We start from the raw sequence: 144,179 nt of genomic DNA on the forward strand, positions 1-144,179 counted from the left end.
TTACGAGTTGTTTTACTCTTGGGTTACGTTTCCGGCTGTGGACGCTAATTCTGGTTTGTTCCACTCCTACACCGCCTCGGATGTCCCGGCTGAATATACGCCATACAGGGCATTGGAAATACCTATAGATCATTGGCAGCATCGAGTTTGGTTTGATGGCGCCCTCCCCCACTCTTTGTCCCGTGCGAGGTTAGGTCCACTCTCAATTCCAGGTACTAATTGGCCTGCGTTGGGTGGCTTTACCCCGCACCCGAATCACGGGGCTTGTACCCTGGTAGAAATTCGCAGGCTACATGTAGTCTCCATTTCCGTGATTCGTGCTTTAGTGCAATACATCGGTCGACATCTTCCTGGTGGTCCCCAGGGGGGTGCGGCCGCTCCCATGGAACGAGGCGGAATGCGTCTCAATCCAGTGATGGTAAATTCGGTTTTTGGTGCGCGTCCTGTTGACAACGATGACTTCCCATTCTGGCTAGCAGAGAAGTTTGATCAACTGGAGGCGGTTTTTCCGAATTCTACTCCTGCTGATAAACATAGAATGTTGACGATTACTCTACCGAAGGATATTACTCCTGAACTTGCTGACTGTGACAGCTGGGGAAAAACATTTGCGGCAGTTTATACAAGGTGCTTCGGCACCCCGTCTATGACTGCCCTGCCTGAAATCGTTAGACGTGTTCAGAATGATCACGGTCCAGAGGCAGCGGTTGAATTGGGTATGCGCCTGTGTGGTTCTTTTGAGATTGTAAGTGATCTCATTCTCTCCAATGTTAAAGGAGATGCAGTTAACTTTCAGGTGTCGAATGCTTTGGCTGCTCTGCCCGATGCCGACAAACCCCGCCAGTTAGCAAAGATTGTGGTGGCCGCTTATAAAACGATTGGCCGCACAAGTAGAGGTCTGAAATATTTTCCAGTGAAGGAGAAAAAACAACCACAGGGACAATCTGCAGTGACAGATGCCCAGCCCAAGTCCAAGAAACAAAATTGGCCTAAAAAACAGACACAGGGGAAGCAGACAACGCAGACTCAGGGGACTTTTCCTGCAATACAAGCTCCTGCGCCACCCGAAAAAGTTTATGATTTGCGCGACCGCGCGATGATTAAATCGCCTGATCGTTTTCAGGGTTCTGATCAACGCTCTCCTCGTTCCTTTCAGGACACATCGGCCCAGAAGACCGGTGGAGGAGGAGGGGGTGGACGTGGACGTGGTGGCCAACAAGGACGTGGCCAGTCCCGCCAGACGGACGGCGCAGTGAAGCAGGAGGATTCTACGCCTAGGCGTCCGCAGTTTGCGAAAAAGAAAGTCGCAGCCTTAACAGCGCATCGATATGCCACAGATAGTGAGAACGCGGCTTCGGAATCTGACGTGGGCTCTGACCTTGCTGGACAGCGCGGCGGAGATAACCATAGTCAGAGAGGCGCTGCGTCCACTACTGAGGGTGACAGCGACTGATGTCTACGTTGTGATAGAAACAGCGGATACGAGACTTGCTCCCCCTGAAAGACTATATGAAATTGTCCTGTTAATTGAAGGTGACATACAGCGTACCGTTAAAGGTGTATTTTGGGAGAATCTGTCTTCTACATATGATATTTTACTTTCGGAGGCTGACTGGCCCCCACCTTTTGTGCTCGCGGCGCCGCGAGGGGAGGAGGTGATCCTGCCCAGTTTCGCGAACACTGTCTCGAAAGAGCATGCGCAGCATTTTGCAGAAGAGTGGGCTCGGGCTCTCGCGCCGGCTCTGTACCGTAACCAATGTGGTTGGGATAGATTGTCGCCTTGCCACGAAATTCCGTTGCGGTCTCAGCCGCAGCCTCAACCGCAATATCCCATTCGGCGTGAAGCAAAATCTTCCGTCGCGGAAATCCTTGAACAATTGGAATATCAGGGAGTTATTGAAACGTGTGTGTCACCGATGAATAATCCCCTTTTTACTGTGAACAAACCTGACGGATCATATCGTTTGGTTTTGGATTACCGGCATTTAAACTCGCATTGCCGTAACTGTGCTGTACAGAATACCCACGGCTCTGCCCTAGTGGATAGTCTCGTGCGTAAGCGTTTCAAGACAACGCTTGACATATCCAATGGTTTTTATGCCCACAGATTGGACAGCTTTAGCTCCCAATGGACCAGTTTTACGAGCGCTGGAGTCCAAAAGCAATTCCGGCGTCTTCCAATGGGCTACAAGAATAGTCCTGGTATATTTACCGCTCGCATTGTCTCTATTCTGGAGGCACTCGACCCTGATGCTTTTTCGTATGTGGATGACATATATCTCACAGACGATGATATTTGGGAGCATCTGTGTCGTGTAAATTCTGTTGTTTGCAACTTCGCAGACATGGGTTACAAATTTAACTTTGCAAAATCGCACATTGCTGAACACACAGTGTTGTTTTTGGGCTATGAGCTCAACAATGAAGGTAGAGGTTTGGCTCCTCACTTCTTAGAGAAGTGCGCACAATTGCGCGCACCAACGACACTGAAAAAATTACAGTCTTTACTGGGCTTTTTGAATTTCGGCAGGACTTACATTCCGGAATATGCCCAGCGTATCAAGCCTTTGTATGCTTTGATACAACCAACTTTCTCTAAATCATGCTGGCTGCCTGAGCATTCAGCCATTTTGCAATCCTTGCAGGCTGATCTGCTCGCTTCTAAATATTTACTGACTCGTGATAACCACACCAACCTGGTCATAAGAATAATTCCTGGGACGGTGGGTTTCACGTACCTCACTTTTAATGAAGGTGACACAGTACCTATTGCTTACAAGTCACACTTGTACACCTCGGCTGAGATGCGGTTTCCCACCGTAGAAAAGGTTTTAACTGCTGTACAGATGGCTATTCTAAAGGAACGAGCCCTGTCACAGGGGAAACGCATGCTAGTGGTAACACCCTGTCCTCATTTGGAGGCAGTCACGAAAGCCAGTGTACCAAATTCAAAGGCTTTGCACCCTCGGTGGATTCAGTGGGCTGCGTCATTGTCATCCACGGATGTCATGTTTATTTTTGACGCTTCCTTACGGTCGCAGGAGTACTTGCAGTATGAATTCGTTCATCCTGCTCCTCTGGCGATGCGACCTTTGGAGGACTTCCATTGCATCATTTACACTGATGGGTCGGCGCAGGTTGCGCATGGCTCTAAACATGCCTACGTTTCCGCTTGCGCCATTGTGGTCGGTGCTATGTTGAATGATGAGTTCGTTTCCAGGGAGGTACACACGTTGCCCCTGGGCGATTGCACCGCACAATTGGCAGAGCTTCGTGCTCTCTTACTAGCTTTGGAGTACGCAGATCCAAGTGTTACTACTCTAATTGTAAGTGATTCTTACTACTGTGTCCAGTCTTACAATGAAAACTTGTTCTTTTGGATTCAAAATGATTTTCATGATTCCAAGGGTAGCACAATCAAACATAAAATGATCTGGGTTCGAGTGGCAGAGCTTAAGGCTATGTTGCCACTCGTTTATGTGATTCATACTCTCGGTCATCAGCGCGTGGGAGTACACGCTGTTGGCAACTCGCTTGCTGATGAAGCGGCGAAATCAGCAGTATCTACATACTTAGTTGCAGCAGTTACTAGGTCTAAAACCAAGATTGATAGCGACATCTTGGCAGCTATTGCTGCCTCTGAGAAGGGAAGTAAACATCCTGCTGGATTCCCTTCGAAGTATAAATACCACTTAAGTCCCGAAAAGGTTCCTTTTGTGACAATTCCTGATGTTGGGGAACGGCTGATTCCCAACTCGGATCGCAGAGCAGACTTGATTACAGCGGCTCATGAAGGTGTGGCGTCTGCGCATGCGGGCGTCTCGGCCACTGTAACTCAATTACAATTACGTTTCTGGTGGCGGGGACTGTACAAACAGACGCGTGATTATGTCCTTCTTTGTGACATATGCCAGCAGATTAAACCTTCAACTGCTACGCGTCCGCCTCAGACTCAGTTGTACATTTCTAATAAACCGCTAGGCTGTGTTTATTTAGATCACTGCGGTCCATTTTCATCTGATACTGCGTATAAATACATCTTAGTAGCAGTTGACTCATGCACACGCTTTGTGTGGGTATGGCCACATCGCAGCGCTGATTCACGGACTGTCATTAGAGATTTGCGTATCTTTATAGGGATTTTTGCCTGTGGTACCTTCCATTCGGATCAGGGTCCGGCTTTCGCCTCTAAGGCGTATAAGGATGCCATGACTTCGATGGGGGTCCAAGTCAAGTTTTCGTCACCCTATAGACCTGAGGGTAATAGTGTAGTTGAACGAATGAACCGTGATTTAAAGCAATCTTTGACAGCCCGAGTTATAGGCACTGGCAGAAACTGGCTGGCTCACCTCTATGGCGTGCAGCGTGCTCTTAATAATCTCCCTAGAAGGTCTCTGGGTGGGCGGACCCCATACGAAATGCTCTTTGGCATCAAGATGTACGTCCCTGACCTTGACGGTCTAGACTCAGTGGTTCGCGCCACTTCCTTTGACGCAGATGAACATTGCAATGTTTTACAGAATCTACAAAAGACCAGAGACAGTCTTGCAAAGGAACATTTGCCCTCCACATCGGATGATGCGTTGCAGATCCCGGTAGTTGGCTGGCTACCCCAAGTTGGAGAGCTGGTTCGGGAGAAGATCGACAACAAGAAAGAGTTTGGTCCCTCCTATCGAGCTCCAGTCCCAGTGCTTGGAGTGAAGGGCACAAGAACAGTCATTTTACCACCACTTCCAGGTCGTAAGGAAAACAGGTTTATTTCTATTGACAATGTCAAGATACACAGAGTGGCCGATTCTTCTTAGCATGACACCGGCTGTTTCCTGTCCTTCCATTGTGAGAAATTCAATTATGCCCACTGCTTCTAATAATGAACCTGAGGTGGCCATCGAATTACCTGCTGTTTCCAGTCCATTATTGAATAATTTACCAGGAACTAACCTTGATGAGACAGACTATACATACCCCACTGATTTGTCCATGCCTGACCTGCAAACTCGTTTAGCCACGGAATCCAGATTTTCATTTGACTCTGCTTCCCTTGCCTCGAAAAAACCCTCTAAAATTGCAGTATATGCTAGCCTGTTTAAAAAACATTTTTTGATACCTCCTTGGATATACATTTGGCTGGTCCTTTTTTCGGTTTACCTTTTTATGTCAATTGGTTTTGTGTTTTATTTTTTTCGGATTATGAATGGACACTATGTCGAGGAGAGAACTTGCATTACTCATTTAAACGGAACATTGGCCCCACTTTCCTCTTCACATTCTACACACAGATTAAAAAGAGACTTGACTTTGGTTAACATCACAGCCTGGCCTGTTCTGGATGGAATCGCGTGGGATGCAGTTCGGTTTCAAATTCATGGCCCAACGGAAGTCGTTAATGTTCCTAATGTACTTAGAGTGAATATGGGGGATGTGGTGAAACAAAACATTCGTTCTGATGATTGGGATGTTAATGCTGTGGAAAGTTTGTTTTCTGATTTGAAATACTATGCTGCTTTTGATGCTGAGGATTTATATTTAGAATCTGCTAATTATGGTGAATTGTTCTGTTACCAACATTATGGCAATCACTTCTTACACAAAACATCTTCCCGAAGGGATGCTGTTAATTTTACTCAGTGGGAACATTGCCCGGCACCTACACAAGGGAGTTCAGAAACGTTTCTTAAAAAGTATACTTATTTCACTGACTTTAATCAGTCCAATCCCGAGTCCTTTTATTTTAGGTTTCAAAGACAGCCACTGTCCAAGGTTAGACTTACCGATACCAAATTGTTGTATTCGAAGGCCTTCCTAAATCAATTAGTTACTGGGGGCTATGAGTTATGGAAGGAAACCATAGACCTTAAATCGGTTTGGGGTTCAAGGGCCTGGCAGGTACGAGGCACTGAGGCTTTGCACCGTGCATGTCTCATCCCGAATCATATGTTGTTTTTAAATGAAACCATTTCCCAGACCACATGCTTTGGATTGGCTACATCTAAAAGGTTGAACACCCCGTCTTTCCCGGAGTTGGAGGAATATGAGGATTGGAGTAATTTTACTCAATTGTCCATTAAAGATATACAGGCTCTGCTTCTTAATTCCTCCTTTAACATTTCCAGTATGAATCCTAAGGGTTGGCTGCTTTGGCACCGTAGTGCTGATTCTTGCCAAAAAGGATTTTTGAATATAACTGACGGTTTTAAGACTGTTAGATCTGATCCCCGGTTTGATTTGAGTCATACTGTCACCTCTTACTCTGTGGGCAAGTTGTGTCAAGCTTGGCTGAAACATTCAACTTTACCTGCGGTTAAGTATCACCTTTCCAAACTGAATGCAGACGTGGATTTAAATGATTTCATTAAAGGCCCAGCTAGTGGCAGGTCGAAAAGGTGGTTATATGGGGTTTACAATGAAATTTGGAAACTGTCACAGATTGAAGCTGCTTCACGCCTTAGGGCTATTGATCAGGCGAATCTTGAGAAAGTGCTTGCAGTTGTTGACAATAGCATTAACGTGCTTTCCTCTAGAATTTACACATTAGATAATATTGTGTCGTCTGTTGTTGATATTGTGCATGATGAAGTGTTTGTATTATACCATGGTCAAAATCAATTACGGTCAATCATGCAGTTTGCATGGACACTTCAGACTCTGAAAATGGGTAAAGTTCCCTGGGGATACATGAACGTTTCCTCTTTGTTTGCACCGTTTAATTTGACAGACAAACAACGCTTGCTTTCAATGCGTGATGCTTCCTTTTCTATGCTACATATTGAAAGGTTGGAATCTTTGCTTTTTTCTGTGGCAGAGGCCACTGCTGCTACGTGGCTTATCCACGGTTTAATAACACTGCCTTTTGCTTTATATAAGTTTTCAAATTGTATGAAATATGTGCCAATAGGTCGTTTTGAACCCTTGGGTAGCGGTTTTCTTCATGAGGTCTGGTCACTCCCATACACATACAGATGTTTCAAGGATGAACAGGAGGTTTATCTAACAGGGGATGAGTGTACTGAGACGCCAGATCATTCTTTAATGTGCAGACACATACAGTTACACGGTTCATGTAACAAGGACCGACCGAATATGGCTTGCGTTTTACAGGGCACGCCAGTTCCTGCTATCATCCCCACGTTTAAATTGTTAGAGAATGGTAGTTATTTAATGCTCAATAATGAAAACTGTTGTGGTTTAATTAAAGGTATAGCTTTCATAGTAACAGTAAGTGAGCGAGTTATTTGCTGCAGAAATGTTCTTTATCCTCCCACACGTGAACATAGGGAGTCTTCCATTTGGCCACAGATACCGACCTTGGGAGCAGAATTCAGCGGCATGGCTAGAATAAGAGCTCTATTGTCCCAGAAAGAGGTGGCCTTGAGCTCGGCCCGTGAAACTTTCGTGCTTCACATTGCTAACACCCGTACGGAGGTTCAGGCTCTTTTAAACACTGATTTGCCTTTGCATTTCGGAGCCATGGTCCGTTCTATCTTTAACGCGTCCTCCACAACGGGCCTAGCACATTTTTTTAAAGTTGTTAGCGGTGGTCTCGTGACTTCCTTTGAGAAGATTTTTGGAGTCATCCCTGCCTTCTTCCATTCTATTTTTTCGTCCTTATTTGGAGGGTTCCCGTTTTTACTTGCATTAGCGGCTGGCGCATTGGTGGTTTTCTGCCTTTTTAAATATGGATGCCCTTCCTGTGCAAGACCACGCTCAGCTGCTACTGACGCGGTTTCGCAACCGCATGCTTGATTATTATGGCACACTGCCGTTGGCGACTCTAAGCACGGCGTTTGGATTATCTTTTCGGTTCTCCTATTTCACCTGTGTCCAGCCTGTATTTCGCTGCCTGACCTGTGATTTCCTTTGGGCCATTGATTTGTGTCTCTGCGGACCAATATCTTCTGACGTCGATTTTGATCAACTGATGAGTCCTATCATTGCTCACGAGTTGGTTTGTTCTGACGAAAGGATTATGGCCTTGGCGGTGGCACATGGACTAATGGGTCCCTGGGATGTGTTGTCGGCAGCGCAAAATTTCTTGGAACAAAGTTTTCTTGAAAACCCACCGAGCTGTCCTCTGATGGTTATAGAGGATCCGGTGCTGGAAGATCACGTATGTTCCTTTCATCTTTTAAATTGGATGGCTGAACTGTTTTCGGATGAGGACAGTGACTTCCTCCTGGAGGCTGTTGCAGCTTACTTTTCATATACAGTCTTATCATAGACACAGCCTCAAATTGACATGCTGATTGATAGCGTTTCCTTAATTTTATTGACTTTTGGTCAAGACATTTTATTTTTGCTTGCCTATTGGCTTGAGCCACATTATACTTGTGGGCTATTTTTTAGCATTAGTTTTTATAATTGAATTTTTATTCATGCTCGTTTATAATTGGATTCTGCTCTCATGTGATGGCACTTCTGTTATCTTATTTAGTCCGTTCTCGGATCATGGGGGGGTGTTGTATAGCTCCTATATATCCTTATATCGTGTTAAGTTAGCATAGGTACATTTGAGATTTAAACGCCATTTTTCCTTTCTTGCAACTTCTGCACACGACCCTTAATTGTTGACTTAGCTTTCAACCTAGTGGTTTGCCGTGGTGTATGTGAGAATAATATGTTATTGCTCTGATATCAGTTTTGTTTAATAAACCATGTCTGCACGGAGAGTGCTGAAGTTTCAGGAGCAACACGATATGGAATTGTTATGAGGTCTGATCTCCACGCCTTCATAGTCATAACACAAGTGCAGCCTTTGCCAACTTGGGCTTGAGGCGGGATTGATATTGCTTTGCACGAGAATTGTTAACACACTTGATGCGGTGCACATGCAGAGAGAGCTGGTGTATGCTGATGTGATTCCTTCATGCTAGGACACTAAGGTATGGGCCCGCCCTAAAACAACCCAAAGAGACCTTCTTAGCTAATAATATAATATATGTGTTAGGGAGGGTGAGATATAAGTGTTGTTAACTCTTATTCATTACAGCATGTTAACATGCTGTCACCATTCGCTTTTTATGTCTTAGTAACTATGCTGATAATTTTGCTACTGATAATAAGTATACTTGTATTATCTAAGATACTGCGCCTGAGAAGACGGCATTAGTAAATAAACATTTCAAATGCACATGTGTCTTCTTTACTCCATGTTCTGGTTTGTAATGATAATATAACGAAAGAGTGTTCATGAGTCCCACGTACCCTGAGGTACTGTAAGTTCATGTTCTGGTTTGTCTAAACATTGGGAGTTTGATATGTCCAATGAGACACTGTAGCTAGCTCGGTAAGGGGTGAGTTGGTTGCTAAGGTAAGTTTTGGGACATCCTAATTTGCCGAGGTTCCACTCCTCTGTGCACAGTTCTGTGTGAGTACAGAAACCCTGCAACAGGGCCTTCGGAGTTCTTCCTCCCATTTTTCTCAGTGAGTGGTGAGATTGGAACTTAGCACACCTCAGTTTCCAATACCATCACAGATGGAGAGGTGGCAAAATTCAACTTCACAGGAAGGGGCAACAATAGATGACATTTGTGAGAAGTTGGCCTGATGTGCAGTGTTCACTATTCTAGTGATCACTATATATCAGTCCAAACAACCCTTATTGATGATTGGTTGTAAGTCAACCTTATAGACCAGCTATCCTAGTAGCATGGATACGAGCAGTCTAAGGCTAAGACTCTAGAGGGCGTGTTAAGCCAGCTGTTTTACCATCACATTACCCCTTGAACACCCAGTGAAAGGACACCACACAAGTGTTATGAAAATAAACAGTGTATTTATTAGAATCACAACAACCCTGTACTCTTTATGAGGACAGGGTGCTAGGCACACAACAAAACTCTTACGAAAATACTTAAGTTAGCACGTTATACACAAATGCCCGAGGGGCACGAAAAACCATATACTTTAAAAGTGGAATGCGAATTACTAGCAGGTAAGTAACAGTTCTAATAGGCTTTGGAATCGCTAGGACTTGACTATAGAATCGTTAGATTACTTCTAGGAGACCTAGGGGACTCGGGTGCAGAGTGTGCACTCTCACGCGGGATGCGGGACAAAGTCTATGGAAGCTAGTAAAGTTAAAGTTAGTGTTTACGGGCGAGCCCGACCTGGTAGGAAGAAAACGACAGTGGATCCTGACCCTTGGATAGTGAGGCTATGCTGGGACACCGAAGTGCCGAAGTTACCTAGCCCAGGGGCTGCAGCTGCATAGGTCTGAAAAGACGTCGGGAATCTCGTTGCCGGACCAGGAGCCTGGAAGAAGGAAGTTGCTGGCAGGCGACCAGTGAAGGAAAGTTCGATGGATCCAAGCCTGGATCAAGGAAGAAGAAAACCTGAAAGCAGAGGGGACCAAGTTCTTGAATCACTAGCCAGTGATTAAGTGGGCACCAGGATGGCACCGGGCGAAGTCACCGCAGTCAGGTGAGTGGGCGCTGCTGGGCTCTGCAGTCTCTCGGACCAGGAGGCGTTGTCGGCGACCAGGATGGAGGTGCGAGCTGTCCCACGAAGGTTCTTGCTGTCGACGTCGCTGGACCCAGGATTGGGCAACAAGTCTTGGCAAATGCAAGGCCCACGCGGTGGACCTAAAATGGCGTCTTGAGTGGACCAGGAGGGTCCAGGGTACTTCTCCGATGGAGGGAAGCAAGGGCCAGTCTGGAGCAACCAGACCAGCAGCAGAAATGTCGTCGGGCGTCGTCAGGAAGGCCACAAGCCAGCGGGCTAGTAGCCAAACAACGCGGTGAGCAGTAAAAAGCAGAAGGGCCCCCACGCAGATCGTGGAGATGCTGGGGGGCTGCTCTTCGGTGCTGGAGCTGCTCAGGGTGGGGGCTTCTCGGACCCCAAAGCACTCACCAGGAATTCACTCGGCGGGCTTGCTGGAAAGAAGTCGTGCAGTCTTGCAGATGGCCGGTCCCTTGAGGTCTCGTCGCACCCACGGTTCTCAGCTGGGCTGTAGAGGTGGGTAGAGGTCAGAGGTGCCAGGGAAGCCGGTTCTCGTCGAGCTGGGCAGTCGGATTCCGGAGGAAGGACTTGCAGCAGACCGCAGTGTTCTTTAGATGGTGCCTGCGGATGCAGGGTGACTACTCCTTAGTCACAAGGGAGAAATCTTAGGAAGAAGTCTTGAGTTCCTTTCGCAGAAAGTAGTTTCAGGATTCAAAGATGATCTGATTTGGAAGGGGGCCAGTCTCTACCTTTATCCTGTAAAAGGGGGCTGGCACGCGACTAAGTCCTGCCCTATGGGTGGGACTAGGAGGGGGGTGGTTACACCCACTTCCTTGGCGGGCTTTTCCCCAGCACAGGGTCTGGAGTGACCCTGGAACTGGTTCCAGCCAGCCTATGCACAGTGAGCACCGGGGTGCCACGTGCAGTCACCTTCCTCTAAAGCCCTGCCTACCTACAATACACAAAACCCTGTCTGGGACGGTGCTGGCACCGCCCCTGGCAGGAAACCCTTTGTCCTTATCTCCTGTTCTGGGAGGACTCCCAGCAGCAGGAGGGCAGACTTGTGTCTCGGTGGCAGCATCCATTTTGTGGATGCTAAGGCTCTGTCTGACTTTAACCGGGGTTAGGGGTTACATACATGTCGTGTCCCTCTAGAAGGGTGGAATGCTAACCCCGTCGCCAGAATTGGCGAGGGGTTAGTATTCCAATTCGTATGACACCTTACTCGACATGTTTTGATAAAGCGATACCAGAGTTGGCATATAACCGCGAGGATTATAATGCACTTAAGAGTATATGGTATGCAATATCATGGAAACGGCTAAGGGATAGATCCCGAAAGCCGCAGACAGGCTCAGCTCATGCCAGAGCACCATCTCACACGATTCCAAGCACTCTGCCTTCAGGATTGTTAAGGCCTGCCATAGGAGTGACTGATAGGAGATCTGTGTGTCCATTTTAGGGTTAGATATAGGTATACTATATCTAAAGCAAAGGGTGATTACACCACCCTGCCCCAGCTGTCGTGCAGCCAGTTGTGTCAGATTTGGATGGCCAGCCAGGGGTGGCATAATACATGCTGCAGCCCCTGGTAGGCCCTGGGTACACCTATGCCCTGGGTACCTAAGGTACACTGTACAGGGACTGATAAGGTGACTCAGTATCCAATTTAGATATGTACCTAAGGTACATGGAATCCATTTTACAGAGAGAGCAGTAGGCCTGGGGTCCTGAATAGCAGGGCCCCAGGTCAACTAAGTCAGAAAACCAGCAAAACACCAGGCAAAAAGTTGGGGGCAACCATAGTCAGGGATCTACCTTCCTACATAACCCCCCCCCCAAACGAAAGGAGATAAGGCTATCCTTGCCAGGTAAGCCTATATTGCCTGAGTGGCCATATAAGGAAGTACCAGCACTGGCATGGTTACCCCCTATCTCATGGTCCACTAAGCAATCCCTCACCCTAAGGGTATCTGAGGGTCTCCACCATAGGGAATCTCTACCTGTGGTGTGTTTTGGCAAAGGAAAAGGCTGGTGCTGAAATGGAGTACTGAAGTGAGGCTCCACTAATTTTGGGCTCAGCTTCCTCCAATCATTTTCCACCATAGAGGCCTTTCTTTCCAAGACTGAGTTGTTTTGGGCTCTCAGGGTCAACCTCTGGCTACCTACAGCTGGAGGTTGGGTCCCTCTGGTTGGCTTACTGGAGGGACAGGTCAGGTTTGGGGCCCACAGGTCCCAGGTTTGGCTGTGCCCAACAGTGTCCATCTGTGGGAGGTCCCTAACTAAATTTAAGGGGGATCCCTCAGGAGTTGATTTTATTTTCACTTGGCTAGGACTACTAGCTTCAGTGCCCTTAATCTGCTGATTGGGGAATTCTTTTGGACAGGGGGCCCTTTGGGGTCCAACACTGGCCTCCCTGACCTCTATAGCCCTGGGCTGACTGAGGCAGGGTAGAGAGGGGCAGGTTACCTGCTCCAGACTGGGTCCCACCTTGGAAGGGTCCACTGACATCAGGGGTTCTGCCAGGCTAGGCCTGACTACCTCTGTGGCAGTTTCTTCACAAGGGGTCAGATCAGTTCCCTGAGGAGGCTGACCCTTTCCTAAAGTCTGGTGGGAGGGAGATTTCTCTTCCTCCTCAATGCCCTCTGTCTGAGTGGAGTGATCCATAGTTTCAGGCTTCACAACACTATCATCTGTCCGAGTTTGAGCTGTGGCCATCACAACTCTCCCAACCTTTTCAGGAGGGGGCTCAGTTTGGGTGTGGGCTGTGACCATCACAGCCTTGACAACCTGTTCTGGGAAGGAAGTTGTCTGAGATTGGGTTGTGACTGGCACAACCCTCCTGACCTGTTCAGGGAGGACATCTTGGACTGGGGCTGTGGCTATCACTGCCCCACTAACCTTACCATGGGTATTTACCATTTTAGAATGGGTTTCTTGCTCAACTTCAGCCCAGGCTGAGAGCTCTAAATCATTCCCCAGTAGGCAATCTACAGGCAAGTTTGGTGACACTGCCACTCTCTTGTGGCCAGTGACACCTCCCCAGCTGAGATTGACCACTGCCATGGGATGATCTCTCTGTACTCCATCAATATTGGTCACCTGGTATGTGGCACCAGGTAAAAGTTGCCTTGAGGGGACTAGACTCTCAGTCACCATAGTGATGCTAGCCCCTGTATCTCTATAGGCCTCAACTTTTATACCATTGATGAGGGGCTCCTGTCTGTACTTGCCCAAAGTGTTGGGACAAGTTGTGAAGTTGGCAAACCCCATGCCAGTCTCACAGACAAGAGTATCTAAGTTTGGGGACCTGGTTAGGCCAGAGTCCCCAGGAACTCCCAAAGTAAATGCACCCAAATTCTTGGGGGCACTCCCACCACCTGGGGGATTACTACTAGTAGTAACAGGAGGTTTGGGAATGTTACTTGGGGGTATGTTTTCCTTATTGTTATTCTTTGGGCAACTGCTGTCAGTTTTTAAATGACCCACCTGTTTACAGGGATAACAATAAGGTTTCTTCTGGTTGTTGGAAGGATTTTGGGACCCACCCCCCTCAGAGGATTTTTGGGGCCCTGATGTGGTTTGATCTGTAGATTTATTCCCACCCTTCTCTTGAGGCTTGGTTGATTCCTTTTTCTGGTCACCACCTTGGTTCTTGGGCCTAATCCTGGTTCTGACCCATTTGTCTGCCCTCTTACCCAATTCTTGTGGAGAGGTCAGATCAGAGTCTACCAGGTGCTGGTGTAATAACTGGTTCTGACAATTATTTAAGACTTGCTCTCTCATAATTAGATTATACAATCCCTTGAAATCAGTAACCTTACTACCCAGTAGCCAGCCTTCCAAAGCCTTAGTGGCACAATCAACAAAGTCAGACCAGTCCTGAGACTGAGTTTTCTGGGTGTCTCTGAACAGCAACCTGTACTGCTCAGTGGTTAAACCAAACCCATCAACCAGTGCATTTTTCAGGACCTGGTAATTGTTAGCATCCTCAACTCTAGTAGTGAGGAGCTTATCTCTACCTTTACCATCAAAGGAGAGCCACAGTATAGCTGCCCACTGACTCTGGGGAATGCCCTGCACAGTGCAGGCCCTCTCCAAAGCAGCCATCCATTTCTGGATGTCATCCCCTTGCTTAAAGGGGGGCACTATTTTAGTCAGGTGTTTAGTATCTAAACCCTTCTCTCTATCTCTTGGGAGATTGCTGCCACCAGTGGGAGCTAACCCACTCATCTTCTGCTCTCTAGCAAATGCAAGCTTTTCTTTGGCCAGGGCAAGTTCTTCCCTTTCAATCCTCAGTCTAGCTTGTCTCATCCTTGCTTCATGCTCTCTTCTCTGAGGGGAAGTCAATCTCCTCTGGGGAGAGTTCCTTCTCCCCTGAGAAGAGGCATTAGAGTGCAGAGATCTAATGGAGTCCCTAGAAGGAGATCTATCTCTCCTAACTCCAAGGTTAGGCCTCATTAGGGTCAGTACTGGGGGTCCCCCAGATCCTTCCCCAAGTAGGTCTAAGTTGGCCAACTTAAGACAAACTTAAGACAGACTTAAGATGGACTTAAGACAGACTTAAGTTAGGATTTTGTCTTAAGTGTGTCTTAAGTTTGTCTTAAGTCTGTCTTAAGTCTGCCTCAAGTCTGTCTTAATTTTGTCTTAAGTCTGTCTTAAGACAAACTTTTTTTTAATAAATTCTTTTTTATTAGGTAAAGGAACAAACATGGTCAGTAAGTTACATTAGTCTCGAATCTATTACAGCACCAGTAATACATCTATAATTTATACAGTTATCGCCACAGGAAAAACAGGTTAGTCTATGTCTTCCGAGCCGATCTGTGGGAGATGGGGAGGCTCGCATATGTTTCCCCTAAATTCGTTCCAGCTTGACCAGACTTCTCCCCATTTGCGGGGGCACCCTCTCGCAATATATACAGTCTTTTCTTGCAGCATGCACCAATCCATTTCGCTTTGCCAGTCTATCAGTTTCGGTGGATTTGGGGCTCCCCACAATCTAGCAATGTTTCTCTTTGCCACCATCTGCCCAAGTGTCACCCAGATTTTCCCTTTTGGAGACCGGTCCGTGGGCTCCCAAATGTTTAGGAGACATCTCTTAGCCTCTAGGCGGATCTCTACGTCCCACACCTCTCGCATACATTGTACCACCCGCCTCCAGTATCTTTGCACTTTCGGACATTCCCACAGTATATGGAAGAAGGAGCCTGTCCCTCCACATCCCCTTCTACAAAGCCCCTCTCCTCCTCTCCCCATCGCCTGTAGCCTGGTACATGAGATATACACTCTGTGAAGGATTTTCAGTTGGATTAACCGCAATTGGGCCGAGATCGCTACCTCCCTAGGTGAGGAAAGAGCATATGTCCATTCTTCCTCATCTATCTCCAGCCCGTCGGCGACCCATTTCTCTTTTAGGGGAAGGAGCGTGTCAGGGGGGTTGTTGATTAATTTTTGTATGTGAGAGAGATGGCGTGTTCTGGGATGTGCCCGTCTAATAATCTGTCTTCTAGTGGGGAGGCCTGAGGCAGGGTAGTCTCTGGTGGAATGTTAGCCTGCAGGGAATGTCGCACTTGCATGTACCTGAAGTGTTCGGTATGAGCTAGGTCGTATGTTTCTTGCAAGTGGGTGAACGTGTGGACTCCTTTTGGCCCCCAGAGGTCTCTGATTTGTGAGATCCCTATCAGGTCCCAGTTACGGAACCCATTGGTGCGCCCCAGGGTGCCAAGTTTTTCGGAGGCCCATAGTGGAGTTGACATAGTGAGGACATCTGACCACCCTAGTTTCCGCTGAGCAATGTGCCATATCTGCACTGAGTGTTGAGTCGGTCCAGTGAGTTGGTGTTTACCTGGCTTGGAGTAGAGTGCGACCTCATAGTTTCCCCCAGGAAGTAGCCATCTGTCCACCCAGTACCCGGGGTCGTTCCCGTCACTATATGTCCTTTGGTTGATTGCCGAGAGGTGGGCGGCCCAGTAATATTTGCGGATGTCAGGGAGGGCGATTCCACCGTCGTACCACCCCAGTGTGAGTTTGCGCAATGCAATTCTAGGCGCCCCTGCCCACAGGAGGTCACGCTGCACCGTTTCGACTAAGACAAACTTAAGACAAAATCCTAACTTCTGTGAATACCAAAAGTAGTAAGTTTAGGATTTTGTCTTAAGTTAGTTCTGTGAATCGGGCCCAGTGATCTTAGGGATTTTTTACTTGGTTCCAGGAAACTCCATCAGGAACGTTTCATATATGCTGGCATTTATGCTGCCTATAATGAAATTTGGAAAATATCTCAACAAGAGGCCGCAGAGAGAATACGGGAAATAGACCGTATTAACTTAGAGAAATCTCTAGCAGTGGTAGACAATGGGTTAACTACATTGACCTCCAGGATATATTCCCTAGGCAACATTGCATCTTCTGCGATAAACATTCTTTCCTCTGTTTTGTGGATATGCTCTTTGGATACTGCCTTTGGCGTACACGTTATCCTCACATACCCCACACCACGCGGGTTGTCTTGGACTCTTTTTTGGTATGCTTTGTCAGTCCACAACATTTCTGCCCTACGTGAAACTTATTTTGTTCGCATTCTTGCTGAGCTTTTCAGCGCTTTCAGACACACCTAGATAGTCAGTGTGGTCAACCACATGTTTTCCATCTTTATTTAGGTCATGCCCCCACCGACCAGGCGTTTTTGCAGAGTGGCGTTTCTGGCGTTTCTCAGCTTTGTTTTTCACAAACGCATATAATTGGACTTGCACTTGATGTGTGCACGTGGGTAATTAATTCAAATAGGTCAGGGTCAGTCCTATACTCAATAATTTTAATGGTTGAGGTAGATCCTGCCTAATTAAAAATAGGAGTGGACGCCCTATGGGAATGTGATGTTCCTGGCGGGCAGTCTCTAAGGTGGGGTCGACATGTTTCATGCCTGGTTTGTTCCAAAGGAATCGGTTGGCACTTATTCAGGACCTATTTTTAATTAGGCAGGATCTACCTCAACCATTAAAATTATTGAGTATAGGACTGACCTAATTTAATTCACTACCCACGTGCACACAACCTCCCACGGCCCCCACACCCGCACGCACCCAACGGCTTCCTAAAAAAGATCTCCCCCCTTTAGGAACTGCACTCCCCTTGTTTAACACATTCTCCTTGGAGCCACGTAAGCAGGACCTGGTTAAAGATTGGCTCCCGGTCCCACCCCTCTCTTTCTCAATAGCCTTGATTACTTCCCACATCACCTGGGAGGACTGCACCGAACCTTCGTTTTCTTGGAAGTAGAGGTCTATTGCCATGAGCATCGATTTCCGGACCTCGGAGTTACGGAGATGCCATGGTTAATTGGGGTGACCCTACCCAGTCGATGCTGACCAATAACTAGTTGGGCCCATGGCGTGGAGTGATCAGAGATGCCTCGCGCCATGTGTCGTATCTCTTGGATGTGTGTGATATGAGATGCCAGAACGAGCAGGTAATCTAATCGGGACAAGCTATGGCGGGCCCCTGAGTGGAAGGTGTGCTGGATACTGCCGGGGTGATAAGCTCTCCAGGCGTCAGTTAAGCCTAAAGTCTCTATAAAGTCTGGTAGCCAGTGATTCGAGGGGCCGAGCTCGGGATGGGTGTCGGTCTAGTGGGCCTGAAACCACTGAGTTAAGGTCCCCTCCCACTACTAGGAGACCGTCCGGAATTGATAACAGTATGGATCTCAGGTCTCTAAAGGTGCAGCTCTGAAGGCCCAGCAGCACATATACGGACATAAGCGTCAGCGTGTTCCCCTCCCATTGCCCAGTGATCCCAATATATCTGCCCCAGTCATCCTACCACGTGGATTGCACAGTCAGTGGAAAGGAATTTCTCAGCATTATGCCTACCTCCCTCGACCCTGTTGTAAAACCTGAATGGGCCACCAGCTTGTAACTCCATCTGTTTAAAGCCCTGCAGGTGCTACCCACTAGATGTGTTTCTTGGAGCAGGATGGTGTCTGGAGCGTGTCTTCTATTATATTGCAATACCACACATCGTTTAACTTTGTCCCCCAAGCCATTAATGTTCCAACTCATTAATTTAATACTCTTGTCCCATTTTGATACAATTAGCACACAGTGTCCTGAAAGGTAAAGGTTAGTAGGCAGTTGTAAATAGCATGCATATAGCATTACTTGGTTGGACAGGAAGGAGATTACTCAATTTTTGAATAGAAAAATAGTTATTCATCTTTATATTATAACATTCATTTCATGGTTGGAAGTATACAGTTAAACACAGCACTGCATAGAATGTAGGGACAACCACATGAGACTTGGTGCAGCAAACGTGAATAAATAGTGCAAGTGGCGACGCAAGTGAAGGAGAGCAAAAAACAGCGTGGTCGGCGCACTGTAGAGATGTGCAAATTATATACAGTGAGTGGCTAAAGGCGGCACGTGTGACTTAGTGATATCACAAGGAGCACAGTTGATTGATTAGATTTGGAGCCACTGGGAAGTAGTGCGCCTATCAATTAGGCTGTTGGGTTGACGGCGTTTCGATCCGGACGATTTCGGATCATCATCAGGACTGGTTGTCAGATTTGAACCAGGACACTGTGTGCTAATTGTATCTTAACTACCCAGTCCTGGCTTGGTCTATGGGTTGTACTCCTGTTTTCCTTACAAAACTTGTCCCATTTTGTGCTCATCAAGACCTGCGTGAGTCAGATAATCCTGTTTCGGAGTGGCCGTACTTTGTCGATTCAACATGACCAAATAACAATTCAAAAATCCCAACCCAACTGCCTGCTCTTCTGCACTCTGGGCTCAAAACTGTCCATAGAACCTCTTATGCAGAGTGCCTGTTTCCCAACAGCTTAACTGAAGGTAGAAACTTGGGGGGTGGAACGCGGTGTCCCTTTCCTCCCCCTCCCCACAACATGTCGTTTTATCAGATACCCCGAGTGAGTCCGGGCCGCATAGACGTTATAATACAAATGTTCATGGCCCAACAAGTCCATGTTCGCCCAAGGGGCGTTCTGCCTGCGTTACTCATCAGAGCAGGCCGAGTACAGGCGGGATTGAGCATCCTGCGGCCCTCCAGAGTTAGACCAAATTACGCTTGCATGAGTCGAACAGCACCTGCCTCAACGAGAATTGTGATCCTCAGCACCTCTCCATCCCTCCAGCCATTCAGCAGCGGCCTCAGCAAAAAAATAATTTAAAGTTTTTTCTTCAACCTCAACCCAGAGTCGGGTTGGGAATAAGTTGGGCACCGTGGACGTGAGGCTCAATGATGAGATCCCTTGGTTGGCACTCTCCTGAGAACCAACCACCCTCCACCTAGTGTTGTTTCACTTGAGGGCCACTGCTCTGGGGACACCTCGATACGTGGGCCTTGTGCTTATATGCTGAGATGCTCTTGCTTTGGCAACTCATTACACTCATTATGCTCTGGCGACTCTCGGCATATAAACCCATGTGCAAATATGCTCACTTGCTTCTATGATGGTACACCTATTAGTCGCACAGAATTCCCAAAATAGATTTCCGAACAAGGGCACCTGTGCCTCTATGCTAATATGCTCTTGTGCTGGCCTATCCATAACACTCATTGGACCTTCTACTTCCACCCGGTGGTGGCTAATACGAGGGCCAGCTCCCTTGTCACTCCCCTGCATATAAGCCTATGTGCTAATTTGCTCAAATGCTGTTGCGCTGGCACACCTTCTATACACATAGAATAGCCTCACGTGGTTCGAACGCACCCTAAGGCACTGTGCAAACTCGGGGCACCCCACCTTCTGGTCTGTTAAACCACTGTTAATATAAAGCATTTTTGAGTCGCCCTGCTTTGGTATGTTACCGCGACCCTGAGTACAATAGATCCCGGGCCTCATTCACGCGGTAGTTTCCAGGCGGTCTCCACCGGAACTACATTTCCCATCACCCCCCCGCTTCCGGTGGACATCCGGCGGCCAGGCTTTCACTGCAGCTGTTCTAGTTTTTCCACGGCTGAAACTGTGGAGCTCGACTATATAACGACAGCAGCTCCTGGGCAGTGTTCCCTCTGTTCCTCGGATGCACGCTACCTGGTCTCAGGAATCCACAGCCTATGGTAAGTGCTTGTTGAGCTTCACTCTGCTCCCTCATGAGGATGCACCCAGTGCAGGCGGCGGGAGCCTACCACCGCCCGCACTTTGGATAGGCATCCACCCCCGCCTCTTTCCCTTCCTGGGGCATCCCCAGCACAGTCAGCATGAGTTCACAATGCCACAAAGCCTCACCACCAGCACTGTCAGCGCGGGCTTCGTAGGTTCCCTATGGTGTACCAGATGTCTACTTGTGACCCCACCGGTAGTTCACAAAACCTCCCATGATGCCCTGTCTTCCATCGGGTGTCAAACTGTTTCAAATTCCCCTGTGCTGGGTCAGACTACTCTGGACCCGCACCCCTTTTGTTTGTGTTTTTTGCTGTTGCTCATCCTGGCGTGCAGTAAGACCCTAGCAAACAGTGCACGCAGGCCTAATTTGTCACGGCAGCGTTTGGCGGTCCTCATCGGGCACACCCTTCTCTGCTCTGACCTCTCTTTCTCTGAGACAGTTGGGTTGCTCAGTCATGCATAGTTGCCCTAATGCTAGAGGACATATCTAAATATTGTCATTGCGTTCTGTCTTTACTTCCCTCTCTTGGGGTTTTCTGGTTTTAATGCTATAAACCTTGTTTTGCTTTAATCAATGAGAGAGAGAGGACTAGATAGGCTAGACCGTATCCCCTGGGTTATATGTATGTATCAATAAGGACTAGCTAAGGTTTAAGAGAAGTAGGAGACTCAGAGCAGTACGTCAAATAAGGAGAAACGTTGTTTTCCTTATAAAGCCCTCACCCACCGACCTAGTCGGTGGCATGCTTCATCATCGGGCCCACCGCAGTGGCACCGAATGTGCCCCGGGTGTGCTTCAACGCCAGGTGACTGCGGAGCTGGTATGTTGCTGAGTGTGCAGTGAGTTGGGTGAGAAGGGTGAAGTTTAAAAGCTATACAGCTGGTCCCAGTACCCAAGGGTAAAATATTTTAATGAACTGGGCCACTGTTAGTGGATAAAAGGCAAGTAGACGTTAATTGGAGTGCTAATTATGACCTCCAGCGTCTAGTGTGGTCTACATGTTTCAGCCAGTGCCTTGTAGATTTTATACAGTCTGGTTCCTCCTTGGACCTATTCGTCCTTCCGCGGGCGCCGCGGAAGGACGAATAGGTCCAAGGAGGAACCAGACTGCAACACTCGGTCTCTTTCTCTGCCAGGCGACCCATGAAGCTTTTGTCAAGACAAAACTGATCAAGCTTGAGGGAATCCCCCTCTAACAGTTATAGCGCCTTAGTGTGCGCTTCACTTAGCCTAAAGATAACACAACCACTATAATTTAATTTTTATCTGCACGTTTTGCACATATTAAAACGGTCCTGAGGAAAGCCAGTATAAAATCTACAAGGCACTATAGCTTTTAAACTTCACCCTTCTCACCCAACTCACTGCACACTCAGCAACATACCAGCTCCGCAGTCACCTGGCGTTGAAGCACACCCGGGGCACATTCGGTGCCACTGCGGTGGGCCCGATGATGAAGCATGCCACCGACTAGGTCGGTGGGTGAGGGCTTTATAAGGAAAACAACGTTTCTCCTTATTTGACGTACTGCTCTGAGTCTCCTACTTCTCTTAAACCTTAGCTAGTCCTTATTGATACATACATAAACCTTGTTTGACAGGTTTTGGCACACGTACCATATGGCTATTATGCCGGGTCAGATGTGGTGAACTTTATAAACTGACAGTGGTGAGTCACGCATTGTAGTCTACCAAACATTGGTCTAATATGTAAATGTTTCTCAGTGTACAACTAAATGGGAGGATTAACTGTGTGCATGCTGCATATTCTTAATATATTTGTATGATATTGTGACATATTGCTCTTCGTCTCCACAATAGGTTGTGCGTTGAACATACAGCCAATTCACTGGTTCAGTATTACACCATTATTTTTCGCACGTGTTTTCTCATGCTTTTTAATGTTCGTTGCACCTATTTATTGCAGTAGCTGAACTATTGACCCTGAAGAAGGCCGTGACACTGCTTTTGGTACCTTGCTGGTCTAGCATTTACTCAGATGTCTTTAATGATGGCACCTTCGTTACCAGCTATTCACTGTTTTTAATCCTGACACAGGGTAGCTGAATAAAGGTGCAGCATATCTAACCCCGTAGCCAGTTTTAACCACTCACATTACAGCACTACACCCTTTCTGAACACACCAGTCTCACATAGGGTTTTAGTACAGCTGCCCCCTTTTCAATATAAACATCACTGAGCTCCTCTCTCGCAGATAGGGGGTCGTAGCCCGCGTGGAGACTAGGTCTCTCACGCAAGGAGGCATCCCTATGATGAAGCATGACACCTCTGGTGTGTGAGGGGACCCGTCCTTAAAAGGGAAATCCCCCTTTGTGTGTCAGAGTACACCCAGTAAATTGCATGACCTCCCGTTGACTCGGGACCCATGGTCTTTTTTGTGAAATGAGTAATGAGTGGGGGGTTGGCCCACGCAGGTCCTGAAATCTCCTCTAGCCCCCTTGTGTGATTACTCTGCTGTAATTTAGTAGCCTGGCCAGTATCAGACGGGGAGAGCCCCGAGTTTTGGTCGCCCTCCGGGACCCTATGGGCCCTCTCAACTACGAAGAGTTTCGATAGCCCTTTAGGTTGCAAATGGGCAGTCATGAGGTTCTCCATGAAAAGATCTGTGGCCGGCCCCTCTGTTCTTTCCGGCACTCCAAGAACGCGTATGTTGTTACGTCTAGTGCACCCCTCATAATCGTCCAGTTTGGCTTCCGCAAATTTCCTGAATGTTTGCAGCGCCTGGAGTTCAGTTTGCAGCTGTGTGGGTTCTCACACTAGACTTGCCATGGTGATTGTAGCTGTTTGACTTTTTCCCTATTCTTGGCAAAGTCTGCTCTAATGAGTATCACTTCTGAGGAAATTGTGTCCATTCTCTGTTCCAGGAGATGTCTCGACTCCGGCGATTGACTCCACAACATCTTTCAGTGCGGGCTCCAGGGAGTCGCCCTCCGCCCCCCCTTCCGATTGCTGCTGGTCAGATAGCGTCCTCTTCGGGAAAGTGTTGAGGTCCAGTTTACTTTGCTGGGTGACTTTGGGACCTCTCGTGTTTGACATTATGCTCGCTTCCAGGGCCCGGCACCCCGTCCTCTCCAGGTGGGTCGATGCAGCTATTACTGCTTTGTGTGCAAGCACTGTGTACCTTTGGGCTCTGGTTTCACCGCTGCTTGGGCCCTGCAGGATGCTTGTTTTCGGTCCAGGGGAGACATGGCTTTGGCATTGTTCAACACTCCGTCCATAATCCTATTTGGTTTTGCTTTGTTCGGCCTAAGTTGGCAGGGTATGCCCAGACATAGGTCCCTTGCTCACTTTGCCACTGGATTCAAGCTAGCCTGGCTGATGACGGCTGATTTGCCGGAAACCGGTCCTAGGAAGCTTGTTTCCGTCCAGGGAAGACATGGCTTGGCAGTTTGGGCTGGACTGTTCCCATGAGGCACAGGGTCAGACTGATTTGCATATGGCCTTGTCTGAACTGGGGTGGCAGAGTGAGCTACAGAATGATGATGGATTAAACCCAGATCAGTTGACTGGGGTGGGTGCTTGCAATGTTCAACACTCCGTCCATCATCCCCTTTGGTTTTGCTTTGTGGGCCCTGCAGGGACGCATGATCTTTGCCCCTCTTTGGGTGGCGCAGGATGTCTTGCGACTAGGGTGGGACGCCAGGGTCATTACGGTCTTGACAGGGGTCCTAGTCCCATTTCAGGCTCCCAATATGTGGCGCACTTACTCCCTCAGCGCAGCGGTACCTCAAGGAAGGTCCCAGCATCTTCACTGCTTCACCGCCAGTTCAAGCTCCCTCCAGTAGTGGTGCTTTGGCCATCCCTTGATATGGCTGGCTCGTGGTGGTGTCGCCAGCAAACCTCTTCACTCCTCAGCGGCAGTGCACGCGGAGGTGTAGGCCCAGTCCCCAGACCCATGTTAGTGTCTGGCGGTTGTCTGCCGGCGCCCCTTCAGGTCAAGCCACTACTACAGGCCCCGGCTTCAGTCTCGGCGCAGGCCTCAGTCCGTGATATCTCTCTCCGCGGCTGCAGAGTTGCTTCAGACTCAGGATTGGGCTCTCTCGGCGCAGCGGTACCTCAATACAGGGCCCCAACTTCTCTGCTGCATCACCACAAGCACAAGCTCTCCCCCGACTGCGGCAGGTTACAGTCGCCACTCGATATGGCCGTTCCTTGGCTGCGCCGCGGGTAATCTTCTCCACTCCTGCGGCAGCGTTCGAGGAGGAGTAGGCGTGATCCCCGGGCTAGTTTTTGGCCGATGTCTGTCAGCGCTCCCTCGGGCCAGGCCACTAGTCTGGGCCCCGGCTTCAATCTTGGTGCAGGCCTCAGTCCCCAATGTTTCGCTCTGCAGCCACGGAGGTGCTACAGGCTCAGAATTGGGCTTGTTGTGCTCAGCGGAGCTTCCGCCGGCCCATTCCCGACTCAGGGATCGGATTATTGTAGTGGATTTACAGGTGGGAGAAGGATCGAATGGAGCAACCCTAGCTTGCGGCCATAGCACTACGCTCCATAGCCACGTCCGATGAGTATGTGTTTTTAATCACGTTTCCATATAGTGTACCTGCATATGCAGTTTGTAATTTCCTCTTGTTTCTTGCCTTCTCACTTTCTCTCTGTTACCCTCTGAGTCTTTCTCTCTCCTTTTGGTTTTAATGATTATAAAATCCACAATGCATCTATCTCCATTCCACATGGCTCTCGTGTCACTTGTACTATCATGTGGTGTCAACATATGTGTATAGTCATGAATTTTAATTGTCACTTTTAAGCCCTGATGAAGTTCAGTCTTGTCTGGACGAAACGTGTTGGCATAGTCTGAATAAAGGATTTCAAACACTAAGCAACTTTGTCCATTTACATCTTTTGAAGAAACATTCCAGGGGTGCACCTCTCCACTCTCAGCCATTCCTTGATATGCCTTGCAGTTTGCACCCAACAACGGCAGGTGCAGGAGTTGTTTGTGCACACGTCAAAAGACTCTTTAAACAAACAATTACAAAAAGGAACACAGCAGTATTGTGCAGCCTTATAAGTCCGCTGTTGGTTTGTTCTGCGATCTTATTGAATCTAACCTCACGGCACCCAGAGAGGTTGAGAAGGAAGCAAACCTTTGGATCAGCACTAGGGTCTACAACAACAGTGTTTGGACATGACCCCAAGAAATGTGGTTCAGGCCCCCCTCAGCAGAAGGGGTATGGGGGTTCTGGACAAAACAGAGAAGTTCTCAAACAGGCCCAAAAGAGTTTGGAGGGAAAGGATTCCCATAACCCTTCTGTGCCCAAAGGGGGAGGTTCTAACGGGAGGATGCCCAGGGTGTCATTTCTACCATCTAAATGTTTTGACTGTAATCACTAAGGGCGCAGGCGGGAGACTCTGCCTGTCCCAGGAAATCACCCACAAGTAAACACACCACAGAGCCTTGTTGAGGGAAGGGGGTTGTCCACCGGAGAGGGGAGAGTAGAGCATGTCCTAGTGTCCCTTCAGTGGGAGGTGGACCCAGGCGGTAAGCTGGTAGTCCCTGACAGTGGGAGTTGTCACTTTACCAGGTCACACAGAATGGAATCCCTGTCACTGCTCTGATGAAACCTGCCAGCCATTATGGGGGAAAAAGCTGGTTTCCACAGAGCAGCATCTTTATTTGTATTATAAATGTACTCCTCTGGTGGATTCAGACTTAAAGAGCTAAAGATAGAAAGTAAAATCTTGGACCAGGATGAACTTGGTTAAGGTATCTGGCATGCGCTCCATCGAAGTCTGCATGAAATTGCTCCTAGTTCCTATTCTACCACAACCCTTGACTATCACTGGCATTGTGTGCTTCGTGGCACTATTTCTACTTAAAACTGGAAAAATTCATATCTCCGGTTCCCCCTACTAGATGTTTGTTATTTGATTACATTTGATTCTATTTTTCTTATTTGTTTTGGGACTTTTGTTGTTTTGCATTTCAACTTTATTGCTATTTAAGTACTGCACACATACTTTACACATTGACTCAAAGTTAAGCCGGTCTGCTCTGTGCCAAAGCTACCAGGGGTTGAACTCAGGTTTACTTATTGACTTTAGTGGTTCACTCTGAGAGGACTGAGATTATTACTTGAGGTGGGTACTTACCTACCTACACTAATAACCCACATTTCTTACACACAGAACACCATCCTCTTTAGTTCAGACTCAAATATATGGAACTTCCTCCCAAAGTAAGAAGTAATATCACACACATATTTTTAAGAAAGGCTGAGAATCTTTCCCTTAATGGATTGTAATAATACTCTCAAGAGTTGCATTTCCAAGTTAAGTATGTAGTTTAACTCAAACAACCCCATCTGCTTATTCAAGCCAGGCAAATGAATACCATATACTATATTGAGGTGTTATCCTGCAGTGCGATATGTAGCTTTTCTTTATTCCAATGTTTGATCCTCAGTACAAGGCCCTGGCCCAGTATCCTGCTACTTCTCAATCACAGACCAGACAAAACATATTTGTATATATGTTAGCTATTCGCTTGTCTACATATTGTATACAGAGCCATCAAATTTCTCTCTACCCATTGTCTCAATGTAGCTCTAAATTTTCTTCTGTAAACCTGATAATAAAAACAAGCATTTTCAATGCAACAGGTCTCGCATTTACACGAGTTTGAGCTATTGACATGGCAAGTAATGCCTTTTATTTACTTGTTGATTTTTAAAACATAAATAAAATGCAGTTATTTACAATGCCAATAGCTTAAACTCTCACAAATGCGAGACCTATTGCATTGCAAATGCTTGTTCCTCATATGTCATTGAGTGGACTGCAGACAAACGGGAGATAAGCACTTTCACCTCCCCCTTTGACATAACCCACGTATCGGGACTGTGCCAGCAGCTTCCAGTATGTGAATAGATGGGTGTATCCCAGTGCATTAAACCAACCAAGGCACAGGTTTGGTCTACCCCCCACCCCTTCCGCCACCTGCTAAACATCCCCACCCCCTCTTCCCCAGAGTTGCCCCCCTCTGTCTCGTGTTCTGTCACTTAGCTTGTATAAATCGGAGTGGGGTTAATAAAACTCTACATTTAAGATGCAGAAATGTGCCCCGTTTCATCCAGGTCCCCTGCTCTGGGGTTCCAAGAGTAGCTCCACGAGGAGATTTCACGCCACATAAACGATGTGTTCACTACGTGTGCCCACGCACTTCAAGCAGATATTCTGCCGCCGAAGTGCGGAACATGTCAGCAGGCTCTCCCATCCCTTAGGAGAATCATAAAAGACATTCCTAAAGTGAACATGGCCTTAGTAAACTGTAGGTCGTTAAGAAAGCATAGGGTCGAAATACACGATCTATTAATTGCAGAAAACCTGGACGTCCTTTACCTCACTGAAACATGGATGGACGAGGAATCGTCTCCAGAGGCACTTGAGGCCACTCCTCCTGGGTACTGTCTACTTCGCCTTGACAGACACAACCAAAGAGGGGGGGGGGCTCGCCCTCATGTACAAAGCTGAGCTTGAATGCACTCTAGTGAAGGCTATCTTACCTAATAGTGAAAGTGGCCTATTCACTATTACTATAGGACCGAGAGATGTTATTCATGGGCTGCTGGTGTACAGGCCACCGGGGGCGGCGGGACAGTTTGGCAATCAGCTTCTAGAGTGTGTCACGCAAGCGGCTCTCCGCTATAAAAAAATTATTATTCTAGGAGACCTTAATCTCCATTTTAATGATATGACGTGCAGGGAAGCACAGGATGTGACTGCCGCTTTAACATCTTTAGGCCTCAATCTTAAATCTATTGCCCCTTCTCATCAACATGGTAACCTTCTTGACCCCATTTTCGCAAACTGGGAGGGTATTAATGTATCCACTCCGGTGAGAATAATCTGGTCAGACCACTTTATCATCCCGTTTACAATAGATAAAACTCTTTCAGTTGATTTATCTTCAAAACCTCCATCCGAGAAACGTAGAAAATGGAATAAATTTAATCCAGAAGGTTTTAGATGTGTACTTCAAAAAAATCTCCCTTCCCAAAGTAACTCCCTGGAGGAAGCCTGGAATAAATACGAAGCATGGGTGACTGCTGCACTTGATGAGATAGCCCCTTGGACCACTCATCCACCTGCTAGGCACTCGAAAACTGCCCTGTGGTTCTCAGTTACACTCAAACTGGCCAGGTCGAGATGTAAAAACCTAGAGCGCAAATGGAGAGCACAGTATAACTCTGAAGACAAACTGCATTATAAAAGGGAACTCAACACTTATAAAAAATTGTTGAGAACAGAAAAAAGCAGCTATCTTAAAAACAGAATCGATTCAGCCAAGAATCAAACTAGAGAACTATTCACCATCTATAGAGAGCTTACAGTTCCTACCAGGCTGAATGCGCAAGACACCAACTCAGAAGAGCTGTGCGACTCCATAGCAGACTTCTTCATACATAAAATTGACAAAATTCACGCTACCTTTCCAAAGAATGCTACCCAACCGTCGAACCATGTAGAAAGCGACAACACCTCTACAGATATCCCCTGTCTCTCTTCTTTTGTTACACCTGAAAAATATGATCTAGTAAGCATTGCCAATAGCATTCAATCTGGCTCACCCAGCGATGTCTGTCCTCCTGCTCGCTTTAAAGGACTACTGGAGACTACAATAATAGATCAGATCAGTCTCATGGTGTCACTCTCCTTCCAGGAATGTCAGGTACTAGACGTGTGGAAGACTGCCCAGGTTATCCCTCTAAAAAAAAAAACCAACATTCACATTACCCAGTTTCAGAATCTCCGCCCCATCTCGCTTCTCCCTTTCTGTGCTAAAATCGTAGAGAAGGTGACGAATAAACATCTCATGAGCTACCTGGAACAACACTCTCTCCTGCATTCCACTCAATCAGGTTTTAGAGCGGGTCACTCCACAGAATCAGCCCTTCTTTTTTCCACCGAAGGCTTGAGGAGAATAGTGGATGAGGGAGAGACAGCAGCGTTGGTTTTATTAGACCTTAGTGCAGCTTTTGACACCGTGCTGCTCTCAACGCTGCTGTCTCGACTGGCGGACATTGGAGTGAAGGGACAAGCCCTGGCTTGGGTGGAGTCTTTCCTGACTAACAGGAGTTTTCAAATGCACTGCCCCCCCTTTAAATCCTCGCGCAGAAATGTAGGCCATGGGGTTCCTCAGGGCTCGAGCTTGAGCCCTACTCTATTTAACATTTATATGGCACCCCTGGCCCGCATAGTCGAGAGTTTTGGGGTAGGCATTGTTAGCTACGCCGACGACACCCAACTGCTGCTTAAACTCACTCCAGAGTGCAGAGAAGAGGCCAGTAATTTCTCGAGTTGCCTTACATCGGTAGCAGCTTGGATGGACCATAACTGCCTTCGCCTTAATGGCGACAAAACTGAGCTGCTGGTTGTAGGGAAATCAGTTTCTGCATGGTCACACTTGTGGTGGCCCAAAGAACTGGGTAGTCCACCCAGTCCGGTGGAATCGGTGCGCAATCTGGGCATCACTATGGACTCTGATCTCTCCTACAAAACCCACGTGAATAAAGTAACAACCAAGTGCTTTGGCATATTGAAGGTCCTTCGTAAAATTCTGGACCGCTTACCTATAAACTCGAGAAAGACCATTGTCCACGCCTTGGTAACCCCCACCTTGATTTTGGAAATGTTCTGTTGCTAGGTTTGAGCCAAAAAGGATTACATCAACTTCAATGTGCACAGAATGCCGCTGCTCGCCTAGTTCTCAAACTTCCCCGCAAAGCATCGGGTAAATCTGCCTTATTCAAACTTCACTGGCTCCCGATAAAAGAGCGTATCAAATTTAAGTCCCTTTGTTACGCTCATCGCATAGCTCAAGGCAAAGGCCCAGCCTATCTTCAAAATCTACTGACGATACACCGCCCTACTAGAGATCTTAGATCTGCTGGCAGAATGATTTTGAAACTTCCGAAAATTACTAAAGCCAGAATGGGCGGACGCTCATTTAGATTTTTAGCGGCTAAATACTGGAACGAGCTCCCGCTTGGTCTCCGGATGGAGCCTTCCGAGAGTATGTTTCGAAGAAAGCTCAAAACTCTTCTCTTCCCTCAGGCCTAATCTTTGTGCCTCTTTTGTTTTTGTTGCCTTTCCCAGCTCTGTCCTCTTAGCTTTCTGTGTAGTGTCTAGCGCGGGGACACTCTGTTTTTGGGTAACCAGGCGCTTAATAAATGGTTTTAATAAATAATAATAATAAAACATTCCATTATTATTTTAAAATATGATACACTGGAGCCTTAGGCACACTTTGAAAAGAGGATTGTAAAAATGCACCCGAGATGTAACATTTAATGTGATATTTTACCAGAACTGGGTGTCTGGTAACTTATCTTTGGGCAAGTCCATAACTAGAATGTCCCAGGACACACATTCATGTCTGTGCCATTTCTTGTACCCCGCGCTTGTTTAACTTGTCATATAGTATATGTATTGTGCTGACTTGTGGTTTTTCTTCACATGGTGGTGGGTGACGTCTATTGTTTTTACGCTTTAGTGACTGGATTTTTGTGGATCGGCCGCATCAACCCTCCCTCAAGCTCGACCTCTGTTGAATCTCTTCGGCCACAAATCGCTGAGAGACAGGGACGAAAGTGGTCTCTTATTATTGGACAAAGTTGACACAAGCCTGATTTTCCCTCACCAAGTCATGCTCAAATGGGACGACCATTTCTAGGTCTGCATATATTCCCTCTAAATAATTTCCTGCCCATTTAGTGGCTATGTGCACCCCTTTACTTCCGCTTCTATTGAGGCACCCCCTCCTACGCCCCCATATAATAGAATAGATATTAATGGGACACCATGACTAACTCGTGACTGTGGGGGTCATAACAGAGGGTCTTCTTTGTTTTGTTTATTTATTTGGGAGTTTCTATATATGGCGCTAGCTCAATCCTACCCCCCCCCCCCCCCGCCACCAGTCTAGGAATGGAACTCGCCATGCAGTGCACGAGGGAAGAAGGACGAGTCGGAGCAGTCCATGCCCAAGGAGGGAGGCGAAAGGAGGAAGCAGTAAAGCAAAAGTTGCAAACATACATTCCCAACTGATGTCTTCGTTTACTATCGGATCACAATTTGTTTATAACTTATTACATGATGTTGAGACAATATGGTCAAGGTTTTCACCTTTTGGAAGCTAGGCAAACCCTTATCGTTCTCTTCAGGGCCCGCTCAACAAACTTCAGTTTGGGAGATGTTTAAAACTCTTTTGTTAAAGTAAATTTCGCTCATGTTAGTTTACTCTCATGTTCATTCAGATAACATTTTTCCGCGCAGTGCACTCTTTTGGGTAACAGCTGAGCTTTGTAAAATAAAAGAACATAACATAGATTACACAGCAAAAATGTTTCTAGTTAAGTTATACACTCTCGAACTGTGTTTGTGTAGGTCTCATGAGGTTTATCTAACATGCACTGCACAACAATCAAGTGCATTGCAGATGAGCGGCAGTGAGCCATATGTCTTCAGTTATCGCGCCCCTGTCTGGGCACGATAATTGAAGACAAATGGGATTTGGTGCGCATAACAGACACCAATAGGCCACGGGCGGAGCAACGCAACCGCCTATGGCCTACTGCGTGTTCTGTTACAAAAAAACACGCAGTCCAAGCCCAATCACAGAAGACCATAGGAAAAAGACACACAAGCGTGTTCAATTCCAGGGATCATTTCTGAACCCCGGCCAAAAGGACTCTCGCCTCCGCAAGCACTGCTGCGCAGTGCAAAGCAGGTCGCGAGACCTAAAAATCAAGAAGTGGAAGGAACCCCCAGATTAAGATCAACTGCTAAACCTCTATGTGGTACAACCCCTACAGACCTTTACCCAATTTAAGTAATGTCGACACATTCAGAGACTTTTTTTTTTACAGTAGCTTGCATCAAACAAAAGACGCACAGAAGACCACAATCAAGGAAAATAAAGACAACAAAGACAAATCCACAAGGAAGAAAGAAGACAAATACAATAGAGAAAGAATGAAGAAGTCACTAAATAAAAAAAAACAGAAAAGCAACTAATCACGGTGTACAATCTATTAAATAGATAAGTTAAGAAATGTAGAAAACAAGCATTTACAATGCAACGTTCTCGGCATTGCAAAAGTTAGAGCTATTAGCAATGTAAATGACAACATTTTTATTTATGTGTTGGTTTTGAAAACCGATAAATAAATGGCATTGTCATTTACAATGCCAATAGCTTAATCTCTCGCAAATGCCACACACAAAGACACAGACCCACACACACACACACAGAGCCATCCCCCCCACACACACACACCCACACCCACACACACAGACACACCCACACACACATTGAAAATGCAATAGGTCTCGCCTTTGATTAAGTTAAAGCCATTTACTTCGCTAATGGTATTGTATAGCAAAAAAATGGCTTTAACTTAATCAACGGCGAGACCTATTGCATTTTTACATGCTTGTTTTCCTCTGTCACTTTAGCCCAAGCCTCCCAAGAGAGGGTTGTCTCTGCACACAGTAAATGCGAATAGCAAATGAAGTAAGAAAATAAATGTACTAGTGCGAAAGCGAAACAGTTCATGTGCACATCATATGGCAAGAACACAAATCCCATCACACCTGGGATCACTGTACATTGTGGGAATTTTGCTGAGACTGCCCTTCCCCCTCCCCGTGTTGATTTTGTGTTCTTGTATTTAGTTCCAAGTGTTCCTACAGGCAACTCAAGTGAGCCGCTGGCTTTAGGAAGGTGAGAGCTGGCAGCTGGTGATGGCACTCTTATTTCCTCAGATGTGAGATTCTGATCAAATTATTTGACTGACAGGTGCTTTGAATTGCCAATAAGTAAATAAACGTGTATGGCACTAGCTAGTACCCTCCCTTTGACTTTCACCCCCTTTCAATTGCCCTAAGGGCCTCACAGCAGTGTCTGATCTCTACACCTCCTGTGTAAATGCTCCGGTTACTATAAAATGAACGCCATAAAGCGCTCCACTGCTGTTTGCAGTTAGGTGTGTGCTACCCAAAGATCTAAAACCCCACAATTCAGTAAAATGATGCTCCCACAGACACACACCTCGGTTCGGTCCCGCCCTTATTGGAGCCCCCTGTGCTCCGGACGCTGTCGGGGATCACTGTACACTGGTCCCCTTTGCCTCGGGGTAGGACACCATGTGCTCGAATACGAAGGAGAAACCTCGCACCAGAAAAGCTGAATAAATCTGAAAGGAACCGGTACAGAAGACCAGGCAGGTGCAGTGGGCAGGTGTGGTGGGAAAAGCAAACATTGCAGTCAAAGATAAAACATAAGGAGACAAGGCAAGGTGTTTAGGTGGGAAAAAAAGATGAAAGAAGGAACAAAAACGGTCAAGCAGTCAAGAGTGAAAAAGGTATTTAGTAGCTGATGCCGGGCAGACAATTACAACAGTTCTGTTAAGGGATACAGTGAAAAAAAGGAAATAAGTTGTGAATCATTAGCATAGAAGTTGTACGAAAAAGTAACAGCCAAGAGAAAAGACACGTTTATCTATCTATTTATTTATAAAGTATTATATAGCGCAAACTTGATCCCGAAGGATAAATGAGCACTTTACAGTTAGAGGGAGAGGAAGGAAAAAGATCACAACAAGACTAAAATGGTGAAACAATATGCATAGAAACATATGGTGCAAACAGGACAGATCCTATCTAATTAAGGATTAACGCAAAGTGGGCTAGTCAATGATAAGATGATATCAAGGGAGTGAAGATACATTATGATGTAAGGGGGCGAATACAATTTGAACAAACATAATTATTAGCCAATGCTGTAGTATTTACAGAGCGATTGGGGTCCATCGTGTTAAGGTAAAAACGTATTCATGAGGAATCTTTTTGCTTCCACTTTGAAGGCAACCTTGGAGGAGATTCTACGAATTTCCAGTGGAAGAGAGTTCCAATTTTTGGTGCAGCGCCAGAGAAGGCTCATTGGCATGTTCTCTTTTTGCGGAAGATCTGAAAGGTGCGCCTAGGACAAATCTCTGAGTTACACCACAGATAAGAAGGAGAGAAAGAGAGCAGTGGACAGTGAGATATAAACAGAACGAAGTACCGTAGGAAAAAGACGCAAGGAGTGGAAATGGAATGAAAAATGGAGTGAAAAGTGGACAGTCCACTGGGCCAAAAGCTGAAGAAAAATCAAGTGAGGTAATTAAATTGGAAAGTTTATTGTACCTGAAACACTGAAGATGGTTAGGTTGAGTTTGGGCTGGACTGTTCCCCTAGGGAGCAAGGTCAAGACTGATTTGCATATGGCTGGGTCCAAACTGGGTGGGATGGTGGCCAAAAACCGATGGATTAAACCCAGATCGGTGACTGAGTGAATGTTTGACTTATTCTGCATTCCATCCATCATCTGTTCTTTTTGTTTTTGTCGCACTAAGTGGAAAGGGAATGCCCAGACATCTCTCCCATGCTCGCTTACCTACTAATTTAAGTTAGCTTGGCTGATGAGTGGAAACACCCCGAAACTGGTCCCAGGATGCTTGTTTTTGGTCCAGGGAGGACCTGGCATTGCAGTTTGGGCTGGGCTATTCCCATGGGTAGCAAGGTGGAGACTAAATTGCACATGGTTGGTTCCACACTGGAATGGATGGGTCCAAACTGGCAGGGTCCAAACTGGAATGGCATGGCATGGCATGCAAGAATTCGATGTATTTGACCCAGATCTGTGACTGGGGGGTAAATGCTTCATTTGTTCAGCGTTCCGTCCATTGTCTATTCTTGATGCAGCTCCCAGAATGGGAATACTAAAAGGATACAAGTCATCCACTCAAAAGGATGGTAAAGAAACTATGCTAGGGAGGGTAAAAATCAAAAAGTAGGAAGTAAGCAATTGAATATAAGCAAGCAAATAGGATTATCATGCAAGCCAATCAATGGTAAATAATGGGCTGTTCCAAAGCCCAGACTAGGTTTTGGTGTTGTCCACAAAACATGTTTTCGAGATGAGCTCTACACAGGAAGACAAAGATATTTGCCAACTATTACACAGTTGTTCAAGTGGGAAATATGGAATTCAGCTGCAAGACTCACCTGACTTAAGTTTTGAACTCAGTCATTAGATCACATCTCTCTGCTGTCCCACTATGCTCAAATTCTTTTACATGGTTATGTGAAAAGAAGAAACAATTTATCAAGTGCTTGAATGATAGAATGGAGTGGAATTACACAATTCATTCAGCAGTCAATTCTGAGGACACATCTCCAACCACAGTGTTATGTTAAAAAAAGTTAAAGTAATCAATGTTCTATCTTGTATCATTAAAATCTCAGACTGGGTCCCACAAATGGATATCACACATATGAAAGTGATGAAATACCAAACGATCCTTGAGACTTTGTGTGATCCAGGTTTACCTTTTAAAAATACGGTAACCTTTTGGATGGCATCCTTTACATCGCCCTGCCAAGCAAATGGCAATGTGATGCAGGTGATCCCGATCAAAAAACAAGAGGTTAATCCTGTGAGGCTACTATTGTGAATAAACCCCAAATGTACCCTTGACAGATGTGTCAGCTGTAATTCATATGTTAGATCCCTAACTATACCAACCCACCCATCAATTCATCTGAAATAGGTAAAAACACATAGTATTTCAATGGGTGCAGGTAGCAAAAGGATGACATGTTGTGCTATATAAAAGAAAGGTACAGTCAAAAATGAAAAAGTAAATGCTGATTCTCTCAGCGGCACACCTACTTATAAAGTGGGGGTTCCTGTGTCCAGGGGGTATTGATGTCAGGTGTGGATGTGTTCCATTGGGGGGAGGAGGGGGGTGGGGTGAAAGGATGTCAAGTAAGGAACATCGCGCTTCCCATGCTAGGTATGGGACTCTGGAGGTTGTGGACCAGGTCATGGCTCTAGGTTTGGGGCTATGGTGTTTTGGATTCGGGCAGAATTAAACCTTATTGAGATTTCCCAACTGATGACGAAGATAAGGGATGATTTGGTGGTGTAAGCTGCCATCACAAAGTGTGAGGGATGTTTTGTGGTTGGGGCCATAGGACATACAGCTAGATACCACAGTGTTTGGGGTGGATGTGTGGATGCATAACTGGGTATGGAACAGTTTAGGCAGGCATGATTGAGTAAAAATACTTTGGTCTTTAGAGGTGTGCAACTTGACACAGAGGTTTTGCTGTGGCAGGATGTAGGTGGCAGGATACTAGGTAATGCCTTCCGTGAAAAGGGTGCACGCCGGTTGTTTAGGTTTGCTGCTGTGGGTGAGGACAAGCACTAACTCTTTTGAATTCAGAATGACCTGGGTGTTTTAAAACGTCAACAAATTAGGATGCATAATAAAATCAGCGACTGTTTACTTGCAACACCCCAATTTAAAACATATGTATCTTAGGTACATATTAAGTTTAGGGGCATACTACTAAGTTTACATATTTTAAAATTGTGAATAAAATGAAAATTAATAAATGAGCTTTAAGAAAGTGCCACCGAAACTCGGAAACAAAGAAAAAAATAAAATAGCAAATTTATGCTAGAATATTCTGAGAATAAACTTGAGTCTCCATAGAGCTTCTAAAGAGATGCGGGAAATAAGAAATCAGGGCATATATTAAGGTGTCCAGAGTGATCTGTGTTTCAAGGAGCTGTAAAGGAGACTGCAGCGTATTTGAGAGATGTTAGCTTAAAGCAGTTTCGAACAGTGCTGTCAGGGTGTTGTCTGAAGGTACATAACAGAGGAACTGCCAAACCACTGTAGCCCACGCCAAAGACCAGCTGCATGGGGGGAAAAGCAAAGATTTCAAACAGCCAGATGCAGCCTCATTACCACCATATAACCTCTTAGGGTATTACTTGGAGGCTTAAATTAGCCTACAAACAAACAGGATTAAACTCCTTACTAAGAGCCACGGGTCTTAGTGAAACCCTGCCGGATCATTCAAAACTACATTCAACACTACATACAACATGCGCTCTACAAGAGACGGCATGACAACAAGCGTGTGGGGCCTTATTGCCGTACTGTCCTTCTAAAGGAAAGCACAACCCAACATGTATTTTCCCCAGAAAAATGACGACGAACAAGTGCAAGCAGGGAGTGGGAGCTTGAGGAAGTTCATTGGCGACCACGTCACACTGAACAGAATGTATGACTTAGAAAACTAAAAAATACAACAGCGAATTCACAATAGAATAAGAACGACAGCGAATACTTAACCAATACACATAAAAGTGATAAACAACAAGCCTCTATGAGTAACCAAAGACAGCTGGCAAGATGGAGCACCGTGGCAGCTGACAGGAGCAAAGGATGGAAGGAAGAGACGAGAGCACTGCGTCTGCAGCGTCAAAGAGCCGCGTGCTGCGCTTTGTGAATGGACGCGATTGAGGGATGAATGAAGCGAGGTGACGGTGCGATGACGGACTTCTCTGCCCACACATACACACAGACCTCCCCAGCTGCCGCATCCGCACCGCCGAGCCAGGTGCCCCAGGCGCGCTGCCCCGCAGAGCTCTACAGTTCAGATCCTGACCTCGAAGGACGGTCACTCCTAGGTGAAGAAGCGACGCGTCTGCTCCTCAGGAGTCAGGACGGCGAGGGCTACCGCACTCCCCTGCATCAATCTGCAGCTAGTTTAATCGGCCTCTGCATCATTCGGGGGCGCCGACGCTCGTCCCCAACTCCGCCGGGTTATCGAGGCAAAAAGAAAAACGAAACTTAAGGAGCTCGCGCGCGACCAAATCCTAAAGCGCGCATCGTAATCCGACTCTGCCATGCTGTTTGAATGCTGTGCATGGTGCGCGTGGCCAGCTCCTGTCCCAAATCCTTGTCGGCTTTTGCCGGCTGAACTGATCACAATAGTTCTCTGCGAGAACGTGCTTCGCGCGTTTCTAGCCGAGAACCAAAAACTACTCAAAAGGCTTACCCTTGTACATTCTGAACGCATGAAATTTTTTAGGTCGAGCCTAGAGCAGCGCATGCGCTGTTTGCTCGACTTTTAGTAAGGGGGTTTTCAAAGTGCCACCCCACGCTTTGGCTGGCCTAGCGGTTGCATTTACCTGAGCTTGCACGTGCAAAGCCGCCATCTGTCTTTCACGGGTCATTAAGCGTGTAGACGCTGCAGCGGCTTTCACTTTCGCAGCCGCGCGCCCACTCGCTCAGCCCTGTCCAGTACCTATTTGAAAATGATCTCAGTGCACAGGCGCTGGTGTGGGGCTACTTTCTAGTGGTAGTTAACACCTGATTGACTTTGTGATTTAGTATGCCCTGTACTCTTAATGAGAGAACGAATATATCTCCACCTCTTTTTGGACCCATTTCAGCGTCAAAATTTCAGCTGATGAGTCACACAAAGTGTTCTCTGTTCAACGTGGATTTTAGTGCATGTTGCAAAATAGACGTAATTCTGGGAGAAAGGTTGTTTGGGTTCTAACATGTCATTTCCAATTTTGGAATTGTTTTTAAGGTAGACATTTAGAAAACTATAAACCAAAATAAACTGTCCACTACTAAGAACATTATGGAGGTTACCGGCTTGTGGTTCGATTTGTAAGCAATGTTTGAATTCATATCTAACACTATGTATAAAAAAATCTCACTCCTATAGATGAATCTTTCACAGAGATTTAAGGGCAACGTACTTTGCCCATGCGTGCCAGCCTTTGGCAAATGTATTATTTGTCTTTAAACGCTACTCGCTTTAGATTTATTTATGTGCAGAATTACGAACATACTGGGCAACATAATACAAATTAATATTATAGCTTTTAATATGCCTCCGCATGTACGTGGGTTGAGAGAAAGCAGGGATTTCTTAAGACTTTATTCAGAATTTATGGCAAGTAGAGCAATTTATACTTGTAAATTGTGGGAGAGGTGTGGCGCCAGGGCGACTGACGCTGGAATCTGGGGATCAGAGTTCGATCCCCGGCTCCGGCAGCAGGTTAGCCCAGCACCATGTGACTCTGGGCAATAGCTTGCTTAAACTTCCCGACGGCCCCCAGCGCCTAGAGACCCTTACGGGTGATTGTGCGCTTTACAAATGTGGATTATTATTATTATTATAAATTCGGATTGTGAACGTTAACACACGTGTTTTGTGCATAAGTTTCCATACATGGGAATTTCTATGAATAAATCAGAATGCCCATCAGCGCCCATATACGGTAAAGCACAGTGGCAAACTAGAAAATTCTGCTTACAAAAAAATTATTTGCATGCGGGACACTGCACGGTACAGGTTTTGCACATTGGGCGCAATGGCGAGGTATCACAGACCTGAAAGCAGTCACCTGTGGAACATAATAGCCATAAACCACAGTCAGGGGTTGTTCCTCTGTAAATGCAGATAACAAGCTAGCATGACCCAGAGGCATAGTCCCCTGACATGTGCCACGACCGGAACAGGAAGTGTGGGTGGAAATAAACCAAAGTTTCATACATGGTTGAACATTACGAGCAGTAGAGCAATGGTTCCACCTTACAACTCATCTTGCTAGGCGTGGAGCTGCATGCAGTGGGTGAGGTGTAAATGTAGTAGGAGGAGAAAAGATGTATGATGGAGCCCAAGGGTGCACATGGCAGCTCCATCGTCCATGTTAGGTCTTGGCACACATTTTCAACACGGTCTCGAGCAAGCTATGCCACATCATGTCACCACAGATGCTACATGGATCGGCATCACTTTATCTACAGCCAAGCTGGCCAAAAATCATTCAGTTCAATGTCTCTGTGCCCTGTCTCCCTCCCCATATGTTCTTGTTTTTTATGTCAGAGTACCACTATTCTGGTCTTCCCATTCATGTGACCCCATGATGTTATCTGCGTATGCCTGTCTTTCTGTATCCACAACGCCTGTTTTCCTGTCCGGTGTCCATGTCTCGGCCTACCCACCCTGCCTCTAGGGCCATGTCCCCCTGAATCCTTGGCTCATGTTCCCTTTCTTGCCCCGTATTGTACCACCTCACTGAGTATCTTGTATACCAGTAGCCGATCCATTTGGACAAAGGATATTTTTCACAGGTTTGGTTGCAGACCAAGTAAGCCTAATTTGCATGTTATTTGCACGCACATGCATGGTCAAACACTGCCTCTGCATGTGATTATGATCAATGTGTGTGTTACAAATATGTAAAAACATGTTACAGTGCTGAGTTTCAATTATCCTTCTCAAGACAGTCATGGTATAGTTCTGATTCGCTTTTTCTAGGTGTTCAATTACTTGGTGTAAATACATTCTAGACGATTTATTTTCATTATTTTGAAGCTTTTTATTACACAGTTCTTCACAAATATCATATCTGCAAGGCATCCTTTCCATTATATGGGTAATGAAACCTTTTTAATTTCTGGCCAACACCTGTTACTCTCCACATAAGGCCTGCCAGACAGGGGCTTTATCCAAGGCTAAAAATGTGCATATGCTTTATGAAGTTGTACATTCTTCACACACTATTTCACGTCTTGTGAGACTTGGTGCTCTTGAAAAAAATGTAGTGTTCATGCACTATCGTCCTTATAGTTATGTTGAACAACCTTTGTTTTGATTTTAGAGGTGCCCTTTAGTCCCTTTTTAAAAACAATGTATTCTTTTAGCGTGTTAAGAATAAAAATAAACAAGCAATGGCACAGCCAATAGGTCTCGTTTTGGGACTTATAAGTATTCTGTTATGCAGCACAAAATCCTTAATGCAACAACATTAACTGTTGCATGGCTAAACACTTATAAGGTCCCAAAGGCGAGACCTATTGGCTGTGCCAATGCTTGTTTTTAAGTTCAAATTGATTTGAGTCGATTAGGCATTTGAAACCAAATCTCTAAGATTTTGTATGTAACAAGTTTTGAACACCATACCAAACAGGAAGGTTCCAAACTGATACACTACCTTAGATGTCTCACTCGAAATACTATAATCACCGGAGAGATCCATAATGGATGCAGACGATTACGTTGCATGTTTTACATGCATGCGGGTCTCAAAATGTTGACACAGCATTTATCCTTATTGCCAACCCCCATCATTACAGAAATATACCCCGAATTCAAGACACATCCAACAAGTGCTGTTCTGTGCTGCCTGTTATACACTTTTTTCTGTGAAGCACTGAAAATTCCAACGACAAAGGTTTATCATGAAATGTATTACTTCTAAATAATAACAGCCTAATATTCTCCCCGGATGATGCAAGGTTTAAATCTTAATAGTCAAGAAACACTTCTTAGCTATAGTTTCGCTTTATAAATTAACAAACAACATGTGGCGCCACCTCCATTAAACCTCCTCTGTAGAGTAGCACTGATTAAAATGATGGTCCTACCCAGTTTCCTTTATGTATTGCAAAATTTCCTGCTTCATATTCTAAACGTATGGTTCAAAGAAGTTCAATTGCTCTTTCCTTCCTTCCTCTAGTGTGACATCCTTCTCAACTACCCGGGCTCCTGCTGATCAGTGTATGCGGGTGGGATCTGGCAGTGGACATCCACCTTTATTACTGGGCCTCCCAGCTTCTAGTTATTAACAACTGGCTGCCGGGTGGTTGAGGTAGCCCGGCTTATAAGTTGAAACAGGCCTCAATGGTGTGATGGACAATATCTAAGAGTTCCAGCTTCCTCTTTCCCTTCCAGTGTTCAATCGAGTGGTCTTTATGGTATGGCGAGCGGCTCTTAGTTTTACAGGTTGGAACAGGTGCCTCATGGAGCTGACCACCATGTGGCGGGCTGCAGGTTAATACACTAAACACGACTTGAGGGATTGTCTCACTGGGATCAGATTGTTATCACTACTCTGGTGATATTTGGCATGGGTCACACATGTATACTTTTGTAACCTTCAATCGTACTTCTCCCTTCTCACCTCCCAGTTTCACCACCTTCAAATAAGGCATGCCATTACACTACAGAGCTACAGGATCCCCTTCAATTCCTTGGAGGCCTGCATGCTCCTCGGGAGACGTGGGCAAATGTGGGATTTACCGACTATATCAAGCCATGGAGGATAATGCACTCAGGTTGTTGGACCGATTGCATCACAGGTGGGAGAGATGGGTTGGTGAGTTGGACGAGGTGGAGTGCTGTTAGGCTTGTAGGACTCCTAGGGAGCTGGCGTTATCCTCCCAACTCAGACTAATCCAATTCCATTATCTCCATCATATTTAGCTGATCCCCCAGAGATTGGGCAGTGGGAGACTTCGTACTAATATCAGCTGCACTCTGTGCCATACCCAAGATAGCGAATTCTTCCACATGACATGGAATCGTCCCCGGGATTATACCATACTGGTCAAATATGGGCTCCACCCCTCCAAAGGTCTTGGATTTTCCCTTGCAATTACCACTCAAAGTAGCATTGCTAGGGATACTGGACAGGTTGAGGGGTCCTGTGGTGATGAAACGATGACTGGACTAGCAACATTGGTTGCAAAGAGAGACTGCTTGCATTTAAAAAAAACAGTCTCCACCAACCCCGAAGCAAAGGCGCACTGGCATGGACTGGTGTGCTCAGCTAAAATAACCTATTTACACTGCAAAGAGCTGCCCCTCTAAATTCTATAAAATTTGGGGTAAATGGTGGAAATACTGTGGCTTGTCTTCGACATTGAGATCTTTGGTGCAGCATGTCAATTTAATGTGTTGCCTTTGTGGAGGGTGAGGAGATGGAAGATGTAAACTTGTAGGTAAACATTGCATACCACGAATGCGGAACAACGCATGCCATTACAGCGCAGTCGATACAACACATGCCATTACAACGTAAGTTGGAACAACGACTTTTGCAACTACTGTTGCTTAGACTGGAGTTGGAATAGTAAATTCTTAAATATTCCAACATCTAGCGCCACCCCCCCCTAGAGGATGTTGTTGTTCCGACTTGCGTTGTAATAGCATGCGCTGTTACAGCGCGGTCGTTGTAATGAGTGCATTGTAATGCATGCTTTAAAAAGCCAATGAGTGTGCCTACTCACTATTAAAAGTGCATTTTCTTTCCTTCTGCAAGGTTAATGTGCTTCAAGTTTCATCATTTTTACTTTAGTCCTCGGATCCCTTAAACTAAGACTATCTTTATGCATTATTTGGAAACCTTTCTCTTTGTTTGCATTTATCCACCCTACATCAGTTTCACCATCATGGTATCACAGATTATGTTCCATAATCTATAGTATCTGTGTACAAAAGACACTTGTCTATCCTAGTTTTGGCCCTTTTTTTATTTTTGTGAAACGCTTCACATAACGAACAAACTGTTTTAAGCAAACCATACCAATTATCCTGCTCCCACACAATACAGTTGGGTTTGTAGTTACCAAAGAAGCAAAGTAAATTAACAGTTGGTGTTTGCCCTTCAAGTCTTCAGCATGCAAATATCGACTGAGACAAGTGTTGCAGTGCTAAATAGCCCATGCTGGATGGAAATTTAGTAGATATATGTGATAGTAACAAAATAAGTTCATTTAAACAAAGAAATAATTTGAAAAACAATGCCTTAAGAACTTACTTCAAACACTAAAAATTTTGCAATTCTTTCATTTATGCAAAAAAAACAGAATTTCACTTCTCACAAACCATTTCTAGTAACTAACATGAAGTAGATGAAACAAAAAAAATGAGACCCCCCCCCCCAAAAAAAAAACAACCAATACTAATTCTAGGGTCATTTGTGAATTGTACTTCCATACTTGGATTTCTGTCTGTGCACTATCACTGGAATTGAGAATGTACCATTTCTTTCACTGGGTGGGTTCTTCTTAGCCGCTTCTGCAAATGCGGGCATACTTATCTCATCCGCTTCAGGTAACGGCTCTGCTGCCTCCTCACCAGAGTCTGATGAAGCCTCTATCTTCTCACTCCAATATAACAATGGAGACACCTCCTCCTGCTCTTCACCAACCTTATCCAAAACTTCCATCTTCTCACTGACTTCCGCTAACATGTCTGCCTCCTCCTCACTAGCTTCTGCTAACATGTCTGCCTCTTCCTCCTCCTCACCAGTACAAGTCAAAAAATCTTTCTGCTGCTCCTCACTATTGTCTACTAATATCTGGGTCTCATTCTCTTTTGCTAAATATTTAGTTCTATATATGCTCTGCTTTCCAAATCTCAAAATTGAGCCCTGTCCATTTTGCCCACGCTTTTTTATGGAACGGCAAAATCTTGCTAAAAATACATGATTTGCGTAATCCCCCTTAAGCAAATTACCAGCAGACTTTTTTCTGATTTCATTTATTGCTGTTTCTGCACTAGATAGGTCTTCGAAGAAAACCAGGGCTCTGCCACTTGAGGAATCAAACATTACTTTTTTCAAAGTTCCAAACTGACAAAAATGGTTAACTAAAGAAGTAGGTGTGAAATTGGTCTTACTAAGACCATAGACAAAAATGCAGTTTGAAGAAAAACTATCCCCAAACTTTTCCTTGAGCTCACTCCGGGAAAGGAAGTGTCCATTCAATTCACTAATGGCCTTATTAACACCGGCTTCATCTGTAAACTGCACAACACCATAGGTGTGAAGCATGGACAATTTTTGAACCTCAGTATATAATACCTCCCCAAAACTACTGAAGGAACGCAAGAGGTCATTCTGAGAAACAGTCCAACTCAAATTGGTAATATACAGTGTCCCTGATCCCTCCTCTGCAAAAAATCCACTGTCTACTTTAGCTGTGTACAATTGATCTTTTTTGTATGGCCACACAGTGACATCAATTTTCTTGTCAAAGAGACTTGTCCCTTGGGTTCCTGATAAAGCACTGTCACGATCCTTTACAAACTTGTAAAACACCATGGCACTACGTTGCTCATCCTTTCCGTTGACCTGAATTGAAGTAATCTCTCCAAACTCTCCAAACAAGTCCTGAAGTGCTTGTTGAATTTTTTTCACTGAACAGTGTGGAGGGAAAGGTTCAACTTTTAGAGAACGCCTGCGATGCAAGCTCAGTTTTGTTGCTTTTGTTTCAAGTAATTTTCCTGTGCTTTCCAGTTTAAAGGTTTTCTGAGTTGTACCTGTTGTGTCTCTCCTGCGACTCATCCCTGTGGGAGAACGGTCTCGCCTGCCACTCATCCCTGCGGGAGAGCACTCTGTGCTGCGACTGGTGCCTGCTGGAGATTGGTTTCTGCTATGGCCCACACTCATGGTAGGGCCTACCCAACCCTGCCCTGGGCCTCCAGACATGTATCCCTGGTTCCTGTTTTGAGATGAGATATAGATCCTGTCCTGGTGCACCATATGCATCTGTAAACCCACACCTGGGTCTATGTTATTATGGCCCCCCGGCTGCGGTAGACCTAGCCCGGACCCATTAACACGCTGGCGGCTGAGCTCCAACTCAGTGTTGTACGGGGCACCCGCCCCCATGCCCATGCCCTGGCTGTAGGGTCCTCCTGGATGCTGAGGGCCCAGGCCAGGCCCCGGTGCCCCCAGCTGGGGCCCCATCCCCGCGTGTCCACTGTAGACTCCACCATGATGTTTGGTCTCTGGGGCTCGGGGCCCGGGTCCCTGCTGAGGCCACCAGCCGGGCTCACTGCTGTAAGGTCCCCCGGGGAGGTGCAGGCCGAGCCCCGGGCCTCTGCTGCCGGGTCCCCCAGGGAGATGCATGCCCAGCCCCGGGGTTCCTGTGCCCGGTCCCCCGAGGGGGTGCAGGCCCAGCCCCGGGCCTCTGCTGCCGGGTCCTCCGAGGTGCAGGCCCAGCCTCGGACCTCCGCCGAACGAGGCCCCCGCCTGGGGGGGGTGCAGGCCCCGCGGGGGGTAGTGCTGCCCCCACGGCTGCTGCAGGCCCGGCCCCGGGGCTCTCCCTCCTCCCCGAGCGGGACCGGCAAAGAACTCCATGTCCGAGCAGCGGCCGCACCGGCGGCTCGTGACCCCCAGCGGCGCCGGTACCGAGCGCCAACGGAAAGAGAAGCAGACGCAGGACTACGCGGCGCCCTGACGCGGGGCGGAGTCCGTCTTTGGTGTCTACAGGCGGTTGAGCGCTAAAGTCCGTCTTCAGTGTCTATTGGCGCCTGTGATCTAAGGTCCGTTTTCTTTGTCTATTAGCGCTTCATGGTATCTAACGGCCGTCTGCAGTGTTTATTGGCTCTTCATAGGGTCTAATGTCCGTCTTCTGTGTCTACTGGAACTCTATGTAATCTAAAGTCCGTCTTCAGTGTCTACTGGGGTCTAATGTCGGCCTTCTGTGTCTACTGGCGCTTCAAGTAATCTAAAGTCCGTCTGCAGTGTCTACTGGCTCTTCACAGAACTCTACAGTCCGTCTTCAGTGTCTAAATCTGTCGTACATGTCTGAGGGCGATTCGTGGAATGCAAATAAAACAAGCATTGGTAGAGCCAATACATCTCTCCATAGCTGCCAAGGTTTCAGATAGCCATGTGTGACATTTTCATAATTTTTGTGTAATTATCAGTGACATTTCAATACCCATGAGTGACACTTTCTCTCGAGCAAAATAAATCACTGAAGAAGAGGGAAATATAAAAATTGTTATAATCCATAAGTAATTATTTACATGTTAGAGGTTGCTACATGTGTTATATCCACAATGTATTTATATGCTTATTATAGATTGCTAAAATCCTATTAGTAAGGTTGGGCTATGAGCTAGCTCTACACAGGTTAAAGTATGTGTTTATACCTGAGGTTATATAGTACTTGGTATCTTCCTCCACCCCTCCCTTTCCTAGCCCTTGGTATGTTCCTTACCCCTGGAGGCTGCTTTGGAATGTTGACAGTGATTAGACTGAACTTGAGGAATGCCCCTTGGTTCGGCTCCCCACAGGGAGGGGGATAGTGGCTGGACCGGGGGTCTCAGTGGAGGCCACCCCGAAGCGGGCACAGACCGCAAACGGGCAGTCATGACCCAGGGGGTCACTGGCAAACTCCCCGAGCTCTCTGTGTTCAGGTGAACCGGAAGTAAACAATTACACAACAGAGGGCAGAGCCTGTGACATAGAGGAAGTTGGGGTACCGGGTACCGGGGCACCTCGCAGAGATGGGTGGGGGAACAGCCAACCAGGTTTGGCGGGCAGGAAGCACATCGGCTTGCCCAGGTAACAAGAGGGTACGCACCGGAAGGGAAGAGGCCCCGGGCTGGGGTGGGAACAGACGCTTACCCGGAAGGAAATGTGTGGACACCGGAAGTGAAAGGTCACCCGGCCGGGTGGGAACCCGATGGTTACCCGGGAGTGAGTGGACACCGGAAGCAAAAGGGCCGTCCGATTGGGTTAAAGCAGACGCTTACCCAAGTAGTGTGTGGGAACCGGAGGTAAAAGGTTACACGGTCGGGCTGGAAGCAGAAGCTTGCCCGGAGTGAAAGGAAAGGGTGCGTCCACAGGTGATGGGTTACCGGGGCAAAGATAGCTGCACTGAATGTAGGGCACAGTGCAGAGCAAATGTGGTTAAGGATGGTGATAGGTCACCTTGGGAAAGATAGCTGCACTGAATGTAGGGCACAGTGCAGAGCGGATGGTGTAAGGACACAGGCTCGCCAGACAAAAATAATGGTGTGTAAAGGATCGCTTGTAAGTTGGAAATGCCTAATAAACTGCGGCCTCAATTCTTCCATAAACAGAAACTTGTGTGGTCTGAATTTATTGGGTTTCGGGTGGTGCGACCATGTGGGGGGTGCCTCTGCTGTGCCCCTTGGTTCGGCCCCCCACTCCCCAGAGGGAGGGGGATAGTGGCTGGACCGGGGGTCTCAGTGGAGGCCACCCCCGGAAAGCAGAGCCCGAACACCAATGGCGAGGATTGGCGGGATATAAGGGAAGGGAGACAAGGAAGGAGAAAGAGCGGGCCCACCAGATAATAGGGCTGGGCCAGCGTAGTCGTAAATCTAGGGTTAGGAATGTGGGAGGGAGATAGGGGTATTTAAAGGTGGGCACCGGGCCCAAGGCCCTCTTTCTCCGGGGAATTTTGGCAGTAGAAGACCCGCCCACCCACCCGCTGAGGAACAAGATTTCAGGGGGGGGCCTGGAGAAGGAGGGGAGATTTGTCGCAGAGACATAGGGGACTTGCAAGAGGTCCTTTGATTCGGAAGAAGGGACAGCAGGCGGAACTTACAAAGCAATCCAAGAATAGTACAAAAAGCAGGTTGCGAAGCGGGCACAGACCGCAAACGGGCAGTCATGACCCAGGGGGTCACTGGCAAGCTCCCCGAGCTCTCTGTGTTCAGGTGAACCGGAAGTAAACAATTACACAACAGAGGGCAGAGCCTGTGACATAGAGGAAGTTGGGGTACCGGGTACCGGGGCACCTCGCAGAGATGGGTGGGGGAACAGCCAACCAGGTTTGGCGGGCAGGAAGCACATCTGCTTGCCCAGGTAACAAGAGGGTACGCACCGGAAGGGAAGAGGCCTCGGGCTGGGGTGGGAACAGACGCTTACCCGGAAGGAAATGTGTGGACACCGGAAGTGAAAGGTCACCCGGCCGGGTGGGAACCCAATGGTTACCCGGGAGTGAGTGGACACCGGAAGCAAAAGGGCCGTCCGGTTGGGTTAAAGCAGACGCTTACCCAAGTAGTGTGTGGGAACCGGAGGTAAAAGGTTACACGGTCGGGCTGGAAGCAGAAGCTTGCCCGGAGTGAAAGGAAAGGGTGCGTCCACAGGTGATGGGTTACCGGGGCAAAGATAGCTGCACTGAATGTAGGCCACAGTGCAGAGCAAATGTGGTTAAGGATGGTGATAGGTCACCTTGGGAAAGATAGCTGCACTGAATGTAGGGCACAGTGCAGAGCGGATGGTGTAAGGACACAGGCTCGCCAGACAAAAATAATGGTGTGTAAAGGATCGCTTGTAAATTGGAAATGCCTAATAAACTGCGGCCTCAATTCTTCCATAAACAGAAACTTGTGTGGTCTGAATTTATTGGGTTTCGGGTGGTGCGACCATGTGGGGGGTGCCTCTGCTGAAAATGAGAAATTTCCTAGTTCACACAAATGAAAGTTTCAATTCTATTAAGGACGCGGAGGCGAGGATTATGCTAGTCCTTTCTCCATTTTATTGGCCAGCAAGTTAAAAGTACCATGAAAAAAACATATAGCCATGAACTACCCGTCCCAACATGGCGCGGTAGTCATGGTAACATAACATCCAATGAGAGTCCATCCAACAGTATATAGGAATCCCACGCCGTAGTCCGTCCTCTTTCTTTGCTGCTGCTGGAAGAAGTCCTCTATCCTCTAGTCCGTTTTCTGATCGGAGCCTAGGGAAGAGAGAAAATAGTAATATCTCGTCCAGTGCAATGGAGTAAATCAGATTTACATTGCAATGCTGAAAAACACAGAAAACTCAAGACCAGATGCAATAGAAATACTATGCAAATGCAGTATAGACATATATACACTGAAACATCGGAAAATGAATACTTCTCTCAATTGAAGAAAGCATCACTGGAAACCACAATCCAGGGGGGAAGGCTACATTAAGCCAGGGTGGGATAATCCTCTCCTCCGCGTCCTTAAATGAATTGAAACTTTCCTTTGTGTGAACTAGGACATTTCTCATTATATGTCAGGAAGCGGAGGCAGGATTATGCTTGTTTAAAGCTTACTCACCACTAGAGAAGCAGCATCCTGGATTGGCTTAAAATAAAACTTTTTGAAAGTTGAATCCGAAGACCAATCCGCCGCATTCATAATGTCCTGCAATCTGCCCCCAACTTGGACAGCCTTGGACGCCATTGCGCCTCTAGTTGAGTGAGCACCAAAGTTTGAAATATTAATACCAGCCTCAGACATGATCCACTTGACCCATCTGGCAATAGTGGGAGATGAAACTGCCTTAAAAGGCTTTTTGATAGCAATAAGCAATTGCCTTTCGCCCGGAGGTCGGACCTCCAGAGTCATGTTCTCATAAATTTTGAGGCAACGAACAACACACAGTTTAGGAGAATCAGGAAAAGCTGGATAAGATACTGACCTGGTATTGCACTTAGTTCTTCTAGAAACAGTAAAAGTAAAACTCTGGCAGAGATATCTAGGGCACGAACGTCCAAAGCTCTCTTACAAGATATGAGACAGAGGAGAATAGCCAGTTTAGCCGAAAGTTCTTTACGTGAAAGTTATTCATTGTCCTGCCATGACAAAAGAAAATGTAAAACCACATTAACATCCCATAAACCCGAATAACGGGGCTCCAGGGGACGTGAAAGACGAATACCTTTAAGAAGTTTGCAAACCCAAGGATGTTCCCCAACCGGAGAACCATCAACTAAGGCATGACCCGCGGAAATAGCTGATCTAAAAGAATTTATGGTGCAGTACGCAAGATTTTTGAGGAAAAGATCAGCAAGGAAATTTATTACGTCAGTGACAGAAGAGCCCACGGGATCCAGGTGTTTTGCCACACACCAACGAACCCATCTGTTCCAGGCTGATCGGTAACGTTTGGTGGTACTAGGGGCCCAGGCTCGTTGAATGAGGAGTTCAGCGTCTCTCGAAAGAGAATCGTGAGACCAACGTCCCCTGAAATCCTCCAGGCCATGAGATGTAGATGGCCTTGAAGAACCAGGGGATGCGGATGTCCCAATGGATCTGTCAGAATGAGGTCGAATGATGGCAACCGAAGAGGCTTGTCCCATGATAACTCTAGAAGGGATGGGAACCAACACTGAGCCTTCCATATCGGAGTTATCAATATCAGAGAGGCTTGCTGCCTGCGGACCTGGGCTGCTACTCTCTGAATGAACAGGAACGGGGGAAACGCATACGTTGGGAACCGTGACCAATCCTGCAGGAAAGCATCCACTGCTTCTGCGCCCGGATCCGACTTCCAGCTGAAGAATCGAGGAAGTTGGGCATTCCACCTGGACGCAAAGAGGTCCACCGCTGGAAGGCCCCAAAGATCCGATATCTTCTGAAACACAGAATGATCCAGTTTCCAATCGCTGGCATCCCGAAATTTCCTGGATTGCCAATCCGCCACCGTATTCAGATCGCTGGGGAGATATTCCGCTGTGACAGAAATCTGACGTAGAAGGCAATAATTCCAAAAATCCTTGGCGAGATCCGCTAGGACTTTGGAATGAGTGCCTCCCAGCCTATTGATATATCTGACCGCCGTTGTATTGTCCATCCGGAGAAGAACACAACAAGAGACCCTGGTCGTGGTGAATGAGCGGATGGCAAAACAACCCGCTAGAAGTTCCAAGCAGTTGATGTGGAGATGTAATTCTTCCTCCGTCCATCTGCCCTCCACCGAGAGGGAGCCGCAACGGGCTCCCCATCCCTGGCGACTGGCATCCGATTCGATCACAAGATCCGGACGGGAGCCGAAAATCGCCCTCCCGTTTCAGGCATCCATGTGATTCAGCCACCAAAGGAGTTCCGACCTGGCTTCTGTGGACAAAGAAATGAGTTCCGAATAAGTGAGACCCTTGCGGAGATGAAACGCCTTTAGTCTCTGGAGAGCCCTGTAATGAAGGGGTCCTGGAAAAATGGCCTGGATCGATGATGACAGTAGGCCACAATCCTGGCCAATTGACAGAGGGAAATTCGGTCCCGACGAAGGACTTTTCGAATCTCCTTCTTGATATTGGATATCTTCTGGGAAGGGAGATGCAACGTTGCGTCCCTTGTCTTGATAAGAAAACCGAGGAAAGTCATGTCCTGACGAGGGACTAAGTCCGATTTCTGGGCATTGATAATGAAGCCCAGAGATTGGAGAAGAGATATGGTGGTCTGTAGGTGTTGAAGAAGGACATCCCTGGATTGATTCATGAGAAGAATGTCGTCCAGGTAAATAATTAGGCGAATCCCCATGGTGCAGAGATGTTCGACTACCGGACGTAGGAGTTTGGTAAAACACCAGGGAGCTGAGAACAGCCCAAAGGGGAGAGTGCGAAACTCGAAAACCTGATCCTTCCAAAGGAACTGAAGGAATCGGCAATGTGGAGGATAGATTGGAACAGAAAGATAAGCATCTTTGAGGTCCAAATGAACCAACAATCGTCCTGAAGAAGCAAGTCCCTGAGAAGATGGGTGCCTTCCATCTTGAAGTGCCGGTAAACTAACCATTCGTTGAAGGATCTGAGATTTATTACAGGTATGAACCCTTTGTCCTTCTTTTCGACCAGAAAGATATTGCTGAGAAAACCTCTTGGATGGAGAGAAGATGGAATGACAGCGCCTTTGAGGAGCATACCTTAAACCTCCAAGTCTATGAGTTCTTGATCTGTAGTGGACAAAACCAAGGGACGGGGACGAGATAACTGAACGGGGGAACCGTCAAATTCTATGTGAAACCCCTGAACAGTTTCTAGAACCCAAGAGTCTGAAGTTAGGTCTGTCCAGGCCTCTAGAAACAAAGCAATCCGACCCCCCAGACGCACCGGGGAGAGGATAGAAAAGCTTACCGCTGAATCCTTTGGAGATGGATTGATTTCCTCCGCGTCCTCTGCCCTGGCCTCTACCTCCACGGGAAGGGTAGAAGGAACCTTGCCTTCCGTCATTCCACCCATTGTTTCTTCTGGCTTGACCTCTATTGGAGCCTTGTTGAAATTGGCGGCCGGAAGAGCGACCCCTGTCTCTGCCGGCCCCACCAAAAACCTTCTTAGGAAAAAACTTCTTCATGGAGGCCTGTGCCTTATCTAACGCAGAAAAAGTAGCCACAAACTTGCCTAACTCCTTTACGAAAGGATCTCCGAATAGGGCACCTTGAGCCAAAGAACCCGCCTCCAACGAGGACAATTCACCAAGTTTTGGGTCTATTTTTAGTAGGAGCGAACGGCGACGCTCTGCAGAAAGGGCACAGTTGGCGTTACCCAAAAGGCACATAGCCCGCTGTGCCCAACCCGCTACGTCATCAATGGAAAGGGGCTGACCAGACTCCTTGGAACGCTGAGCAAGCTCAATAATCTTTGTAAGAGGACCTACAATGTCTAACAATTTGTCCTGACATGCCTTCCAGGATCTGTCAATCCCCTTTTTTGGGTCTTTGATATATTTGGCAAAGAACGTACACAATTTGGGGTCTATCTCAGGAGTTACCGCCACTCTATTGGGAGAGAAGGGCGAGGGCACTCCGACCGTAGACGTAATCGTACGTCTTGAGCAAGGGGTTGGCGAAGTTTAGCGGCTACATAATCCGCAGTTGTTTTATCCGGGATCCATTCTGTAGAACGAGGTCTAAAAATAGTTTTAGGATCAAACATATCCGGATGAACCGGGTCACCATCACCAAAACCTGAAATATTGGACTTAGGGCACCAAGACCTGCCAACATCCGTCATGTCCTCAGAGGACTCATCGTCATCATCATCCATATACTCATCATCCTCATCATCTCCCTCTAGGGGAAACCGTTCCTCCGGGTCCAGGTCCTGGGTGGCGACGCCACCAATAATTCCGGGTGAGTCGTCCCCCCGGTAGGGTGTGCTTCTTAGCGTGCGCACACTCTTATGGAATACCTCAGCAAGCCTGCTGAAGCCTTCCAGGTGCCCCGCGTTACGCTTCTTGGCCGTACGTGGTGGCACAGGGTGAACACCACTAGGCCCCGCCCCACTGTCTCCCAAAATACCAGTGCCAGTTTTAAAAATGTGGGCAGACAGTTTATTGGCGCTATCCTGCAGAGGTGCCAGCGCCTGGGCAATAACCGAAGAGAGGAGTCTGTCCACCTCTGCAGGAGGCCGCAATAGGGGCTGTTGTGGCTGGTCATTATTATTGGCCACATAGTCATGGTCCTGACGAGACTGCATTTCCGCAGAGGAATGGGCACCCATACACAGATACACCCCAAACTAATTAATAGGGGGTTCCCCCAACACAGGTACCCTCAAAGGCAACAAAGATAATCAAATATGCCAATATTGTGACTGAAAACTGACAAAATGCACTTATAAATATTAAATGTCACTCACAAAGTAAATGAACATACCACAGAATGTGGTGTCAATGTGGGGGAACGAGGCACAGAAAGAAATTGGAAGCTATATGCCTCTGCGCGTTTTCTCCACAGGCGCGCAAAGGGCGATGTGGAGAAAGCCGGCAAGCGTCTGACGAAAACGACGCCACACACCGCGCACGCGCGCTACAAAGACGCTCGGGCTAAAAGCCTACCGCGTCGCTTAACAACCTGAATACAGCCTGCGAAGCAGGAAACAACAATTAATTATCAAACCAAGCTGTCAATAATCAAAGAAATATACTGCCACGCCACAAGTTGAAGGAAAAGAAAAACGGGGACTTAACTTTGACGCAGCAGCAATGGAGAAAGAGGACGGACCACGGCGTGGGATTCCTATATACTGTTGGATGGACTCTCATTGGATGTTATGTTACCATGACTACCGCACCATGTTGGGACGGGTAGTTCATGGCTGTATGTTTTTTTCATGGTACTTTTAACTTGCTGTCCAATAAAATGGAGAAAGGACTAGCATAATCCTCGCCTCCGCTTCCTGACATAGAATAAACTGATATGTCCTGTTAATCTGGTGGCACTGTGGAGGCCGTGAATAAAGAAGAAGTTTAATCAGCTACCTGTCTGGTTTACTTTTTAACACTGGCAACGCCTGGTCTGCGTGAGGGAGCAGAGCGGCCATCCTTGCCTCTTCTGTCATCCACCAGTTAAACCTTGGGGCCCGCAAAGGTTAAGGTACTGTTATGATTCAAGAACATCGGACTTATCATCTCCTCAAGAAGATATTTTAGCATCACCTGCAGAAATAGCAGCGCTCTCTTGTGAAAGTTATTTGAGTAAAACTGCTCTTTGGTAAAGGCTGTATTGCGTTTATTTAAAGACCTGCTTAAAAGGCTGCCTTGCATTTACTTAAAGACTTTGAAAATACCCTTGCAGTTTATGACCGGGACAGTGAAAGGCTCGATAATTCACCATGTGTAGCCGAGCGTGAAGGAAGGCTCGTGCTTATAGTGCTTGCTGTGTGAATCAATTATAAGTTCAGTGTCAAGAGCAACTGAAGTCTTCACGTATGCCATACAAGATAGCCTGCTGTGGTAATTAATAATCAACAGCGTTAATCGAGCGTGAAGGGTGGCTCGCCAGCTGGTTGAATCTCCTGTTTTAAGATCCTTGTCTAGAGCGACTGTAATCCTCGGGTTTGCCATGCAAAATAAACATTCCTGCACATTTTTCGAGTGAGGAACCTGAGCGAAGGTTAGGTTCCTTCATGTTCCTCCGTATGCCGTTCGGGTTGGATTCCGCGGCTGCGGTATTTCAAAAGATCATGAAGCACATCTTGGAAGGAATCCCTCATTCTATATGCTTTCAAGACAATGTTTTAATATATGGTGCCACGAATGAGGAACATGATATGTATCTCAGGTCAGTTCTTAGGAAATTCAAAGATGCAGGTCTCACCCTTAATGAGAAGAAGTGCAGGATCGGAGTGGGATCTGTAGATTACTTAGGGCACTCAATATCCAAAGAAGGTTTCCGTCCTAAGCTCAGCCTCCTGGAGGCCATAGAAAAAGCCCAAGCGTTTCTGTTTCTGTCAGCTGTAGTTCCCTCAGCTGTGGCATGTGCGATAGCGCGCTCCTGGCGCTAGAGGGTAGGGCGCCTTTCATAATCATCCCAGCGCTCTGACATTCACCCGCTCCCGGCACTGAGGCAATCTATGATTAAGAGCCTTCACCTTTACCTTGACCTGACTGAGGCTTGTGTGGTTTTCTGCTGCTCTACGCAATGACAGGATCAGCCTTAAAGGAAAATAAGCCTGTCTGTTCAAATCTCCTTGAACTATCAGCGGAGGACACACGTTTTAAGGAATATTAGTCCACATCTTGTTTTCGCGCTTCATATCCAGTATTTCTAAATTAAGCTGCCTGCCCAAATTCCCATGTGCTATCAAGTCCATCACGCTGACAGGAACAGCTGAGCCTGCCTTATTACAATTAGTCTGGGCTACTCAATATCCATCACGCTAACAGGCACAGCTGTTCATTCAAAAATTAAGCCTGTCTGATTTATTATTCGGGGCTACTCTACATCCTTCATGCTGACAGGCCCAGCTATGTGATACCTCGTGCATTGATATAAGTCCTAAAGCTCATCAGGGATTGTATAAAAATCTTTCATTTGTGACTTATTGCAATCCATACCATTGATGTTGTGTATCTTATTATAATTACGTAACTTTGTATGTCATGTTACATTAGAACTAGATTTTAGATGTAGCTACCAGCTCATACACTATCCATATTTTGTAATACTGCTTATATTACGTCAGCTGGCATGGAATGATATTGGAAAGCCATTCTTAAGTGGTCACCTTTCCTGCACGGGGTATTAGCTCCTTGTTATCCACCTTTTTTGACAGGTGGTGTCATTGTGTTTCTTTTAAAGTGAATAACTACAGTACTAGTAGTACATACCGGCAAGTGTTATTGTGGTGTACATTGTGCAAGATTTATTTCACCATTATGGCTGCATCTAATATGTTACAACCCACACCATTTTTAAATGAGTCTGGGGAACCCAACATGCCATGGAAGGAGTGGGTGAGAGTGTTGGGGTCATATTTAATTGCGATAGGGGGGGAGAAATTCTGTGCTTTTAGAAGGCAACATGTCCTCCTCCACAATCTAGGTAACCGGGGCAGGAAGATATTCGACACATTACCTGAACCAGAATTGGAGGATGCAGCTAATATTTATGAAGTATCGTTAGTTAAGTTGGAAATACATTTTGGGGACAAGATTAACATTGTACTTGAACGCCACAAATATTTTTGTAGAGTCCAGGGAAAAGATGAAAGTATTGTTAGCTACGTGGCAGTTTTGAGGGATCTAAGTACTCATTGCCAATTTGGGAAACTTAATGATTCCCTCATAAGAGACCAAATAGTAAGAAGCACTAGCAATAGAAGAATCCAAAAGAAACGACTCCAAAAACAACCTGACCTCGATGAGGCTGTTGAAATAGCGAAATCCATAGAACATACAGCTAAATGTATAAAAGAAATAAGACCCAAATCTAATCAAGGGGAACACACCAATGATTAAAGTAATTTGGTATCTGAGTATCTGAAATAGGGAAGCCTCAGAGGAGGGAGAAGTATTAAAGATCAAAGGGGAAAAACACTACCAGGCTGAAAAGTCCAAACCCGCTGCTACTAACAAACTCAAGTGCTTCCGTTGTGGCAGCAATAATCATCTGGCCATAAACCCTACATGTCCAGCTATTTCAGCTATGTGCAAGAAATGTAACAAAAAAGGCCATTTATCTAGGCTTTTCGCCTTTGTCCTAGTCCTATGCATTTTTCCCCTTCTGGTCCTCAAGGGATAAAAGTACAGTCCATTAACAAGATTGTATTCCAAATAAAAGAGTCGGAAGAAGTCAATCACGTAGAGTATCCCCAATGTGAAGTCAGTATTAAAGGAAAGTTGATCAAAATGTATGCAGATTCGTGTTCCCCATTCACATTGATGAATGTAGCAGACTTTAAAAATATTAACATATGTGATGAAAAGGATTTGTTGGGAGCGGACATCAAGCCACGTAGCTACACTAAAGGACTTATTCCTGTCAAGGGTATTTTGAACTCCCACATCACCTTTAAAGACCCTTCCATCCTAGGGAAGGTTTACATTGTAGAGGAAGGTTCCAACCTACTGGGGTGGCAACACCAAAAAGAGCTGGGCATAATACTTAATCCTAACGGCCGTGAGCAAGTTCTTTCCATGAACTCGCCTAGTCCCAGTGACAAGTGGGTTAAGGATTTCCCGGAAGTATTTTCATCAGAATTGGGGCTCCTTAAAAACTTCCAACACAAGATTAAACTAAAGCCCAACGCTAAACCCATCACCCGTAAAACTAGGCCCATACCACACTTAATGGGTGAACCTTTAAGGGAGGAGCTAGACAAACTGCAAAAACTGGGAGTGATCAGGCCTGTAGATTGCAGTGCATGGGTTTCTCCGATAGTTATTGCTAAGAAGGCCGATAATAATAGAATAAGATTATGCATAGACCTCTGAGATCTCAATGACAGCATTATAGTAGAAAGATTCCCACCTCCCCGCATTCATGAAGCATTGAGCACCATGGGGGAGGCAAGTTGCTTTAGCGTGCTAGACTTATCAAGCGCTTACCACCAGGTGGAGCTTCACCCTGAGTCAAGAGAACTTACTACTTTCACCACTCCTTTAGGTTCCTTCATGTTCCTCCGTATGCCGTTCGGGTTGGCTTCCACGGCTGCGGTATTTCAAAAGATCATGAAGCACATCTTGGAAGGAATCCCTCATACTATATGCTTTCAAGACGATGTTTTAATATATGGTGCCACGAATGAGGAACATGATACGTAGCTCAGGTCAGTTCTTAGGAAATTCAAAGATGCAGGTCTCACCCTAATGAGAAGAAGTGCAGGATCGGAGTGGGATCTGTAGATTACTTAGGGCACTCAATATCCAAAGAAGGTTTCCGTCCTAAGCTCAGCCTCCTGGAGGCCATAGAAAAAGCCCAAGCCCCAACAAACAAGCAAGAGTTAGTGCCTTTTTTGGAACTAGCGGAGTATATAGCAAAGTATGCAAAAAAAATTGCGGACATTGCTGGAGATCTCAGAGATCTCACAAAGAGTCATGCTCAATTCAAATGGTCAGAAGTACACCAGAATGCATTTGAGGCCATCAAGTCAGCTATTCTTAATGCCCCATATCTGTGTAACTTTGATCCCTCAAGGAAAACTATACTCACAACGGACGCCAGTAACAAAGGGTTAGGCGCTACCCTGTCTCAATTCATCGCAGGCAGAGAAAGGATTGTGGCTTTCGCCTCTAGCACCCTGACCAGTGCAGAAAAAAACTATTCGGTAATAGAAAAGGAGGCACTAGCCTGTTTCTGGGCCGTGAGACACTTCAAGTTTTACCTATGGGGCATCAAATTCACCATCCGAACAGATCACAAACCCTTGGTGTACATTTTCAGTTCTAAGGGGGCTACCAGCTGCACACCCAGGATTGCCAAATGGGTGTTAGGGTTAGAAAGTTTTATCTTCAAAGTGGAGTTTGTTGCCGGAGACCAGAACAGGGCAGCAGACTTCCTATCAAGAGCACCTTTGGACAAGGTGGAACAGTTTGAGGTGCATGAATTCCCCATTTTACAAGTACATTCAAGTACCATTAGCAAGGAGGAATGGGCAGAGAGTATGAACAATGACCCAACTATCTGCAAATTGAAAGATCTGACTGTAAATGGGTGGCCTGAGAGTCGCAAGGAGGTCAATGAGGAATTGAGCAAATTCTGGGAAGTGAAGCATGAAATTAGCCTGAATGAAGAATTGCTCTGGAGAAAGGACAAAACAATACCCCCAAAAGTCTTAATAGACACGCTCATCGATCTAGTCCATGAAGGACATTTAGGGAGAAGCCTTACAAAGAATAGACTCAGGGAGCATTACTGGTTCCCTGGCATGGATTCATGGGTGGAGAGCAAGGTGAAGAACTGCTGCGCCTGCGTTAACAGTGACAAATCCAAACATATTCAGAAGGTCCCATTATCACCGGTGTCCATCCAGAGTAAACCATGGGACAAACTGACGCTGGATATCATAGGTCCGTTGAACAGATCAGGAATGAATAAACAATTTATGTTCACCTTGACTGACTTACATTCACACTGGGTGGTGACTAAAATGGTCAATGATATCACTACCGAATCCTTAATAGAATTCTTGAGCGACTCGTTCTCCAATGAAGGTATTCCATCCAAATTGGTCACAGATATTGGAGTACAGCTCACGTCATCAACAATGTCAGAATTCTTAGAGAAGCTCAAGATTACACATCTCAAAACTGCACTGTACTGCCCGCGGGCAAATGGCATGATCGAGAGAGTGAATAGAATGATTAAAGAGAACATCCAGTTAGCATGTGCCAATAAGGTTCCTGTAGAAAAGTCTATCAGCGAGCTATTATGGGCATTTCACACAACTCCAAACACAGTAACGGGAATATCTCCTTTCTGTTCCCCCAGAAGAAGGAAGCCAAGCACCAAATTCTTTCCTTCATGGATAGGAGGAGGAGAATGTTCTTCTCATTCATTCGAAGAAGCTAGAGGGAAAATATAATCTCATCAGGCCAAATATAAAGAACAGTATGATACTAAACATGGATGCAAAGCACAAAATTGGGCGGTTGGAGAGCTGGTAATGGTAAGGAGACCGAACATTACTGGAAATTTTAAAACCAAATACTTAAAGCCAAAAAGGATTGTAGAAGTGAAAAACAACACGGTAACATTAGAGAATGGACAGAACTGGAGCATGGACCGGGAGGCAAGGTTTCATGAACCAGGAACTCATGCACAGGGTAGCTTTCATAAAACTACCGACCAAAGGGTACGCACCAAGAGAGTTACCAATGATCCTAACTGGCACAAAGACTATAGATTGTATTAATGTATGTGGTAGATGATTATATCTCGTTGCAGTTTTGTTAGGAAGGAAGATGTGTTATAATCCATAAGTAATTATTTACATGTTACAGGTTGCTACAAGTGTTATATCCACAATGTATTTATATCCTTATTATAGATTGCTAAAATCCTATTAGTAAGGTTGGGCTATGAGCTAGCTCTACACAGGTTAAGGTATGTGTTTATACCTGAGGTTATATAGTACTTGGTATCTTCCTCCACCCCTCCCTTTCCTAGCCCTTGGTACGTTCCTTACCCCTGGAGGCTGCTTTGGAATGTTGACAGTGATTAGACTGAACTTGAGGAAAGAATGAACTGATATGTCCTGTTAATCTGGTGGCACTGTGGAGGCCATGAATAAAGAAGAAGTTTAATCAGCTACCTGTCTGGTTTACTTTTTAACAAATATCAGAATCTAACCCACTTGAACAAGGAGAAAAGGATGATTTTAAAGCTGCGGCAAAGCTCCAGATATTGAAGGCACTAATCTAGTGCCATTGCAATCTGATTGTACTGGCCCCCGCGCTGGAGAGATCGTTGTTTTATTCGGCACACAGCGACACCCATGGCACTATAGTCAGGCAAATTGCATGCAGACCTAGCATGGCACCCTCCCCCACACCCCTGACTTTGTTACATTATAGTAATGTGCACTAATGCGTCACTGCTCAAGAAGAGACACACTGCTGCTTTACCGCACAGATCCTAGAGTACAGGGTACGGAAGCCGCTCAGAATGAAGCCAACTTTATAGCCAATGTAATAGCAGCCAAGTGGAACTAGATACCGGGAATGCACAGGATGTGAGAAAGTCGTACGGGCTGAAATAAATAAAAATAAAGCATGCAGCGGGTAAACAGCAAGTCATTTAAAATGGTTTTGCTGTAACCTTTGCTTGTTCCAACAGCGCTTAGTTGGAAGGTTAACCAGTGACATGATGGTAATTAGTAAAACTAAATTCCCCAGTGGCAATGTATGTATTTCTAAATTCAGTGTTCCAGGCACGGGACATAGGGAAATTGTTTGCGCTGAAGTGCGCAAAAGATAGAGGGCGAGTCACTGAAACACGTAGGGAAACGTTATCGACTGGCCAGCCACAACAAGAATTGTTGCGTGAAGGCAATGTGGAGGGTAATTTTTAACTACATCTTGCAGGGATTGAGACTTCAAACTTCAAGAAACTATTTCTCCCCTTTCCCACGGTGTAAACCCCACCCATCCCCCCAATAGTAGTCACTTACTGCGACCCCGGCAACGAGTGTAGAGGTTGTCAGCAGCTGCATAGTCCGTGAGAGGTGTGTGCTTGCCTGCCACGGTCCCTGCCATGACTTCAAGGTGGTCCAGTCGTCGCGGCATCACATTATGTTGATAAAAAAAAAAATCACTGCGGCGGCGCGAGCAGGACTGCCTTTTGACGCACAGTAACTCTGCTGCCTGACCCTCACGGCACCACAGGAGGCAAAAGGACGTGACGTACTTAGGCTATTGAGAGTCGGCTGCTAACAGTCTCGGTACTCCATTGGGGCAAATTATTACATTGTAGCAGTACTGCACGGCTCAGACAGCCAGCCCTGCCTGCTGGAGAGGCACGCTGCCACTCCAGCTCTAACTTTCAGACTATCATTGGAATTAGCAATGCTATGTCTCCACAGCCCGGGGGCAATCGCTAATGCGTGACAATGCATTTCAGTGCGGTGATGCGGACCACCACACTGAAATGCCTTAGTCTAACACCTGGTGCATGGTACTTGGCAGGGCGGCTCTGCAATTCAAAATTCTATGTCAGGACCGGAGGCAAGGATTATGCATTATTTTCTTCACTCTTTATTAACAGCATTTTCAAAGATGAACAAGCATTGGCATAGCCATTCAATCAATCAATTAGGCGTTAAGCGCGACTACTCACCCGTAAGGGTCTCAAGGCGCTGAGGAGGGGTTAGCAGGCTCCAATCCATCCAAGGGGGGGGTCTGTCGAAGAGCCAGGTTTTGAGGTTTCTTGCGAAGATGGGGAGCAATGTTGTCTGTCTGAGGTGGAGCGGCAGGGCGTTCCAGGCTCGGGCCGCGAGGAGGGAGAAGGAGCGGCCTCCCGATATGGTCTTTCTGGGGTGGGGGACCACAGCGTAGGAGAGCTGGGCAGATCGTAGGGTCCTCTGGGCTGTGTGGAATTTGAGTCGGCTGTTCAGGTATGCTGGTCCGGTTTCGCGGAGGGCCTTGTGAGCATGGGTGAACATCATGAAGGTGACTCTAGCTTCGATGGGGAGCCAGTGGAGTGTGCCCAGGTGCTGGGAGATGTGGCAGTGTATAGGCAGGTCAAGGACCAATCTTGCGGCGGCATTCTGGATGTTCTGTAGCTTGCGGGAGAGGTTTTTGTTTATTCCGTAGAGTGTGCTGCCGTATTCGAGTCTACTGGTGACCAGGGTGTGAGTGACGGTCTTTCTGTGTTCGAGGGGGATCCATTTGAAGGTCTTACATAGGAGGCGGCAGGTGTGGAAGCAGGAGGATGAGACGGAGTTGATCTGGCAGTCCATTTTGAGCTTGGAGTCCAGGGTGATTCCCAGGTTGCGTGCGTGGTCCGTGGGGGTTGAAGGGCTTCCGAGGGTGGGGGGCCACCAGGTGTTGTTCCATGCATCGGGATTTGGGCCCACGATGAGTACTTCTGTTTTGTTGGTGTTTAGTTGTAGGCAGCTGTTTTTCATCTATTTGGCGATGGCTTCCATGCCTTCCCGAAAATTGTGTCTGGCAGTATTGGGTTCGTTGGATAGGGAAAGGATGAGTTGGGTTTTGTCTGCGTATGACAAAATGTTGAGTCCGTAGGTTCTGACGATGGGGGCGAGCGGAGCCATGTATACTTTGAAGAGTGTAGGGCTAAGGGAGGACCCCTGGGGGACTCCGCAGGTGGTAGGTGTAGGGTCGGAGAGGAAAGGGGGACCTGACCCACTGCGTTCTGCCAGAGAAGAAGGAGCTGATCCAGTTGAGGGCCTTCTCTTGAATCCCTGCGTTGTGGAGTCTGCCTATTAGGATATGGTGAGAGACTGTGTTGAACGCTGCTGAGAGGTTGAGGAGGATGAAGGCTGCTATTTCATCTTTGTCCAGTAAGGTGCGGATGTTGTCTGTTGCAGCGAGGAGGGCGGTTTCCGTACTGTGTTTTTTTTCCTGAAACTGGATTGGGAGGAGTCGAGGATGTTGTGCTCTTCGATGAATGTGGCGAGTTGGCTGTTGATGGCTTTCTCGATGACTTTCCCTGGGTACGGGAGCAGGGACTGTAGTTTCTGAGGTCGGTGGGGCCCGCCAAGGGTTTTTCCAGGAGGGGGTTGACCTCGGCGTGTTTCCAGTTGTCGGGGAACGTGGCAGTTGCCAGGGAGCCGGTGATGGTGTGGCAGAGCATGGGTGCAATGGTGTCGTGGCTCTGTTGAAAATGTGGTGGGGGCAGGGGTCTGTGGGGCCCCGGAGTGGATAGACTTCATCATAGGTCTCGCCTTTGGAACATTATAAGTGTTTGGTTATCCAGCACAATAGCCTTCATGCAACAACATCAACTGTTGCATGGATAAACACTTATAAGGTCCCAAAGGTGAGACTTGTTGGCTATGAGCTAGAGGAGAAAAAGAAAGGGGAAAGGAGGAAGAAGAGAAAGACGGAAAACAGCTCAAAGGAAGAAACCAGAAACTTGCACGAGTGAGATAAAAGGGTAGGGGGTGGCTGGTGGAAATAAACGACACGAGGTGAATTACAGACTACCCCGGCCTTAGTATTCTTTAGCACTCCACAGACTTCTGAGCAGATCTTTGGGCACTGACACTCATTCTTTTACAAATTAAGCTCTGTTCAGGCAACAAGACACATCGAAAATTTTACATACCTACTAATCAGAACCTTCCTTTGAAATCATATGTTTTAGTCAGATGTAGATTTGTGTCTTCCCGACCAAAATGGTTTTTAAGGGAGCAGGGCTGGTTTGATCTTTAGCTAGCCATTTCTTATTCTCAATGTCAACATTATTTTGGGGAGTTTAAGGGTAATGTTCCACTGATCCCACACCTGGAGGGTGATTTCAAGAAGAGTTTAAAGAAGAGAACAATAACTTTTACCAATAAAAATGATCTGCCTGTGGAATGAGATCTTTTCTGGTTACTTTTTCAGAGCACTTAGAAAGTGCTCAGTCCACACTTCCCAAAGAACTGTGAACCAACAACATTTTAGGTTTAAAGTATTTTATTGCAGTTTTGAAAACAATACAAACAAATGAATACAGTGGTCTCGAAGAGGTAGCGTGAAGCTTCCGCTATGCAGGAGCGCAACCAGCGTGTACGGCTCTGCTATCGTGATGTCCATCAAGGCACTGTGCTGGGTGCGCATGCGGCAACAACAACATCAAGGACCAACAACCCCATTCCCAACTCTCCCCCCCCCCTTCCCACCCTCCAGATCCCTCCCCACCCTCCTCCCGTACTGTGCCAAAGTCGCCCTCCCGTGCCACTCCCGCGGTGCGCCCTCCCCTCCCACCCGTCAATCATCCCAGACACCTCAGCTAGTTGGGGTCGCCGGGGACGTTAGCCGCAACAATCGGAGATATCGAGGACAGGTAAGTTCTCTAAATTCCGTCACTAGTAAGGAGTGGAATGGCAGCCACAGGTCTTCAAACTTAGCCATCTCCCCCGCCACCATAAGGGATAGCTTCTCCATTCCAAAGACATGCCACAACCTATGTAACCAACCGGTAATCGTGGGGAGCGTGGTGGTGCGCCAGTGGATGAGTATGTTCTGGACAGCAGAGCCCAGGGCAATCGCTATCTGCCTACCCCTGCGAGATCTCAGAGGGTACATCAGCCCGTTGGGCAGACCCAGCAGGACATATGCGGGGAAGCGAGGCAGTTCAATGTCAAAGCACCGGTCAATCTCGTCCAAGACCTCCTTCCAATAGGGGCTCAGTAGGGGGCAGTCCCATAAAACATGTGTAAGTGTGCCTGTCTGTCCACAATCTCGCCAACAGGTGTTCACAATGTTGTGTTCATTTCATGTAGTCTCTCAGGTGTATAGTACCAGTATGTGGATACCTTGGAGTGTCGTGCCCGATAGGAAATGTGGTCCCAGTCCGTGTGACTCAGAGTCCTACCTAATTCACGTTCCCAGCGTTCCCGCCCTGGATTATAGATGTGAAAAGAGGAAGGCTGCAGAAGCTTATATAGATCCGAGATGAGTTTGGAGTCTGAGGTGCGCGTCACGAGCCATTTCTCATAAGGCATGAGCTTCCGGTCTGCCGAGTCGCGTACCTGCGGCTGAACTGCCCAGTGACGCACCTGTGTGTACTGCATCTGTTCAGTCTCCGGCAGATGGTATTCTCACCTAAGATCCTGAAACGGGAGGACACCTTCCGGACCGTACATGTGGAACAGCGCACTGCATCTAGCCGTCTGCCAGTGCGCGAAGGCCCCGGGCTCCATCCCGGGATGAAAATCCGAGTTCCCGACCAACGGTGTGAATGGCGAGGGGAAGGTGGTGAGATCATGCGCAGCATTCGTGGCGTCCCAGACTCGCATCGGGACCCGCCTAATGAAGGACGCGTATAGGTTGGGGGGGGGGCGGTGAGCTCTGCGCAGGAAGGGCACCTCCTGCAGGGTCCTGCCTGCAACCGCCTGGTCCTGGAACAGCCAGTGTTTATCAGATTCCCACCTGCTCCACTCCACCAGATACCGTAGTTGCGCCGCCTGGAAATATTTGTGAAGATCCGGTATGCCCAGTCCCCCGGATTCAGGGGCTAGTGTGGATAAGGCTCTCTTGAGTCTGGGTTTGCGGCCTTGCCAGACGAAACGCACAATGTCCGCTTGAGCCTGCCGGATCCACCCTTTCGGGGGTTGAAGCGGTAGGGCTCGGAATAGATATAGCACCTGCGGCAAGAGAGTCATCTTCACTGCGGCTATTCTGCCCAGCAAAGACAGTGTTCCCTTGTTCCAGTGGGTTAACTCCTCTTTAAGTTTCTTGCTTAAGGCCGTATAATTGGCGGTAACCATGGCGGATAAAGAGGGTGCTAACAGAATGCCCAGGTAAGGCACCAGGTCTTTGGACCAGCGCATGGGGAAGAGGCCCTGTAGTTCGGCTCTTGTGGCGGCGGTCAGCGAGACGTCAAGGGCCGCCGATTTTCCCATATTCATCTTGAAACCCGCCACAGCGGCGAAATTCTCTAATTCGGCGATACAAGCAGGAAGTGCCCTTCTCGGATCGTCGAGGGTCAGTATAACGTCATCCGCGTAGAGGCTAATGGTGTGGGTATACCTCCCCATCCGCACGCCAGTCGCGTTCGGGTTCTGGCGTATCCTTTGGGCAAAGGGCTCCATATAGAGAGCAAAGAGCAGCGGCGACAACGGGCACCCTTGTCTGGTGCCCCGTTCTATCGCAAATTTCTGGGAGCTAAAGCCATTCACCCGCACCACCGCGGACGGAAATTTATTGCAGTTGAATACCAGGGTGCGAAACTTTTCCCCTATACCCTATTGCCATTATTCATAAACTAGATTTGTTATGTACCTTAGAGACAGTTCTAATCAAAGAATGTGAAGCTGTGTTGTTTACTATAAAATACCTACCAAAACACAAGAAAGGTCCTAGGGGTAAGTTTATCGACCCCAACTGTTAAACCCCCTAAACAGAATTGACACCAACCCGAAATTAACAGTGAGTCCAAGAACAGACAATGTACCCAAATATACAAAAACAACGGGGAATAGTTTTAATGTAAACGAGTTCCCATCAGTCCACCATCGAGACCGCCCTTCATCATCTGGGATCTCTTGTGCATGTAATTAACACATTAAGGGGTAAACAACCTGTGCTGGCAGATGAATACGCCATGCGCAGGAAAAACCACAGTGTTATTACAGATGTGAAAAAGATGGCGTGTCTACAAGGGGAACTGAATAGCAGTGCATAGAAAAAGTGTGTGTGAAAAGAAAGAGAAAAAGACTCTAAAATTAGGTTGTGATCGGGAAAACAATTTTAATATACACCCTCACACTCCTAAATCAATAAAAACAGTGCAAGATTAGTGGTATAACAAATGACCACTAAAAGAGATGTAAGGTCGACATGTTTCTGCAGACAAAACGGAGTCTAGTGATCTCCTGCTGCTTCCTCAGGACCATTAGTGCTACTGCTAGATTAAAATAACATAAACCATATCACCTGAAAGTGTATGTGTATTCATCTTCTCATCCTAGGAGAGAAAAATAGTGTATATGTATGGGGGTACAGTGTCATGGATACAAATAACAGAAAATAACATGCACAATGTGCCATCGTTATAATGTGCTAGTCATAATCAGTTATTGACCAACAACCAGGACCGTCAAAATCGGTCACAGTCACCACTACAATAAATTAGTAGATTTAGATTCACTCACCCACGTGATGGGAAGGAACAGCCCCACCTCACCTGGCACGAGCTCAGGTAGTGGATGCACCGCACTATGAAAAAGACAACAATTAAAAAGATGTATCTACATCTATATACAGTCCCAGTCTAATTAGTCTCAACATGCGCCACACAGGGCGTCTCAAACCTGCCAATGCCAGGAAACACCACCACCTGATTGCATTTACAGCTTATTTTAAGTTGTTACTCGTAGTTGTAAGTCGATAGGATCTGATGCCAAAAGAAATGCCAAACCACGTATCGCACACACAGGAAACACCACCTGATTGCATTTACAGCTTATTTAAAGTTGTTACTCGTAGTTGTAAGTCGATGGGAGTTCTTGTGCAGCTGTGGTTGCAGGTCCTGATTGTAATTTTGCACCGTAACTTTTTATGTAACTTTTTATGTAATTCTTTACATCGATTAATCGAACATTCCTAGGTCTCATTGGTTGGGCTTGTACCAGCACTGGGTGTTCTCCTGCTGTGACCATGGCCACCAACCCTGGTTTAGCTTTCGATGATGCGGAGATTGATTCCATCTTGGCGGAAAATCCGAGTATACTGGATACTATACCATTGGCCCCAGTAACTAGTGATGATGGATGGGCTAAAGGCCTTGTACTTAAAAAGAACCAGGCAAGGGTCTGTGTCCATGGCATCATCATGGCTGAATATCTTAGGGGCAATTGTGCCCCTAGTGGGTTAATTGTTAACAACGCCCCTCGCTTGTTCCTGGATAACAAGGATTTCTGTAGGGACTGGTACCTCATCGCGTGGAAATGTACGCGCGACTGGCTAGTGCTAATCATTAAAACTGCGAAAAAGAAAGCCGATGAAATAATGGTGGAAATCCAAACTTTAGAGGGCCAGATCAGGGCAACTCTGACGAGTAAAGTTTTTGGTAAAGGACAGGATGAAGGGAACAAAGTCAGTAAAGAACTAAGGGACTCTATCCTAGTGCAAAAACTTGAGAAATTCAAAAAAGATTTGGCCAAGTTTTCTGCTGAGACCGTATATCCTTATACGGGAGACAATTATGTACCGGCGGCTTTTAACAATAATGGCCGGCTAGGATCAACATATGGCACGTCAAATTCAGATGAGGCTTCCACAGATTCAGACTCCTCTAACCAAGGTAGTACCAAGGTGGGTTCAAGAGGGCGAGGTAACAATAGGAGAAATCGAAGGGGTTATAATTCTTATTATACCCAACCTCCTATTCCACCATGGTGGCAACCATCACCTTGGGGCCCACCATCGTTCCCCCCTCCTGGTCCCTTTGGACCGCAACAACAATACTCAGACTACAACCAGCAGCCTTTTTTAGGACAGGGTTTCGGACGTCCGAGAGGCAGGCGGAGAAGTCAACAACAAGGCCAAGTGCGCTGGAACCTTCCCCCAGCAACCATGGATTTGAGGGACGGCAAGAAGATACCGAGGGAACAAGCAGGGACATCAGCCTCGTGATCAATTTAAGTAAACATGTTTTGACTGACACCGAGGAACTAGTCCTAAATAAAGGACTAGGCTTTGTTAAAACCAATAAGGGTGACCCGTTTCTTATCCAAACAGAAATGGGTAAATTCTTTCGCAAGATCAGGCTTCATTATCTGTTTGCCAACAAAACAACTGTCACACAAAGTGGAGACACAGAAAACACAGGCCTCAAGAGACCCTCTACTTTCAATCCCGGCCTAGTGGGGTTACCAGCGAAAGTACAGGCATTTGAAGAGGCTGTGGATCATGATTTGTCACAACTGTACCTCCAACCTCAAAATTGTTTTGTTAATCTATCCAAAGCTGAACAGGAGGCAGTTACGACATTGGCCAACTTGGCATCGGTGGTAATTAAACCAGCCGATAAGGGTGGGGCCACTGTACTAATGGACACGGACGTGTATCGTGAAGAGTGTATGCGTCAACTAAATGACACCAGGGCATATCGCAAACTTGACAGTGATCCGACTGACAGGCTGACCGTGGTCATAGGCCACATTGTTGAGGAAGGCCTTGCAGAAGGTTGGATTACAGAAAAGGAATCCCAATATCTACGCACCGTCTATCCCAAAATGCCATACTTCTACACACTTCCAAAGGTGCACAAGTTACAACGCCCCCCACCCGGTAGACCCATCATATCGGGTATTGGTTCTCTGTTGGAACCTTTGTCTACATTCGTAGATTCTTTCTTGCAGCCGATAGTGCGGGAGATGCCAACATTCCTTAAGGACACTAAGGATGTCCTAAGGATTTTGCCTGACATGGAATTTAATGAAGATCTTGATTTCCTAGTGTCCTTTGATGTGGAGAGCTTATACACATCTATCCCACAAACTGAGACACTAGAGGCTATTGAAGCTCTTTTAACCACCAGAGACCTGAATTCGATCACCCCGGTCAGTTTTATCATGGCTCTGGCCACCATCGCCATGACTGAGAATTTTTTCCAGTATGAGGAATCGATCTATCTACAGGTTAGCGGGACGAGCATGGGAAGTGTCTTTGCTCCCAGCCTCGCTAACCTGTATGTTCATACCTTTGAACAGACACACGTACTCGCAGACACTAACCCCCATCTTCAGTGTCTGCGAGTATGGAAAAGGTATATAGACGATATCTTGGTCGTGTGGCGAGGAACGGAAGATGCACTCCGCCAATTTCACACTTGGTTGAACGAAAGAAATCAATTCCTGAAATTTACCATGGAGTTTGATAGACACCAACTTGCATTCTTGGACCTGTTGATTTCAGTGTCAGGAGGGGGTTTACAATCTGAGCTGTATCGCAAGCCAATGGCAAGGAATTCCTTGTTAAGCTATGACAGCTTTCATCCCAAGGCGTTAAGGGACAACCTACCCTTTGGGCAATTCCTCCGTATTCAGAGGAATTGTTCCACTAAAACGGCTTTTGGGACACATTCTGAAGCACTAGAAAGAAATTTACTAGACAAAAAATATCCTAAACGTCTCATCAAACACTCCAAGAAGCGGGCTGCCAACAATAACAGGGAATGTCTATTAGAACCTGCAGCCCCAAAAAATCAACAAGAGAGGATTACCTGTGTACATACATACAGCACACTCTCTAACAAAGTTAAAAAAATTGTTAGGAAACATTGGAAAATCCTCGGGACAGGTACTGATTCCATACCTCCTCCATTGTTTGCCTTTAGGAGAGGCCAAAATTTGCGAGACCAGCTGGTTCACACCAGACCGAAAACCATGATCCCAAGGGCTGTCGGTACTCTCTGGGACTTGCCCGCAGTTACCGGACACCATCCTTGTGGGAGCTGTGCGGCCTGTCCCCAGAACGACCAAAACACTCACCATAGACATTGGAACCGACAGACCATGGCAACTGAGACGGTTCACTAATTGCAATAGTTCGAACCTGATTTATTTGATAACATGTCCTTGCAAATTGAATTATGTGGGGATGACCACCCGTAAAATTAAGCTCAGAATTTCTGAACATAAAAGTTCGATTCGTTGCTGCAAACAGGCCACCAAATTGACGAATCATTTTTTGCAGGTGGGTCATCAACCCACTGATATCCTCTGGACGGTATTAGACCAACCATGGATTCCTCCGTCTGTGATTGACACTACCAAATTCTTGTTCAAATGTGAACAAAAGTGGGTCTACCGTCTTCGGAGCGACAAATATGGGCTGAATGACGAAATCCCTTGGATGTCCCTCTAATTGCAAGACTGGTTTTACTTACATATTTATCCAAACTCATATTTCCATGATACTACACGTTAAGTAATAATGTGGCTCGGATGTCACCGTGTAGAATGTAATATCTTACTTGAAATATGATGTAGTTAATTCCAGCACATATCAGCTTTTGACTTACACAGTGACTTTGTCATATATGGTCTCGAAACTGCCAGAGTGATGATAAGTGTACTATTGTGGCCACTAAATCCGATTGCTTTCATAAATCTGAATGACTGATCTTTGACTGGTCCTATTGATTTATGTACAATAATATTACCTATTTTTGCGAAATATCGTATAAAGATGACAATTTATCTTTATTGTATTTTTGAGTCATTCACGTCCCCTAATGAGGACTCGAACCTACAATGCGGGAGATAACCCCCTCTGGGAACTACATTTCCCATTTTTACTAGCGCGCCTTCCATCAACGGCGCGTCTGACGTTATCACGCGCTACACGCGTCGGGACACGCCCGGCGCCGAACGCGGAAGTCAGATAGGCATTTAAACCTCGCCGGTGCACCGCGTCGGTTCCTCCCTACGAGAGACCTCAGAGGGACGACCGGTGCACCGACGGAGAGGTGAGTGAGCGTGTGTGTGTGCGATGCGTGGTTTGGCATTACTTTTGGCCTCAGATCCCATCGACTTACAACTACGAGTAACAACTTTAAATAAGCTGTAAATGCAATCAGGTGGTGTTTCCTGTGTGTGCGATGCGTGGTTTGGCATTACTTTTGGCATCAGATCCTATCGACTTACAACTACGAGTAACAACTTAAAATAAGCTGTAAATGCAATCAGGTGGTGTTTCCTGGCATTGGCAGGTTTGAGACGCCCTGTGTGGCGCATGTTGAGACTAATTAGACTGGGACTGTATATAGATGTAGATACATCTTTTTAATTGTTGTCTTTTTCATAGTGCGGTGCATCCACTACCTGAGCTCGTGCCAGGTGAGGTGGGGCTGTTCCTTCCCATCACGTGGGTGAGTGAATCTAAATCTACTAATTTATTGTAGTGGTGACTGTGACCGATTTTGACGGTCCTGGTTGTTGGTCAATAACTGATTATGACTAGCACATTATAACGATGGCACATTGTGCATGTTATTTTCTGTTATTTGTATCCATGACACTGTACCCCCATACATATACACTATTTTTCTCTCCTAGGATGAGAAGATGAATACACATACACTTTCAGGTGATATGGTTAAAGTTATTTTAATCTAGCAGTAGCACTAATGGTCCTGAGGAAGCAGCAGGAGATCACTAGACTCCGTTTTGTCTGCAGAAACATGTCGACCTTACATCTCTTTTAGTGGTCATTTGTTATACCACTAATCTTGCACTGTTTTTATTGATTTAGGAGTGTGAGGGTGTATATTAAAATTGTTTTCCCGATCACGACCTAATTTTAGAGTCTTTTTCTCTTTCTTTTCACACACACTTTTTCTATGCACTGCTATTCAGTTCCCCTTGTAGACACGCCATCTTTTTCACATCTGTAATAACACTGTGGTTTTTCCTGCGCATGGCGTATTCATCTGCCAGCACAGGTTTTTTACCCCTTAATGTGTTAATTACATGCACAAGAGATCCCAGATGATGAAGGGCGGTCTCGATGGTGGACTGATGGGAACTCGTTTACTATAAAATACCGCCACAACAGGGCTATTAATGGCTATCTGATCTATCGTCCGCCAGGTAGGACGTCACCTTTTCTAGATAGCCTGACAGAAGTAATTGCCCTTCATGCACTACGGTACAATAAGTTCCTTATTTTGGGCGACCTCAATTTTCATATTGAGGATGTAAACGATAAGGAAGCTCTTAATCTACTTGCATCTTTAAATATGTTTAATCTCAGCATTCAATCTCTGATGCCCACCCATAAAGCAGGGCATCTGCTGGACCCGATCTTTGCCAACTGGGAGGGGGTGGCGGTGCTACACCCCAGTAAGGTATTATGGTCAGACCACTTTCTGGTGGAGTTCACCATCTGTGGGGAGTCCAAAGTATTGCTTAGTACCAAACCTATGGTATGTAAACGTAGGCAATGGGGGAAAATTAAGCAGGATAAGCTAGAGCTGGCTCTAAAAAGAAGCAGCCCCCCACTAAAAGACAAAGTAGATGAAGCCTGGACAGACTATGAAAAGTGGCTGTCAGAAGCTTTATATGAAACCGCCCCGTGGACTACTAAGGTCCCAGCAGTGGTTTGATACGGAGCTAAAAACACGTAAAACGGAATGCAAAAAATTGGAGCGCATTTGGCGTAACAAATATGAGGAGGTGGCTAGATTCACCTATAAAAAGAGTATAAAAAGTTATCACAAATTGATCAGATCTACGAAACGCAATTTCTTAAAGAACAGAATTGAAATGGCGGATAACTCTACCAAAGAACTCTTTGTTATTTACAAAGAACTTACCTCACTGAAAAGAACGATAGCTCCTGATTTGCACTCTATGGATATGTGTGAAGCTATTGCTGACTTTTTTGTGCAGAAAGTGGATAACATATACAAAACCTTCCCAGATGTACTGATTGAACCCCTTAGGGAGGCCTCCATTAGCAGTGAGCGGATGAACAACGGGTGCCGGAATCAGTTTGTGGTGCCTAATACTATGGAGTTGCTGAATACCATATGTAGCATTAAATCTGGCTCCCCTAGGGACGTGGCTCACCCGAACGTCCTCAGGAATCATGTCGAACTTCTGGCAACGCATATAGGCCGCATGGCGAAACAATCTTTTTTCAACTAGCCACATACCCCAAGACTGGAAAATAGCGCAGGTCATTCCCTTAAAAAAGAAACCCCATCTGAGTGCTGCGCAGCTAGATAACTATCGACCTATATCGCTGCTGCCTTTTTGTGCTAAGGTGGTGGAAAAGATAGTTAATAAGCAGCTCTCTGAATATTTGGAGAGTGGTCTGCATTTGCACTCCTCACAGTCAGGATTTAGAGCGCACCATTCGACTGAATCGGCACTCCTCTTCTCTACTGAGCTATTAAGGAGTAGAGTTGATGAGGGGAAGACAGCCGCGCTCCTCTTACTAGATCTGAGCGCGGCATTTGACACCGTCTCCCATCCCCTGCTGCTTTCTCGTCTCAATGAGGCTGGTATTGAGGGTCTGGCTCACGAGTGGGTGTGTTCATTTTTGGCGAATAGGCAATTCCAAGTCTACTGTCCTCCTTTTAAATCCAAGGTGCATTCGCTCACACACGGTATGCTGATGATATTCAGATGGTAGTGACGCTGTCTCAGCCTCCGAACGAGGCCTCAGCCAACTTTTCGGCATGTCTGAGCGGTGTAGCTGAATGGATGAATACTAACTGCCTACGCCTCAACGCCAGTAAAACTGAACTTCTGGTGTTGGGGAAATCTCCATCCATTTGGTCATCGGCATGGTGGCCTAAAGAACTTGGCAGTATCCCCAAACCATTAGAACAGGTTAAAAACTTGGGGGTCAGACTGGACGAGACTCTGTCCTTCGAACACCACACTAGAGGGATAGTAAAGTAAAGTAAAAGTAAAGTCCAAATTTGTAAAGCGCACAATCACCCGTAAGGGTCTCTAGGCGCTGGGGGGCCGTCGGGAAGATTAAGCGAGCTATTGCCCAGAGTCACATGGTGCTGGGCTGACCTGCCGCCGGAGCCGGGGATCGAACCGTGGTCCCCAGATTCCAGCGTCAGTCGCCCTGGCCGCGGCGCCACACCTCTCCCACATAGTAGGGAAATGCTATGGGATCCTCAAGGTCCTACGTAAGACCCTGGATTCGCTTCCTGCGAATAGCAGGAAAACGTTAATCCACACTTTGGTGACGCCCCATCTTGACTATAGCAATGCCCTGTATTTAGGTCTGAGCAGGAAAGGATTGCATAGGCTCCAATGTGTCCAAAACGGGGCAGCGAGACTGGCGCTTAACATCTCTAGAAGATCCTCAGGGAAACAAGCTTTAGTTCAACTGCATTGGCTCCCTATACGGGAGCGCATCATTTTAAAGAGCATGTGTTTGACCCATCGCATTGCTTATGAAAGAGGTCCCGTCTATCTTCAAAAGCTACTTATCAAATACCACCCAAATCGCCCTTTACGCTCTCAGGGCCGTATGTTCTTTCAGGTGCCCAGAATTCAGCGGGCACGGATGGGTGGATGGTCATTCAGATACTTGGCCAGTAAACAGTGGAATGACCTCCCCATTGAGCTCCGGATGGAACCATCTGAAAGTAGCTTTAGGCGCAAATTGAAAACCTACCTCTTTCCCAAACCTTGAAACTCCCCTGAACCACTCCCCCATGTGTCTTTCTTATTTTGGGGCCTTGTGCTGGTAATTGGTTTTAAAGCGCGGGGACACACTGTTCCTAGTGTAACCAGGCGCTATATAAATGGAGTTATTATTATTATTATTATTACCCATCTTCGACAGAACCTTCTCTAAGTAGGGCCAGTGTACCCGGTCGAAGGCTTTCTCCGCGTTGATCGATAGAAACATCCGTTCCCCGGGGATTCGGGAAGCCTTCTCCAGTACATGGACCACTCTCTGGTAGAGTGCGGTCTCCCTTCTTGCCCCCTCTGTTCCCGGCCATCATGTGAGTGGGGGGGCACGTCGCGTGGCACAGTGCCCGGAAGGAGCCGCGGGGCCTGTCTCCGTGTCCGTAGGCAAATCCCTTTGTGGAGTCTGCGCCCAAGATCACTCCAGCGGGCAGTACCGCCAAGTCACACCTCTGCCTGCGGGTTCTCAGGGCACCAGGAGCGTCGGTTCTGGGAAAGCAATCACGGACCACATCCGGTGCAGGTCATAGCAGCAAGGTCCAAAGGTCCGTATGGTGGTGGTAAGGAGGTGATCCAGAACCTAGGGGTGGGTCAAGTCACCAGCGCGCCGGCGGGCACCGAAGCACTCCTCCCGCAGCGTAGGTTGACCCGGCACCAGATCAGAGGGGCTCTCCGTTCGGTGGCGACACTCCTTGCGGGGCCTGGGCCCCAAGACACATCAACTGGAACCTCAGCTGCTCGTGCCCCTGCCCGCGGGTCCCCTGGGCGCACCTCGAGTCCTGGTCCCAAGGGGCCGATGGAGGTCTACCTCCCTTGGCGGTCGTAGCCGCAACTGTTTGGGTCTGAAACTGGAGCCGCTCAGCGGTCGAGGCCTGTCACCGTTGTGCAACTGATCGTCTGAGACGCGGCCGGTCCTCCACGCGTGACCTCAATGCGACTAAGTAGCCCTTCTCGCCAGAGTGCTGGAGTCGTCCCCGGCAGAGTCAGATGTACACCCTGGCTGGCCGATACCGCGGTTGTGCTGCTCCCCTTCAACCCGGGAGCGAGTAAGGCTCAGTCCGTGCGGTCCGGCCCCTGCAGTGTCGCGGCTCCCTACAGGTCCCCACAGTTGCTCCGGGCCTCACAGTGGCGGGTCCCGGCCTCACTGCGGTGACGGGGGTTACACCGGGGCAGCACCACCCTCAGTGCTAGGTAGCGTCAGGCCGCGGGGAACTGCGCAGTCGAAGGCCCACTTTCCGGCCGCGTCCCCGGGCTCGCGTAGCGACCCCACACCAGTCCGCCGCGGCCACCCCTCCGGGACGTGCAGGCCCAGCCATCGCAGGCTCCCGCCCGGGTCAGAGCGATATCCGGTAAGCGCGGTATGGCAGTCCGTGCTGTGCGGAGGTTCCTCGGAGCGTCCCCCACTCGTCCTCTCACTCCGTGCCGATCTCTGCTGGAGCAGGGGGATAACGGGCAGCCTCAGCCTCAGGCCCGCCGACAGGCCCAGACCCCGGTCTGCCGTAGCACTCCATGCCGAACCCACACGTGGCAAGGCCAGTCCCGGACACGATACGCACCGGGCGGGACCCTTCCACCGGGCCCCCGCTAGGCTGAGCAGGGACCGCTCGATACTCCAGATGTGTGCCGTCGGGTCAGCTCGTCCGCGGCGCCGTCTGTCTGTGGCTCCGGCCTTTTGCAGCGCTAGGCCAGCTCCCCGAGCCTGCTCCGCACCCGGGCGCACTCCGGGTCCTCGCCGCCGCCCCCTCCGGGTCACCCAGAGCTCCTGGCAGTGCCGTTGTGCAGCGTTTCGATTCCGGTGCCGATCTCCGCACTGGTGGGGGGAGATCAGCAAGTATCAACAGGTCAAGGGCCCAGGATCACGGGAGCTCGCGGAAGACACGTCTTCTCAGCCCGCCATCTTGGCCACGCCCCCCCAACAACATTTTAAAGCGGCCTGGCACAACATCATCAAGCTATGAAGAACCATAGGAAGCAAAATATCCCAACACCAAAGGACTTGCTAAGCACTAGCTGCACCAAAAAGAGGCTTTAAAAAATAAAATAACGCATATTTCTTGATCAAGATGTTTACCAATGGTTTATACAGGATTCAGTTGCGGCAGATGTGTTTTGGAAAGTGACCTACGTATGAGTAATGGAAAAACACAAGGACAACTCTACTGATTACATGTAAATACCAACAAAACCTAATCGACAGCCTCATGTTCCAAAATGTAACTGGAATGAAGATGTTCTTCATACAAGTTAAATTACAGGCTAGGAACCAATATTTTAAAGCATATATGTATTCAACAAGAACATCATCCAGGGAACGGATTTGGCACGTGGAGTACCTAATGGAAAAATTACATTCATATTTAAACAGTATAGTCCAAATATATGTTTTCATATGTTCTTAATGTCTACCACCACAACCTGCCTCTTATATACAATATTTTCTAACCCTTGTGAGGTTAAAAAAAAACAAAAAAACAATGAGATGAAAAAATGTTCTGTACCTCATCCCTATAGATATGGTGGGCCTTTTAAGCTAACCCAGGTGGGGAAGCGCTCTGACCTATACATCTAACAATGTTAAGAGAGCCCGAGCAAGTACCCTGAAATTATAAAGTAATTTTGGGAAGCATCACCACAATATAAACAGCAAACAGCAGTGCTGACCCACACACATCAACAACAAACACCAAGCTCTCGCTCATGGACATAAAAGCGTCATCCATAGTGAAGGCTGGAGCTTGGCGTCTTAAATCACCATTGCCATTCAAAACACCTTCTCACCTAGGCAATGCTACCTTGGAAGAACTAGATTAATTCGGTGCCAAAGTGTAAGCATGTGCTAAGGAAGACGAGTACGCAGCGTGTAAATCTAAAGAATCAATCCATGGGAAAAATCATTATGAAGCAAATACTCGAGGAAATCTATATCTTTAATGTTTGAGGGCTGCATGCTCATGGATTATACACTAAACAATCACATGGCGGGGGCGCTAGAAGGCGAACGACCAATATGGCCGCGCGCTAGCGAGGCTCTCGCCCGTTCGGGCGATTAATCAATCATTATCCCCATCCTGATGCAGCAAAATAGCGGAAAATAACCGCATCTGATAGAGGAGAGCACCCGACCGCTGGGGAACCTCTCCTGACTGCGCTGACCCCCCCGGCGGCCGAAACTACACGCCGCGGAAGATTTGTCCGGGAGCGGAGGGCGGAGCTCCTGGTACTGAGGAACAGCAGGGGGAAGTGCGAGAGGCTGGGGATCGGCAGGCCTTTTGGTGCTGGGCTCGGACTGGTAGGCCCTCAGGGGGACACAGGGGGCCACAACTGACCCCGAGACAAAGTCTCTCTGCAGCGGAACAGCTGCCCCCCCTTCTGGTGAGAGCGCAACTAGCCCGAAAATGGCGTGATCATATTGGGCGCGACAGGCTACGGGAGACCAGGCTGCGCCTGGGGCTCTCATAGACGCCACCTGCAGCAGCAACCGGAGTATTTGGGGCCATATACCACACAGCTATACCAAGTCGCCAGGGGGGACTGGGTTCCACTCCGCGCAGCCGGGAACACCGGGGGGAGCCCGAAGAGAAGCCCTGTGCCCACAGCGCGGCGCGGCAGCAACCACCCACGTGGGAGGGACGGCAGGCAGGCCGCAGCCGTGGGAGAGATCGCCGGTCTCGGTGACATCGCTGCGACACCACACCACTGCTGCACACTCCCTGGGGACCTGACGCATCAGGAACAGTTCTACAAAACTGGGACTATCTTGTGGGCCTGAATCCTCATCGGCTCACAAGTGGCGAGACTGATTGCTGCAGGCGCTTCTCTCACCCCCTCCCCCCCCATCGCAGTCCCTGGCTCCCTTTTGCAGGGTGGAAATCAACTACTAGCCCACAGTCCAACGGGCCATAAGGGATGAAGTCAGCTACGAGAGTCACGGAGGGTCCGAATCTGCAATAAATAGGGTACTACACTACGCCACAACGCGCTCCCTGGCACGTCAACCCACTGCACGCAGGCTTGAAGATTGCTGTCTCCGGAGGGCCACACTGGGAGATCAACATGGAGCGCAACGATGCCAAGCAAGCCAAACTATCGTTTGATCCCAGAAAAGGACAAAAGACGGACACAGCTGAAAGCAGAGATGCTGGCCCAACAGAGCCAGCAGACGAAGACTGGAAGGCAATCCTTATGGGCATGAAGCAGAGTCTCACCTCTATAGATGCCAAGATGGATACCATGAATGCGAGGATGAACTCGGTAGTACACAAATTGGAGCAACATGATCACAGGCTTAAGGATGCCGAAACAAGAGTGTCGGACCTGGAGGATGGGGCAGCATCGGCAAAAACACAATTGCTTCAAATGGACAAGCTACTGAAGGTGATAGCGGAGAAGAACGAAGATTTGGAGGTGCGTTACCGCCGGAATAACGTTCGAATCCTAGGCCTGGCGGAATCCACCAACACGAGGCGAATAGAGGACTTCATAAAAAAATTAGTTGTTGACCTGTTCGGAAGAGAAGCCTTCTCCACCCACATGACGATCGAGAGAGCACACTGCTCGCTGGCTGCAAGTCCGCCCCCGGAGTCTACGCCTAGGCCCATCCTTAATTACAGGGATCGAGATACTGTCTTAAGGCTTGCCAGGGAAATGCAACAAGTCAGATACGAAAATACCACATTGGCGTTCTACACCGACTTTACAAAGGCAGTTCAGGAGGCGAGACGCAAGTACGCTGCCGTCAAGAAAAAGTTGCTCGTGCAGAGCATCCAATATGCCATGCTCTATCCAGCGAAACTGAAGATCACGCACCTGAGAAAACAGCACGTCTTCACTTCCCCACAGCAAGCAGAAGATTACCTCAAAAGAAATCGTCGAGCGGCGTCCCGAGAAGCGGAGGAGAGACGTCGCTCCAGATTCCTTTCATCCGGCCTAAAATCAAGACTAAAGTGCTGAAATGGACGCTTCCCTTGTGGACAATTGAGTGAGGGGGCCACCTATATTGCTGCGCCCAAAGTGGTGATGTATTAACGCTGTTATTTCTTTATGCTATTTGCTGCAGAAGTAACTGTAGTTCGCCTAACACTCACCTCCGTCCCGCTGCAATGGCTGGTTCCTCGAGCTGTGCTGTGTGCGGGTGCAATATAGGAGGGGAGATGGCATCTCCGCATACGAGGGCATACCCCTAAATAGCCTCCCAGAGAGAAGGGGTATCTGGTAGATTGTTGGGAATTGTTACAAGGGGTGGTGACTGCATACCCAACAAGTTGGGAATGTCGATGTGGGCGGGAAGGGTGGGGGAAATCGGGAACTGGGCAGGTGGAAGAGACAGCCCCCGCATACCAATATGGATCCATGTGCATCTGGACGTGGGATACAGTACGAGGACATTTGGACATGATTCTACTATGCTAGGAGGGTTGCCTTGGGAGGGAACTGGAATGTTGGGGCTGCCAGTAAGGGAGGGGGGATTTCTTGTTCAGATCCTTGCATTACTGAGTATCATAGACAGACGAGAGGTATACGGTACGACAACTGTTTCCACCCTGATGATTAACACACGAAGATATGGCGGAGACGGATGACACACGGGCACACGCCGTATAACGATAGCCTCCTGGAATGTACGGGGCCTTAATGACCCCAGGAAGCGCAGACAGATACTGAGCTACCTCGACAGACATGGGGTGACAGTGGCCCTCTTACAGGAAACACACCTGCCACCCGGGGGTACCCCACAGTTTGCTACTTCAATGGGCTTCGTGCCGTGGGTTCGCTTCTTATTCCACTTACTCCAGGGGGGTGGCCATTTTAATCAAGCGAGGTGTAGAATTCTCGTCACAAGGTGTGGAGTCGGACAAGGAAGGTAGGCACTGCATGGTGTGGGGAAGGCTTTACACGCATAACATCCTTTTTGCGAACTATTACGGCCCCAACACTGACAATCCTAATGCTCTGCTTCTATTATGGGGCAAGATAAAAAAGCTGGGAATCACATTTGTTGTTTTGGGGGGTGATTTCAACATGGCATTGCATCCTCAGGTGGATAGGTCTCACCCCCTCCCTGCACACTACACGATCGTGCAGAGGACGCTCAGTGACATAGTGGGAGACCACTGCCTGATAGACGCCTGGAGATACAAGCATCCCACACTTAAACAAGGTAAACATTTTTCAGCGGTCCACTCCACGTGGTCGCGCCTGGATTACATTTTCCTGACTTCAGGGATGACACACTGGCTGACGAAGGCGACACACTTGGCCCGTACATTCTCGGACCCCTCCCTGGTCTTAGTGGACATACAGATCCCAGTGGACTGCTCCCCGTATCTCAACTGGCGGCTCAACCCCTTTCCATCTCAACAACACTGTTTTAAATCCGAAATAGAGCAGGATACACAAGATTTTTTCGAGCGCAACCTAACATCCGTGCCCAGTGTAACGACTGTGTGGGAGGCCTTCAAGGTCACTGTACGAGGATGGTGCATAGCTAAGGGAGGGGGAATCCTCAAATCCCTGCGCGGAGATCTCCGTAAACTAGAATCTGAGATGCAAGAGCTGGAGCATGCACTAGACCGGAATCCCAAGACCACAAGAGTAAAGCTCACCTCCGGGACAAGCTGACTGAATATGAGATAGTAGCTGACAGGGAATGCAAATTCCGCGGGAAACCACACATAGCGCGTAATTATGGGAGGGAGACCGCCCTGGGAAGGCGCTGGCGAACGCCATTAAACCTCCCAGATTCGCCAACTATGTCACCGAGCTGCAGGATGGCACAGGCACGATGTACAGAAACCTCCCGGACCAGCTTCGCGTCCTCAGGGACTACTATCGTGCCTTGTATACTTCGCAGGGCGGCATGCCGACTGATCTGGATAAGTACCTAGGGGATACTGCTATAGCCTGGCTAGGCACCACACAGCAAAAGTTTCTAAACCTAGAGCTGGAACTGGATGAAATAATGGAAGCCATCATGAGGACGAAATCAGGTCGTGCCTCGGAGTTGAATGGCCTTCCAATTGAATTTTATAAAACCTTTGCCCCAGTACTGGCTCCAATCCTTAAAAAGGTTTATTATGCGGCGCTGGAAGAAGGAGGCCTGCCCCCCACGATGCGTGAAGCCCTGATCACCTCCCTGCTAAAGCCGGGTAAACCCCCAGCACATTGCGACTCATACCGCCCTTTGTCACTACTAAATTGTGATACCGAAATCCTAGCTAAAGTCCTGGCCATGCGCCTTAACCTCCTGATGGAACGGCTGGTTCTGCCGGACCAGGCCAGATTTGTCCCACACCGTGCCACGTCCCATAACTTGCGCACACTGCATGCGGTGCTGCAAGACATAGACCCTAACTGTGAAGCGGCCGCCATATTCCTCGACGCCACGAGGGCATTCGACTCGCTTGAATGGGATTACTTATTGGGTATCCTGGAGCGCATGGGAATGCCATACAGCTTTCTGGACTGGGTGAAGCTGTTATACAGCCAGCCAACGGCAGTGGTACTAATGAATGGATCCAGATCCACCCAGTTTAGGATTAACAGAGGTACTCGCCAATGATGCCCACTTTCCCCTGTTCTTTTTGCGCTAGCCATCGAACCATTGGCTGCAAACCTTAGACAACACCATAACCACCAAGCGCTGATCTACCCCGCCCGCCAATTACTAATATCGCTCTACGCGGATGATATGGCGCTCTATGTCAAAAAAACGCAAGAGAACCTTAACCCTCTCCTGCGCGAAATCACTAAATTTGGCGGTATTGCCGGAGTCCACATCAACTGGAGCAAGTCCGCGGTGTTCCCCCGGATGGACAAAACACAGCCACACCAACTAGACTACCCCCTTGTCTAGGAAACTGAGGAGTTGAAATACTTAGGCATCAGAATAACCAGAAGCAGGGAAACTCTAATTAGGGCCAACTACGGCACTTCCCTGGATAAAACACGGACACCATAACCAAGTGGATACGCCTCCCGCTCTCCATGGCGGGCCGCATCTCTCTCATCAAGATGTTGCTGCTGCCCAAGTTATTATATTTATTTATTAACATCCCATACAGCCCAGGCCGGCATTTCTTCCGGGCGCTTAGGGCCCAACTGACACGCTTAATATGGGGGGGGGAAAGGCGAGAATAAGTCTTGCCACACTGATGCTACCATATCACCAGGGTGGCTTCGAGGTCCCCAACTTCGAGCAATATTACGATTGGGCGCAGGGTCACTTTGCGGTCTACTGGTTTCATCCGCCACCCTACATGGCGCACCTTGCGGTGGAGGATGGCTACATGGGCCCGGTAAGCGCGTCTGGATATATATTCACATCAGTGGGGACGAGAGCGCGAGACCCATCCACGGTGGACTGCATGGCAGCGGCATGGAAACGCCTTGCCGGCGCCATGGGGAATCCATTCATGTATTCACCACGAATTACCCTGATGAATGATCCCCGACTGCAAATCACATGTGAGGAAATAGGACGCAAGATGCTAACTAAACTTACATATCACACTTGGGGGGGATCTATATGACCAAGGAAAATTCCGCACGATAACCCAATTCTTTGGAGAATCCACGCCCGCACTGATGGAGACTTTCCTATACACTCGCCTACGGCAAAGTGTTCGCGCAGCCACCCCAAGCTTTCCGGACAAACCTGACACCCTGGCACCCCTTTATGCTCTCCTGCACAAAGAAGCCCCACACCATGTGGTTCCACTCCTATACAAACATGCACAGAACGTACCCCTTCCTAATACACATTGGGCATGTGCAGACTGGGATGGGGACCTGGACGAACCGCTGACGGATGAACAGTGGGAGGTCAGCTGCACACAAACGAATGCGGTCACGGGCAATTCTAGATTACGGTTAGCTAACTTCAAATTCCTTGACCGCCTGTATTACACTCCCGCTAAACTGTACAAGTTTCGCCTCCGAGACAATGACTGCTGTAACCGATGCGGGAGGGAAGGAGCAGATTTCTTTCACCTAGCATGGACCTGCCCACAGGTTGCCCATTACTGGGAGGCAGTGTTTACGGGCCTCTCAGATATGCTGGGACTGGTAATGGCACCGTGCCCGTTGGTGGCGCTTCTAGGTCTCACGCACAACATTGCAACTGTACACAAAACATTTCTGGCAATAGGCCTATTCTTGGCTAAGCGCCAAGTGGCGTGCAGATGTGGGAGGGTACGAGCCCCCAAATTTAAGTCATGGATCTCGACCATGACCACATGGCAAGACCAGCTCCACACATATGCAGAGACACTCCCCCTGAAATTGCGTCCAAAAGATGTATGGGGACCATTGATGGCCTACCTGCTACAAGGGGACGAGACAGAGAGGTCGGGAGAAACTGGGAACACAACAACTGTGGCACCCTCTACGACAATTGATACAATGGGTCATGCCTTCACGCACACCAACGTAGACTGGGGCAGACCCACACTAACTGGGCCACAACAGGGGTATGAACCTTACACAGAAATGGCAGGACCAGGGCGTGGGGAGCAGCCTGGATAGCAGGAGACGAGACATCGCCATGATGGCATGGGCCTAACAGTGCAGTATGCACCTCACACATCGTACCACAGCTGCAATGTCATCGACTGAACTCATGACTGTCGCTATACGATACCTTGACATACTTTATTAGTAAGCGTTGGGGAGGGGGGAGGGGTTTTGATTTTGTTAAGAGTTTGACCGATTTGCTACTGATGTATGTGTATTTGTAAATGTATTTGAGCTTGTAAAGCGCACTGCTACCCCGTCCATAGGTCTCCTGGCGCTGTATAACTCTGGGGAACCCGTCCTGGCTTTCCCTTTGGGATGGTCCCTGCTGGGAGTTTACAAGGTGGGGCCAGGCATCCCCGGAATTGATGGGGCCTTGTGGAGATTAGGCAAGCTAATGCCCAGAGTTGCCGAGTGGAACCCCTGATTAGAGTAAGCACCGAAGCGAGAATTATCGAGTCCGCTGACCAAGGTCCACGACTGCTATGCGGGTACAGGAAGGTGCCCTTTTGATGCTGTGCACATGTATCACTGTATTGGATGTACCTATTGCACTGATGTACCGTACCTTTTTCATAAGTACAATAAAAAACAATCACATGGCGGCAGTATATATTAACCATCAATCCGAAACGCGTCATGCTTTCGCATCACTCATGAACTATGCAACTAACTGAATGGTTCAACTTGAAACTTAAGTGGCTGCCAGAGCAAAGAAAAGGGAAGTAGGTGCTGGAAAGTGCCCAGAAGTAGGGGGGGAGCAAACAGCGGGAATTCAAAAGGGCTGTCACTCCCACTGTCTGTTCTGGGAAGGACTGCTGAGTGAGGAAGAACCAGAGCTCTCAGAATGGTCGGATATTGAGCTTGTCTGCTGCCAGAATAAGGGACATCATAAAATGATAAAGATTGGGCTTTGTGTGTGCAGAGGTTGGTTTTTCAGTACAATGCTTTCGGAGGCGAGTGGGTACAATTCTGTAGATTTCAGGTGGCTGGGGTACAGATAAGGAGAGTAGGGCTGGTTTCAATGTGGGATGAAAGGATGCTAACCTGTGAGAGGGCTCACTGTAGTGGGCGCTTCTAGGCAGATAAGGCCATGGTGATAGAGGGGTGTATAAAGGGACGCGTAGGAGTAGGGGGAAGAGATCGATGCTAGATGTATCGAGGAGTATCCACAGATGGGCAGTGGGTGAGTGATGGGTAGATTATAGAGGGAATCTGTATACTATTCTCGAAGTTTTAACTCCCTTGTTACTACGAGGTTCGTGGGATTGCTCAGATGGAGGCGGTTGGAGAGCGTTGTTGCGGAGCAGGAGCTCGGGGCTCGGAGCCGGCGGAACAGACCGCATTTGCACCTGATTCCTGCAGGTGACGGGCCGCCGCAGGTACCGCGGCTCGAACCCACCGGTCTTACCGGCCCACAGGAGCGCTGCAGGAGCGCGACCGAGGAGCTCGGTGCAGAAAGGTGCGGGTCAGAGCAGCACTTGATTGTATCACAGCACATTGCACCGCGCTATCCCCGAGCCACTCTGCTCCCGCAACCACAACAGGTGAGCCGCAAGGCGGGTGTTGGGCGTTGAGTGGCTGCGCCCTGCATCCTGTACCCTGCTCGCTCGTACTCTGCTCCTGAATGAGCTCATCTTGTCTCCTCTCAGTCTTGGACAGTTCTGGACAGCTTTTAGTCTCAGATCGCCGCCAGCTTACCTGGGGCTCACCTGCCGGTACTGAGGCTGGTAAAGAGCACCTGGGCCTCAGAGCAGGGCGGTGGCTTTAGAGAGAGTGCCCTCTCGTAGAACCATGGAGTTTGCCCAAATGTCTGTGTTTGGAGCCTGTGCAAAGAGAATCCAGAGAATCTAGTGGTTCCAGTCCGGAGTTTCCTGTGCGCTCTTGAAGCAAGAGTGGCTTCAGAGCGCTTCAGAGCTGCTTCAGAGCGGACTGAGGACCTCTGACCTGTGGGTCTGTGGGACTGTTCTTTCTTGCCCCCATCACAGTCCACCGCTACCCACCACCTGCAGTGGCAGGCAGCCCTAACAGCCCTTGGATCAAGGAGACACCTGGATCCTCAAAGCGTTGTAGGGCGGCGCAAACATACGGGACTGGTTCCTTTCCGCATCCCCCCCCCCGTTATCAGCTTTTAACCGCCTGGACCAACGGAGCACATGGGGTGGCCTTGAGCAGATTGCTGGCACTAAAGGCAGCCCTTCTTCTGTTTGCCTCATAAGCCCGTGTCTGCCAATTGTAGGGCGCTGGGGTGCAGGGAATCTGGAGCAGTAGCCCTTAATTTGTCTACATCTGTGAGCTCGATCCCGCCCCCCTGCAGAAGCGGCCTGGAGGCTGTGGGCTCCAGGAATGGTCAGCAGCGCCTTGAACTCGCCTCCTTGCTGTGCCTGTCTGGTGCTTTTATCTTTGGGCCCTTACCATCCCTTTTACGGTAAGAAGGTTTAACTGTAAGCCCTACAATCCTGTTACTACTGAAGTTTCTGGGCTTTCTCTGTGTTGTTTGTTTGTTTTGCTTTGAGGATTATTGCTTCCATCCTTAGCAGGCTGATTGGAGACAGGAAGTTGCCACCCGAGATTATCTTTCAGCAAGCAACCCGGGTGGAGGCGAGAGTCTGCTTCCTCTTGATATTTAAGTACGCCGGTGCGAGACGTCTGCCAAAGAGATGTCTGCTAAAAAATTACGCTCAGGCCGTGTACTTTCATTGTTACCAAGTCGTACAAGTAGATTATGGAGATCCTATAACGGGTCCAGAAATTTACAGCATCTCTGTTATAAAGCTCAACCAGCTCGCGTAGGATGAGCGTTATTTTCGTCGGGAGACGTTGCTGATTCACACCAGGGTGTGTTGCTCACGTAGGATGCGCGTTGTTCGTCGGGAGACGTTGCTGATTCACACCAGGGTGTGTTGCTCGCGTAGGATGCGCGTTGTTCGTCGGGAGACGTTGCTGATTCACACCAGGGTGTGTTGCTCGCGTAGGATGCGCGTTGTTCGTCGGGAGACGTTGCTGATTCACACCAGGGTGTGTTGCTCGCGTAGGATGCGCGTTGTTCGTCGGGAGACGTTGCTGATTCACACCAGGGTGTGTTGCTCACGTAGGATGCGCGTTGTTCGTCGGGAGACGTTGCTGATTCACACCAGGGTGTGTTGCTCGCGTAGGATGCGCGTTGTTCGTCGGGAGACGTTGCTGATTCACACCAGGGTGTGTTGCTCGCGTAGGATGCGCGTTGTTCGTCGGGAGACGTTGCTGATTCACACCAGGGTGTGTTGCTCGCGTAGGATGCGCGTTGTTCGTCGGGAGACGTTGCTGATTCACACCAGGGTGTGTTGCTCGCGTAGGATGCGCGTTGTTCGTCGGGAGACGTTGCTGATTCACACCAGGGTGTGTTGCTCGCGTAGGATGCGCGTTGTTCGTCGGGAGACGTTGCTGATTCACACCAGGGTGTGTTGCTCGCGTAGGATGCGCGTTGTTTTCATCTGAGACGTTGCTGACTCGTCCGAAGACGTTGCTATACATACCCTCTAAGCTATGACTTTTAGATATCTATGCTATTTCCTTCTTGGATAAGTATTCTGAAGTGTCGTATTTATTGTCAGGTCTGAGAAGGAACTGTGACGAGTAATGAATGTATAGCTAATTATGCGGAAAACACCCGAAAAGTAAGACAAAATCATCCATTACAACCCCCCTCTGGGAAATGTCACACTAAAACCTTACCCCTTGTTTATCAAGGGTAAAAAGGGGGGCAGTATGGATAATAAGAAAGATGAGAAAATCATGAGCTATGTGGGGCTAAAAGGTAGGGGGGTGATAGAGGGAGAGGCCCCATCCCCATCCACCTCTCAGGGTCAACCCCCTACTTCATTGGGGCCAGGGGGGCTAAAACTAGGAAAAAGGGAGGTCTCACAATAATTCCTAAAGAGGATAATAGGAAAAAGAAAGATAAAAAGATGAGATGATTCCCTAAATGGAAAATGGCAACATTACATTTCCCGCAGATCCCCGATTGTCAGAGCGATCCCCAAATTACAATGGAGGAGGGAGGCCTTAAATTGCCAGTTGAGGAGGGCGCTCCTAGAGACCCGACCATAGTACATTTGACATTAGACGAGGGTATCGGGGCGAAAGGAATGGTAGATATTCCATCAAGTTCAGTGTTGCATTCTCCTTATTCCCTCCAGACCAGTGAGTCGTCCGCTCCCGTGAATAGGGGGATTGTAAAGGGAGGTGGGGCTGCTGTACCTCAGACACGGCCCAGAGCATTGGGGGCCAGAGTGGATGCAAGCTTAATGGTGGGGTATCATGTACTGGGCGACTTACAGATAGGATCGAATAGAACCTTCACAGGGACAACAACATTGTTTAATAGAAAGTCAGATATCCCAATCACCACTACAGTGTCACATCTAACAACTCAGTTTAACGAGGAGGCACACGCTGTCAGTCTCGGTGACAGAGTGCCTCTATGGATCCCTCCAAGAGACGCTGTAAAGAAAGATAACGGGGTGCAGAAAGTCTCTTCTCCCATCGTGGATTTTATCTGGCTATTTGACGGTAAATTTAGTCTGGTAAAGTGGCTTCATTCTCAAGCTCTTCTCTGAGACAGAGGCACTAAAGTTGGTGGAAAGCAGGGATATCTCGTCCGTGAAGATTAACTTGCATTAGAGCTTCTTTTATTCTAGGGTCATCTTTAGCTCTCTGATTGTGGCAAATTTGGTCCTGCGAAACTGCGAACATTTTTTAAAACGAGGGCTGGATGTAATGCCTGTAACTAGATTCTATGAAATATCACTTTGTGCCCTACACTTCAGTACCCGAAAGTACAGAGACCCGGTAATCCTGTGGTGTTAGAAGCTTTGGGCCCGACTCTGAGCTCCCATTGGGTAATGGTCCAAATATTAAGGTGTCATTAGATAAAAGGGGTCGCTAAATACATTTGGTGTTGGATGCCGTTGGCACCTATCAGGACATAGACATAGATGACGATTTGTCTCAGTGGAGTTGGGTAAATCCTTGAATACCAACTGCCCGATGATAGAAAGAAGTGGTGCATTTAGGTAGCCGGGGGGAGGGGGGGTTGGGGGGGGGGTTACTTCTGTCCTGGAATATGGCCGGTTTAGGTCATACAGATGAGAAACTGAATTTTCTAAAATCCTTAAATCCCTCAATTATATGCTTACAGGAAACCTGGTCGTGTAAAGATTTCGATTGTGATGGCTTTTTTGTTTTCTCTTGTTATGCCAAGCATTTCGAAAGGGGCCATGCAAGCGGGGGGGGGGGGGTATCTATCTTGCTTAACAATACGACAAACTGGAATCAGAAAGTCTTCCACCATCCATCAAATCTTTGTATCTGCCTTAAGCTGTCATGTCTGGGAGAATCCGGTAGCCTTATTTTCCTTCCGGTGGCAAATCTATATATCCCTCCAGGGAGAAACTTCGACCATTTGTTAAGTACACTTTCCTTATACACATTCATGAGATCGCTACCCTGGAAGAATGCCATTTGGTGGTATTAGTGGGAGATCTGAATGCGAAAATTTCGAATTCTGCACTGGAGATTTATGCCAATCCAGACAAAGAGGAAATTTGGCATATACCAGATTCTTTGCTACCTCATAAAATAAAAACGGACAAACAGGGTCTTCTCTTGCTTGATAGTATTAGAAGCATGGACCTGGTCCTATTAAATGGTACGGTTCCGCTTGATAAAATAGCGGATTTTACATGCAACTCCCATCATACACAAAGCTTATTGGATCACGTGGTTGTCTCCTACCAAATGTTTGGGGCCTGCAAAAATTTAGTGGTAACTCCGTCTATATGGAGTGACCACAGTGTATTGGGTTTGACAATAGCCATTCATTTACCTGCATTGAAGCAATGGAACCTGGACCAGGGATCGTGGTATTTAATAAAGCAAATGGTCGCTCCTTTTGGACCCTAAAAGATACCACTGAGGTAGATGTGATGGTAAAGAAAGTTTATATAGGATGGCAGAGCTCAGACTCCTTAAACATTTGACAGTTTTTCGAGGCACACATGAAGGAGATAAAAAAATTAAGAACTGACTTAACTGGCCCCCATGCTGCAAACCAGGGTTCACGACTGCTGAAAGTATTACATCAAGAATTTAACCGTCTAATAAGAAAACAACATTTACAATTCTCCATTGGTAAACAACAAGAAATCAACCGCCTGAAGCGAGCTATAAATCGCTATAGATCTAGAGAAAAGGGAAGGGAGTTTGGTGCCAAATGGATTGGGTTAGGGGAAGCTGCCAGAGCCAAAAACTCAAAAAAATACTGGCATCTGATCGCAGAATACTGCGATTCAAGACAGCGGGCTCTGCCTATTTCAATCCCAGAAAGGGAGTGGGTGGCCTCACTATTATATAAAATAATGGCACTGTACCTTTTTTGATGCCCTCAATAGAGGAGTCTTCTCTCCTGGAATACGGTCCTCCATCAAGGGATGACGTAGTGGGTTATATAAAGAATAGTAGATCCTCCGGCGCACAAGGGCCGGATGGAATTCCGATCGTGTTAATTAAAAAGGAGCCAGCGGCTTTGGGAGCTTTTTTAGCGCCTTTTTTATGATTTATGCTTCTGAACTATTAATATCCCCTGCTCCTGGAAGGGGAGCATTATAGTTCCTTTGTATAAAAAGGGCTAAAGAGTCTACCTACTAGTTTTAGACAGACCACGTTGGTAGACGCTACGGACAAATTATTCGCAAAAAGCATACTCTGTCCCCTGCAGCAATGGGTCAATGATCAGAACATCTTACCACCCGAACAGGCTGGCTTTAGAAAGAACCATGGAACTCTGGACAACATTGCGGCTGTCCAGACCATGGTAGAGAAATATACCTTCTCACGAAGCATGCCAGTTTATACGGCTTTCATGAAGTGGACCACCGAACGCTGTGGAGAAAGCTTCATCATCCGCAATGCCACACCATCTCCTGGGACTCTTGATAAATGTAATTTTAAAAAATGTAAATTGATACTTGTATTGCGCACTACTTACCCGCAAGGGTCTCAAGGCGCTTGTACGAATAACGCTGTGGAACCCATCCTGGCTTTCCCTGTGAGGTGCCACTCCTGGGCACCCCCAAGGTGGAGGCCAGGCATCCTTAGCGTCGTGGGGGCCGTTGTGGAGATTAAGCAAGCTATTGCCCAGAGTTGCAGAGTGGGACTCCATGATTGGAATAGGCACCGAGGCGAGAATTATCTGGTCCGTGGAATTTTTGAGCTTAAGACCCGCCGAGGCGGGGAATTGAACCCTGGTCCCGGGCTAGACCTCTGCATCAGGGTCTGCCGCTCTAACCATTGAGCCACACTTCTCCACTGATAGAATTACATACAGACTCCTGGTGTCAAGTGTTGATGGGAGGCCAGCAAAGTCTATCTTGCAGGATCAATACTGAGAATGGGCTGAAGCAGGGCTGCCGGTTCGCCCCTCTTCTGTTTTCCTTCTATATATATATATATATGATTTTCTAGGCATGTTAAATTCATTGAGGGGGGACGCCCCTAGAATTGGTCCACTGTCTATAGGTTCCCTGCTTTATGTAGACACTGCAATTTTTGATTTAACTCCTATTGACTTGTAACGCCGACTGGATGCCCTAACTAAATATGTGGAGGATCATGTTTTGAAAATTAATATTTCCAAAAGCAACATCTTAATATTCTGCAAGAAAGGTCATAGAATAAAGAAAGGGTATAAGTGGTTGTTAGGGCATGAAGAAATAGAACTGGTCGACTCATATGTGTATCTGGTAAAGGTTTTTGCAAAAAACGGGCGAGACTCAGAACATGATATGTCGGTAAGGCTGCCTCCCAGGCTGGAGCTCTGAATAGATTTTATCAAATTTGTGGGAGACGTCATTTTAATCATGTCCTGTCAGTATTTAAAAAAAAAAATCTTTTTATTAAACAAAGAAAAACAAAAGATTCATAAAAGAATTCTCAGGTGAATGCCATCAATTTCAACGCACAGGTTACAGTACCATAAAGAATGAAATGTTCTACATTCAATGGTTAGGGTCCATCGGATTCTTGCACTGCCTCATCCAGGCCTGACATGGGCGGGTCACAAATTTCTCCCCGATGACTATTCCACGCCCCCAAATCTTACCTCACTTCCGCGGGCAACCCCGGGCCTTATAGACTGACTTTTCTCTGAACATACACCAGTCAAGGTCCTCTGCCCACCTGGTGACTCGGGGCGGCTGGCTGGCACCCCAAAGTTGAGCAATATTACGCTTAGCCACCATATACGTCAACGTAACCCACTGTTTCTGATACACACTTAAATCGGATGGTTCCTGTTGGACTTAGCCCTTCTGGCAGGTTCACCCCTGAACTTTTTGCTTTTAATTGTGACATGGTGTTAGTGATTTTTTTTGGCTTCTGCACTCTTTACACTGTGTCCCAGGGTAAAGTACGTGCGTGTAGTGAGGTTGGCCTGCCCTCCCATAGGAATGCATGGGGAATGTATGTGTCCATGTTAGTTCCAGATGCGTGGGGAGTGCAGGCTCGAGTTTGGTATGTGCGACACTTGTGTGATTGAATGCTGTGTGATGATGTGTGCGGCATAAATGTGTCTAGTGTGGAAGTGCCACTTCTAGAAGTTGGACTGACTGTGTATAAAAGGTAAATTGGCTGTCTGACTTGTGATTGGCTGAGACTGGCTGGTGTGCCTGGCTCCATGAATCAGGATGGGTCTGCCCCGGTGGTGAGTGGAGAGGTCTGCATGATTGATGTGAGGGAGGAGTGCACCTGGGACCTGAATAGGGCTGGGCTTTCCCCACACAATGCTGGCTCCACCCCCTGTGGTTGTGACTGATGACCCTAGCCTGGCCAGTGAATAGTGAGAGGGGCTGAGCACATCAGAGTGCTCCAAAACCAGCTGCAACTGGTTTTCCGCCCACCCTGCAGCCTAGACAAAGGATTTCTGGGTATAAGAAGGGGCTGTGACCCCATACCAATGTTCTCTTGCTGATCCTAATTTGGAGGGGGCCTGCTGCTGCTGGGCGCCAGGAGGACCACTACTGGGGACTGCCTCCCTGCCTGGAGGACCCTGTGAGCTGGCCCCTGGGCCCAGCCTTTGCCCCCCTGCCTACATTTCATTTTGAACTTTGTCCCTGGACCTGGGGAACTTGGGTGAGCTGCAAGTGCCTGGGGAGTGCTGGCCTCCCCCCCAAAATAGCGTGTGACGCCGCTGGTGCTGCGATCCCTATCTCGAAGGATTCCCCGGCGTGGGGATCCCCCTTTTGGCCATTCCAGAGCAGGTGCCCACCCAGCAGAATTGCCGCATATTTGCCCTTTATATTTGACCCCCCTGATGGGTGCCCACCCCGCCAGGGACTCGTGTATTTTAACAGGGGTCCTCCCCGCTTTATTATTTATTTTGAGGGAGCCTACCCCCTCAAAATCACTGCCGACCGGCCCAGGGGATCTCGAGCAGAGTGCTGTGCCTGCCTCCTAAGACCGCACTGTGATTGGCTGCCGGCCCGGGACACCCCCGTGACGTCATTCCCCGGGCCGTGCTGGGATTGGCTGCCGGCCCAGGGCTAGGTCCGGAAGCCCCGCCCCCGCAGCCGCGGAACAAGAGAAGTGCAACCGGAAGCCAGCGCCGGCTCGAGCAGGGCTCCCCTGAGGGAAGGGAGAGCCCCGCGTGGCGCCTGGAGACCGGTACCAGAGTAAAGACCCAAGCGGGAGCCTACCCCACGCTGGGCCACACTGGAAGGAAGACCGGCAGCATAGGCGTCATTTTGTGATTTCGAGTCCCCCAGAGAGGGTCTCCAACGACGAAGGGGCATTTCCGAAGAGTCGACGAGGGACTCCAACGTGTGGGGCATTTTGTATTTAGAGCCCCGAGGGTCCCAGCCATTAGTTGTTCAGAGCCCACGAGGCTCCCGGGGGCACCGTTGTTCTGGGTCACAGAGCCTGCAAGGCTCACACGTGGTTTTGGCCCTATTATTTCCTCAGGGCCCCAGAAGAGAGTCAGGAGGCACGCCGGTGACAGGCTCAGTGCTACAGCTGCCCAGCACTTAGCGGGCAGCTGCTTCGTTTAGGCTTTGCGCAATCTCCTTTGGCTGCCTGCGCAGCCAGCCCTAACATTTTGGACACAGGGCATTTCAGCCCCTGAGAGGCCAAGTTGGCCTGGGGGACAGTTTATGTGTTGTGCCCTTGCGTGGGGTACATGTTTATGCACTATGTGATTTTGGCACAAATGTGATTACCTGCCTAATGAGATTTCTGCATCATGTGTAATGCTTTATACCTCTGAATGTATGCGATGCTTAGGAGGTTGTTTTCCTAATATAGGTCCTACTAGTGAGTTCATGGTTCCCTGCGTGATACATGCCTAAGGTGGTTAGGGTTGCGTAGGTGGTACTTACCTTTTACCAGTAATTACTGGTTGTGTGCTACATTTGCTATTTTGGTGCTACAGTTATATGTTCTATGTGCTAATTATTATTCCTACAAAGTGCTAATTCTACCAAGTACTAGTTCTAAAAGTGCTTATTCCTGACAGTGGTCCATGTGGCCCTGTCCTGTACATATATCCCCTGTAAATTCTGCCCGTGCCTGTTGGCACATTGTAAAGTGTGTGTTTTTATCTAATGTGTTTGCTATAATACAAAGGCTATTTTTGATATAACCTTGTGTGGAGTTTCCTTTGTGGTGAGCCTTGGGCGATGTTGCTGGGTGCGTGCGCAAATACTTAACTTACATTGCCTCCGGGATAAGCCTTACTGCTCGTGTCACGTTGCCTAGAGGGTGAGCAGGAGTTATCTTTGGCGGGTAACTCCCTTTCCCTGACTAGAGTGGTGGTTTCTGCCTGGCTTTGGCGCAAGCCTTAGCCTACCGGAAATCCCATTTCTAACAGTTCCCAAACATTCAATACACATCTCAGAGCCTCTGGCCTCACCTCCACTCCCAACACCACTCCCAACTTGGCATGGATCCCGGCCCAGTATGTCTGTATCATGTCACAATGCCACAGTGTATGCATCAAGGTACCCTCTTCCCCGCACTCCCTCCTACAAGCTCCACTCTCAGCCCGCTCCATTCGCACCAGGCGCGGCCCCCTGATATAAGACCTATGCAGCATCTTCAGCTGCACCAATCGGAGCCGCATCTGGATAGCAACTACCTTGGGGGAGGACACTGCTTCTGTCCAGTCCTCATCATCCAACTCTAGCCCATCTGCGCTCCACTGAGCTCTAACTTTCAACAAGGGGTTCTCGGAGTGATTAACCAGTGTTTGATAAATTTGCGATATTGTTTTCTCTGGGATATGCCCATCCAGCACCCGGTCCTCCAGAGGGGACGCCTCCGGGAGATCCGTGCCCTTAGGGACATGTGCGGTAAAAGCATGCCTCACCTGTAGATAACGGAAGTATTCATTCTGGTGTAATTTATATTGCTCCACAAGGGACTCAAACGTGTGGACCAAGCCTTTCCCCCCACACATCTTTTATCCTAGTAATTCCAATGAGGTCCCATCTATCGAAACCTTTGGTCTTCCACATGCTGCCCAACGCCTCAGAATTAAATAGAGGGGTGGCCAGAGTGAATTTACCTTCCCACCCAAGACTTTTATTGGCCGCCTGCCACACCCGTATCACATGAGCAGTCGGACCAGTCAGAGTAAATCTACCAGGTCTAGAATTCAAGGCTCTATCAATCATCCCTCCGGGGGCTTGACCTCGGTCCATGGCGTAGCCCGGGTCCCTCAGAATCCCATACACTATATGGTTCACTGCGGCCAACTGAGAGGCCCAGTAGTACTTGCGCAAATCTGGAAGCCCGATCCCACCATCATACCAAGGGAAGGTCAACTTGCTAAAGGCTATACGGGCGCAGCCGCCCCAGAGGAGCTGCCTCTGGAGGGCCTCAATCTCCCTAAAATATGCGTCCGGCACCGGGTCCATCGAGTTCTGTAAAGCATACATAAACCGAGGCAGCGCCATCATCTTGAACAAAGCAGCCCTTCCGAGCAGAGAGAGAGGAAGGGACCTACAGCGTTCCACGTCTTTCCTATACCTGCTCAACGGAGCAGCCAAATTACTCTCATATGTCAGCTTCGGATCAAGCGTAATATATATGCCCAGGTACCGAAATCCCATTGTCTCAATGTGCACAGGACACGACTGCGGGATCGCCGGCGGGTCACCCACCACCACAAACATCACCGACTTGGCCCAGTTAATGACCAATCCAGAGTACCTGATAAAGATAGCAAACACATACAGGAAAGTCCAAAAGGACTCCCTGGGCCTAGTGAGGTAGAGCAACACGCCGTCGGCATACAGCAAAATCTTATCTTTCCATTCGGAAGTCCACCGCAAAAACCGGATCAACCTATCCCATCTCACCCATGCAGTGAGTGGCTCCATCGTGAGTGCGAAGAGTAGCGGGGACAGTGGGCACCCCTGCCTGGTGCCCCTCTCTAACTGAAAATCACAGGACTTGCAATTATTAACAATCACTCTAGCTAGGGGCTTTGTGTATAACAGGCGCACCCAGCTGATAAACTCGCTTCCAAAGCCCAACTTCTCCAACACAGCAAATAAATCCCGCCACTCCACCCTATCGAATGCCATCGAAGCATCCAAGGAGACCAACACCGACGGCTCATGTATTTTCGAGGCCCCCCGAGGACTCCCTGCAACCGGCACAGATTCACGCAGTATTTCGACGCGGCATAAATCCGGATTGGTCCGGATGAATCAGACACAATCACCTTGACCAGACTGGTCGCTAGGAGTTTCGCCAATATCTTGGGCTCTGCGTTAAGGAGTGATATGGGCCTATATGAGGGGCATTGTGTCTTGGGTTTGCCCGCCTTATGAAGGACCACTACGTTAGCGACACGTTGATTGTAAGGAAGCTCATCGCACTCCTTACTCTCCATAAACATGGTGCGCATATAAGGAGCTAGTTTATTTGCGTTCTACTTGTACAGTTCAATAGGGATCCCGTTCGGACCAGTCGCTTTACCTGATTTTATCTGCCTAATCGCTTGGGCCACCTCGTCATCCGTCAATGCGGTATCAAGGTACCTTCTGTCCTCCTCCGACAAACTAGGCATAACGATATCCCTAATCACCTCACTGTTCTCTGCGACCGTGAAGGCACTCCCGGCCGTATAGACCTTCTGGTTATAGTCAGCAAACTCGTCTGCCACCGTCTGCGGGTCCGTGAGTATCCGTGGCTCCGACCCCTCCAACTCTGGTACAATCACGGAAGTCCGCTCCCCGCGTTCAAGCCAAGCAATCAACTTTCCGGCCTTATCCCTGTGTTCATATATACGGCTCTGGACCGCAGCATGACTCGCCACTGCTCTATCCCTGACAAGCGCTCTATACTCCTCCTCTCGGAGACGCAACTGATGGAGGTCCGCCGGTGTATGTGTTTTAGCTATCATCTCTTCCAAGAGCGCGACTTCCGCCTCCTTCTGAACCACTTCCGCCTGCGCTCTCTTTTGCTTCCCTGACACCAGGGACAATACTTCTCCCCTCGCCACTGTCTTATACACCTCCCAAAGGGTTTGAGCGGAGTCCACCGAGCCCGTATTCTCCAGAAAGTATCGATCTGACATCTGGAGAATTTCTCTCTTAAAGGCAGGGTCTTTCAACTGCCAAGCACTAAGGGGAGCGACCCTGCCAACCGCCGGCAACTCTAGGTTAAGGTCCACACAACGGGGAGTGATCAGATATTCCCCACCCGAAGTAACGCACCTCACGGATCTTAGGCGCCATTGCCGCCGGAAGCAGCACATAATCCAGCCTAGACAGGCTACCGTGAGCCGGCGAGACGTGGGTATAATGCGTGGTCATTGGGTTGCACGTGCGCCAACCGTCTATCAAACCCAGCGCTGCCAGGAAGTCTGGCAACCATTTCTGCGATTGTCTAAGCACACGGGATGGGCTACGATCCATCTCGCTATCTAGCACTGAATTAAAATCACCGCCAAACACCAAATCTCCAAGAGGCAGGGAGAGGAAGACGTTGCCTAAATCACGATAGGTCTCATTCTGCAGGCCCGGTGGCACGTATACCGACAATAGAGTAATCGTCCTGCCCCCGACCTGCCCAGAGACACCCGCATATCTACCCCTCTGATCGATCCAAGTACCCTGTACAGACAATGGGAAGGAGTTCTTGACCAGGATCCCAACTCCCCTGGAGCCAGTAGTGAATGCAGCGTGTACCACTAATTTATATCCACCCTTGTGGAGTGCCAAACATCTATTACCAATTAAGTGCGTCTCTTGTAGTAGTACCACATCCCGAGAATGTCGCCTAATAAGCTGACTCACCATCCCTCTCTTAATCTTGTACCCCAGGCCATTCATGTTCCAACTCAACACTTTCATCCCGACCCTCTAATACTACGTGTCTCCGTACCCATGCAAAACGAATCTCGCAACAATGTCATCACCTGAGGTGAAAAAATAAAATAAACCACACACACACTCTCACACATTCCACAACAACACTCTCAACCTTCTACCCCCCACCCTGCACCTCTGCACTCGGCATTCGCCAAACACCAACTCGCAGTGTGCCTGTCGCCCCATACTCTAACTAATCAACTATCTAAATATAGATCTGAGGAGGAGTACAGCGCCCCCGTTCCCCAGCCCGCCCCCGCGACAGAACACCGGTTACAAATCTCAAGCCAGGAAAGCGTGCGCGCAACAAAGTGTCCCGCCATCGCCCCCCCAGACGATCAACCTCACACCATAGTCCATGGCCGTAAACAACATCACTGTTCCTGTGGGCCCCCTTCATCTTCGCCACTGCACCCCTGCGGCTCTGTCCGTGCAGTAAGACCATCAACCCAGTCCGGCGTCACCTCAGGATTATCGAAAAAACAGACCTTTCCCTGAACCTCAACTCGGAGCTTGGCAGGAAACATCATAGCATATTTGTATCCTTTGTCCCTGAGTCTCTGCTTAACTCCAAAAAATCTTTGCCGCTGTCTCTGTACTTTCTGGGTAAAGTCCAGGTAGATGCTGAGGGTTGAATTCTCATACTTCAAAGGTCCCTCCGACCTGGAGGCCTGCAGGATAGCGTCCCTGTCCCTGAAGCTGATGACCCTCGCGATCATCGGTCGAGGAGGGGCGCCCGGGCGCGGCCGCCCGCCTGGTACTCTGTGCGCTCTTTCGACAGTGAAGAATGTACCCAGACCTTTAGGTTTCAAATGGTTAAGGATGACATCTTCAACAAACAGGTCGGGGGCCTGCCCCTCAGCTTTCTCCGGGACCCCTGTAATACGCACATTGTTCCTCCGGGCTCACCCAGCTGGCGACTCGCCACCTCACCGGTGGCCTTTTAGCTCCGCACCTCCTGCTGTAGTTCCGCCACATCGTCCGTCAGGCTCGCCGTTTTAATATCCAGCCACTACACCTTCTCGCTCGTTTTAGTGAGGTCGGCCTGGATTAAATTGTCCTCCATAGTCACCGTGTCCAGCTTGTGATCCAGCGACTCCATCTTTTGTCTGAGAGACGTTTTAACTCCATCGATGGCTGCCATCACATCATGTAGCGTGAGTTCAGGAGCAGAACCAGAGGCATCCGCCCCACCATCGTGCGTACGACCAGACCCCGTGGGTGAGCCCTTGGGCTGCGTATAACGATCCAATTTGTTGGACTGCACATAACGGGCCCCCCTGGTGGACTTGGTCTGGGGCTTCTCAGTTTCAGGCTTAGCCACCATCGCGACTCCGAGAGCAGGACTGCCCGTCCGCCAAGTCTCTGACTCTCCCTCAGCACCTCGGCCAGCTCCCAGGGCGGTTCGCCTCATCGATCCCTTCCTGTTACGAGCTCAGCACTCAGTTATATAGGCCCACCTGGCCCTCGCCGCCACCAGCACCGATCCCGACTCCCAGACACCGTCACCACAGCCAGGTCCATCATGGTTACATCTCCGTCTTCAAAGCCACCGAGCCCTTGTCCGACCATGGCTGCAATGTTCTCGTGGCAGCTCCCTTTGTCTATGCCCAGTCCAAAACCAGCACGACTCCTTAGGGCTATACAGGCCACCAACGGGGACCCAAGTTCCGCCCCAGGGGCACAGCTTCGCAACCGACTATTCTATCTGGTCCCCTCACGACTAAGGCCTTCACACTTGTCCACAGTCGACTGGTGTGCGGGTGAGGGGGGGCCACGGCCAAACCAACCGCGACCGGCGGCAAAAATGGGGCCGGACCGGCAACTTCTGGTGCACGGACCCGTTGTTATTCAACTCCAGCCGGGGTCGAATCTCATCCAAGACCCCGGTCACCTTCCAGTCGTAGGCCTCGAACTCGCCGACCCCACAACTGTGCAGCCCAGCGTCGGAGCCGGTCGCGGAACGTCACACTCGATGCCGCTTCCGTTCTGCCACACAATTCCGGATCACCGGCACAGGATTTTAGTCAGGATATTCCCGGTGGTGGCGGGGTTCTCGGGAGCTCTGAGCTCACGCAGCCATCTTTGACGCGCACGAAGCTCCTCCCCGTCCTGTCAGTATTTAAGGTTAAGATTCCACCCTCATTAACTTATGCTGCAGAAGTATCGGATAAAAATTACTGGCTCGCCTTTGAGAAGGCTGAAGGCCGGTTCTTCCGTCAAATTGGTAATCTAAATTCTCTGGCCGCCCCACGTTTTAAACTTGGAATTTGGTTTGGTCCCTCTTTTATTTTAGCTATGTAAGCAGTCCTGAGGTGGGGGAACGCTCTCCTTTGGGGAGATGAGGGCTTCCTTAGGGCGGCCCTGAGAGTGGAAACCTTTGACAAGCTAAAGGATCACTCAGCATTTTTTTTTCTTCAAAAACCTTTATTGTACCTTTCAAGTTACACATCTATAGGCCAGAAACCCATCCGGGCTGGCCGCCAGCACAGTAGCATTGTCAGCATGCAGTAATATCCAATGCGAATCATATTGTCGTTTTTCCTTCATTACATTATCACCGCCTCAGAGAAAAGGTACAGCTATTCCATTATTCAGTCAATCATCGTGGTTTTTGGTTTTTTTCTTTTTTGCAAAAACAAGAACATAACAAGAAAACATAAGGAAGCACAGTATAGTCGTACAATATTGGTACGTAGGTTCCATGACTACGGAGGGACGATCCCCCCCATGTACTTATTCCCTGTCTTGAACCTCCACCCATCCCCTAAACCTATTATCAGGTGTGCGCTGGATCTCCCAGGTATCATCCCTATGGTGACGCCACCACTCTGACGCCCAGGACCACTCAGCATTTTTAAGATCATTTGCTTATGCAAATGACTTATTTGGGCTCAGCTTAAATAGTAATTCATCTATGCCAAAGTGTGCATTGAAGCTATTCATAAAGAAGTCTGCAAGCTCGGGCAGTATAACAAGAGATATTGCTTTAAGTAAATATAAGTCCCAAAATGAGTTGGTCTGTGGGAGTGCCCTGGGGAAAAGGCCACAACCTTATTTAATTTGGAATCACCCACATGGGACTAAAAGACTGATGCTTCTTTTGAGATTTAATCTGCTGCCCTTAAGAGATGTTACTGACATATGGGAAAAAATCCTGCGAGAGGAGAGAATTTGCGAATTGTGTTATACTCAAATTCAGGATCTTAATGATGTCCTACTTGTGTGTCCGGACTTACAAAGGGCGAGGCGTTTGTTTTTAAGACCATCATGTATTCAATTTAATATTCACTCGGCCCAAGAGGCCAGAATGTTTGTATTATCTCCACCAAATGAAATGGTCTGTTATAGGATATTTCAATTCTTTGAAACATTTCTGGCTATTTATTAGGAAATACTTAAATTCTTATTACTAGGTTTTATTGTCTAATGGGTGATTATCGATGAAGTTTGTATTGTATAAAATGCATATTCACTGTTCTTTCACACTTTTTAATCTATTGTTGTATTTTAGGAAAAAGGGGGTTTATATATATATTATTTAAATATATATATATATATATATATATATATATATATATATATATATATATATATGTAATTAACAGCTCCTCCTCAGCACGCTCTGCGCTCGCAGACACCGCCTCCACGCCAGCATGAAATGAGGAAAACGGACCAGCAAAGTCAGCAACAGATGGTATTTATTCCATAAACAGAACCAGCGACGCGTTTCGAGCTGCAAAGCCCTTGATCACGCTGCAACATGTTAAAGGTAATAATGCTTTTTTATATGCTTATAGTGATAATATCACTGCCCCCTAGTGGTGATCACCGGTGAGCAACAAATAGTGAAAACATACTGCCGCCGCTAGTCTTTCTTTGCTTTTAGGCATACATAGTACATAGAGTCAATGCAATTCCTGGTTAAATCCAATACTCTTCAACAAATCACATTTAAAAGAAAGATTGTCAAGCAACCACAATTATTTTATGATATACTTTTTTGTGCAAAATAATGCATTATAGCAGCGAAAGTGTAAAGTGCAAATAAGTGTATAAAAAAGTGCATCAAATTCGAAATATTCATAGGAGGTGCTAAGTGCGAGGAGAAGCCACGTTACCATACAACTTAAGATACCTAATGCTACTTGTTGTTAACCTATTTCAATTCCATAGATTCACAGATCTAAGCTGTGTTTACTAACAGGTTCTATAAAAAGTTATTAATGGTAAAAGTGAAATATCAAAATTGTTAAAAACGAAAATATGTAAAAATAACTCCATATTTCATATATATACATACACATATACAGTTTCTTATCAAAGAACCAACTAACTCTAAATAAGCCTATTATACAAAAATAACCCCTATACCAAAAAACCTACGGACCAATATACAAATATTTACAAGCATGTACATTTCAACTCTTCCTAGTAAACACAGACTAGATTCTCTAGTGTCAGAATGAATCTAATATAAGACATATTGTTATTCTGGAAGGAAGTGTATGATACAATACAGCCCTAATGAAATCTGAACAATTTAGACATCATGTGGCACATAAACATTACACTAAGACTTGATAATGTGGCATCACGAATGAAAATACAGTGAATTGTGCCCTCCAATAGGGAACCTAACTAGAGGGCCGGAGTCCACATCTAAAACAGGCAACTGTGAGTACATACTCACTGGCTCATTTGCGAAATTGCCACCATCAACCTAGATGTTTATAAATAATGGTGCATTTCTTCAATGTTATTGAGCCCATTAGGCCAACGACTATCCAGCTCAAGGATAAATCGAGACTCAAGTTGTCTTAGTTGTAATTCTCGATCTCCCCCTCTTTTCAAAACTGGTACAGCTCCGATAACAAAATAGCTAAGGTGTTTTAAATCCTTATTATGTACCCGCTTAAAATGCCGGGCAACCGGATATGCTGGGTCGCTATGTAGTATGGCCCGCAAATGCTGTAGTATCCGGACATGCACCTGGAGCTTAGTGCTGCCAACATATCTAAGCCCACAGGTGCATGCCAAGACATATACAGCATGATCTGTCCTGCAGGTATAGTGACCATGTTTATTGAACAAATCTTTATTAATCATGGCAATGGACATTGAAATAACACCATGAATTTCTTTTATGTTTATTGATCACGTGTTGAAACTAAAATATGGCGTGTAACTTTAAAAAGAATGATGGTACTGGTAAGCTCCACCCGTGAGCAAGAGATCGGCTGATCTCGAAACGCGTTGGGTTGTTTTTCTTGCCAAATAAAATCTGAAAGCACCGTTACTACATTAGGGCCCTGACTCTGGTTTTTCTCGTGGAAAAGGAGTGCTAACCAGGAGTGTGTTTATATTTAGGGGTTGGCGAACCCCGTCGGGAGCCCGCCGTTCCAAGAGGCAGAAGCACGCCATCTCAGTGTGTGTTTAATTGAATTAATTGCTTCCGCCCGCCTGAACTTTGGCTGTGCCGTGGTTGGGACTCCGTCACTGCAGGAGAAGGAAGCGGCTTTGAATTTTACGAAAGCCGCGATTGCAACAGGATATGAGTCCGTAATTGGAAAACCGGACCGACGTGGAATCAAGTAACAAGACTGGTGACTTCCCGTCTCCAGATCGGAGAGCAGCGGCAGCCAAGTGCAGAGCAATACGGATAAGTACGGTGCACACAACTTTATACCGGCTGGTGAGTTGTGTCAGTTACCATGGTAGAACTGAGGATTAACAGGAGGTTGCAAGCAGCAGCAAAACTCTTTACGCCAACAGAATACAGTGTGAGTGAGGAATCAAGACCACCTGGTAAGAAAATAGATGAAGTTCGACAATTATGGGATGCATTATGGAAAATTCTTAAACGGGAACAATCGCGATGGTGGGAGGCGGCTGCCCTCACTAAATATATGGAATGCAATAGAATACCGCGGGGTTTAAGAATTTTCATTATACCAACGTTTCAAAACCCTGACCCGGAACTCATTAGTGACTGGATGGGTAATAACCATGCATGTTCACTAAACATGCTTAAAATGCTTATTAAAAAGGCTGAAAAAAAGTGTGCACAACTAAGCGAAGAAGGTGAAGCAATAATGACTAAATTGAAACTGAAATACACTGAAAGCGAGTTTTCTACAGAGATGGGAAAGATTGAGAAACGACTTGATAAAATTGAGGAGGAAATAAAAGAAAAAAAGCAAAGAAAATTTCACCGGGATGAAATTGACTATAGCAAGGGCCAAATCCTGACCTTTGCCAAAAAATTTGATGCCATTAGAGATGCAGCCAAGAAAACTAAAGTATATTCGAAACCGGGGTCAAAGAAAAATCTGTCCAACCAAACTGAGACAATTCAGGGTGAGTCTATAACTCTGATGAAGATAATCAGTCAGTGGAGAGTGACATTGTGGAATCAGTTGAACCAATTCCGGTAAAAGATTTAATTTTAAAGGAGGTAGCCCTAATCGCCCAGGGACGCCAGACAGGTGCCCCGTCAAAAGAGCGTGGAAGAGGCGGCAGAGGCGGACGAGGACGAGGAAACATGTCGTCCGAAATGGCACAAAGACCGGTGGGAGTCGTGACCAGAGGCAAGGCGGCCAACAAGTGAACACCATGACTGTGGTAAACTTATTAAAACGTAATTTAACATCATCACAACTAGAAGCATTATCAAGGGGGCTATCATTCTGTCCTACATCTAAATTCAACTTCACTAATGCCCGTATTGACTTGTTTTGCTTTACTCGCAAGCTTAAACTAAAGAAATGGTTAGCTACAAAACCTCGCTTGAAAAAAGATCAAATTGTTGACAAACCCAGTGGTCTAAGTGTTAATGATGCTGAACTTCTACAATCTGTTCATTTATTGGCAGGTTGTGACAATGTCAGTGATAATCCACTGCTCAAATTGATAGACACTGAGGATTCGATCGAAATGAGTAGCAAAAGTGGGTTCAAACCTAAATCGGTGTTTGTACCGCAAATCACGAACAGCTACATTGATAGCTTTGAACAGGGCATGATTCATTAAATGAAAATGATGGACAGAATGAAACCCAAAACGAACTTGAATTTAAATAAACGGCAGTTTATTGCATTGAAGGAAATCGAAAGTTGGTCGGATGTAGTCATTAAGAACAGTGACAAGGGTGGGAATGTGGTGGTGTGGCCGCTGGATATGTATCTAAAGGAGGGACTAATGCAATTAGCTGATAAAGACAATTATGTAAAAGCAACAAGAGATGAATATAATGCAAAGAAACAGGAATACTGGAATAAGTTGAGTGATTGGAAGGCTAGGGGGTTAATAGAGGATGAAGAATATAATTACCTCCACATAAAATATCCCAAAATATCAGCATTATATTTACTACCCAAATTGCACAAAAACCTCCAGACACCTCCTGGCAGGCCGATTGTGTAATCTGTGGGTAGTCTCTATGAGAATACCTCCAGATACATAGACCACTTCCTGCAACCATATGTCACCAGTTTGCCCTCATATGTGAGGGACTCATCAGATTTTATGAGGATCATAAAAGATATCACATGGAGTCCTGAGTATTGGCTGGTGAGCTTTGATGTCACCAGCCTGTATACTAGTATCCCCCAAGATTTGGGTGTAGAGGCATGTAAATATTACTTGAGGGATAGATCTATATCTCATTTATCACATACAAGAATGCTCCTGGACATGATGTGGGATTGTCTTACCAACAACTTTTTTATCTTTAATAAAGAAATGTTTAAACAAACCAGGGGGGTGGCGATGGGTACTTGCTTTGCCCCCAGCCTAGCTTGTCTTTATCTGGGCTGGTGGGAGGAGCTAGTGGTGTATAAAATCTCCCACTATTGTACCCACGTCATCCTCTGGAAAAGATACATAGATGACATCTTTTGCATTTGGAATGGCACTCTCGATCAATTACATGAATTTCAAGTTATCCTGAACCAGAATTCCCTTAATTTGAATTTCACCAGTGTTATTAGTAGGGAACAATTGGAATTTTTGGACATAAAGCTTGAGGTTGTCCAGGGAACTTTGAATAGCTCCTTATTCCGGAAGTCCACTGCAGGAAACAGTCTCCTACACGCGGACAGCTGCCACCCTCCAAATCTAATACGCAGCATACCATTGGGTGAGCTGATCAGGGCCAAAAGAAACTGTAGCTCTGTTGAGGGTTTCACCAGAGAAAGTGAGATTATGGTGAAACGGTTCTCCGAAAGGGGTTATAGTCAAAAGGTGATTCAACAAGCAGTAGCAAGGGTACAGACCATGGACAGGAACGATCTGTTGATTCCCAAACCCCACAGTGATGATGATAAAATACGATTCATCACTAACTATGATGGACAGTCGTGGAGGTTACGAAAGAGTTTGGGAAAATACTGGGATACATTGAAGCTAGACAAAGATTTGAATGAATTCATTCATGATACTCCTTCATTGACCTTTAGGAAAGCAAGGTCCCTAAAAGACATATTGAGTACAACATTGGTGAAGGAGTGCAAAAAGTCTAAATCAATACAAGGATTTTTTCCTTGTCGCAGGTGTAAGGCCTGTAGATACAGCAATAATTGCAAATCAGTACAACTGTCTAAAGATCGGGGGGCACATAAGATTATGAAACATCTTAGCTGTAATACCGAATATGTCATTTATGCACTGCAATGTCCGTGTAATAAATTTTATATCGGATGTACTACAAAACAAGCAAAACTGAGAATTTTGGAACATCAAAGAGCTATCAGGAATGTAAATCAGCAATACCCTGTAGCCAGGCACTTCGCTGAGGAACATAATAAAAATCCAAATTTGATGAAATTTTATGTCCTCGACAGTGTTGAAAGTAATGAGAGAGGGGGCAATAGGTGGTTGGAGCTAAGGAAACTAGAATCGAAGTACATTATAATGTACAATACAATGCAGCCCGTTGGACACAATTTGGGGGAGGAGTTAGCAATTCACCTCCAGAATTGAAAGTATGTCTGTATGGTGTGTTTAGTAGCAGCTGTTTGTTAGGTAACTGAATTCGAAAAATGTTAATATGTTTTTAATGAAATAACACTGATCTAGATTGATTGTTATATGTAGCAATGCCCATTTTTTCTCTTTCTTCAGGAAAGGGAATATCACTGTGATTACGCCCACTAGGGCCGAATTGTTTTGGGAGCTTGATGGCGAAATCGAGTTAAGCAGCGTAAGCCCACTCGGGCAAAATGATATGATCAAGGACTGTAAATAACATTTGGTGTGTGAAGTAACACGCGTAACTAACGCAGGCCCACTTGGGCTTCATCATGCTCATTGCTATGCAATCAATAGGTTGAGCAGGACGATATCATGAAAACCAAGATGTTGCGATTCGCACTATGTTGAAACCAGACGCCTTGAATATATTGCTGCCTATTTAACACTGTGGCCAATAGAAATGTAAACTCCTGATTTACAGAAATTTCCAATGTTGAAATAATAACATGAGATTAATGTTTATTGAACAAATCTTTATTAATCATGGCAATGGACATTGAAATAACACCATGAATTTCTTTTATGTTTATTGATCACGTGGTAAAACTAAAATATGGCGTGTAACTTTAAAAAGAATGATGGTACTGGTAAGCTCCACCCGTGAGCAAGAGATCGGCTGATCTCGAAACGCGTTGGGTTGTTTTTCTTGCCAAATAAAATCTGAAAGCACCATTACTACATTGGGGCCCTGACTCTGGTTTTTCTCGTCGAAAAGGAGTGCTAACCAGGAGTGTGTTTATATATATATCTCTCTATATATATATACATATATATATTCACTGAAAAAACCATAGGTTTCAGGCCTTATATAGTTAGGAATTAGCATTTAAAAAACCTTTGAAATTCACTCAAAAAACTATAAGTTTTAGTGGTGTTATAGTTAGCTGGACATTTTACTCATACAAAACCATTGAAATTGCTCCTATATAGTTAGTTGTACTAACTATATTTCGCGCACCCGCAATCCACTGCTGATGATGTCACATATTAGATCATTCATGACATGGTCAGTGATATCACTGATGACATCTCAAATGACATCACTGATGACATCACTGATGACATCATCCACGTGACAATCACATACACCTTGTCATACACTATTACAATTTTTCTTTGAAAAATACAGAGTATCATATTTAAATCCATTGTCACAGCAATACAAGTATCTAAAAATCCACTCAGTGATTCATAGATGTATACACACACAAGGCCTTTTTGCCTTGGGGGTCCTTGTGGGACCCCCTGAGCAGGTCTACGGGGTCAGGGTGCTTCTACCCTGCCCCCTTTTTGAGATCTACACCTTTGTTTTTCTGCCTTCCTGTACCTCACTCTACCGAGGCACAAGATGGCTGCCCACAATTTCTGTTTTAGAGTGTTGACAGACAGTGGCAGCCAATCAGCATACAGCTGGTGTGCGTACGGTACGCGCACGGTACGCGTACCGTAAGCGCAAGGGTAAGCTCACGGTAAGCTGCTATAGATATATATATTTTTTGAACCTAAATTACTCAAAATCCACTGGAGCACATATCTTGAGACATAGCAAAGGCACATCGGGCTACCAGTCCCAACAATTTTGCCAAGTTTGGTGGAAATCCATGTTTTAAGTGTTAACACTTTATTCCAATCAAGATGACTTCAGGTGTGCCATACTTTTGTCATAAGTAAGACTGTTAGCGCTCTAGCTGTTCTTTAGAACACTCTGGGACATTCTGTCATTGGGCTATAGTTGGGCTACATCTGGCTGATATTTGGGCTACATTTGTTTTTTTGTCTCTGGTGGCCATCTTTGGGCTACATTGGGCTACATTGGGCTACATTTGGGCTCTAACATATATATAGCCCAATGTAGCCCAATATATATTTTTTCAAAGTTAATTTTCGTAACAACCATTGGAGCATATATCTTGAGACATAGCAAAGGCACATCGGGGTACCAGTCCCTACAATTTTGCCAAGTTTGGTGGAAATCCATTCAGCCGTTCGGGCTAAAAGTGAGTCCAACCGCCCTATGGAAATTAACATGGGGAAAAACACGTTTTGGGACCCCCCTTTTATCTCGGCCCCCGATTGACGAATCCCCCCCAAACTTTCAGGGAAGGAGCGGAGAGCCGCGAGGCAAATTTGAGGAAAATTTCAGGCAGATTCCTCAACCGGCGCCAAAGTTATTCCCAATAGAATGTTGCGATTTCCCTATGGAAAACAATCCTAACTATATATACCTACTGGCTATTGCCAGTAGGTAATAAGCATACATATATACACACCCTGTGGCATCCCAGCAAGTCTGGGATGCCACAGGGTGTTCGAGTGGGCAAGTCACTGTATTTTGCCCCCGCTACGTGGAAACACAAAACCCGGCATGGAGTCTGAAACAGGAACAGCGCACTCAGCAGCCAAGGAGGAAGGGCCACTGCAGTACTCCAATGGGAGAGGACGAACTATGATTTAAACAGGCCCTCAGGTGTGACATCGCTGCTGGGGAGAAACTGGCACTGAAGAAAGCAGAAAGGCTGAAACGCGTCTGCCCTGTCCAGTGGTTCCTGGGCACAGCAATCCCCTCTTATGTGATTTGCAAGGACAATACCAACTCCTTTGTCTGCGCTTTTAATTGGCAATAAACATCATCCCCTGTCACCGAGTGGACTCGGACCCATTCTTTCGGGAGTGGGATTGGATGTAATATATATTTAAACATTACTCGCTAATATATGTATTCACTAAGATACACTTAATAAGCCAGTTAACCAATCAAATTTTTTGTTTAAAAACACTGTCATGAGAGATGTAATATGTGACGTCATCAGCAGTGCATTGCAGACGTGCAAGTTATAGTGAGTCCAACTAACTATAACGTGGGAATTTCAATGGTTTTATGCGAGTAAAATTTCCAGCTAACTATAACTTGTGTGAAACCTATGGTTTTTTCAGTGAATTTCAAAGGTTTTTTAAATGCTAATTCCTAACTATAACTGATGTGTAACCTATGGTTTTTTCAGTGAATATATATATATATAACATTTCTATGGCAAAATGAAACCCCTCATTTTGTTCCTTTTCAAATTAAATGTATTAAGTGTTACCACTTTATTCCAATCAAGATGACTTCAGGTGCGCCATACTTTTGTCATAAGTAAGACTGTTAGCGTTCTAGTTGTTCTTTAGAACACTCTGGGACATTCTGTCATTGGGCTATAGTTGGGCTACTTCTGGCTGATATTTGGGCTACATTTGGGCTCTTTTGTCTCTGGTGGCCATCTTGGGAGACTGCATATCAGAATTTTTTTAATGAAATATAAGAGGATTTGAGAAGTCACTCAAAATGTGCCCTAATTTTTCTTTCTTCAGCACTAATCATAATTTCTATGGCAAAATGAACCCCCTCATTTTGTTCCTTTGCAAATTAAATGTTTTAAGTGTTAACACTTTATTCCAATCAAGATGACTTCAGGTGTGCCATACTTTTGTCATAAGTAAGACTGTTAGCGCTCTAGCTGTTCTTTAGAACACTCTGGGACATTCTGTCATTGGGCTATAGTTGGGCTACATCTGGCTGATATTTGGGCTACATTTGTTTTTTTGTCTCTGGTGGCCATCTTTGGGCTACATTGGGCTACATTTGGGCTCTAACATATATATAGCCCAATGTAGCCCAATATATATTTTTTCAAAGTTAATTTTCGTAAAAACCACTGGAGCATATATCTTGAGACATAGCAAAGGCACATCGGAGTACCAGTCCCTACAATTTTGCCAAGTTTGGTGGAAATCCATTCAGCCGTTCGGGCTAAAAGTGAGTCCAACGCCCTATGGAGATTAACATGGGGAAAACACGTTTTGGGACCCCCCTTTTATCTCGGCCCCCGCTTGACGGATCCCCCCGAAACTTTCAGGGAAGGAGTGGAGCACAGCGAGGCAAAGTTAACGAAAATTTCAGGCAGATTCCTCAACCGGCGCCAAAGTTATTCCCAATAGAATGTTGCGATTTCCCTATGGAAAACAATCCTAACTATATATACCTACTGGCTATTGCCAGTAGGTAATATATATATATATATATATATATATATATATATTTAGGTCTCGACTACTCTATCCCATCCCGCAGGGATAAATAGACGAGAGTATAGTAGTTGAAACAAACTCTTTGACCAAGCGGATTCCAAGCGGATTCCTCCCAATGCATGTGATCTATTGAAGCGTGACGCTTCGCCACCGCGTGCTTGGCCTCACTCACACCCCATATGCCCAATCGCTCGCTTCCGTGCTCCCCCGCCCCTCACCCCCATCCGCCTAGCACACCACCATGCTCCTTCCCTCCTAGAAAAGGGACTGTGGTTGGATACTGCACGTTGCTTTCCTTCACCATCAGCCTCTGATGAAGAAAGTATTCGAAACCCGTAAGGCTACGATGGTAGCAGGACTGTGAAAAGGGAACAGCCGTCTGGAACCTTCTTACCTGTTTAGTGGAGCTGAGGCTTGGAGCTCTTCACCTCTCCTTGAGTGCACCTCGCACGACGATACCAAGCTTGGAGCAGTAATACAGGGCGGCGGTCGTGCTGCCGAGGTGCACCACCCTCTGAAGCAGGGGGCCACATGGGCAAGTATCCTATGACCCTTTGATATGGAGCAGAGGTGCTGGATTTAGAAGACACACGCTGACTGGGGCTCAATCCATGAGCTTGAAATACCCACAGTATATAAAGAGGTAACGAGAATGAAATGGATGCAAATAATAATCTTTTCCGACTACAACTTCCACAAAGCAGTGCGCAGCCTCATCACGAGCAGCCCATCAGAGGGCGCACTATCTAGCTAGAAAAGGGACTGTGGTTGGATACTGCACGTTGCTTTCCTTCACCATCAGCAGCCTCTGATGAAGAAAGTATTTGAAACGCGTAAGGCTACGATGGTAACAGGACTGTGAAAAGGGAACAGCCGTCTGGAACCTTCTTACCTGTTTAGTGGAGCTGAGGCTTGGAGCTCTTCACCTCTCCTTGAGTGCACCTCGCACAACGATACCAAGCTTGGAGCAGTAATACAGGGCGGCGGTCGTGCCGCCGAGGTGCACCACCCTCTGAAGCAGGGGGCCACAGGGGCAAGTATCCCACGAGCCTCTGACATGGAGCAGAGGTGCTGAAGACACACGCAGACTGGGGCTCAATCCATGAGCTTGAAATACCCACAGTAAAGAAAGAAGCAACGAGAATGAAATGGATGCAAATAATAATCTTTTCCGACCACAACTCCCATAAAGCAGTGCACAGCCTCATCACGAGCAGCCCATCAGAGGGTGTGCTATCAAGCTAGAAAAGGGACTGTGGTTGGATACTGCACGTTGCTTTCCTTCACCATCAGCCTCTGAGGAAGAAAGTATTCGAAACGCGTAAGGCTACGATGGTAGCAGGCCTGTGAATAGGGAACAGCCGGCTGGTGCCTTTTTACCTGTTTATTGGAGCTGAGACTTCTTCACCTCTCCTTGAGTGCACCTCGCATGACGACACCAAGCTTTGAGCAGTAATATATATATATATATATGACGCTCCAAATCCTCCCAAACTCGTGGAAGAATATCACAGCACTCGAAGGTGGAGGGTTTCAACACGCTAGATTTTATTTAGCAAGGGGGTGCACACAGACGCGTTCCAACCCTACTCCTCACAGAAAAGGGCACGCACGCGAAGAGTGCTGGGTTAAAAGGCATTTATTTCATTGAGCCTCATCTACAAACAACACCTCGAAGAAGCCACACGCTTGAGGGTGAAAACATGAGCGCTTGATTTGCAGAAAGCAACAGCAGGGAAACTGGCAACCTCGACAGAGTCTCAGACCAAGCCCGACGCGTTTTGTGCACTCCTGCACTTAATCATGGGCTGTTAGGTTTAACGGGAAACAACCTTTACAATGCAACTTTTACAACGCACTACCATTACAACGAAACTTTTACAACACATGTCATTACAACGCAACCATTACAACGCATGACACTACAACGCATACCATTACAACGCATGTCATTACAATGCAGTCATTACAACGCATACCATCACAACGCATAGTACCCTTACACTATCCAACACTTACCCTACTGTTGCACCCCCTGGAGTTAGAATAGTAATTTTTACCCCTACACTATCCAACACTTACCCTATTGTTGCATCCCCTGGAGTTAGAATAGTAATTCTTACCCCTACACTATCCAACACTTACCCTACTGTTGCACCCCCTGGAGTTAGAATAGTAATTGTTACCCCTATACTATCCAATACTTACCAATCATGCGTTGTAATGGTATGCATTGTAATGGTATGCGTTGTAAAGGTAGTATGCGTTGTAATAGAATGCATTGTAATGGTAGTTTTAGGAAATTCGCTGTAATGGAATGCGTTGTAAAAAATTTGTTGTAAAGGCATGCGTTGTAAAAGTATGTGTTGTAACGTCATACATCCAGGTTTAACACTTGTGTCACCATCATGGCACTAGAAATACCTTCAGGACACGCCCCAGTGGATGTGAGCAGTGCAGTGCCTGTTGGTCCTTGTAGTGCAGTGAGTCTTCCTTCAATGAGGGGTAGAAAACAGTGTCTTTAAAACCAAATATTTCCCAAGTGGGTTGTGAAAAAGTCCCGAATCCTCTCAAGCTGCTCGTTAGACTCCCTCCTAGCGCACCTCATGTTCACATGATGCTTAACTTCAACCTGATGTCAGCTGTGATCCGCTCCACCGCGGCAGGGCTTCCTTCAAGGCAGGACTGGCTGTTTTACATCCACACAACAATGGGTGTCCCCTCGAAGAAGCCACATGCTTGAGGGTGAAAACATAAGCACTTTATTTGCAGAAAGCAACAGCAGGGAAACCGGCAACCTCCACAGAGTCTCAAACCAAGCCCGACGTGTGGCTTCCTCGATATATTTTTTGGTTTGTTTAAGGAGAAGGGAAGTTATATGTTATATCTTGTCTCTGTGGCGGAGTGTCGCTCTTCACTGCCTGTGTCTCAGGTTGTGGGGTGCTGCATTCCACCACAGAGTTCTAGGGTTGCTGGGTGATATAGCTGCTTTAACCATTCTTAGAATGTATTAATTGAATTGAATGTATGTTACAGTTGATTTGGACTTGTTCATGGTGGAGCTTCTGTAACTGACTCCACAACTGTGTAGTTGTAAAATAAATACTTCTACTTACGTTGGTTTCCTGCTTCTTCACTACAGACTGCCTGTGCTGTTTGCTATTTCTGGGGTTGGCCCGCAGTGATTACTCTATTCACCAAGGAAAGGGGAATCAGACTTTTGTGAACTTTTCATAATCTTGAAGAAGAATCTCCAAGGGCTTGAAGTGTGCTTCCCTCCTGCCTGAAGTCTCAGGGATGCAAGACTTCACCACCAGCTCACCTGAATTCCCTTGCTGGTAATTGTACCTGCAGAGTGGTGCCTACTGTTGTTTGGGCCCTCTGAGAAGACTGCGTGTCACTGGGAGCGGGAAGTGCGACGCAACAAGGAGAAGCGTATCGCCGCCGCCGCAGTTGCCATCACATCGCCGAAGCGTGCCGCAGCTGTTTACCGTCGCATCACCGTAGAAGCATACCACCGCCGATGAAGCATGTCGAATCACCGGAGAAGCGTGTCTCCGCCGCAGAGGTCGCCGTCACATCACCGATGAAGCGTGTCGAATCACCGGAGAAGCGTTTCGCCGCCGCAGAGATCGCCGTCGCATCACCAGAGAAGCGTGTCGCAGGGCCTGTCGCAGCTCAGAAGGTACCTAGTTCACCACGGAGCCGTCGTCCGTTGTTGCATCGCATCAAAGACGCCATTTTGTCACATTGCACCAGTTGGACTTGGCCCTTTCCCCCAAAAATTTTTCGCTTTTGACCCCCTTGTCTAGGATGTCTCCCCCATGGTAACGATTATTTTATAGGCCATGAGAGGTGAGAGTTGCCCTGTTTTAAAATGTAATTTCACGAAATGGTGTGCAGGAAATACCAACCCCCCCCATTTTAGAAATGCACCTGACTGAAATGTTCTGTATTTAAAATGGATGCCATGGCCATGGGTTTGGTCACCTGACTGTCGTAGGTCAGCGGTCTAGATATTATTACCCAGCCATCCCTAGCTTTTGGAGGGAAGCCTGGCACCCAGGGTGCTCAACCCCTCCTCTTGAGCCAGTTTAGCCAACATTCTAGAAGGTTCTGGCACTGCCTGGGAGGAGGGTATAAGTAAGGGGGATGTGCCACCATGCAGACACACAGAGCTGGGACAGGAACGTGAGGGGACCTGCTGCGAGGTGTTACCGCCACATGGGCCTGGGAGCTGGGCCCTGCACCCCTCAAACCCCCCCCCTCTGCTGTACCCCGGGGCCCCTGAAGTAGGAGGGCCCACCTAGGTCCCTGTCACTATTGGGACCTTGAACCACTCCAGCGCTGCGCGAAAGAAGTGCCCAGAAGAGGAGTGCTGTGGACTGGAACACCCCCCCCCCCTCCCAGGAGGTGAGGAGTGTGCCCCTGGGGCTGGCTGTGGAACTGTTTGCCCCCTTGCGATTTGTGCCTATCCAGCACTACCCTTGTGAAGCGCTGGGCTGTGAGGAGCTGCCTGTGAAGCGCTGTATGGGGAAGATTGTGCCCCCAAGGAACTGGTACTGGTTGGAGCGCTGTGGCCTGTGACTGTGGTGGCCCCGAGGTGCTGCTGGCCCTTTGACCCCCAGGGCCCTGGAAGTTGTGTGGCCCGAAGAGAGGAGCTGAGGGCCAGAAATAGCGCTACAGGAGCCTACCCTGCGTTTTGGCGCGCTTGCGGCGATCGAAATAATTAATAAAAGGGAGCCTACCCCTTATTGCTGCCGTCATCACCGCCGCGGCCCGGCGCGATAGCGAGGAGCCCCCCTGAGGCTGTAATCGCTGTTGCGGCGGCCCCCGGTACCAGGAGAGGGCCGCCGGAATGAGGAGAGGGCTGTGCTAGGCCCTGAAGCCAACAGGGCCCGCATCACGTGACGGGGGAGACGCAACGTCACTAGCCGCGCCCTCCAGCCGCCGCGCAGTGATTGGCTGCCGCCCGGGAGCCCAAGGAGGCCGGAAGAAGCCAGCCGGCTGTGTCACGGGGCTCCCGTGGCGAGGAGGGAGCCCCGTTCGTGCAGAGGAGGGGCCCGGGTGAAGCTGGGAGGGAGAGCTGCTCTCAGCGAGGCTCTCGGAGAGTGAAGGAGAGCCCCGCGTGTGTCCCGCGCCTCCCCTCCACCGCCGGTGATTGGTCCTGGGCTCCGGAGGCCCGGGACCCGGAAGAAGCCAGAAGGTGGTGACCCGTTTGTGAATCCGGACCGGAGCGAGAGCCCACCCCACCGGTCCGTGTCCCAGCTGGTGAGGTCGCACTGGATGCTCCAGAAGTCGTCGGGAGCCTCGTGCACGCCCTGCTAAAGTGCTGGGTCCCCGCGAGACGGAGTGGGGGCCTCAAGGCACATTGTCGGTGCCTGGCCCCTCCGCGGTGAAAATCCGGCTGCCTGGATGGTGGTGCTGCCTGCGGGGCTCCCGTGTTGGGGAGAGAGCCCCGCCTGCCCAAAAGCCTGAATGGGTTGGCCGGAGGCAGAAGAGGAACCCAACAGCAGCCGGTGAGTGGGGCCTTAATTAGACTGTGCGGGGGGTGGAGAGGGCAACGGGGCACAGGGTCGGTGCTCGCCCCCCCCCCCTCTTCTTTTGGAAACCAGGAGGACCGTCACGGGGCCCTGTTGGCCCTGGGTGTACACAGGAGAACCCTAGACTGGGCGACACCCCACCGGGAGAATTGGAGAACTGTTTCCCGTCAGTAGAGGTAGCCTTGGGCAAGAGGGTTGCCCCACTTAGACTGACCCCCCGCAGGAGCTACGAGTCCCTGCCATATGGACTGCCCTGCAGTTTTATGATGTTTTGGGGCGGTAGGGATCTCGAGGTGCCCAGAGAGGACTCCAGCTGGTCCAGGGTTCTTTAGGGGACAATTTTGTCTATGGAGCAGGAACAGTGTTGCTCTTCAGGTGCCCCGGTGGCAGCGGGCACCTGCAACGAAGGTTCTTGACTTTCGCCCCGACCGGTTACCGGCCCCTGGGCCCCCCGAGGAATTAGTAAAGCTCCCTGAGTTAGGGCCAAGTCTTATGTTAATGCTGGGTTGATGTTCAGGCAGAAGGTTTAGCGCCCAGTGCGCTTATGGCCTAGTATTAATGCCCATGTTAATGGTGGGTATCCCCATGCGTTATGCTGTTGAGAAGACACTCATAGGTCAGACCTACTGCCCCTACGCTAAGGGTTGTCCTAATGGTCACAGGGGTGACATGCAAGAGGTAACTGATGATGCCCCCCTGCCCATGATTGGGTGTCCTGTGGGTAATGTTACTGATGCCAAGATATACTGATGTCTTACACCTGATGGTTGATTGTATGCTTTTGTGCCCACCGTGCAGGTGATTGTGCCTTTTCTTACAGGTTTGGGCCTGGTGGGCCCCTATGCTGGCCTGACGTGTTACTCCAGGCCCCATGTTGAGCCCCATGCCGATGAGCACGCCTTGCTGTTTTATTACAGGTGTTCCTGCCTGATGTTAATGCAGGGTGATTTATATTCTTGCAGGAGGCGCCAATGCCAGCCATGTTGGGTTCTTTCCCCATATGTTTGATTTATGCATAATGGGCTCCCACGCCTAGTGTTTTCTTCCCTCATATTGATGTCGCTGATGTTACATGCCATGTGCTAACCTTTTTATATTTCAGCTGGACAATTTGGACTTATTTACCGTTTCAGCCTTGTTCCCAATTACCTTGTAAATAATCCCCCCTGGGTATATACTGCCCTGGCGCTCGCTAGCGCCCTGTTGTGATTACGGCCTATGTTATGTTTACCTTTGCAGGTTGGAGACAATAGAGAACTTATTATTTTTCCAACTCAAGCTGGTGTCGTGCCTCTTTTGTGGTGTGCCTGGTGAGTCGTATGTGGGTACTGCGCGGATGCTTCACATGTCCTCCGAAGTTTGGCCTGCCCGCTCGGTTCCGTGCTACCCCCGTAGAAGTAGCAACCCCATTTCTTACAGCACCAGATCATCACATCGCATCGAGGCGCCATCTTTTCGCATCGTCACCGTGCCGCAATAAGAAATTACGCATCAACTTCCCACACAGGCTTATATTTCCTCCATGTTCGGTTAAAATCAGGGTTTTGCAAAGGGAACTCCTATCACGTTGTGATAAGTGGCGTGATGCGTTTATCAGCGGGGCATACGAGGGAGCAGCACAGTGTTGCCGGCCACACTGTGCTGCTCCCTCGATAGGAGTTCCCTTTGCAAAACCCTGATTTTAACCGAACATGGAGGCAATATAAGCCACTAAATCGAACTTGCAGGAAATTGAATTACTATCCTCCTTTGACTTTTCGGAGCATACTTGGACTCTAAAAGGCTATAGAGTCACCAGCTTGAAGCATTGGACTCTTCAAAATCAAAATCTTACACCAGTCAGGGGACATCGATAACCCCTTGGTTGCCCCCATTGTCCTGATGAAGACTCGCACGGCCCAGGCATAACATTCCGTACGGCCCGAAGACGAGTCGAAACGCTGACGCTTGATATATATATAACCCGGACCCAATCAATATTCTCTACATTGATGTGCAAAATTTATGATTTATTCATGTACAATGTATGAGATAGTGTTGTTTGAATAATCTAGTGGCCAGGTTTTCCAGGATGGGTGATTGATGATCCATTACTGTGTCAGAAATTCAATTGTATAATAATTTTTTGTGTCACTTCTTTCTTGATTTCTTTCCCTTTTCTCAAATCACATCCCCTCTTTGCACCTTTTGCTTTGTTGCACGTTCCGTTGGGGCAACCATTTTGGACTGTAATATTTTACAGTTATGTGAACTATTCATCAATTAACATAACTGTAGAGCAATGAATTAAAAGATTGCTTTGCTTTTGATACTGTTGTCTATTTAATGCACATATCCTTGTTTTTTATATATTATACACTGTTGGTTTGAGCTGATTAATGTATATATGCTCCTTACTAAGTTGAATCTATGATCAAGTTCAAGTAAGCTTTATTCGGCTTTTGAATTTAAAACCATAAAAGCAGCAGAGAAAAGATACAAACATACAAAGAACTAGTCCAGCAAATCAAAGCATAATTAAAAGAAAAACAGACTGTTTAGGACAAGCTAAAACAGTTTGACGAATGAACTATTCAAGATCCCAATCCAAAATACACAGAATCCTCCTTTATCATCAGGTATGATAGTAATTTGGTACACCGGGGCCAGGATAAAAGTCATGCAGATCCCAGATACGGATGGAGCCATCTCCAACCTGGTGTTGGGTAGAACGTAAAAAGGGGGCAATGTTTCTGTCTTTAAACTTAATTAAAATCAGATCTCCTGGAACATTTTTGGGCAGAGAACCAAGCCACCCCACCCTCCTGACGCTCAATATCCCGCCGTCTAAAACAGATGGTAAATGTCTATGGTTTTTAAGCCAGAAAATGGCTTTATTCATTAGGTCCTGCTGTAGTTCACGTTTACCCGGGGTGAGTTCAGGGACCCCAGAAAGCACGGTAACGTATGGCGAGGCTTCCGGGGGTAGGTCCATTTGATGCCTTCTTTCCAGGAGTCTGTGAGGGGTATGTTTTAAATTAAGAGGAGCGTTGCGACCACTTAGAGTGGGTTGTATAGGAGGGGGGTCAAAAGTGGGAAGTATGCTGGAAGCATTGTTCATAGGCCTTTCATGGATGTTAGTAAGGGTAGAGCATGTGGATATCATGGTGTTGGCATTTGGTGGGAGGGACCTTATTACAGTGTTTTCGATCCTGGTCAGCCTCTCCCCCAGATCATTAATTTTTACGACCAGTGGTGATAGAGCACTGTTTAACATTCGTTCAATTTGGGCCAGCAGGGTCAAATGAAGGGGGGATACGGGGTCATTTGATCGAGTCTCCGCTTTATCCGAAGTTAGTGAGACAGGGTTTGGGGCGGATAAATGGGGGCTGCAGAAAGTTGGTTCGGGGGATGCGGGAGGTGTGAAATTTACTTGTTCATTGTCTCTGACCACTATGGGGGGAGTTAATAAATCCTGGGCATAGTTTGTACCGCACATGGCATTCATTTCTTCCCAGATTGACATCGTGGTTGGGAGACAGGATACCGAGGGCAACAATGTACAGATCAAAGCAATAGAGGGGGAAAGGTTAGCATCTGACTGTACCTCCTCCTGTAGTAAAACCAGGTGTAGTGGCCCGTCCCGTCCTCCTCTGGCCTCTGAGGGCCACAGAGGGCCCGCCCTTTGCCCGGGCTTGGCCCCGCGCGCTCCCGCGACGCGGGAGGGGCAGCTGGGATTTAAGCGCCTCCAGGCGCGGAAGTCCGGGGACCACGGAAGTCGGCGTCCCAGGGGATCCTGGGTAGTGTAGTTCTACCCGGCGGCCGCGTTTGCCTGCGGCGGCTGGGGACCACACACGCTGTCACCCGGTAAGTAGAAAGTGCCCCCAAGGTCTGCTGAGTGCCCCGCTCCACCGGAGGGGCAGCTGGGATTTAAGCGCCTCCAGGCGCGGAAGTCCGGGGACCACGGAAGTCGGCGTCCCAGGGGATCCTGGGTAGTGTAGTTCTACCCGGCGGCCGCGTTTGCCTGCGGCGGCTGGGGACCACACACGCTGTCACCCGGTAAGTAGAAAGTGCCCCCAAGGTCTGCTGAGTGCCCCGCTCCACCGGAGGGGCAGCTGGGATTTAAGCGCCTCCAGGCGCGGAAGTCCGGGGACCACGGAAGTCGGCGTCCCAGGGGATCCTGGGTAGTGTAGTTCTACCCGGCGGCCGCGTTTGCCTGCGGCGGCTGGGGACCACACACGCTGTCACCCGGTAAGTAGAAAGTGCCCCCAAGGTCTGCTGAGTGCCCCCTATGAATCTATGATCATTTACTGATGAATTCAGTGCATAAATTATAGAGGTCTTGGACCCTCTGAGATAAGCCTGGCTGCTCGTACCAAGCTACGAAGGGGGTGAGCAGGAGTTATCCAGGAATGTACCACCTTTCCCTGACTACAAGCAAGGGTCCCTATTTGGACAAAGGTTCCTACTTCTGCCAACTAGAGACCCCCAATTCTAACACATCCCAATTGTTGATCGTGTGATCTTAATATAAGAAATGGTAGTGCTGTTAGTTATTCTAGTCAGAACAACGAACAGAGCAAGAAAAAGAAAAATGAAAGTGTAAAACGAACGAAGATTCCGGCGAAGATAACAAACAATGCCCATGATCACCAATGCGCTCTCCCCTATGTTGATCAGAAGTGTTTGTGAAGGATAGTTGTAACAATCGTCAGGTACTTACTACATACAACAATTAAGTAATGTCCGTCACAAAGTAATACGTTTTACAGCCCGGAATGTGCCTGAGAAAACAAGAACATCCGCTTAACAAAAAGATTGCCTAAATATTAAAGAGTGTTGGGTGGTGGGAAATATATTAACTAAACCATACCTGATGGCGAAAGAAACTGACTGGCGTTCACGATATTGACCAAGCCGAACCAAATCTTCCAAACAAATAAATAAATTAACACTCCTGATATATCCATCAATATCTGTTTCCAAAAGGCTAGCACTAATGGCAAAACACGCCATATTGAACAGAGAATACTCGCGTAAATATACAAAAAAATTCAACTAATATCGAACCAACAAATTAAAATAAAACTAATTGTACACAAAAAGTGGACAGAGAAAAGCAAACTAGATGTGGCTAGAAAAGGACATCTTACTTGTGTTTCACCAACCGCGCTCCCGATATGCTCAACTGGACGAGCCATATTGAACCAGTCATTATCAGCAAACTAATAATGCTAAATCAACAAAATGACGAATCAAAAAGCGGCACAACGTTGTTGCTGTCCCGAGTGTAGCAATCACACATGAAAGTGTTGATAGTAATAGTGTGTGTTCCCTAGAATTCTCCCCTTTTATACCTGCACTACTGCTCGCAACACCCATACGCCATTATGTGGATTTTACTGTATTTTCACCCATGTGTGTTTCCTCAACCTGTAACCTTTTTAAAACACAATGTCGTCTGCCTGTCTTTACTATCATGCGGTACGTACGCACACCTGCATTCCCGTCCGATTGGCACTATTATTAGATGCAGCGTGTTGTGTGCTCAGTACAGCAGCAGGCCAGGCCCCCTTTAATAAAGGCAGTAAACATAACGTTATGTGACTCAGTAATGCCACTTTTTATTGATTGTGTTGGTGGTTGGTATATTACTGTTCCAGGAGTAAATACTGGCTATGAGCAATCATACCCAAGGCACCACGTCTAATCCCCCAGGCCGGGAGGCTGGAAGGGTTGGGCTAGGCCAGTTTTGAAATGAGGCTGGGCTGGTTTTGTAAGGTCTTTCTTCCCCTATTCCACAGCAGTTCTAGATCCCTGTCCTCTGAAGTCTGGGTCAGTGAATCAATCCCTATGGCCAAAATTAGGTTCACAGAGTGCCTTGCTGTGGTAGTCACTGATAGTCTTTTGGGCAGGAACAGCGAGACATTTAAATTCCCAGAGGGAAAGGTTTGGAGATGGTGATGGAACTTGTTGCTCCTTTCCCTTATGTACTTTTCCCACTGTAATTTTCCCTGGATGGTTTCCTAGACTGAGTTGCCCACTTTCCGTGTCTGCTTTGTCCAGGCCAGCCTCAACATTGTGGCAAATCCCAGCTTGCCGGACGCTGGCAGCTTAGCATCAACTAAGCCCTTTCTTGCTTTGCACAACTTGCTGCTCTGAGCTTAGTTGTCTCGTGGCTTTCATTATGCTCCTAACTGTCGCCTTATCAAATTTGGTTTCCTGCTGTATTTTTGAACTTCAGAAATCTCCTTCACCATACTTCACTCCCGCCAAAATATATGCAGCAAGTGACCCCCTCTCGGAACTCCATGCAGGTTTCATCAAGTCAACAGAAGTAGCTTAAGTAATTGCTGTCTCAGAGTAAGATGGCCCATTGTTTCTTTCCACAGTCCTTTACAACATGTGCCAAGGGCTGTCTGTCAGCTTTATTGCTCTATCTTGTGCCTTGTTTTCACAATAACAACAATTTGAGAGAGAGGGAAGGAAAAGGGACACTCTCAGTCCCCCGGGTCAGTATATGTCAAACAACAGAAGAGTGTCGTGAGAGGCAAATGTTTCAAGCACAATAGCAGAGAAGGAGGAAAAGGCCTAATTGATTCACATTGGAAATCATTAGGGATTTCTTTAGGAAGCCCTCACTCATCACCCTGGGTGGTGACACGCTTCATCATCGGGCCCACCAGGAGAAGCCTTGTTTTCACAACTCATTCTAATTTTGAAATGAACACACTGCGTTATATCCAGACATGTTGTGTCAGCAATATTTTAATTTGTCAGCGTCAATGGTCCATAATCATAAACGCTGGCCCTTTTCAAGGACACATTCATTATAGTCGGCACAGAGAGATTACATGATTTGCCCAGAATGACAGGATGTAGGGAAGCCGAGATTCTAACCTGGCTTCCAAGCTCCGAAGTTGGCAGCTCTAGCCATTACCCACATCCTCTCACCATTTTCATGATTAGTAGTTGATTCTGTTTTAGGCGCCACTAACAGGGGACATGGCCTGGTGCAAGCTGCTTCCTGACGAGAGCCCCAGCAATTATTTTTTTATAAATTAACCACTGGATCAGACATGCCCAGAATTCTGAGGCCACAACTTCTGAACAGGGAATGGGCTCAGACGATGCTAGACAGTTCGGCAGAAGTAACAATAGCTCGCCAGAACCTGATGACATTTCTGGTGACAGCGGACTTGAATGATTACATCATGGTGGAAACACCAGATACAAGGGTGAGCGTCCCACATAAGTTACATGAAATAACACTCCAAATGGAGGGGGGACAAGCCCAGGAAAGTAAAAGGTCTCTTTTGGGAGAATCTGTCATCTGGTTATGACATCCTATTACCTGAACAAGATTGGCCGCCAGCATTCGTTATGGAGAACTCTAGGGCAGAAACAGTAATTATCCAGCCGTCTCCGACCTCGTTCCTATTCATATTAAATACACATATGCAAGGGAGTGGGCAGTTGCCAGAGCTCCAACATTATACAGAAATCATGCCGGATGGGAATAGTATTCAATCCTGTTAAAAGTCTCACTAAATGCACAGAGACAATATCCAATAAAGCCAGAAGCAAAAGAAAGGTCAGGGAGATCTTATAACAACTTGAATACCATGGGGTGATTGAAACATGCACCACACCAATGAACAATCCTTTGTTTTCCGTATCAAAACCCGACAATACATACAGTTAGACAATGGACACAGGAACAAACAAACATCCTACATTCTCTACAAGAAGACATGATAGCTTCAAAACACTTACAGATGCAGGTAAACATACGCAACGTAGTGATCCTTTTAATAGCGGGTCAATGCGGGTACACCTATTTAACCATCAATGAAGGCAAAACAGTACCAATCGCTTACAAATCACACCTGTACATAAACACAGAAATGAGTTTCACTTCAACAGAAAAAATCCTGACAGCAGTTCAGAATGCTGTAGCAAGAGAAAGAGTATTGGCTCAGGGAACACGCATAATTGTTGTAACACCGGTACAAGTTTAGAAGCGGTTACAAAGGCTAGCATTCCAAATGCAAAAGGCTTACATTCGAGATGGAGACAAAGGGCTAATTCTCTTACTGCGATGGACGTTGAATACAGATTTGATCCAAGTTGAAAAACACAAGCATTTCCGCAATACGAACAAGAATACCCTCTACAAAAGGAAATCGTGCCTCTAGATCAGTATGAATATGTAATTTGCACTGACGGATCTGCTCAATCGGCCTTAGGAAGTAAGCAACAATACAGCGCAGCATGTGCTATTGTTAAAGGTCGCATGCAGGATGGAAAGTTCCATCCAAGTGGCACCAAAACACAATCTCTAGGAGACTGCACTGCTCAGTTGGCAGAGTTAAAAGCACTGATATTGGCACTGGTGAATATAGATCACCAATTCCCCACACTGATAATGTGTGATTCTTTTTACTGTGTGCAATCATATAATGAATATTTACATCATTCGGAACAAAACGGGTTCAAAGACGCAAAAGGTGGCACAATTAAGCATAAAATGCTATAGGAACAGGTAGTTGAGTTGAAAAACGAACAACCACGGGCTCATGTGATTTATACACTGAGTCATCAATGTGATGGTGTTCATGTTGAAGGGAATTCATTGGATGATGAAGCTGCGAAGGGGGCTCATTGCACAGTGTGAGCAAATAGAGGACGAGCGGGACTCACCCCTACCTTTTACCGCCGATCCTGCCCGGAACGGAAGCAAAGAGTTAATTTCCTCACCTCCCTCCGTCCCACAGGAAACAACGTCAGCCGACATAGGGTCGGACGAATGGGAACGGAGGAGAAGACCGGAAGAGGCGGGACAGCCGGCTTTTAGGGAAGTGATGCAAGAGGGGGGATCTCGAAAAAGAACAAGGAAGACGCCGAAAACCACGAGAGGAAGACGGAGAACCGACCGGAGTCTGCAGGAAACAGGAGGACCGAATACGTTGCACAGCGTGAAGAAGAAGGGGAGGAAGTGGACCGCTGGTGTGAAGACTGGTGGATGCCCACGGAGGACACTGAAAGGCCGCCGCAACTCTGGAGAGTTGCAGCAGACGCGGTGAGTGTGTCAACTGGGGAGGGGGGCTGGAAGGGAGGGCACGCAATCCCTGAACCTGCACCACCCTAGAAACCTCCTTTAACCCCTACACGGTTTTTCCTTGTGTCAGTAAGAACCAGCATTTGAATAGTGCACGCAACTGCATATTGAGTTTGTTCATGAAAAATGGAAGGCGCAGGAGCGTTGAGTCCATAGAAAAAAGTTTTCTTTATTTCGGTAATTGTTTTACTAAGATCGAAAAACAACCAACGCGTTTCATTCCATGTTGGAACTTCGTCAGGGCTGTAATAGACATAATAAAAACACAAATGTAAGACCAACTACACAGGAAAAATGATAATACAATTCATACATCACAACAACGAGATCATAGACACAGGACAAAAAGGGGGGCCATGTTACACAAAAGAGTAAAAAAGAGAGGAAAAGAAAATTCCAAAATTAAGCACTAAGACATACACATATTTACAAGTGAATATATTCATAAATACCACATCCCTAAAAACATGGTTAAAAACTCAATATTGTACATATGTATAAGAGATGCCCCAGAAAGGCTACACTACATTCATTATTAATTTTCCAGGGGATCTTATAAGTATACATTACTATAGTCCCTGTATTCACCTTAACTACACAATACAGTGGTAATAATTCTCAGAGAAGAGCGAAAGAGGAGAAGAGCAGAGCAGGAGAAAAGATTAATAAAAATAAAAATAATGAAAAGATGAAATAAGTAAAGAAGGAAGAAAAAAGGGAGAAAATGGAGAAGTATAAAAGGTGGAATACCTTTGGGCGCTCTGGTCTAAACAACTCAATATGAGAAAAAAAATATTGAGTTTATTTATTGTTGGACATTTGAATAGTGCTCGCAACTGCGATATTGAGTTTGGTTATTGTTTGGGCACAAAAATTAGACCTTTACACCCTAAGATTTTGGGGGCCACTGCTCTTTATGATTATTGGCCCGAGTAGACTGTATGCCCTAGGATTTTGGGGGCAACTGCTCTGTTATAATTTTGGCTGAATCCTAAATATCCCCGATTAGAAGGCAGGGGCAACACACACCCCGTTCAGGAACAAAGAACCTAGTTTTTCCTTTCAAATAAAAAGGGGGGGGGGGATAAATTCCTTCCGTCTTGTTTGTTTTCTTTGCATTTTGGGTATGGTGACGACAGGACAGTCCACAGACCGCTCTTTCTTTCTTTTGGAGACACTCCGGGAGGCCACCCAGACCCCGAAAAGCTGGAAGAAGACGACAAGAGGACCAGATATCTATTCACCCGAGACCAGCACCTCTTTACAACTATCCAATAACATCCTGACTTTCTTGTCTCATCTCTGTAACTCTCAATAAACCAACACCATTCAACCCCCACTACGGCCTCCGAGTTTCTATTTACGCCCATCCCTCCAACAACAGCTTCCGTAGCTACAATCACTCGTTCAAAAACGAGGATAGACGGTGAGATTATGGTAGCTGTCATTGCTTTGCACAAAGGCAGCTCAGCAGTACCAAACACATTTCCACTCTAGTACTCATACAAGTTAGATGCAAACAACATTCCATATGATCAGATTCCTGGAGTGGGGAACAGAGTAATACCAAATATGGATTGCAGGCAAGGTTTGATTATTGCGGCACAAAAAGATTTGGGCTCTGTGCACACAGGTGTTACAGCGACTATTTAATTACTGAAACAGCGCTATTGGTGGCCAGGTCTAACAAAGCAAACTAAAGACCATGTCTTGAAATGTGACATCTGCCAACAGATGAAAGGCTCCACCATAAGTGGAGAAGTGTGGCTCAATGGTTAGAGCGGCAGACCCTGATGCAGAGTTCTGGCCAGGGACCAGGGTTCGATTCCCGCCTCGGCGGGGTCTCGGGCTTAATTTCCTCGGACCTGTTAATTCTCGCCTCGGTGCCTATTCTAATCACGGGCCCCACGCTGCAACTCTGGGCAATAGCTTGCTTAGCCTCCACACCGGCCCCAACAGCGCTAAGGATGCCTGGTTTCACCCTGGGGGTGCCCAGGAGTGGACACTTCACAGGGAAAGCCAGGAGGGGTTCCACAGCGGTATGAGTATCAGCGCCAGGAAGCTGCATAGGCGACGCCGCAAGTGACCGTCTGGTGACAGTGCGCTCTATAAGTACCATGACATTTACATTTACATTTATAACACGCCCGGCAGAGACACTTTTATTAAAATCAGACAAAACTCTTGCTTGTGTGAATCTGCACCACCGCGGCCCCTTACAATCAGATGGGGCTTACAAGTATATCTTGGAGTCAGTCGATTCATGTTCAAGATTCCTATGGGTTTGGCCTCAGTGCTCGGCTGACACTCGAACTGTTATCAAAGATTTGCAAGTCTTCATAGGGGCATACGCAGTTGGCACATTACATTCTGACCGCTCTCTGGCTTACAAAGAGGCCATGGAAAGTATTGGCGTAGCATTGCGGTACTCCTTTCTGTACCATCCTGAGGGAAATTTGGTTGTGGAAAGGTAAAACCAGGACCCAAAGCAATCTTTAATATCTAGGGAACTAGGCAAAGCTCGTAGTTGGGTCAATCATCTATATGGGGTACAGCGAGCACTCAATAACCAGCCAAGAAGTTCTCTGGGGGTGTCAATCCATAGGAAGTCCTATTTGGGACGAGAATGTTGGTGCCTGATCACCCTCACCGAGCCGGCTGACCGCAAGCTCTCCAAGATCGAGACGTGCCTGCGGCTGGCCTCCAGCTTCATCTCCCACCTGGGCTCCCACCGTCTCTCCTGGACTTCTTTACTTTTTGTTCTGTCCTGGCCGGCATTTTGCTGCTGATTGCAGACAGTTTTCTCTGGACTCTGACCCTCCATCCTTTTCCCTGTTGATGAACCTCAATTGTTTCTTCCCTTTTCTGCTTTGCCTTCTCTCCATACCCTTGCACCCTCCCATCATCCCTTTGTGCTGTGACTGCATCCACACTTATCGAACTCTGCTTTTTTGTATATAGAAATAACTCTAATCACTAGTATATGCAGTAGACCTTAGTACCATCTACCATTCCTATGTGACTCTTAGAGTATATCCAGTCATATCCCTTCCCTATGTTTCTAGAGATAACTCTAATCACTAGTATATGCAGTAGACCTTTGTACTCTCTACCATTTCTCTGTGACCCTTAGAGTATTTCCAGTCATATCCCTTCCCTATGTATATAGAGATAACTCTAACGACTAGTCTCCTATGTGACTTTTAGAGTATATCCATGTGTATCCCTTCCCTACATATATAGAGATAACTCTAACGACTAGTCTCCTATGTGACTCTTAGAGTATATCCATGTGTATCCTTTCCCTATGTATATAGAGCTAACTCTAATCACTAGTATATGTAGTAGACCTTTGTACTATCTACCATTCCTATGTGACTCTTAGAGCATATCCAGTCATATCCCCTCCCTATGTATATAGAGATAACTCTAATCACTAGAATATGCAGTAGTCCGCTATGCTCTCTACCATTCCTATGTGACTCTTAGAGTATATCCATGTGTATCCCTTCCCTATGTAGATAGAGATAACTCTAATCACTAGTATATGCAGCAGACCTTTGTACTATCTACCATTCCTATGTGACTCTTAGAGTATATCCATTTGTATCTCCTCCTTGTGTGACTTTACCTCTTGTACATTTGCAATTTTTTCTGTATGTAACGCATGTAATCCTAAGTTCTTATGTTTTCAACTGGTTCTTATGTAAAGCGCTCTGACACCTTCGGGTAAAGTTCGCGCTATATAAAATCGCACAAATAAATAAATACATAAATAAATAAATAAATAAATTGATTGTAAAGGTGCAGTGACGGATAAGAAACCATTTAATATCCATGATCGTTTGGCTGTTTTACAGGATCTAAATGAATCCAGAACACAACAAAGTAATGTCCACCTGAAACAGACCGCCACTAAGGAAGTCAAAGCAGTAACGGCAATACCGGTCTGGATCCCAAAAGTCGGGGATCTGATCAGAGAGAAAATAGCGGATAAAAAAGAATTTGGACCATCATACAGCAAACCTGTACTGGTCCTAGCAATTCAAGGAACAAGAACTGTACTTTTGCCACCTCTTTCTGGGGAAAAAGGAGAATAAATTTGTCGCAATCGACCTAATCAAACCACACTATGTGGCCGATACTAAGCAGTAGGCCTCGTGGACTCCACAGTAGCAGACACCCTCCTATAGCTACAATCCAAGAAGTTCAAACAGAAAGACTCATCAAGTTCGAAGAGCCTCCTGTACGGAGTGAAGGATTATGCAACAATGCTATGGAACTTGTTCCCCCTGAACCCGAAGTTCGACTTCAAAATGAAACTCGAAATAACACACAAATGGCAATAAGACCAAATACTGATGTTTACGTCAACATGCCTCGACAAGAGAAAACTACAATTTCAACAAATCCAGATGCAATTCCTACACTTGATCGAACTGCTTTTGGCTACTTCATGAACTTTGATAGGTTTTTCTTGGCTCCAAGTGAACAAGAAACGACCCCAGCCCAACAAACATGCAAGCAACAAGAGAAGGAGTTTCTGAACTTTCTCTAAAAGGCTTACCTGGTATCGCCTTGGGCAGAACTATGGGTAATTACTGGGATACTGTTCTTTCTTATCTGGCTAGTTTTAGTTATACCTTTTAGCATACTTATTAATGGACGATACCTTCAACAAAGCTCTACAGGCCAAAAAGGTAATTTGATTCGGAAGCCACATCAGTCCTCGCATCGTGAACAAAGAGACTTGTCATCAGTGAACATTACAGCAGTTCCTATACTGGACGGTATAGTTTGAGACAATGTTGATTCCGATATATTCGGTCCTACTGAACTTTTAAAACTGTCTCATGTATTTAAAATTTCACTGAGTGATATCATTACCTCCAGTACACTTTCTGATGATTGGAACTCTGAAACTGTTAATAACATGTTGTCTGATTTAGAGAAATTTGCTGCATTTCCGAACACTGAAATGTTAGAAGGTACTTCAGACTACGACACTTTGTACTGTTATCAACATTATAGTCATCATTTCTTGCACAAATCTATATCACCTGGAAATGTTTTTGAGTACCACCAGTTGGAAACTTGCCCTACACCACTAAAAAGTAGGACACTAACTATTTGCACGGAGGCACTTTCACTGACCAGGACTCCAGCGGCATCTTCTCTTTCCCGCCCACACCGCGGGTGCCGCTTCGCCTTGTGAGGCGCAGGGGGCAATTAAGGAGGAACCACAGCTGTAGGGCGGTCCCGGGCGCGAGGTGCTAGCGGGGCTGCGAGCGTGCAGGGACTCCAGGAACCAGGAGTCCCTGCGAGACCGACCTCCAGCTTCCGGTCCGCTCTCCCTGCTGGCCCGCCCTCCGCCCTGCTGAGGTTTTAAAAACGTCCCTCGCCACCCTCTCTGTGGGACACTAACTATTTTCACGGAGGCACTTTCACTGACCAGGACTCCAGCGGCATCTTCTCTTTCCCGCCCACATCTCGCCGCACCCGCTCCGCGGGTGCCGCTTCGCCTTGTGAGGCGCAGGGGGCAATTAAGGAGGAACCACAGCTGTAGGGCGGTCCCGGGCGCGAGGTGCTAGCGGGGCTGCGAGCGTGCAGGGACTCCAGGAACCAGGAGTCCCTGCGAGACCGACCTCCAGCTTCCGGTCCGCTCTCCCTGCTGGCCCGCCCCCCCGCCCTCCACGCCCCTATATCTTTCCACATACCTCCCGCAGCGCGGGACGCAGCGCGGGGCGAAGACCGGGCAAAGAGCGGGCCGTTTGAGGCCGTTCGAGACTGCGAGAGACTGGACTGGGCCACCTCATTTACATCAGGTATTGTTATTATAACCACCTTCCAGCCCAAAGTACCAAATCCCATCGTATTTACTATCGAGCATCATTTCCAATTATGAGCCAAATGGAGACCAGGAGCAAAGCTAATCAGGCGGCTACCAGCCACACATCAACAGCCCCAAGGCACAATTGACAACTACTTCCTGAAAGCAGGCTCCCTCTTGATAGATGACATCCATCTCCTGGAAAGACGAATTTCCCAGGAAATAGAGTGGGTCAAGAGGTCGTCAATGGGTGCTATAGCTTTGGCGAAAACCCCCGAAGATAGGCGGAATAGAAATACACTACAAGAGGGTGCTCAGGGTGGGGCTCAGCAATCCGCTGACATTGACCTTTCTGAGGCAACAATAAGTGATCTAGAGGATATGAGTCTCCTCCCATTGCCCACAATACAAACTACCCAATTGCCCAATGTAAAAAACCCGGGGGAGGTCACCGCTACACCAACTCTATGCCCCACTTCAATCAGGGAGGAACTGAGCATAACAAGCGATAATCCAATTTCGCAAGGGACGCTAAATACTAACCGAGGGATAAGGGAAGGAGCTATCCAAAAAAGGACACCGGGGAAAAATATAACTAGGGAAAAAAAGACTAAAAATGCTATGGGACAAAAAGGGAAGATCTCCACCACAGCTACCCTAGACCACAACACCCAGGAAAAAGCTTCACCAGTGATAGCGATTGACCCTTCGCAACAGTTGCATAGTAATAGCCCCACTGAGCATATACCTTCTACCATCGACCAAAACCCTGAGTTACCAGAAGAGGATATAACCCTAGCTGATATAGGCCACCTTTTGAAGTCAATTATAGGTCCCTTAGAAGCACGCCTAATAAAAATGGAGGCGAGAATAATTAAAATCGAGAAAACAGCTTTACAGATTATGGATAGCTGGAAATCTGGGACTTTAGGGCCCACGCCTCCTAACATTGACTCACAACTTAACAGTAGCTTGGTCACCCAAAAACTTGCAACATGTAATGAGGCAGGAATAACATCTACAACAGGCAATAATAACTCAAATGCATGCACTAACCAACTGATAACATCAAATCCCAAAGTAGTTGCAACATTGACTCCCGGCCCAGCTAAACAACCTCACGCTACAAAACAGCGATCAACCCTAGAAAAGGGTAAAGTGCACCCTACCCCACAACTAATGAATTCCCCCATACCTTCCCTGAACATTAACCATGATATGAACGATCCCAAGCATATAAAGGCAAAGGCACCTAGAACAGTTACTGTCAATCTTCCACCCGAGGTTGCCCCATATACTGTTATCTTAGTCGGGGTTCCAGAATTAAAATTAGATTCATATGAAACTGAAGAATCTTTGAGAAATAAGGTCATCAACTGGCTTTCAATGTACAGACCACTCCCTGGAGGTATGACCAGCGATATTCGCATGGTCAGAAGGGTCTCCTGGGTAGGCAAGAGACCAAAAACAATCAGTGGTGATTGCCTATTAGTGAGTTTCAGAGACCCAAGAACAGTCACATTTGTCTGTAAACCATCATTGGAAGATGAAGGTAGTAACATTCACCCAGTCCCCCTCTCGTTTTTCTATCCACCTAACGAATATGCAACCAAGGCTCAGAGTAGAGGACACCACCAGAATTTTAAGGGAAACTGGCAGGGTAATCAAGGAAGGAGGAGAATACCATTCACCCAATCACAAATACCCCCATTCAGCCCAAACATACATAGTGATCCCCACGGGTGGGAAAATGTACAGAGAAGAAGGATGGGAGGGGGCGGATATGATAGAGAGGACCCGTGGGCCCCGAGAATTTACCAGCCACCACCCCTACCTTTGTATAACTACTATGATTGTCTCGAAATGGTTGATTGACAGCGGGCCTCCACATCTGGGTTGCAAGTGCAATTGGCAGGAAATGAATATCTGAATTGTTCCCCCCCAATCTGTAGCCAGGAGATGGAAACATCTGGGATTAGTGAAACACCCCTTGTCCTACATAAAGCAGATACTAATAGAGATGGCCCGCTGATAGACGAGGGGGAAATGGAAAGCCCTCCTCTGTCAGAAAACACAATTCCCACCCCCAAGCAACCAGACACCCAGGAAGCCCCACAAATTTTAAATATTCTTTCGTGGAACGTGGCTGGCTTGTCAAACAAAATAGACTCTGATGCATGGGCGGAACTAACGCAATCAAATAGCGTTTGTCTCTTTCAAGAGACTTGGTCAAGGGACGAGACCCCCTTTCGGGGCTTTCATACATTTTCAATCCCTGCTGTTTGGGGTGGGAAAGGCAGACCATCCGGAGGCTTAGCAACTTGGGTGGCCTCGGACACAGGATGCCGAGCCTCAAGATATCCAGTAGACTCTCTAGATATACTGGCTGTTGTCCTTGAATGGCCAGGACTTTTCAAACTGTTGGTTATAAATATTTATTCAAGGCCAGTTAAAAATGGGTCCACCTCCAAAACTATAGAGCTTCTTTCTTGCCTACTGGAAACTATCCCCGCGGATATGTTTTATTTAATAGGAGGCGACTTCAACTCACATTTTGAGCCTTTACCTGGTTTACTCGATGGACCCTCCCTAGAGGAGGATTCGAGTTGGCAGGTTCCCCGGACGGAAGCACCTCCTCCCAGAGCATGGACAACTCTGGCTGTGCAGATCAATACACTAAATCTCACACATGGGTTGAGAGCCTGTAACCGCCGCACTAGGTCCGACATTCCATCCAAATGTACTTTCAATAAACCAGGGAGGGAATCTAGAACTGACTACTTCCTCGTACAGTTAAAGGCATGGAAAAGGGTGGTTGACTTTAAAATAACATCAAGACATGACAGTGACCATAACACTCTGGAGTTAGAGTATACTATCCCCTGGGAGAAAGCGATTGGCGAGGAGAAACAGATAGGAGGAATCCTCCTAGAGAACAATAGGAGACGGATAAAATGGGATAGGCTCGTCTCCAGTGGAGAAAGGCTTATCTCTCTCTATGCTGGGATTGTTCCTATTCTTCAGGAGGCTTTCGATTTGTGGGATCCACACCCCACATTAGATAGAAATGAGGACCTAGCCCAAATCCACACTCATTTAATCAAGAAGCTTGAAGCAGATCTTTTTGTCAAGGGCCGTCCGAAACCACAGGGACAATTTACCAATTCGTGGTATAATCGCACTTGCCGTTTGGCAAAACAAGACCTTATTTCCACTATAAAAGAGGGAGGCAGTATGTCAGAGATCCGTTCTAAAAGGAGTGCCTATAAATCACTTCTAGCAAATGCTAGAATGGAGTGGGATATACAACATTGGGAGAATCTAGCGGAGTCCCTAGTTGATAGGGACTCCCGTAGATTCTGGAGAATAATCAACCATGGGAGCGGGGAACTTCCATCTGCAATTGAACCAAACATTGCAGCCAATGTTTGGCAGGATCACTTCCAGGGGCTATATGCCCCCGAGGCTGAGGAGTTAGAGACATCTGTAGCTAGTATTACCACCACAAATAAATCAGCCCCTTTTAGCCTGAAAGATATTGAGACGGCCATATCGGGGTTGCCATCTGGAAAAGCCCCTGGATTAGATGGGATCCCAGGTGACCTCTTTAGGCAGGAACCTGTGATCTGGGCTCCATACCTGATGGTTTTATTCAATGCAGTGCTGGGGGGAATGGGCATACCAGATACTTGGCTGGGAGCAGAGGTAGTACCGATATATAAAAAGGGCTCGCCTCTGCTCCCCGCCAACTATCGCCCGATTAGCCTTATTGATGTTAGCCAAAAGCTGTTTGGAAGGTTGATCCTGGATAGGCTGCAATGTTAGATGGAAGAGACAGAGATCTTAAGTCCCCTTCAAGCGGGCTTCAGGAAGGGTGTCTCAACAGTGGACCAAATACTGAGACTAAATATTCTATTCTATTCTGGAAAACTGCATATTTAGAAGAGGGCTCACTGTACGCAGTTTTTTGTGGACCTCCGTGCCGCCTTCGACCTGGTCCCTCGGGCCAGGTTGTGGGCGGTACTAGAGGACATGGGTGTCCCTGGAGATATCCTCCAGATTCTCATTAGGCTCCACACAGACAATTATGCCCGGGTAAGATACGGAAAGGGAGGTAGGCTTACAGATAAGTTCCCTGTCCCTTTGTTTTGTCTATTTACGAACGGGGTGATAGAGCACCTGTGTAGAATCCCTAATATTGATGCGCCGCAACTAAACAGCAGCAGGGTGCCGGCGATTATGTTCGCGGACGACACCCTGCTGTTGTCAAAGACACCAATGGGGCTACAAAGGATCCTGGATGGATTCTTGGACTTCTGTAATAAAAGGGGATTAGAAATAAACCCAGCGAAGACCAAATTTATGACCTTGAGCCACAAGCATAAAAGCTGCCCAAATCCACGCCTGGGATCAACATCTCTGGAGAGAGTTCAAGTGATTGAGTATTTGGGCATAACACTCAACCAAAATTTAACCTGGTTGCCACACAAAAGAAAAGCAACCACTAAATTAATCCAGAGGGCGGGCGCAATCACAAGAATCGCAAAAAAATCCCCCTTACGTCCATTGGCACCAGCAATACAAATTTACAAGGCCCAAGCACGAGGAGGCATAACTTATGGGGCTGAATTATGGGGACACACACCACTTCACTCCATACAAGTGGCCGAGAATAACTTTATTAGACACTTGACGGCCCTTCCCTCGAGCACTCCACTCCTTCCGCTGAGAATGGACTTGGCATTGTGTCAAACACAATGAATAAAGATTTCCCTTATGGCTATCTCAATTTTACCATAAACCTAGGTTCATACTAGGAATGAACTGTCCTACACCATGTATTAACAACAAGTGTGCTTTGCATTTATCAAATTTTATTTATTTTTTCATAGTTATATCACAAAAACTTTTTTTTATATAATAAACTTTTTTTCTTCTTTTTTATACATCATGATTTCTTATTACTCTAAGTCATTATATTATTTCAAACCAATTATATACATATAAAAACAGTTATTTCATCATCAAAATACATTTGTATTATTTTATCCAATACCACTGTTTTTCCAAATTCATGAAAACCTTGGATATCCACACCTAAATCACATCCATCACTCACACATTCATACCCTCACATCCAGACATTCAAACAACCAGCTATTCCTATTACACTGGAAGGCTAACAGAGAGAATAAACTCTGACTGAGTAACCACAGAGTATTATATGGGATCACACGCCAGGTCCTCTTGGATAAAATAATACAAATGTATTTTGATGATGAAATAACTGTTTTTATATGTATATAATTGGTTTGAAATAATATAATGACTTAGAGTAATAAGAAATCATGATGTATAAAAAAGAAGAAAAAAAGTTTATTATATAAAAAAAAGTTTTTGTGATATAACTATGAAAAAATAAATAAAATTTGATAAATGCAAAGCACACTTGTTGTTAATACATGGTGTAGGACAGTTCATTCCTAGTATGAACCTAGGTTTATGGTAAAATTGAGATAGCCATAAGGGAAATCTTTATTCATTGTGTTTGATACTTTCCCCTCTTTTCCCTGGCTAAAAGTAATTTGAGAGGGGGTCCCCTTATTCATACTTATGGACTTGGCATTGTGCCCAAATCAGCGAAGAACTGAGCCTGAAACCATTGACTTATTGGAGGCGCTTGTGGAGTAGTCAAGACTTGGGCCACTATAGAAGTGAATTACAGGAGCTCCTCAGAACGATACAAGTGTCCAAAATTCAATGGCTCAAGTATATTAGAGACATGTGTATGACCCTTGGAGTCCCAGAGCTATGGAACAGTCCTGAACTAACGTCTGTAAGGCTTCCCCGGAAAGCACTCTCTAAACTTTGCCATGATTTTATGTTGCAAAGTTCCATCAGTTCAATCCGGGAGGGCTCTCTAACTGATATATTTACCAAAACAAAAGACTTTTATAGTTTTGAATATGTCCTTGATGCAATGTCCCCTGTGCACGTTAGAAAAATTTTCCTACAATGGAGATACAGCTCCCTACCGCTGAGGTCGCTCACTAAAAACTGGGATGGCAACCTGGTTTCACCCAACTGCCCTGCGTGCAATTACAAGCTAGAAAGTGACGTACACGTGGTCTTATTTTGCAAAGCTTACAGCAAAATCAGGAGCTACTGGCTCATCCCGTACCTAAGGAACTTGGGCTTTCGAACCTATGCCCCAGCCTACAGAGTCCTTAAAACTGACCTTGCATCTCCAACAGTGTTTGTAATGGCGAAATTTCTGACGGCAATGTGGAGAGTCCGTGCAAAAATTATAAGAGATTCTACCGCGCCACGAACAATTTGTCCCTAATTCAGTCTAAAAATGCACTTTTGGAACCTTGAAAATGATTTTAGTCTAAAAATGCATTTCTGAAACCTAGTAATTGATTTTATGGATCTTAACACTGATGAATTATTTTTAACACAAAATGTTATTGTTAATGGTCTAATGTTTGTTTACCTATTCATCTTTTATGATCTTAACGGTCGAAATAAAGATTGTTTGAATTGAGTTCACAAACATTTCCACAGAAATGTTCATATTTTTCAGGGTTTAACACCACTGACACAACCTCATATTATTATACGGTTACACCGACATCGGCACTGAAAATTATGTTTACAGACACCAAACAGATATACTCTGCTTCCTTTATTGCCCAAATGTCTGAACAAGGTTTTGACCTTTGGAAGGACACAATAGACTTGAAATCAGTCTGGGGTTCTAGAGACTGGCATGTCCAGGGAACCGAAGGGCTATTCAGAGCATGCCTCATTCCGCAACAGATGATATTTCTAAATGACACTATGCAACAGACATCCTGTCTTGGACTCGCCAAGAACAAGGACCTTAACACACCTCGGTTTCCAACACCATCACAGAGGGAGGGGTGGCAAAATTCAACTTCAGGGGAAGGGGCAACAATAGATGACATTTTACACTGCAATCCATCAGACCCTACTTGGAAAGAATGGTTGCTTTGGCCCTTAGACACAAACAGATGTCAGAAGAGTTTCTGGGGTACCACCGAAGGGTTCACTATCAATAGGCCAGACCTATGTTACGTACAAAGAGAACACCCAGGGGTAGTGACATCCTACAGTGTTGGGAAGTTGTGCCTTGACTGGCTAGAAACCGCAACACTCACAGAAGTGAAACAGCAATTATCCTAACTCACACAAGACATGGATCTTAGGGATTTTTTACTAGGTCCCAGAAAACCCCGTCAGGAACATTTCATATATGCTGGCATTTATGCTGCCTATAATGAAATTTGGAAAATATCCCAACAAGAGGCCGCAGAGAGGATACGGGAAATAGACTGTATTAATTTAGAGAAATCTTTAGCAGTGGTAGACAATGGGTTAACTACATTGACCTCCAGGGTATATTCCCTAGGCAACATTGTATCTTCTGCGATAGACATACTTCACCCTGTTTTGTGGATATGCTCTTTTGATACTGCCTTTTTTGGCATTCACGTTATCCTCACATACCCCACGCCACAGGTGTTGTCTTTGACTCCTTTTTTTGGCATGATTTGTTAGTCCGCAACATTTCTGCCCTATGTGAATCTTATTTTGTTTGCATTCTTGCTGAGTTGAGCAGCGCTTTCAGACCAACCTAGATAGTAAGGGCGGTCAAGCACATGTGTTCAATCTTTATGTAAGTCACGCCCCCACCGACCAGGCGCCTTTGCAGGGTGTAGTTTGTCAGTTTTGTGTTTCTCAAAAGCAAAAGATTGGACTTACGCTTGATGTTATTGCTAATTCCACTTTCTGGGCCATTGCCAGATGACTGTACAGCTTTTACAATAAGCTCTTCTATTCTACACTGAGCGTCTCGCACTCGCTGCATACGTATCATGCATTAGCATACTACTGACAGCCTTTGCTTTATCTCAAATTTCTCAATGTTGCTAAGTGGTCCCACATATGATTTTTAATTCCTTCTCTTTTTCCTCCCTCAGCCAGGTGCTGATGCTGGGCCCTTATTTGTGAGCCCCAACATGACACCTCTGCAGTTCTGCTAATAACAGTTACTGGTTACCATACTTGAAACTCTGTGGGTGATAGTGTATCCTACAGTAGACTGATACCTGTTTACTATTCCCAACACCCCATTATTGAACTACCTACAACTCGCATATATCAATTAAGGTATGCACCCTTCCTATCACTATGTACAGCTGTCCTCCACAGGGATTAGGGTGGTGACTCACTAGGTTTACCAACGATAAAGGCCTTCCCTCTGATACTATGGGATATGTATCCCTAGATGAATTGTTTATCTTTTGCTGTTAGCAAACCGAGGCCACCTGGTACAATAAATGGAGAATCCAGAGGTGCAAATCACACGCTGACCCGAACAAAACCCTGAAGAAATCACCGGTAAAGTATTAATGGTGATGAAACATGTCGGTTTTTGGTTTTTATTAGAGCGAGCAAACAGCAAAGAATAAAGATACAGTTGCCAGTTTAGCACAGCGCTTTTTAATTTTACAAGGGTCATTTCATACTTTTTCACACATATGGTTTTTGTTTTCTTTGCACACTCTTTATCCCCTTTCTGTTTGGGTTGACAGATGCTGATGATGATAAGTGGGGATTCAGGCGAGTACCAGTCTGAAAAAATCCCCCCCTGGGTGTTGCTCCCCTGAGGCTCTGTCAACCCCCCCCTCCCCTTTTTTCACAGTAGGAGAGTGGAGGAAGCATTGGCACCCATTGGGAGGCGTACACACACACACATGATTTTAGATATATGGCAGTAAAGCTATGCGATCGTTAGAAGTGTATCAGGCTTGAAGGGTATAGTTAACCCTCGGTTTGCTAACAGCAAAAGATAAACAATTCATCTAGGGATACATATCCCATAGTATCAGAGGGAAGGCCTTTATCGTTGGTAATGTTATGAGTGGGGGGCGGCCTGTCTCTGTCGCAATTTCCCTCTTAGGCTCCTATGTTGACTGAGTGGTGACTCACTAGGCTCCTGTACGTTTATAACGAGCAATAGAGGTGGGTGGAATTTTCGTAATCGCATTACGCAAATCTCTGCGAAACAATAAAAAATCTCCGTGAACATGCAGAAATTCGCAAACACGCGGAATTGCTTGTTCGTGATCCTTTTTTACTATTCGCATTCGCTGTTTGCGTGCTCGGGGGCTATATCTCGTGAACACGCATTTCAGAACGCGAACAAGCAAACATTTTTCACAAGGTCGCGGAACGCAGAATTTTGGGCAATTTCACATTCTCCGCGCAACGCGAAATTACCCAAATTCCGCGAACGGAACGAAATTTAACGCCCAGGCCTACCGAGCACCCACCCACTATTCTTCATATGTATATGTATTTGAATCGGTGATATACTCTATAAACTAGGCCTTGGGAATTAATACAGACAGCGCCCCCCCCCCCCCCCCCCATCGCTCTGATACCGTCAGTGATGCTTGATGGGTCCAAAATGGAATGGCATGGTGAGCAAACAAACAATCGATTTAGGCCCAGATCTCTTTACTTGGGTGATTGTATGACATTGTTCTACATTCTGTCCATCAATTGTTCTTTTTGCATTTGTCACCCCGAGTGGGACGCGTATGCCCTGACGTTGGTACCATGCTCTCCATGCCACTGGAGTCAAGCTATGCTGGCTGATGAGGGCTGAAAGCCCAAAACCAGTCCTAGGATGCTTGTTTCCTGTCTAGGGAGGTCCTGGCCATGCAGTTCAGGCTGGACTGTTCCCATTGGGCGCAGGGTCATGACTGATTTGCATATGGCCGGGTCCAAATTAGAATGGCATGGTGAGCAAACAATGGATTTAGGCCCAGAGCTCTGTACTGGGGTGATTGTAAGATATTGTTCTACATTCTGTCCATCTAATGTTCTTTTTGCATTTGTCACCCTGAATGGGACAGGTATGCCCAGACGTGGGTCCCGTGCTCTCCATACCACTGGAGTCAAGCTATCCTGGCTGATGAGGGCTGAAACCGTGGAAGTGGTCCTAGGATACTTGTTTCCAGTCCAGGGAGAACCTGTCACGATGTCAATGGCTACTTATATGGAACCACTAACCTCTGAGAGATGTCAGCAGGAACGATGGATAGAAGTAATCCCCCCTTCTTCTCCAGATCGCACAACAAACAGAGTGAAGTAAACACCGCTATGTATCTATGCCCCCCGGGGAAAAGGGCAGTGGATAAAATAATAAAGTCTGCCAAAGAGAGACTTCTCCTGTTGATGGGTTCGGTTGTCATCCGCATGTACTCTCACAGAACGCTAAGAGTCGTCTAACCCCAGGGGTACTGCAGATAAGAATG

This window comes from Lissotriton helveticus, chromosome 12 (assembly GCF_964261635.1).
Source record: "Lissotriton helveticus chromosome 12, aLisHel1.1, whole genome shotgun sequence".
NCBI lineage: Eukaryota > Metazoa > Chordata > Amphibia > Caudata > Salamandridae > Lissotriton > Lissotriton helveticus.